The sequence below is a fragment of the Molothrus ater genome, chromosome 17 (assembly GCF_012460135.2).
Source record: "Molothrus ater isolate BHLD 08-10-18 breed brown headed cowbird chromosome 17, BPBGC_Mater_1.1, whole genome shotgun sequence".
In the NCBI taxonomy this organism is placed as follows: Eukaryota; Metazoa; Chordata; class Aves; order Passeriformes; family Icteridae; genus Molothrus; species Molothrus ater.
In genome coordinates, this window is record NC_050494.2 from 7,069,177 (window position 1) to 7,182,548 (window position 113,372).

At 54.3% G+C, this 113,372-nt stretch overlaps 1 protein-coding gene across 1 annotated transcript; it reads left to right on the forward strand.

Annotated features, from left to right (window-relative positions):
* The first annotated feature begins 2,048 nt into the window (after nt 1–2,048).
* CDH22 (cadherin 22) lies at nt 2,049–80,019 on the forward strand. Its single transcript, XM_036395540.2, has 12 exons — nt 2,049–2,520; nt 27,340–28,285; nt 32,102–32,396; nt 42,188–42,307; nt 51,637–51,804; nt 52,740–52,927; nt 53,754–54,007; nt 60,965–61,101; nt 68,258–68,379; nt 68,653–68,770; nt 75,559–75,810; nt 77,109–80,019. Exons 2-12 carry the CDS (start codon nt 28,061–28,063, stop codon nt 77,645–77,647), a joined length of 2,418 nt encoding a protein of 805 aa, XP_036251433.1. The 5' UTR covers nt 2,049–2,520; nt 27,340–28,060; the 3' UTR covers nt 77,648–80,019.
* Nucleotides 80,020–113,372: the final 33,353 nt, after the last annotated feature.

Below are 113,372 nucleotides of genomic sequence, written 5' to 3' on the forward strand. Positions count from 1 at the left end.
GGCAGCAGCAAGAGGGCATGGAATCATGGAGTCACAGGATGGTTTGGGTTGGAAGGCACCTTTAAAGGTCAGCTAGTTCAACCCATGTGTGATAAGCAGGGACTTCTTCAACGAGATCAGGAATGGAGCTGCTGTGCCACAGGCGTGGGGGCAGTGGGAGGAGAGACAAATCATCTTTGTCTTCAGAACAAGAGGGTCTTAGCAAAAACAGGCTGGAAAAGGGCACCATGACTACAGACAAGTGCTGGGACCATCTCCTCCCAGTGTCACACCAGTTTATTGGATGCTTCCAGCCAGGTGGGCTCAGCTCCACCTGCACTGTGCGAGGTGACCTCTTGGCTGTCCCAGGGAAAGGATCTGGGTGTCCCCAGTGCCAGTGTCCTAGCTGGCACAAGAGCCTTGCAGGTGTCCCAGGGCCAGATTGGCACTGAGCACACGGTCTCTGTTTGCAGACTGTGTTGGCAGTGCAGCAGCTGTGCTCCAGGCTTTGCTCCTTTCCCTACAAGAGCATCAGGCTCAAGTGGGATCCACTTTGGCAGCAGTGCTTGCAGCTGGCAGGTCTCTCAGTCTCACACTGGGATTGAGGACATTTCTAGATGCTTCTGTGTCTGAAGGGGCTGATGTGGAGCATTTCCTGGGATGTCTTGAGGGTCCCCTTGGCCTTTGAGGATGGGAGTCATGCAGCAGTAGGATGGTGGGAAGCCTTGTGCCAGCCAGTGCAAAGGTGGGAAATAAAGCTGCCAGAGCTGCTGCTGGATCTGGATCCTGCTCATCTTTTGGTCCTGGAAAGGAAGAGCCACTCCTCCTGGATCCATGCTGTGCTTATAAGCCTCTCTTTTGCTTTCCCCTCATCTCTCTCTCACCTTCAGGGCACCTGAACAGGAAGCACTAGATCCTGTTTGTGGATAACCTGCTACTGGGTTATACTGTTTCTTGACCAAATTGGCCAAACAGAGGATTTTTTTGTCTTGTACACAAGGTGCTGTACAAATGGAGCAACACAGCATTCCTTCCTCTGGTGTTCCCTTGTGTTCCTTTCAGGGCCAAACTCCAAATAACAGAGAATGCTGTGGACATAGGAGAGCATTTTCTCCTGGTAAGATGTGAGTGTCTGGGCAGTGGAGACTGGGAAATGTCCCACTGGAGTCTGTTTGCCTGAGCTGTGACTAAAACCTGACTTGCAAGAGCAGATTTATCCATCCTCAAATACAGTGCTGCAGCCTCACCAGCCTTGAGCTTCCTCCTGCTTCCATCTTCCACTGGCCCAGAGTGGTCTGCACACCCAGCATCCTGCTGCTGGTGTGTGACTCTACTGCAGGCAACAACTGTGCTGCCACTTCTGCCCCTGCACCCTCAAATGCTGCTGGGCCAGGACAGTGCCCACCATGCTTTGAGCAAGACTCTGGAGAGGCACCAAAGAGCTGAGGTGAATGTGAGGATGCCAACAGCCACGGTGCACAGAGTGGGAGGGGGTCTGACAGCCCCAGGCTCAGCCCCAGAGATGCCCAGAGCCCCTGACAGAGCTCCTGCCACGATGCCACTGGGCCATCAATGTCTGGCACCGCTCGAAGGCAGCAGAAGAGTGGGCTGGGGTCTCTCTGATGCCTGGCACCCCGGCTCAGTCCCGTGCTCCACGCACTGAGTCACATCTCAGCACCGGGCACAGGAGGGTTGGCCCTGACCTGGGGGTGGCCAGCTCTGCCCCTGCCCCTGTCCGCGCCCCGCTCCCGCCCCCGGGGCGGCCGGCGAGGCACCGGGGCGGCGGAGGCGATGCGGGCGCCGGGGCGGGGGCAGCGCGGGGTGCGGAGCGGAGCCGAGCCGCGGGCAGAGCCGGCCGAGCCGAGCCGGCCGAGCCGAGCCGCCCCCCGGGGGCCGCGGAGCCCGCGAGGTCGCGGGGCCGCATCCCGGGACCGGGCGGGTCCCCAGGGCGGGTCCCTGGGGGAGGCCCCGGGGCCAGCCCGGGGCGCGGACCCGGCGCTGCATTCTCAGAGTCTCCAGCAGAGGCTGGGCTGGGCTGGGCCGGGCCGGGCAGGGCTGGGCAGGGCTGGGCTGGCGGGGAAGGAGGGGAGGCAGGCAAGGAGCGAGGGGGAGGAAGGCGGCTCTCGCCGCACATGCAGCCCCCGCCGCGCTCCCGCCGCCCGCGCCCCGCCTGCGCCCTGCCCGCCCGGTGCCAGCACCGGCTCCGCTCGCCGCCGCCGCCGCTCGGGGCTCCGCGCTGCTGCCGGGGCTGCGATCCGCTCCGTGCCGGGGCGCAGGAGCTGCGCTCCACTCCGTGCCCGGCTGCCCGGGCTGCCATCCGCTCCGTGCCCGGCTGCCGAGGCTGAGATCCGCCCCGTGCGCCGCTGCCGGGGCTCCGCTCCGCTCCGTGCCCGGCTGCCGAGGCTGCGCTCCGCTCCGTGCCCGGCTGCGGGGGCTGCCGGGGCTCCGCTCCGCGCCGGGGCCGCGCCGGCGGGGGCCGCGCACGATGCCGCGGGAGGCCGAGCGCCCGGCGCGGGGGAGCCGCCGCGGCCGCCGCCCCAGGTAAGAGCCGGCGCGGGCGGGGGCTCGGGGGGCGGCGGGGGAGCCCAACTTCTCCGTCCCTCGCCGCGCCGCAAACTTTGCCGCCGCTCGGCGGGGCTGCGGCGGGCGCTCCCCGCGGGTGAGCGCGGGCTCGGCCCGGCCCCGGGGTCGCCGCCGCCTCGGGGCGGGCGGTCCCGGGGTGCCCCGGAGTGCCCCGGTCTCCTTGGTGTCGGCGGGTGAAGCCAGAGGTTTGGTGCCTCCGGCGCGGCCGTGCCAGCCGCGGGTCCGAGCACACCCTCCAATTAAAACAGTCTGGGGCTTGAAGAGCTGCAGCTCCTTTTTAAACCGGTGGTATCTTAAAACATCCTCTTCGGGCTCCTTCCTACCCAAGATCCATCTCCCCATTTCTCTCGCTGAGACCGGAGCTCTCGTACCCATTCCGTGCCCATTCCGCACGGAATTTGCTTTGGGCGCGTGTGGATGCGTGCCTGCTATGCCCGAGGAACCCAGCGGGAGCCCTTCGAGCCGGCCGGGTAACATCTCCCTTCACAGAGCCACATTTTTTTCTAACAACAAACTAAAAATAACTGTTCTAAAACTAGCACTTTCCTCATTTAAAATGTGGTTCCCAACTGGCTGTGCACAGGCCTTCTGGGAGCGGGATCTGCAGCCGCATCCGCTCCCTGCGTGCCCTGGCCCAGCGCTGCCGCGCCAGGTGCCGCTCACCCGCCCTGGGCTCCCGCGGGCACTGCCGTGGGTCTGGGAGTGCAGCGATGCACTCGATGCCTCTTCGTTTTATTTTGGTTTCTGACAGTTCTAACATCCTGCACAGTCTGGGGACATCTGCCCTGTGTTCTCCTCTTACCTGGTTTTATGCATGAGCAAGACCAGTTGCAGGGGTGATGGTGTAGGCAGCGGCGAGGAGGGGCAGGCTCGGGAGTTCAGACTTAACTTCATGAGACAGTGCAGTGCACCCCAGGGAAGCCTTTGGACCTGAGAGGGCTACGGAGAATGGGTGGGTGGGTGGCTCCGCAGAGCTCTGGTTCTCCAGAGCTTGTTTGCATGGCCTGAGGAAATAAATGGGGGAATGTGCCTCTCTGTTCCTGCTCCTGGGCTGGTCCTTGCGCTGTTAAAATGCTGTGTGTTGCAACACAGGCTTGCCTACCACTGAGGAAATCTCAGCTCATGACTGTTTCTTTGGGACCTGTTTCTGTCTCTTCAGGGTACCCAATGCACAGAGCATGGCTGAAGCCTGCAGTCTCTGTACTCACAGATTGCTCAGAACCTGGGCTTTGCCATGTTTTCCCTATGAGGCTGATGAATGCTCTCCACTTCTTTCAAGAGCTCTGGGTAATGAGTATTTGCAGCAAACAATTATCAGGGTTGGAGATCATTGTCCTGGTACATCAGTTTTTAAATGCTGAAAATAAATTGTTTCTCTGGCTTTAAGTCTGAGACGGTTCCTCTGTGCTGGTGCTGTGTTTGTTTGTGTTCAAGGCCAAAAGGTGGTTGTGCTGCTCATTGATGAATTCCCTGAAATGTTGACAGTACCCTGAGAGCAGCACAGGGTAGAGCCCGCTGAAATCTAAATAAGGTGGCCCAGATTCTGTGCTGACTTCTGTCTCACGTACGTCTCTGCTCCAGTGAGGTGAGGGTCAGATCAAGTGAGGTTTGGTCTCTGTATGAAATGCCGGCTGCCGAATAATACAGTGCTGAAATTGGTGGGCTCATGAAAGAAAAAGTATGTGCTGTTTCATAGGTAAAAAAGCCAGTTTTGTTCCTTCTGGGAAAAAAAAAAAAAAGCCCTTTGCTTTTTGGTGCATTGACACTCTATAATATGATATGGTGATTTCATACCTGTGACAGACAAGTGGCTACTGGAACAAGGTCAGTTTTAAAACTCTTTTTCAAAAGAAGCTAGCAGGCCTCCAGAAAAAGAAAAAAAAGGAAAGAAAAGGTTGTCTTTGGGTTAAGAATAACAGTTAAAATCCTATTCTTCCTAGCTCCATCCCAAAAAATACTATATTTTCATGATTTAAATGTCATGTTTGAACAAGTCATAGTTCTTTCTTGTGTTAAAGGATTATGAGAAAAGGGTCACAATTTACTGTTTGTTGTTTATATTGTCTGGTCAGCTTTTGGGCTTTTTTTTTTTTTTGCACATTAAAATTAATACTGAGCTAGCAAGGCTTTTTTTGTAGCAAATTTTACTTTTGTACTCATAATCACTATCCCATAGCAGTAAAATTTGGCTGGAAATGTTGCAGAGGGAATGTTTGTTTATTTGAAGTCCCTTTTTCAACCCACAGACTTTATTTCATTAGAAGGATTAGATTGTTCATGAAAGCTTTGAAACAAAACTGGACTTCAGGTGAGATTTAATCTGCTGTTATTCCTTTAAAGTACAATTACGTATTTTTTCAAATAATTAGTTTTTATATTTTAAAAGCCCACATTTTAAAAGCAAAGGAAAGCAGTTTGAAAAAGAAATGGTGTGGTGACACTTGGGTTCTTCTGACATCATGTCGCTGAAGAGTATTCGTGCATAAGGATACAGCCATGTATGAATTTGTGCTGTTATCTTTTAACCATGTGGTTATGCAACTGTGTTTGGGTTTACAAGCAGTGACACTTCTCTGCAGATAAGTCCATGCATATCCCGAGGCACAGGCCATTTTGAGTGATCTGCTTTCTTGAAAAATTACATGTAAAGATGAGGTGGGTGTGAATCCCAAGCAGATTGCTTGCCCGAGGTTGTAGGTGGACACGGTGTACAGCTCCTTGCTGTTCTCAGGATCTCTTTTGTCTCTGCCACCGGTCTATCCCATGGTGTTTCTTTGTGGAAGGGGTGCCCAATGGGGAGGGATCAGGCCAGCTTAGCCTCAGGCTGTTTGTTGCTCTGGGAATGCCCTCAGCAGCCCGTGCTCTTGGCTCTGCAGGGAGCAGGGTCCCTCCCCTGTGTCACCTTGCTCCCAGGTGTGTGGCAGTCCTGGGCTGCAGGTGAGGGCACAGAGCTCTGTCCTTTGGCTTGGCTGCTGCAGCATTCTCAGGGCTCATGCCTGCATGTCCCTGTGAGCTGTGCCACTTGGGAAGTCCCTGCTCTGCTCCAGCAGAAAAGCCAAGTCTTTGGGGCTGGATTTTGACTGCAAATTGCTGCAGACTTGGAGTGTGGGGTTGGACTTGGACTCAGCCGTTTCACCCAACACGAGCTGGGTGTCCACTGCCTCTCAGCTCTGTGGGACATCTGTCTCTGCAGTTGTGTCCAGTTTGTGGGTTAGTTTCTGCTCTGGAGAGCTGGGGAGGGCTCAGGCATGGGGCTCTGCTCCTGCTGGCAGCCACTGCAGAGACCCATCCTCCCAGTTAGTTCACAGTTTCCTTTTCATTTAGTCATCACTTTCTATTATTTGCGAAGTCCATAAAAGGAATATAGCACATTACAGTAATTTTCAATTTTATCCTTTGCTACAACTCTGCTTTCAGAGTCTAGTCCAAACCTTACTTTAGCCTGGCTCTGTATCTCTTGCATTTCTCTTTCTTTTACTGTCCTTTGTGCTGTGGCAGGAAGAAGGGAGTTCTGTTTTATCCTGTTGGGGAATGCTTGTTGGATGGCATTTTTGTGCTGGCTCTGGGTACCAAAAGTGGATCTTTCTCCAGCAGTGTCTGTCTTTAGTTACCCCACAGGGCTGGCTGGGATGCCTGCAGAGGGTCTAGGTCTAGCTGTGGGTCTTCTTGGTGATGCTGTTCCTCAGATCCTCTTGCAGTATGGTTGGAATTCTTCTTGCAAATGGATGTCTCAGCTCTTTGCCAGCGTTACAGCACCTTCTTCTGAGGGCCTGTGGGACACTGTGGGCCTGAGCAAGTGGTTGTGGGGCCCACAGCAGCCCCAGAGCTCCCTTAGCTGTTGATGATTCCTGGTGCCTGTGCAGCAAAGGGGGGTGCAGGACTGTGCTGGGAGGTGGGAGCACAAGGAGAGACTGTTCACAGCATGGGGGCTGTCTGGGGTGCCTGTGCCTCGGAGGCTGGGCATGGCTTTTGTGTTCAAACAGGTTCCCAGGTGCTGTCTCAGCTGCTTCCACACTGCTGACCCAACCTCGGTGGTGGTGAGGACACACACCAGAGTCAGCTGGGGTAGCTCTCCCCAGACCTCCTAGAAGGCATCTTTGCCAAAAAGGTGGGGGACAGACCCTGCTAAGCTGAGGCCCCTGCATTTTTCTTCTTGAAAGCAGGTGTAGTTGTGCCCTGGGGCATAGGAGAGGCAGCCAGCCCAGAGCTGGTCCATCTGCTCCAGCCCAAGGGCCAGGCTTGACTGGATCATTCATTGCTGCTACACCTACAAACTGGAAATCAAGGTGCTTTTCAGAAAGTGTCTCCTTTCTGCTGGGTGCCCCATCTCAGGATAGCTCACTGAACGCAAGGCAAGGTTGCAATAATACTCATTGCAGGAAGGGCAGCACTTCTGTGTTCACAGTCCTGCCCTCCTGCTCTTGTCTGGGAAATCTGCACTTGCCTCCTCTCTGCCTGCTGTGCCCTGTTCTGCTGTCCTGCCTTGCTCTGGCAGTGCCATCCACGAGCCTGAAGAAAATCAACCCAACAGAACTCATTCAGTTTTGACTCTGCTCAGTGCTGCACTTCCTGATTTCAGATCTCTTGTGGGAGAGCCCTGCCTTAGCTCACACTCCTTAGCCCACTGCTCTGGGCTAAGTGCCTGTTAGCACTGCTGTCACACTGTTGTGGGCAGGGGCTGCTCCCCAGACAGAGCCACCTTGCTTGTCTCACACTGTCACTGCTGTCACGCGTGCTGAATTTGGCCCTGCCTGGCTCATGATGGAAGCTGTGGCTGTGATGGAGGTGAAGCACCCATGGATTTGTGGCTGCTCTGCAGGAGCAGAGCTGGGAGCATCCTGACTCTGGATAGGGCACTGGTGTGCCAGGGCTGGTCACTGCATGGGCTGAAGTGGTCCTGTGCTTTGCTTATGGCACTTCTGTGAGCTTTGCTGATTGGGAAACCATTCAGGAAATCATGCAAGCAGAATTGCTTGTCCAATACCCTTTTGCAGACACCCCCTGCCCCTCTCTGTTGCTCTTCTCTGCTACAGTACTCAAGAGAACACCAAGGGGAAGGGGAATGGGCTCACTCCTCTTTGACACTGCTGTGCTCACCATTGCCTCTTCACATGAGGCTTTGTTAATCTCTTCCCAATTGGCTGTAGCCAGTGGCATTAACAACTGCAGGTGACTTGGAGCTTGAGGCCCTCAACTCACCTGAAGCTGCTGATGGCCAGAAGCTTTCCACAGCCAATGATGGGATGTGAAGGTAGTCGCCATAGAAACATCTTGGGCAATAAAAGGAGCCTTGAAAGCTCTGAATGCCTTTTGGCAGGAGCCCAAGTGTGAATGTGGGTACAGGTAGTGGTGTTCACCCTGCAGACCAAGGCTGTGAGTGAGATATTTGGAAACAGCAGCGGTGGGACCAAGCACAGAGCTGAGCACTGCTTTGGTAAGCTGGCACTTCCCTGAGGTTTTGATGGCAAAAGGGTGAGATGTGGTCACAATACTGGCCCGGCAGGAGGGAGCTCATTCCCACAGATGAGCTGTCCAGGTCTGTGCAGCAATCAGCCCCTCCTGGGTGCTGCAGCCACAGGCTTGGGGCAGCTTCGTCCCCAGTGCTGTGCATGGCAGCCCCTGGGGACCCAGCACAGCCTCTGCAGGTGACATCCATCTGTCTCTGGACTCCTCCTTGGGCACTGCTGCCCTTCCCTGTGCTCTGGTGAGCTGTGTGCAGGCAGACACCAGTCCAGGAAGGGCCCCATGCCCACCTGAGAGGTGCTGGAGCTGGGTGCCCTGGGCTGTGTCCCCTTGGCCCTGGCCTGGGTCTGCCCCCTTGGTGCCCCTCTGCTGCCTTTGGGGCAGAGCCTGGGAGCCCCTGGCTGGCTGTTTGCTCACAGGCTGGCCAGGGAGCCTGATCCTCTGCCCTGTGGGGCAGATAGAGCCTCTGGCCCCACTGTTGGCCAGAGTCAGCGAGGACAGATAAAGGCTTGGCTGGTCCAGAGGAACCATACCGGTCTGGCCGTGCCAGGAGGGAAGAGAGCTGGAAGCTGTGGGCCAGACCCTTGTTCTGGCAGCCTCCTGCTCTGGAATGGATGTTCTCTTGAGCCAGACAGTAACTCCTATGTGTGCCTGGGGATGCTGCACTCCCTTCTCCAGTGCTGCTTCCTTGCGTCTCTGTCTGTCACACTGGGATTATCTCCCTCTGCTCCTACTGCAGCTTCTTCCCGGAATCCCAAATCCCCAAAATGCTGTTTCTCCAATAATCCTTGTCATTAAAAGTGGCTCCTAAGCTCCGAGCACCTCCTCCTGTCCTCATCACCCTCTCTAGAGAGAATCAGTTTGAGTTGTGCACATACTAACAGTGAGAAAATCATCTTGTTAACCTGGGCCAGGACACTGTTTTCTTCCACCCCCACCGCTACCAAACTGCAGAGTTACCCTTGGATCTTTCTGTATTTTCACTATTCAGTGTTTTTGGCTGTGTGAAAATGTGCTTTATTTGCTATTGTTATGGCCCCAGCTAGGCATGTGGCTGTTGACATGTGACAGCAGTTGTGCCTGTGTGGACAGGGAATTGTTTCCCCTGCCACTGGAGTCTGGAAGGTCGAGGACAGACAGGTGAGGAGGGAGGGATTGCTTTGAGAGCTGGACTTCACCAGCTTTCTGAGCTTGGCTGCCTTCCCACTTATGAAATACAGCTAAACCTTTTGATGGCAGGTAGGAATAGCTGAGCATCAGCAGAGTCCTTAAGAAATTACATCCCTGCTTAAACTTTTCAAAAGTCAGCTGAACACCCGTTTGCTACAGCCCTCCCGGGCTGTTTCCCAGTGGCACAGTGTTTTTTCCAAAATAATTCCTGCTGCAGCAATACTGTCCCAAGGCAGGGCACCCATTCCCTGGGCACCCTGAATTCTTACTGTGGCAGCTCTGGGGGGTTGTGGTGGTGTGTAAGGCGAGCCCCCAAAGTGTAGTAAAAAAAAGGGCAAGGAGACCTGCTCCTTTTTTAATGCCTTTATTTATGAAATCAGCTCTGTGTGCTGCTGCTCCCTTCGGCGACGTGGAGGAGGAGGTAAAACAGCTTTGCTGTGTAGCAGAGCTGGGGCTTCCATCCTCACGAGCATGCCTAGGAAAACTGCAAAGTTCATTGTCCGAAATCCTCATCCTGGTCCTGTTCTGGTGAGGTTATGGTGACAACCCGAAATCACACCCACGGAATACGGCAAGAGTTCCCGAGTAGGACATGTCACTCAGTCCCTTACACCACAAGCTGGCTCCTCTTTTTAGGGTGTTCTTCTCTCGAATTGCACATTGTGTCTCAATTTACATGTTACTCACATGTCACCTTCTCTATGGCTAAAGCCATTTCGGGATGAAATGCACAGGCAAGGGGCCGCTGGGTAGGGTGCCCAACAACACTGACAGTCAACAGAATCAACACATTCAACGCGGTAATTAACATTTAACAACCAACAAACAGGGCAAACATCGATTTACTGAGTTCTCCTATAAACTTGTTCATTACAGCGGGGCCAGGTCAGCGGGGCCGGGCCGGGCTCCGGCTGCTCCCGGTACCGGGAGGGGGACACGGGCGGGGGCTCCCGGTACCGGACGCGGGCGGGGGGATCCCGGTCGGGCCGGTGCCGGCAGAGGGAGCCAGCCTTCCTCCGTTCCTGTGCGCAGCCCGCCGTGCCAATTAACCAATTAATGTGAAAGAGAGGTGAGCTGTGAGCAGGGTCCTCCATTGGGCAGTGGCTCTGTGGTCTCGCTGAGGCTGAGAAGTGACTGTGTCTTTCCCAAATCCCTCTTTTGTGCTTTGTTGCCCAGATTCACCTCTCAGGTGAGCCCTTGGGTGGGTTTGGTGTGGCCCAGCTTTGTGCAGGACAGGGGCAGCCTCGGTGGCAGGTGTGGCAGGGCTGATGGCAGCGCCTCGGCCGGCTGGGTGTGTGGGCAGGGGACAAGCCCCAGGTGTGCAAAGGGCTGGGGCTGCCACTCTGAGTCCCCAGAGTGACCAGGGGCTGGGGCTGACCCTGCAGATGGAGAATGGCCTTGCCCAGGAGCTGGGTTAGTGGAGGCAGAGGAGGGTTTTTGATCTGGAGCTCTGCAGTCCTGCCTGGAGGACTGTTGTGCTGACAGATGATGCTGCTCCTGTTCTTGGTATCACAAAGCAATGGACATAAGGAGTGAATGCAGGCACTGAACCCTCCCCAGATGGAGTAGCCACCACAGGTGAGCATTTTTGGATTTTTCTCTTAAAAAGCAGTTTTGTGTAATGGGAGACTTGTGTCTGCTGGGAATGATGCTGGAGCCCTCAGCTGAGGCTTTAATTGGTTTTGCACCTCGGGTGCTAATGTATTTCAGTGGAGAGATGGGACGTGGGGTGGTGCTTGGCTGCTCCAGAACTGGAGATGTGAGCTCTCGTCACAGGACTGAGAGGCTCAAGGCACTGTGCAAGGAGAATGGCAGCTTCTCATTCTGCCACTCTGCTGCTTTCTGGTTAATGCCTTTGGAAGGGTGCAGTCTGATTTCCTCTGCTCTGGCTGTGAACGTGGCCTGTACTGGTGCAGCCAAGTGTTTTGAGCCTGTTGTGGGATAGCCTTGGTAAGCAGCTAAGCCCCACACAGCCAATTATTCACTCCCTCATTCCCAAGTGGGTCATGGGAAAAGGAAAGGAAGAGTAAAAGCAAGAAAATGTGTGGGTTGAGATAAAAATGGTTTAATAAGTGAAAGTGGAAGAAGAGAGAAAGAAAACAAGGGATGTAAAGGCAAACACTGCCTTCTCTGCATGGACTGATGTCCAGGAGTTTCTGAGCTAAGGGTGGCAAACCCCCCAAGATCCCTCCTCTCCCTTTTTGTTGCTGACAGGGACAGGGTAGCTTTGTGGTTGATCTGAGTAATCCACTCCCAAACTCTTGTGCACCCCCAGTCTGTTTACTGGGGACATGGTGAGAAGCAGAGAATGCTTTAACACTGCAAACACCATTTGGCAGGAGCTAAAATATCAACGTGTTACCAGTTTTGTTTTGGTCACAAACCTAAAACTCAGCAGCAAGTAAAGCTAATTAACTTCCTCCCAGCCACACCCAGTACAGTTAAACACCTTTTAGTGCTCATACTGAGGGAGATGCCTTGGAAAAGAATCCTTGTCAGACCTGGGCAGCCGGAGAGGGAGCCTCTGTCCTGTGGATCTGCTGGACAAGGCACACTCAGGCTGACCAGAGGTGTGGGGTGCTGCCAGGCATGGTGTGTGTTGGGAGAAGCTGGAGAAACAGCAGAGTGCTGGAAAGCAAGCCTTGGTAAGCAGGACTGTGTGTCAGTGGTGAGCTGGTGTAGGTGATCCTCATGCTTCAGAGGGCTGGAGCTGGCAGGACAGGCTCTGACCTGGGGCTGCTCAGGGCTGCTGCTCAGCATCTCCCTTCAGCTCCTGGCCACAGGCTCCAGTCAAGTTTGTTGCTTCTAAGGAGGCATTTTCCAAACCTTAGTCTGTCCCAGAAGGAGAAAATCCTGCAGCTGAGCTTGTATTGCTTATAGTAAGCACTGTCAGGGTTGTGAAAAGCTGCTGTGAAATAGAAACGATAGGGAGGGACTGTGAAGCACCAGGCTGGAAGCCTTTTCTTTAAACTGCAGCTGAGCTGGACTTAGGCAGAGGTAGGACACAATGTCTGGTCCTGGTTTCCAGAAGGCAGCACATGCATTTCCCTTGTGAGAGATCAAAGGCTGGGACTGAGACTCATCTGTATCTTTTTTATATCTAGTCCATCACTGTGCTATCTGGTGCTTCCCAAGTATATATAGAAATGGCTTCTTTTTTTTTCTTTGTCCTCTTCTAGACAATGCCTGGAGTCTTTGATAACTTTTTTATGTTTCATATGTTTTTGTGTGTGAGGTCTGTCTGTACCTCTGTGTACCAAGATGTGGAAGCTGTTTGATGAGTGAATGCTCTTGGTGTCCTCCGCCATGGGGGCCCAAGGAGTGCCCAGATGCAGTGCTTGTGTCTGGCTTGGTCCTGAACCTCTCAGAGGTTTGTAACCAGCCCTGCTCAGGGCAGCTGTGTCTTGTTTTTCTGTTTTGGAATCACCATGACTGTGTGTTCAAGGTGTGAGTTTGGTGTCACACCCTTGTGAGGGGTGAGGGGCAAGACATGTACAGCAACTCAGAGGCCCAGGGGAGCTAGAATGGCTTCATGGCTGGACACTGCTTGGCTTTGGATGCCCAAACTCTGCCTGAGGTTGCTGCCAGCCCAGCAGCCTGAGTTAGGTGGTGGTTGGAGAGGAACACGTTTAGTCTGTGCTGCAGTCCTGGCTGACACAGTCCAGTGTCCAGCTGGAGCAGTGGGGGCCTGGAGATCGGAGTGGCAGCACACAGGGGGTGATGTGCAGTTTGGATTTCAGCACTTGTGCAAGTGACAGCATGGATTGGTGGGCTCTGGACTGGGGATTTGGGGCTGTGTGAATGGGTTCTGATGTGACTGTCATCAAGGGAGCTGGGAAGGAGTGTGCAGGGAGAAGTGAAGCAGCCCAGAGGACAAAGGGAGTGCAAGCAAGGGTGTGCAGAGCAGTGACAGAGCAGGATGCAAAGGGTTAATGTGTGTGAGGGTGACAAAGCTGGAGGAAAACCACACAGGAGGGTGGCTGTGGCTGTACATGTGTCCTGCCACCTCTGCCTCCTCCAGGCACAGAACTGCTTTGGGGGGAGTGGGGGTGCCCAGAGCCAGGGTCTGTCTGTCTGTCTGTCAGTCTGTCTGTCTTTGGTTGTGGGGATCTTTGTCAGAGTGGCTGCTGTACTGACTGGAGAGGGTTGGGTCAGGGGAGTCCTGTGTGTGCCCTGGGTGTTCTCAGGGAGATCCCTTGCTGAAGCAGTGCCAGGCTGGCAGCCTGGGCTGGGGCAGGAGGACTGGGAGCTGCAAATGGCTGCTGCACCTGCCTGTGTGAGTGTCTGTGCCCCCTCCTGCACACCCACACTCCCACATGTTCCAGCACAATCCTGCTTGCTCACGTGTATGTATATCCCCTTTGCTCTATTCTTTCCCATGCACTTTGTCCATCTGCTTTTCTGTCCTCCCTGTTGCTACTGTAATCTCTCTTTTTCTTCCTCCCTTTGTTGCCTGGGCTGCTTTGCTGCCTCTGACTTCACCGTGTCCCTCTTTATTCCTTTTGATAATAATAACATTAGAACCTACATACAAGGCCCCAAGGTCCCAGCTTTGTGCAGATACATGAGGAAAGACCCTTCAAAGCCTGGTGCTGGCTTGAGAAGATTCTCACAGCCTCACTATTTCCAGGAGTGTCAGAGGCAAAGGGCTGGATTGTGAAATAAGCCCCGTGCAAAACCTCATGCTGCGTCCTCTGTCCATCCAGGAATGTCAGAAGTGAAGATGCCAGTCTTGTTTGATGGAGTTTTACACCAAAGCCCTGAACCCCTGTACCTGATGGAGGAACTGAATGATTAATTCCCCTTTATCAGTTGTGCTGAGCAGAGTGGTTGTTCCCAGGGCTCCCAGTCTGTCCCTTCCTCTTTGTGCTGTTGGTTTGGTAGTGACATTAAAGTGAAGCTACTTGCAGATTCTGTTCCAGTCTGCTGTGTTCACGTGCTTCAAGCTTTCAGAAATGTTCTCCCTTTCAACTGCAATTTGCACATTTGGCCTCTGCTGAGAGGTGATGCTTCAATGGGATGCTGAAGTCTGGTGGTTGGGAAGCAGTGTTTCTGTGATGCACTGAGCTTTGCATGTGTGATACCCACTGTATTTCCTGTGCTTGAAGGCCCTGTGTGGCTGCTGGATGCTGGTTCACAGTCTGCAAATACAGCACTGGGGGAGTGGTGGAGGAGGAATCAAATCTTTTTCTTCACTCAGCAAAGTGGTCAGAGTTCCTTGCAGAGGGAATGCTGGTGCTGTATTCTTGCAGAATCATATCCAGAGACCCACAGATTTGTCATAAGGATGTACCTCTGCTGTGCTAGCCCATCACAATTCAGAGCTAGCGAAGGGCTCTGAAATCAGGAGACACATCTAACACTTTTTGTCCCTCTTAAAGCCCTCCAAGGAATGTACTTCCAGTGTGTAGTGGTCTCTTTCAGCCTTGTTCAGCCGCACTCCAGTTTTCTGATGCTTCCACTTCAGCTTTCTCATAGGTGAACCTTCTGTTATTTATGCCTGTGTCCCAAATCTCCTTGCTGAGAGCTGGATTTGGGAAAAGAGCAAGCAGTAAAATCAAAAGCCATCACCTGTTCCTATGGTTTGCTGCTCTTTGCAGCCCTTTGAGTTTATGTACAGCAAATGTCTGTTGCAAAGTCTGTCCCTGCAAACAGCAACAGGTTGTTTTGGGGTATTTGCTTCCCCTGTGATTTCTCTTTGAGCAGCATGACTCAAGAACAGTAGAAGGAGATGGGGGTGGGCTGCAGCAGCAGGACCCTCTGGTTTTGTCTCTGCAGTGAAGGGGCTGTAACACCTGTGCCAGCCTTTTCCTGGGCACTTTGGAGCCTTTTTGCCAGCATTTACATCAGTCACTTTGTTGGAGCTGGCTGTCAGCAGGGGCCAGGGGCTCCCAGAGCAGGTGGCCAAGGTCTTTCTTGCTGAGATGTCTGGTCCTGCCCCAGGCTCACCACCCTGGGAAAGGGAAGTGGGTGGTGTTAGCTGTTGCTGCCCCTTGATGCCCTGCACCTTCCTGCAGCACTCAGGAGAGTCCCTGATAGCTGAAAGTGGAGGAATGTCGCTGTCGAGGCGGTCACGACATAAAGCAGAGACTACAAGCAGTCTCAGTTGGCAACACTTTATTATTGCACATGCCTGATTTTTATACACTTTCCAATTGTTTATGCTTCTTCTATCTTTACTATTGGCCACAATAAATCAACATAATACTATTGGTGAGAAGTTATAGTGACTTAACTAGCTTTCTAAAAATGCTTCATCCAGCTGCAAAGTTCTTCTGTCTTTCTTCTCTCGGTCTCTTTGGTTACAGCCTTGGAGAGAGCTCCTTATCAGTTTCTTCTTACTTCTCAGCTTCTTCTCGCTCCTTTAGCTAACAGGCCTGCTGTTAGCCCCTTCCACAGAGGAGGAGAGTGATTTCTCCCTGGGGAAGTCACGTTGGAGAAAAATGAACTGGATCTGGCCAGGTGAGATGTTTGAACAGTGCCTGTAAGTTCTGTTGGGGCTGCTTTGTGGTGGCTGCTTCTCCAAGGGTGTGTATTGCTTTGGACTTATCCTGAAGCTGTTTGGAATGTGGAGAGTTGTCACTATAGGACATGAAAGAACACAAGGGCACACCACTGTTCTCAAGGTGAAGAAAAAGGGAAATTTATTTTCTGACTCCAACATTTATAGTTTTCCAAGAGTGACAGTGGGTTGTAGGGTGACAGTGCCACCTCTCCAATGACACTGGACAAACCAACAGTCCATCAACTTTCTTCTCCTCCATAAAGGAATGCAAAGCAACGAGTTATTTGCAGAAAGTGTGTGAGTAAGTTTGCTACAAGAATGTCAACATCAGAAGGCTTAGAAAATCTTAAAAAAACAGGGTGACAGAGAGTGGCATCATTTTGCTTACCAGGGGGCTTGTGAGAGGTGTAATATTGCTGGCAGAGCAGAGAAAATTGGTGTCTGTCCAGTACAAGGCACTTCAGACAGGACAGAAATTGAACAGGACCTCGTCACCTGTTGTAACATTTGCTGGTGTGTATTGGAAGATTTGCCCTTCCTCGAGGGAAGGAGGAAGGACCAGCCCTGGCAAAGGCAGTGGGGCTGGTGTGTCTCTCTCTGAAGTGTCCCATCACTGCTGGTGTGCAGCCTCTCCTCCTCTTGCTGGTTAATATTAGCATTCTGTTTGAGGAGCGGGCGATGCAATTAACACAGAGGTGCAGTCATTCATCCTGGCTGCAGGACCCGGGGGATCCAATGTGCTGGGGATAGGAAGCAGAGGCTTTCTGCTGGGAAAGAATGTCACAGCACAGCGGCCACAGAAATGAAAAGCTATTAATAATGATCCCGGAACTTCACTTCCATCAGCTGTTTATTTAAAGGTGCTCCATATTCAAAGCCTCCTGATTTATGTGGGCAATAACACTCACAGTCCTGGGATCACTTTTTTAAGCAAGGCTAATGGGGTGAAACCATCATACTGCGACAGTAGAGATCAAGCTGGGAAAATGATACTGGGGAGAAAAATAAACTATTGCCTAGATAATCCCTGAGCTACGCTGGGCTGGGAGCTGGTGGGAGCTCCCCGCTCTTCCAGCATTTATTAAGGCTTTTGCTTTCTTTTTTTTTCTTGGTCTTTGTGAACAGAATTTAGTGGGCATGGAAGGATATCGAAATTTGATTTCTACCAAACTGGATGCTAAAATGCTTGTTCATTTGCATGTGAGTGTCCTGGTCTCTCTGTCCCTGTCTCCAGAGCTCCCACCTGGACTTTGTCCATTCCCAAAGGACTGGTTCCTCTGGGGAAAGGTGTCTGTGCCCTCTGCTGTGTGGGCTTTGCCTGCAAAGTGGCACAGGAGTGCTTGGGGGAGACACAAATTGGATATTCTGGGCTGTGGCACTGAGGGAACAAAGGGCTGCTCTGCTCTGGGGGTGTCTGGTTTCCATGTGGGTTCTCTTTATGGGGCTGTTTGCCCTTCAGGGAGGTCTTCTTTGTGGGGCCCAAGTTGGGCCATTGATAACTGAAGAAATTCATAGTGGTTACCTTGTTGTGCAGTTAAACCACAACTGGAGGCCGAGCTCAAAGTGCAAGGTGGGCTCAGGGCAGAGCATGAGTGTAGTGCTGGTTTCTCCTGACTGCAGGTGAGCCCTTGGTGGTCAGGAGCTGCTTTCAGCAGTTCCCTCTGGACCTGGGGCAGTGTGAGCAGTGCCAGATGCTGCCCATCAGAGGATATGTGGTGTCTGCAGGGCAGTGAGCAGCTTTTGGAAAAGGCTGGATGTTTTCCTGGGGAGGTGAAATAGCCCTGAGGCCACTGAGCTTGGTTTGAGTGGCTCCTGGGACATGACTGTGAGCCCTGCTCGTTGTCGGGAGCTGGTAGTGCTGATGTGATTAGTGGAATGAAGCAAATGATTCCAAATAAATAATGCATCAATCATTAATGGTTGAATGCAAAATTTAGCCTGTTGCTGTTGTCTGCAAGTTGCTTACAAGGAGGTCAGTCCTTTGTTTTGCAGGAGCTGTTATCTGCAGCTCGTGGGCAGGTGCCGTGCTCTGGGTACTCCTGGCACATCTGCTCCCATGTGTAGGTCCCTGGCCCTGCAAGAGGCTCTGGTCTCTCCTGTTTGTTCTTTCTGAGGGGGAGATGGGCTTTGTTTTCAGTGGGTGTCTACCAGGGTGGCTCCAGAGGCTCCTGTGGGGCTGAGGTGCTCTGGGGCTTGTTCTCAAGAGCGCTGCTCGCTGCTGGCCTGTTTGTGCTCAATGTGCAGCCTCAGGGACCCAGGAAGGGACTGGGAGAGCTCTGATCACCTGGGCAGCCCCTCTCCTTGCTGGGCTCCTCTTGGAGACCTTGGCTTTCAAACAGACTTGGCCAAAATGTGCTACCTGTGTTGGAGGCTCAGCTGCCAGGGATTCCTGCCAGCTGTGCTGCAGTGTTCTGCACAGTGCTGAGTCTTAGCAAAGCAGGTTTGCCTCCTCTCTGGGGCATGAGGGAAACATGCTTCACCATTCTGCTTCAGGTTCCTAAATTCCTGGGGCGCCCAGATTCCTTCTTTTCTTCCTGGTGCTTAGGAGCTCCTGGGGAGCAGGAAGGTTTGGAGCATCTTCTTCCCAACCAGAAAAACTTGTCTGTAGGCAGGGCAGTGTTGGATTTTAGCAGGATGTTGCAGAAACAATTTTCTTACCCATTATGCTATCTTGTTTCTAATTTTTATTTAATGAGCTCCTCTGAAAAAAAGAAAATCGTTGTAACAGTTTTCTTAAGTGTGAGAGATCAGGCTGAAATTGGCATTAAGGAGACTAATTACACTCATTCTTCCTCCTTGCTAACAGCTGTTTATTGCTGCAGGCTTGTCCTGAGGTGCTGAGGAAGCCACTTAGCTTGGACCAAAGGCACCCAAAGAGGCATCTGCAGTGGAAAGTTGGTACAGGCTTCTAATCTGGGCTGTGCTCAACCAGATGATCTCGTTCCACTGCAGAGAAGGGCTGTGAGAGCTGCAGGTGCAGCCCCCCAGGTCTTGTCCTGGCTTTTTGCTGCTCTCCTGTCCTCCCTCACAACCTCTCAGCTGCATTGTGGAGGATCCTGTGGGGGCCTGGTCTGAGTCTCAAAATGGCAATGTGCTGTCAGGGCAAGGGACTTCCTCATGCCTTCTGTAAAGAGGGCTTGCAGATCTCCTGTCATGAAGACTGAGGGATTTCCAAGGACAAAATTGCTAAGAGGATTAAGATGTATAGGGAAGAAGAGTGAGCAGCAGCAAGAGACCTTCCTGAAAGCGATGTGTGCCTGCCATAGTATTTATTTCACCAGAGGACTGAGTCTAAACGTGACCTTGAACCTTGAGAAGCAAATTGGAGGAGGTTTCTTTGAACCTTTCTGACTCACTATAATACCCATTTGTTATTCTGTGTAGGAATTTGAGGAGTCTTTCACAAGAGGTAGAAAGTTGCAGACAGAGCTATGAACATCTTCAATTTTCCATTTAATCACACAATATTGAATGATAAATAATTCATGCATCTGCCAAACATTGGCTTAAAAGAAGCCAATTCCCTCCACATTTGTCAAAGTGGAAGAATTCCATTTTGTGCTTTTTTATTTTACTTTGTCCTCTAATTCCTATCCAAATGGCCCCTTTGTCTGGGCCATCAGCTTTGATTCCACCTGTCCTGTTCTGGGCTCATGCCCTTCCTTTCCTGTCACTTTTGCTGGTGTTCAGGGCCAGAAGAAGTGGCAGCAGGAGGCAAGGAGGGGGTGATGGTTGTCCCTGTGTGTCCCAGGGCTGGCCACGGGTGCAGCTCTGGCAGGGGAGGCTGGGGAGGGTTCTGTGCCCAAGAGCACTTCAGGCTCCTCAGGAGCTGCTGGGACATAAAAGAGGCAGCTCTCTCAGGAATGCAGCTTCTGGCTTTATACAGGGTGTTTGTAAGGGAGTGCTTTCAGACACAGCTCTCTGTCCAGATCCTGAAATGAAAGGCTTGGGCTGAGCTCTAGAGCTCTCTCACCACAGCAGGAGGAGCTCTGTCCATCTCAGAAGTTGTGACAGAGGTGCTGTGATGGCTGCTTCCACCTCCTCTCAGAGACTGTTTTTAAAGACAAATTAAAAGTATTGTATTCACGTAGACAAGGCATGAAAATTCCATATTTGGAAAAGAATTGCTGCAGAGCGAGACCGTTATGGCTGTAAAAACCTCTTCCCTAGGGCAAATGTTGAGATTTTCTTTGCAATTAAAATTTCTTTGAAACTTGGACTAGAGAAGATTTGGAGGAAAAAAAAACCCTCCTAAACTTTGAAAATACTTCTTTCCAAACAATGCTTGTGTGAGAGCTTTAACAAATACTGTTCCTCACAGTGTGTCTGATAGCAGAAAGTGACTGAACATGAGAAGCCAAAAGGTTGTGAATAGCTCCTGCTCTGGCAGTTCCTCATTTTTCTATTATAATTTCTCAAGGCAGCATCAAAGGGGACAATAATTAAACTTAAAGCAATTTAAAAAGAAGGGAGAAAGAGGCATGTTTAGTCATACAGACCTGAGCATTGTGTGGGTACACATTCCTCTGCCAAAACAACTTTTCTCAACCCTGTGCAAGTTGATCTGAGAAGAAAGACAGATGAAGGAGTTCCTTGCTGAGAGAACAGTTCCAGGGAAGCAGAAAGAGGAAATCCAGAGATTTACTTCAAAAATAAGCATGACTAAACTTTTACTACGGATAATGGGTTTTCTGCCCTGTTGTTAAAGCTGAGGCTATGGTAACATCAGAGGGAGAGCTTGATTTTATCATTGTCTGTCTGTCTTCTGTGCTCTCTATCAAGGCTGAAGACTTGCTGAAAGGCAGATTGCTACCAAATGTTGCCTTGCACAGTCTGGACCTGCATTTGGGAAATGCTTATCCAGTGACTGGTTACGTGACCCTTTCACTGTGTAAGACAAAAGTAATTTAAATATCTTAATTCAAAAGCCTCTACAGTTTTGAATCCTTTTGCCACTGATCTCCAGCTTTTTTACACAGTCCTATCCAGGTCAATATCTCTTGCCATCTCTTGCTTGATTGGCAAAATTTGGTGATATTCTGGAAAGGACACTGAGTTAGAGTCTGCCTTCTGCAGGATCCATTTCAGCAGAGGGTGCAATGGGCCAAACCCCGGTTTCAGCAGAGCTTGCGGTGGCAAAAACCTGTCTAGCTTCCAGATGCTCCCACCAGATGTGGCACCAGTATTCTGGTGCTTTGTCCAGCTTTATGTGAACATTGAGACTTAAATGGCACTGATGGGATCTGCTGGAACGGGAGCTTGCAGTGCAGTTATCATCATCTGTCTTGATGTGAGTGGGCAGCCCACACCTTTTCTCTCAGCAGTGCTGCCTTCCCTTACAGAATTAGTGATGTGTGTTCATGTTTTCCAGTCAAGGACACTGGTTTGTGGGGGCTGCAGCCAGGTTGTGCTGTTGGTCCTTGGTGTTCTAAAGCTGCAGAGTATTCCAGAGGGCTCAGTGCATTCCATTGTCCAGCACAAAGGGGAATCCTGAGGTGCCTCTTGAATGCTGGAGAGAAGCTGGAGGAGGTTGTGGGGATGTGGGTGGGTGCTTGGCCAAGGTGCTTGGTGTGGTATTGACATCTCCTGTCAAGAGACAGCATGTGGGATGTTGGAAGCTTGACTGTGATACCCCTGCCTGGCCTGGAGCTGACAGTGTTTTATGTCTGCTGAGATTGCCTCATCTCTAGTCTCTATATTTCAAGGAGAAGTTTATAAAAAGAAAAAAAAAATAACCAAAAACCTGTATTTGCCTCATCTTGTCTTACAATATCCAGTAGAGAAAGTGAGCTCCAGAGAGCCTGAGTTCATGTCTTAGCCTTAGGCCTGGAGATTATGAACCATCTTAAAGCTTTGCAGCAGCCTTGCCATGCCTGTATTACCTCCACACAACAGATCTGGGGAGTGTGCTCGAGCCAGCCTGCTCCTTTGCCCAGGAAGGGGAGCTTTAAGCGGATTTGAATCCTGTTTAACAGGAGGAGACGTGGTCACAGCCCGTGCTGCACTGTAGGCAGTGCTGGAAAAGAATTGCTCTTGCAGCAATTGCTGCTTTTTCCTGCCCCATGGCCCAGCAAGGGCTGTCTGAGCCTGGCTGCTTTGCTGCCCACGCTCTCAGATGCGAGGCAGGTGGGCTCCCTCTGGGGTGCAGGCTGAGCTGGCACTGATTTGACCCCCAGAGCTGCTCTTGTGCTTGCACGTGGCTTCAGCTGTTCCCTTGGGGTGACACAGCTGACGTGTGGATGGTGCTGGAGCCAGTGCACACCCTCTGAGCTCTCAGGCAGAGGCACAGTGGGGTCAGAAGGAGCTGGGCAGGGAATGGAGGGGGCTCGTTGGTGTTGGAGGTCAGCCCCACTCTTTAGAAAGGGTCTCCAGATGGGTTTGCATGTTCTGGGAACAAGAACTTGTGTGAAACTTGTGCTCTTCTTGCTGCTCTGACAGTGGGGCACTTATGGCTGCTTGCTGGGAGTCAAAGTAGGAGCTTTTGTCCATCTGGCTTTCTGTCCTGAGTTGTCTCCAAAGGTGCTGTAGTGCTGCCTGTTGGAAGCAGAGCTGCAAACCATTGACAGAGCTGTGACTATGCTCTGTCTGCATCTCCAGCCTGCCTCTTGTATCTCCCCATGCTCTCCTCTGCAGCCTCCCTGTGAGGTGGCTGTGCTCAGTGCCAAAGCTGGCAGAACCCGTGTGGCTTCCTCTGACTGCTCAGAGATACCTGCTGCAGACCCTGGGGATGCAGGCACACCCCAGCTCTTCTCGTGCCCCCTTTGTCCCTGCAGGATCTGCCCTTGGGAGAGCACACTGTAAGGAGCATGGGAGCCCACAAGCTCCCAGTTTTCAGCCACAGGGTTGGGATTCTGCTTGCAGGTGCTGTCCCCAGCCTGAGGACTGTCCCTGCTGTGCTGCTGTCTGCTCCTTCCTTGGCTTTGCTGGGTAGCAGGGCTGGAGCTGTGAGAGGGGTGCTCCTCTGAGCTCATTCTGCAGGCAGCTAATCCAGCAGCAGGAGGACTGTGGGTGTCAGGACTGAGGAATTGTCTCTGTCCAGCAACCCTCCTACTGCAGCCTTCATTTCCTTGTGTCCTCTGGGCTGTGGTAAAGCAGAAGAAAGAAAGCCCAAGCTTTAAGGAGCTCCTCTCTTGTGCTTGGTATTCATGCTGTGGCTCTGCATTCTAGAGGGTGGCACAAGCAGTGCCTTGCTCCTCAGCAGCCTTTGTAGCATCCTCATGGCTGTTCTGAGCAGCTGGAGCAGTCCTGATGCTGGTGCCACTCTGCTGGGAGGAGTAGGGAGCCAGAGCAGGACATCCAAGCTCATGTTTGCTGAGGCTGCACGCTGGGGTTGAGGAGAGCAGGCTCTCCTTCCCTGCCTTTGCATCCTCTGGTACCTGGTGGGCAATTCTGTGTTTGTTACCAATTATTGGGGTTTGTCAGAGGGGCAGTACTGGTGTGCCAGCCCTTCCAGCAGAGCTACATGCATGGGAGCACTGCATGAGATCCTGGGGATGCTCCCTGGCCTCTGGGAGGGACAGCCCTCCCTGGGCTGCTGGCAGCAATGCAGGGCTGTGCTGTGCTGGGCACTGCTGTCCTGGTGTGCTATTGCCTGCCCATGTCTCCCCCCTCCCCCTGCCTGCTTTCTCCTGCATCAGCCTGCATTTGTAAAATGAAATAAATATTGACATGGACGGGATGCTATTCAATTTGTCCTGATCACTGGGCTGCGGTGAGTTCTGACAGAGCACAGTGTAAAACATAAGCTCAGGATGTAATTTCTACTGTCAACATGATGTACAGTAGAGCTGTGCCAAATGCACACCAACAAACTGCACGAGCTCTGCTGGGCAGGGGGGAGTTGTGCTGATAATTGGAAGTGGGGATGGCAGAGCAGCAGGACAGGGGACATCACCCTGGGCCTGGGGCAGTGTCAGGGTCTGGTGCTTCACACTCTGCATGGAAACCTGCTTGGTGTGGTGTGCTGGGCACGCTGCCACGTGGGAACATGTGTGCTGCTGTGGGCTGGGCTGGCTGCAGCAGCAGCTCCCATGGTTATTTACAGCCCCACTGTTCAGGTGTGGCAGAGGGAAGGGGGACTTCCAGCTGTTGGTGAAAGGTTTTCAGTAACACAGGGGAATAAACACTGTGCTAGTCCTGGTTCCTGTGCAGGGGACCTCCTGGGGTGTCTTCATTCCTGCTGCTGCAAGGGCATGAGTAGGACTTGGATCTTTTGGCTTTGCAGCTTCTGGAAGAGGTGTGTGATGTGACAGCTGGAAAGATTCTGCACCCTGAGGAGACACATGACCCTGAAGCTGTCACAGAAGAGACACGGGCTGAGAATTTGTCACTGGAGAAGAAGGATCTGGTTTGTGGCAATGAGCCTGGCTCCAGATGTGTCTCTGGGCCTGCATTTTGTGGTGCAGGGGACTGGAGTTCAGCACAGGTTCTGCAGTTGGGCTTTCATGTCTGGGACCTGGATGAGGCACCTGAGTCCTGCATTGCTGCCCACGGGAAGAGCAGGCAGACAGCTCAGCTGAGAGGAGCTGAACTTTGGGCACGTGACACAGTCACCAGCAAACTGCATCAGCTCAGATGAGAAATCTGAAATACAAACCCAGCACAATAGCTGAGACTGTACATAAGGTTGTGTTTCCCACAGCAACGCAGCCCAGCCCCATGGGTGCTCAGCAGGACTCTCTCTCCATGGCAGAATCTGCTCTGTGGAGTGCTCAGATGCAACAGGACTGAACAAGTTGCCTTGGGAACTGTGGGCCAGCTTGTCTGGCAGCCAGGGAGCAGCTCTGCTCGAGGGGAGCTTGCCCACTGCAGCATCTTCTGCCCTTTCTCTTTCCTGCCTTGCCTCAGTGTGTGCATTTAAGCTGTTCTTGTTCCTGGTTTATTGATGCTGTTTGGGACTGTGCTGCTTCCACTGGTGTGCTGTAGCTCTGGTCAGGCTGACAGAGAAGGACAGAGTCCATTTCTGAGCAGGGAGCAGTGCCATTTCTGTGTGCACAGGGCTGCCTGCAGTGTGTGCCTGGGGTACCTGTGTCCTGGAGGAAATCAGAGGCCACTGAGGTGTGAGAGGTGTGATGAGGGGAATCCAGGTGGCTCCTACTGTGCCACAGAGCCAGTGTTGGTGCTTTCTGCCAGCTGTGTGCCCCCAGTGCTGGGTCCTGGAGGCAGTGGGAATGTGCTGCCTTCGTGTGCCAGCTCGGTTGGACACCCTGGATGCTGATGTTAGTTGTGGTGCCAGGATTTGCTCCATTGGGCTGGCTTTCCTGCAGCCTCCCCATGTGTTCAGAAGGCCTTCAGTGTTGCAGAACTGCACCCTGGCACTGGCACTGCTGCCTTGTCAGGCTTCTGGCAGGGTTTTATAAATCAGTGTGGCTGGATCTGCTCCTAGATGGCAAGGACAGGATGCTGGGTGGGCAGAATGGGAGAGTTCAGCAGGTGGTGGCTGCTTCTCCCCAAGGCTCTGGCTGACATAGCTGTCCTGGGAACACATGCAGATGGATTCCTTTTTAAATTCTCTTTCTGGCAGTTGAGTTTACCCGCTACAGCTCCTTGTACTCAGATTTTGGATACAACTGGAGGTGTTGCCTGCAAAAGTGCTGCAGAGTGGCAGGCAGAGATGCTGGGCAGGGTGTTCTTCCCCCACTTACTGTTTGCCCTTGCTGCTGACCTGAAACTCTTGCTCTGGCACAGCTTTTGCTGCTCAGTTTATTGACATGTGTCACTGTCTGGGTAACCTACTCCAAAATAACCAGAGCTCTCCTAGGTGTGAGAGTTGGGAGAGGTGCTGTTTGTGACAGCAGTGCACTATGTCTTGCTGTATTTATCTTCTGTATACCCAGGTAAGTGTGATAAAGCACACTTGCACTTGTGCTGTTTTTGTGAGTGTCTTGCTCTGCTGTGGGTTGGGCAGCTCCAGCTCTGTTGCTCCAGAGCAGGGACCCCAATCTCTGCATTTAATCTGTGAAGTTACTTTACCCTCTATGTGGGAAGAGATGGCTCAGTCTGTCCCCCACCTACAGGACATCCTGCTCCCCTGGGTGTACAGTGTTAAATACTCTGGGGTTTGATAGGGACCCTCACCAGCTGCCCTTTGGCAGCAGGGACAGGAAGCATTTCTGCATGGGGAGGCCTGGCTGCAAGACACATTGCCAACAACTCACCTGGCTGCTGGGGAAATACCTTCATAATAAATGGGCTGGCAAGGAGGAGGGGTGGGGAGCAAGTTACTGCTTCTGTACCATGATTGCTAACACAAAAATACACTGGAGACCTGTTTTCCTTGGAGCATGAAGTGCACAGGGCTGGCACATGTGACAGCTGATGTGCATGTGTGAGTGGAATATAGTGTGTGTACACGGGGAGGAAATGTGTGTGCACACAAATGAGGCAGAAATAGACAAAAGGAGCCAGTGTGTATGAGTGATCTTGGCTGTGCTGGGGTGGGGTGTGTGTGAGACCTTCTGGTGAATAGATTTGTGCACATTGTGTGACACACAACTTGTGAGCCATGAGCAGGCAGTGTAGAATGATGCTTTGTGGTTCTCAGGGAAGGGTTTGTCCAGACAAGTGAATGCAGATGGGAAAGAGTGCAACAGACATTCCCTGTTTGGGAAATGGCCCCATTGGTGGAGTCACATGGGGGAATGGCAAGTGAGGGAAAGGGCTGGAGAAATATGTGGGAGCTGTCCCTCCTCTGAACTGTTCAGATTTGTGCAGGGGTCTGTGCAAAGCACAGTCCAGTTCCCTTTCTGTGGGGAGTAGATGGACACCTGGTCCAGGATCATTTGCCTTTCCATTCACCCTTTTTCTGCTCTCCTCTACTCCTCCAGAGTAGCAGCTGACAGGAGATGAATTCTGCAGAACTGGTGCATGTTTCATGAGAAGATCAGGCTGTGGCTGGTATTGCAGAGCTCTGGTGGAACCTCAGGGTGTTGGTGCAGGGAGAGATGGATGCTGCATCCCCATCTCCTGATCAGACTTCTCTCCATGTGTACTGGATGCAATGTACCCTTGGCTGAAGGTCTGGTGTCTCAGCCCTTGGTGCCTTGAGGGTGGCTTGAAGCTTACAGCAGAGCCCTTTTTCAAACTGTTACCTTTAGAGTCAGCCAGGTGGCAAATTCCTGAGCAGATGCTTTTCTGCTGCCCATGGCTGCAGAGGTGAGATGACAGAGAGGTTCTGCAGGGAGGGCTTGCAGGAGTGTCTGCTCAGGGGCTGGTATCCCTCAGTGTGAGCCTTGTCTGCCAGTGCAGGACTGCTGTGCTCTGGTCCTGTGCAGGCACCAGCAGCTGTGCTGTGCCAGGAGTGCTGCTGCACATCTCCTGACAGTGTGGGTGGGCACCAGTGACTCCCTCCAGGCACAGACCTCACTCCTCTCAACAGCCAGGACCATGTGGTGAGGGGGTGCCCTTGTCAGCAGGATCCTTGGTCTCTTGAGTCCCTGCTGGAGCAGATATCTGCAGTGCTGAGAGCTCTGCAGCCCTCCCTGTTGTGTTGCTGCTCTGCAGGACCTGTGGGATTTGGCCTGGCTGTGGAGCTCCTGGGGCAGGGCAGGGTGGGAGATACTGAGCAGGGCTGCAGGAGCAGCACAGGGGGACGCTGGGCCGTGTTTTCACACCAGCTCTGACACTTTGGCTTTTTCCAGGCTCCTGGAGATGATGCTGCTGACTGCCCTGCACCTCCCTGCGTGAGCCAGCAGAGAATGGAAGTGGCCGGAATCATCTGGGCAAAGGACCCTTCAGCAGGCACTGTGATGGTGTCCCCCTGAAGATGGAGTTACAAATGGCCTTGTGAGCTGCACCTGTGGCACACACACCTGCCCTGCCACACCCCTTGCACAGTAGTCCCAGCTGCCACAGGACAGGCAGACGTTGGCCACAGCAGCTCATCCTGTCAGCTCCTCAGTGAAAAGCTTTGTGGAAGAGCTTCCTCCTCCTCCTCCTGTGAATGCCAGCAGTGGGTGTCAGTGCCCCGTGTGCCCGCTGGCAGGGTGGGCAGCAGGTTGTGCATCGCCCCCCTGCCCAGCCAGACCCACGGCAGCCCAGCACGGAGCCCTGCAGCTCTGTCCCCAGGGACAAATGCCAGCTGCCAGACTCTTCTCTGGAGACCCAGCAGCAGCCTGCCAGGAACCAGCACTGACTGCTCCCACGCCAGCAGCGGGCAGCCCGGGCCACCTCTTGTCCCAGATGTGACTCAGGCAGGACAGGAGCGCTCCAGCTGCAGGGCAGGGCATGCAGCAGGGACAGGGATGCTCTGCACTGACCAGGCAGCCTCACACCCCTAGTGTGGACTTTCCTCCTGCTTCTCCCTAAAGGATGCTGGCTGTACACCCAGAAGCTCCTGCTGATGCAGCCTCCTAGAGTGCCATGGCGAAGGGTCTGCGGGGCTGCTTGTGCACCATGCTGCTGCTGCTGTGTGCTGTGCAGGAGCTGGGGTGCTGGGCCATGCACACAGCAGGGCAGGGCTCTGACCCTGGGGAGCCCGGGGACCCTGCCCTGCTGGCCGGAGGGAGAGTGAAGCGTGGCTGGGTCTGGAACCAATTCTTTGTGGTGGAGGAGTACACGGGCACGGAGCCGCTCTATGTGGGGAAGGTAAGCTGACCTGGTGTCTCCAAGGGGCTGACAGGGGCAGGGTGGGAATGCTGGCACTGCTGAGCAGAGAGAGGGTCCACGTGAAGGTTGTTCATGGGGGCCTGGCTGGAGAAATACTTTGTGGACTGTGATGGCAGGAGCCTGATCCCTGCTGGGGGTGGTGAGGTTAATGTGCTCCCAGGACACACCAAGATTTACATCTGCGCTCCTACAATTGTATACTGGCTTCTTGTGATGTCTGGGGGTGGGTGCAAGAAGCCCTGTCTCTGTGGGACAGGTGACAGTGCCTTGCTGGACAGGACTGGGTCTGCAGACAGGAGCTGACCACACTTCCCTGCTGTGTGACCTCCTGGGCAGGCTGGACATGAACCTCTGCTCCCTCCACTCCTGGTGTCCCGAGGCTGAAGGAGCATTTCACCTTGGGGTTGCTGGGCTTTATCCTTTTCTGGGAGCTTTGGAGAAGCAGATGGGTTGTTTGTATTTGGGTGAAGGCAGTGCTAGCTGTTGGGACCAGTCAGAGGAACACACTGGAGCTGGAGGCATGGGCTCACCCCAAAGGAAAGTGCCCAAGAGCTTGTACAGCAGGGCTGTCTGATGGCCTCAGCCGTCTGGGCATGAGTCTGGAGGAGCTTGAAAATGGGTTTCCTGGCTGGGGGCCAGCGGGGATTTCAGTGGTGATTTGTGTCCGTTTCAGCAGACACTCAAAGCCGCGCTCCTGCGCCGCCCTCGGAGCAGGCACAGCTAATTCATGGCTCCCCTGGGAGCAGCACAGGGCCTGTCACAGGCCTGGCACTGCCTCGGCTCCAGCTGAACCCAAACCTACAACTCACCCGTTTTACAGCCCCTTTCCACATCAGCCACCACATCACCCGCCTGGCTCCCAGCAGCAGCAGCACTGCCTGGGATGCCCAGGGCTGAAAGCAGCATGGCCAGGCTTTTCCTGCTGCTGGGAGAGGATGGAGTGCTCGCCTGGGACACTCCTTGTCCCCAGCAGTGTGCCAGCCCTCGTAGCACAGTCTGTGGGTCCAGACCCTTCCTGCACTGGGGGAGCCTTCCTGCTCTGGGGCTTGCCCTCCGTGGATGCCTCTCACACACCTACATGTGCTTTCTGAAGGGCCGATACCATTTCCATAAAATCTGGGTTCTCTAGCTAATCCTTCTTCTGAACTGTAATTTCCCCTGAGGCTGCTGTCAGTTTGATGTGGATTTCTTTGGGTTTTTTAAATAGAATTATGGGGTCAGCACTAGTTACAAACTTCTGCATGTGGACAGATCTATTTTAGATAGAGGAGAGGATTAAAGGGAAAAAAGCAGATTTAATTAAGTTGCTAATATTTAAAGAAAATTGATGAACTCGGGCTTTATGAGTTGGAGCAAACAGAGTGCGCCTTTATTATGGGCTAGTTTTTATTTGATTTTCTTTCTTTTCTAGCCCCAGAGCCATTTTTTATTTGTGTATCTGTGCTTTCTGTTTAATTGCTTTTAATAAGGAATGTGCACCTCTGTTCATATTTAATTTTGATTTAATTATTAGTATGTAATTAGTGGCTTGGTAAGAATTCTGCTTGTAGTCTTTTAGGACAAGGAAACAATTTTCCCATTTAACAAATGGGACAGATCAGCTTATTGTCCTCCCTCTGGATGTCCCAGACACTGCTCTCCTTGCTTGGGGCTGAGCTGCAGGCAGGGCTTGGGTGGTCCCTCTGCTCTTGGGGCCCAGTGTGTGTGGCAGAGCTGTGTGACATCAGTGTCCTGCCATGCCCAGGGGTGGAGGGAGCCCTGAGGCTGCGTGGGAGCCTGGTGCTCCCCAAGCCTGCCTGCTGTGACAGGGAGGAGAGCACACCCCTGGCACGTGGTCCATGGCATCTCCCCTTGTGTTTCTGTAGTCTGCCATCCGGCCCTCCCCCATTAGTTGTTGTTTAGCCAAGCAGCACAGATTTAGCTCTTTTAATCTTCCCCTGTAAATCAATCTCTGCAGCCCCTTGAGCCCAGGCTCCATTTTTCTTCCTAGCATTCCGGTTTGCAGGGATGCTGGTGTCTGCTCCAAGCAGTCAGTGATGAGCAAATATGTGAAGAGGATGTGCTGAGAGCTCAATGTGGTGCTGGATGCTTTATCTCTAGCCTAATTATTAATCATGAGCCCGGTGTTCAGCAGGAAATGCAGGTTTCTGCTGCCTGCACTGTACAGACCTGGTGCTCCTTCATTCTGAAAAGCTCACGGAGTAGCAGTGAGAACTGGGAGAGGATGATAAAGTGAAGAGGGCAGCAAGCTCTCCCCCCGCCTGTGGGGAGGACTGGGACTGGATGGCCAGGCTGGGATGACCATCCCACAGACCAGGGCAGGATGCCCCAGGTGGCCAGGGTGGGGTGACCACCCCATAGGCACATTTCCAGCCAAAGCCATCACGGTGGTCCCAGACTCTGCAGGGCTCACAGCCCTATTTGTGAGCTGAGTGAAGGTCTCCCTCCAGGCAAGCCTTGAGAGATGCGTCACCATGGGCAGTAATTTGTGAATGTTGTGCAAAATGCACTGAATTGCCTAACGTGTGGGTCCCTCACTTGTGAAATAAATTCATAAACTGTATCTAACAAGACAAATATAATGAAGGCATCATAAAAAAAGAGGCAGCTCTGGTATAAATTCTTGCTGGTAGAGCTGTATGTCTGAAAGGTGGATTATAGAACTGCAGTTTGGAAGATTGAATGGCCCATAAACATTTTCATATTTCATTAGCCGATTAATGGACGGCTTTTTTCTTTTTGTGGAGGGGGGACATGACTTTGCTGATTCTAAGCAAAAATTGTAGGAAACAAATGAAAGCAGCTGATGAAACCTTTCCGGGGGCCTGTCCCATTATGGATTGTCCCAATTAATGCCCATGCTGCTCCCTGTCAAGATGCATTCTGCCTGTCCAGTTACTGTTAATAGATTTCTCATAAGTGGCTGGATTGTAAAAACCTCATAACTCAGTTTAATGCCACCAATAAAATTATCTCTGGACGTCTGGCCTGGATTCCAGTCAGCTCTTGGTCCTTGGGGAGCTGCTGTTTACCCTTTCTTTTCCTAATTCCAAACATTGTCTTAATTAAAAACTGAAGCAGCAGAGATTGCCTGCAAAGGCATCTTCCTCAGGGTCTGTTTTTAGTCCTGAACATGAACTGATTTGTCACACTCTTTCATGAAATTTTATCCAGGTGGGGCTCTGGGCCTGATGATGGGATGTTGTGACCCCTGTTGCCCTGCAACATAAACCCAGCAGAGGGGTGCAGCAAGTGTGTGAGCTCTCCAGCAGGGAGATTTGTCAGCACCACTGCCCAAATCATGGAGGGTGGCTGTGGCTGAGGCAAAGCAGGTGGATGAGGATGGACTTTGGACAATTAAAGGGAAAAAACTGTTGGTTCTGTAGAAGGGAGGGGATACTGATGTTGCAGCTTGGGAGAGGCAATCCCATGCTGCCAGAATCCTGGGTCCTTGCCCAGAGGGAAGCCTCTTTCTTTGGAGTGCAGTTGAGTTGTCCTTTGTTTTTCCATCATCTCGTAACCTCTTATTAAAGGAGTTTGTCCCTTGGTTTGTAGTGGGGTTGGGCACTGGCAAAATCTGTAATCTGCAGAGCTGTAAAGACAGGCCTGAAATTCCAATTTATTGGGCCTTCATGTCAACCAGCAGGAGTTGTCTGGTGGTGCTCTCTGTCACTGTCCAGTCCCACAAGAGCAGAGGGGCATCACACAGGGACCATGGGCATCTTGTGCAGGTGGCTGGGGTTGGGTACAAGCACATCCCCAGCCTGCTCCCACCCTGTCCCTCTTTCCCTGCAGATCCACTCAGACTCAGACGAGGGAGACGGCTCCATCAAGTACACCATCTCCGGGGAGGGCGCGGGCACCATCTTCCTCATCGACGAGATCACAGGGGACATCCACGCCACCGAGCGCCTGGACCGGGAGCAGAAAACCTTCTACACGCTGCGGGCACAGGCCCGGGACAGACAGACGGACCAGCTGCTGGAGCCCGAGTCAGAGTTCATCATCAAGGTGCAGGACATCAACGACAGCGAGCCGCGCTTCCTCGAGGGGCCCTACATCGGCAGCGTGGCCGAGCTGTCCCCCGTCGGTAGGTCTGCTCTGGGCTGGGAAAGCTGCACCTCTCTCCTGTCACACCTTTGAGCCCGCTGTACCCCACAAAAACCACTTGCAAATCTCAGGGATTGCAGAGCTAGGGAGCCAAAAGGGAAAAATAAATAAGGTGGCTTAAGAAAAACAAGTGGATAAATCCTCTGAGCTGATTGCCAGCCTTTGGCTGAGCGCTCAGTCTCAGCCCTAAGCCGTGCTCTGGGGATGGGGTCGTGGTGGTGCCAGCTGCCTGCTGTGCATTGACTCTGGCTTTGCACAGCCCCCTCTCTCCTGAATGCTGGGTGTTGGACTAAACCCTCACAAATCAAGGGGCTCACAGGGTCTGCCTGTGGTTCAGATTGGTCTGAGTGGTGCCTCTCCCCCAGCTCAGGCCATCCTCTGTGTGCTGCCTTGCTGCTCTTCTGAGCCCCAGGGCTGCTCAGACATCCTCCCTTTGAGCAGAACTGCCAGGCCCTTCTCAGCTGGGTCTGCCCTTCTCTGAGGGGCCAGGCCTTGCTGGCTGAGGCTGGGGAATTCGTGTCCCTGTGACAGAAGTGTGGCTTCCCTGTGTTAGCCTTTACTGCCCATCCCCTTGGCAGCAGGCCCCTCTCAAGTGTGTTGGTGATCAGCCTCACTGAAGCTCTGAGGGCCAGGCTGATGATGATGGGGCTGCACGAGTCCATCCCCCTGGGATGGCAGAGCAGGACAGCCAGCACTGTGCCCACCCAAGCTTTGGGAAGGGTGCAGGGAGGTGAAGTGTGAACTGCAGCACTGCTGCCCTCGCTTCTGCTGGGTTCCCATGCTGCAGAGCACAGCTGGAGTCCAGGAGAATGGCTGTGCTGCACTGCCTGAAGCCACAGCATTCCCTGAGCACCCTGGGCTCTCTGCTACCCCTACAGCAGGCTGTGTGTGTTGGCATGTGCTGTGAGCAGGAACTGTACATCACTGTTCCCAAAGGCTGTGTGCAGGTAGCAGACAGCTTGTGAAAGGCTGGCATTGAAGATCAGACAGGACCCCAACACTCAGCAAGGGCTGAGTCAGCACGGCAGGCAGCAACAGTGCCAGGAGTGCAGAGAGCCCCCGGGGCAGGGGGAGAGCTGAGAGCACCAGGGGCTTGAGAGGCAGCTCAGGGGAACCACCAGGGCCTGCTGTGCTGCTGCAGAAGGTCTGGCTGCAGAGGGCAGGGCATGGTGCTCAGTATGCACTGCCTCAGGACAGAGCTCCAGCTCTCCCTGGTTCATGTGCAGCATATTGCAAGGCTGGTGTGTGGCCTCCAGCAGGTACAGATGTGCAGGAATTGCACCAGAGGAGCTGCTGCTGCCTGGATTTTGTTCATGTATGCAGAACAAGTTCTCCTGAGGCATCCCAAGCTCTCCTTCTGCTTCCAGTTACCTGTGCAAATCTTTGCCTCAGTCAGAGAGTGACCCCTTGAACTACAGCTGGGTGCTCCTGGAGAAATGAAAGACAGCATGTGGGCACCAAAGCAAGAGGCATCCTGTTCCCAAAGGGAAGAAAGAAATTAAATTAATCTAATTTGCTTGAACAACATTTTAAAAAGCAAGGAATTCTCAACTCTGGGTATTAGACAAGAATCCCAGTTCTTTGAAAATCACTAACAATTATGGAGCTGCCTGATCAGACTGATGTGAACAAGACATATCAAAGGAGACAGTTTCTATGCGAAATTGGAGATCAGAGGGAGAAAGAAACACGGTTTCACAACATGAAAGAAGGCGATTCCTGCAAATTAAAACACTCGGAAGTTAAAAGTGAAGAGAAGTGCTGTGAAGGGCGTGGGCTGCATTTCCCAGCTGTGTGCTTAGAGAGGGGAGCTGGAGCCAGGAGCCTGCTCTGCTTTCCGGGCTACCTGCCTGCCACAGCCTCAGAGCCTCCTGCAGTCTGGCTACCCTGGGGAGTGCAGGGGCTCCTCCAGAGCAGCCTTGTCCTGGAGACAGCCCAGGGAGGGCCTCACACATCATCCTCCCATGGTGCTGCTGCCTGGGCCCCAGCCATGTGAGTGCAGAGCTGGAGGGACCCACAGGCTGCTGCTGCTGCTGTAAGTTCCAGCTCCCTCCCACTTCTCCCTAGGCTTTGCCCAGGAACAGGCAGCACGAAGGACAAGATGGACACAGCCTGTGAAAGCATAGACAGGCAAGGCTGGCAAGGAGCTTTCTGCTCAACCCTCTGAGGTTCAGCAGCTGGGAGGTGCATGAGGCTGGTCAGGGACCGTGGTGTGAGAAGTTCAGCTCCAGATGCTGCAGGAAGGGCTGAGGATGCAGGACAGGGGAAGCTGCTGGGCCAGGGAGGTGAAATTCAGGATATTCTTGTGGGAAGAGACCTGTCAGGCCCTTTTTGTGTGAGAGTGCTCCTTGTGTGGCACCAAGGCTGGGTGCAGCTGTGCTCATGGCTTTGTTGTGGTTGGTATTGGTTATTGATATTTGCTGTCTCTGAGCTGGACAGAGCATCTCCCCTAGAGCTGTGGGTATTTCCATGAGAGTGACTGGGGAGTGCCTTGCTGCCTTCCTGAGTGTGGATGGAGGTGATCCCAGCTTGGTGCTGGCCAAGCAGGAGGACGAAGGCTGGAGAACTTAGGTTGGCTATTAGTGTGTCAAGATCAAAGCCTGGAGACCTGCTGATGGCCAAGCTGCTGCCAGCACCACTTGGATTCATCTGTAGTAGGTGAATGTAGTAAAAAGAAGGGTGATTGGGTGACTGGGATGGGGCCACTCCAAGGGCAGGGCTGCTCTCCAGCTTGGAGCTGCAGGGAGCTGCTCATTCCCTGTCTCTGCAGCTCTGCAGCCTTTGCTCTCCATCCCAGCCTGAAGAGTTAGGGTGACCCCTTCTTCCTCCTCCCGTGGTTTTGCCTTCCCAGGCCTCACTGGGGTTTGTGCTTGGGTGGTTTTTGTTCTCAGTCAAGGCAGCTCTCAGCTGCACTCTCCATTCCCTGCCAAGAGCACAGTCCCAGCTCCCAGAGGTGGGTGCCTTCCTGGGGCGTGAAGAGGAATAAACCAAATACAGTCAGATCCGCTCTGTGACAGCAGGAGCAGATCAAAGGACATTATTTGCATAATGAAGGAGTACTAATTGGGAGGGAAAGTCATTTGATTTCCTAGTGTCTAAGAGGGAATAACAAATGAGAGAAGTGCACAAACTCTCAGAATAACTGGGAGTGCTTTGCAGCACAGCTGCCCTTGCTCTGTGCTGGGGCCAGGGCAGTGTGTTTGTACTGAGACTGAGACTGGGGGTGCACTAAAGGCCTCTTTGTTCCAGGATCTTGCCTTGGCAGTGGTCAAAGTGCATTCTTAGGAAGGAGGAGCAGCACACACAGGACATGTGATGCTCCTCTTAATATTCTCCCAGCCAGCATCTGTTTTCAGCTTGGAAATTTCTTTGGCTGTGGGTGGTTTCTGGGAGTTTAGTCAGCTTTAGTATCTGTCTTCCATGAACTCATCCAGACTCATTGTAAACCTCTGCAGAGGGAAAAGAGAAAGGATTGCTCTTGTTATCTGATGGATCAATAGTGGCAGATGCAGAATGGTCAGGAGGATAAGGCATTTGTAAAGGGCAGAGGTGGTGCCTGGAGTTAGCCCCAGCCTACGAGCCAGGCTGGAGAAGGCATTGTTTTCTACACAGGGATATCCTGCACTTGGAAGAAGCACATCCAAAATGGAAGCTGACCCAGTAGCTTTATCTGGCCTCCCTTGGCACAGCAGAACCCACTCAAAAACCAGCAACTGGCTTTTCTGGAGAAACCTGGTCTGGCCTGGGGCATCAGGAGCGGTAGTGCAGCTGCTGTGGGAGGTTTGCAGCCTGGCAGGGAGGGCAGCTGGGTCTGTAGAGGGAGGGAGAGGTCTCTGCTCAGCCCCCAGAGGGAGCTGGGCTGGAGGCAATGCCCTGGAGTCACCCAGGCTGAGGAAGGCAGGGGCTCCTGGGGAGTATTTTCACTGACTGCCCTGTGCCCACAGTGTGCATACCAAGGAGTGGTGTGTGTGCAGGATGGGGCCTGAGCTGCAAATCCTGTTTACTGCTGTCCTGTCACCCCAGGGAGAGGCTGCTGGTCAAGAGCTTGCAGGCTGCTCCGTGCTGGCACCCCAGGCTCAGCCTCTGTGGATACCCCTGGCTGGATCTCTCCAAAACATCAGAGTTGAGCAGAATCCAGCACCAAAGGGGGAGACCTGCAGCTTCAGGAGAATGTAGGATGGGACCCAGCCAACTGCCTTGGAACTGCAGCAGCTTCACCTTGTTACAGGAGGTGCTAAAATTAGCTGTATTCTGGGCTCCTTTCCTGATCTCCCTGGGGTCTGCTTTGCAGCTGTCTGCTGCACTGAGGCGTGAGCCCAAATCCAGCACACGGTGCCTCCTGTCAGACAGCTCTGTTGGTTGCACAGGGTGGGTGTTGCAGCCCAGAGCTCACCTGTGGGGTGCCTAGGGAGCAGGCAGGGTCTGGAGTGAGGAGCATGCCAGGAGAGTCATATGCTTCCATGAGAGCATCGCTCCTCCCTTGGTGCATTTCACTCTCATTTCTCTGTGTAGCACCATGTCCAGATTAGAGGCGATTTGGCTGTACAGACAGAAACTTGGGGTCAAGCCCTGACTCCAGCACAAAGCTGGCTGAATGCAGAAGTGATTATTGTGAAAAGAAATTGTTTAATCTCCGTGCTGGAAGCAGAGAAAAACACTTTGTTTACCATACAGCCAGAACACTTGCAGGCAATCGGATTTCCCCCCACACACCCCCCTTTGCTGGAAAGTGCTGAAGTCACTTGTGAGTATCTGGAGCTGCTGGGAGCTGGGGCTGCCCTGTCTGTTTGTCCTTGGTGAGGGGAGTCTTCCCCTTCTGCACTGTGCTCTAGGTCACAGGCTCCAAACACTGCCCTGCCCAAGTGAGGATCTCATCAGGCTGCATTTGGCAGCCCCTCAGGCACCTGAGCCTCTCCATGGGATGCTGTGGTTTGCTCCCCATGGCACCACGTTTATCTGCTCCATGCCAGGGGCTGGGGTTCTTTGTGCAGCGCCTTTCTCTGGCCAGACACCCCAAAAGAAGTTTCACAGTAGCGCACACCCCAGCAGGTTACTGCCCTGGGGCTTGTCCTGTGGGGTGACAGGGCTGTGCAGTGAATCTCCTCTGGGCCTGGCTTTCTACCAAGTCAGGATGTTGACAAGATTGCAAGAAACTCACTTCTGCTCCAGTAATTTTTAAGCTACTCCAGTTCTTTTTTTCCCTGGCGTCCTGCCTGAATGTGTCTGGGGTGCATCGGCCACTGCAGGTGTTTGGGGCCAGACAAAAGCTGTGAATTGCATTGTTTATAAACTCCCTCCTGCCCCATGGCACGCAGGCACCTGGAGCGGGAGTGCTGCACACTGGCATCAGGCCAGGGCATGTGGCTTTGCATGACACAGCACTCCCTGCAGGGTCCCCGATGTTCTGCAGGGCTGAAGTGCCCCAGTGCTGTCCTGGAGCTGGCCAGATCCACACAGAAAGGGCTCTCAGCATGGCCAGAAAGTGTCCCTGCTCTCTGCCTGAGCTGAAGGTGGCAACTGAGCCCCAGAGCTGGTCTGGAGAGCATCTGGAGGCTCCTGGTTTCGCCACAGAAGGGTGAATGCTGCCATGAGGAGGGACAGTCAAGTTTAGCAAGTGCTGGTTTTTCCTGCCGCTCATTTGCCTCTTTGCCTGCCCAGAGCCTGGCTGTGCTTCTGTCCCTGGGGAAGTGACAGGTCCCAGCCACCTCCTTGTGGATTCAGTGCAGGGCCTCTCTGCTCGTGGATGTGTTTGGAGTTTGCCTGTCAACATTTCTTTTAGCTGAACGTGTTTGCAGTGAGTGGCATAGCAAGTGGCCTGGAGCTCTCAGCCTCCTTCACGCAGGGATGGCCCCAGAGGCTCTGGGTGCCGTGGGAAGGCAGTCACAGGTGCCAGGACAGGCCTGCACTGCCATTCCAGAGGTGCCCTGCAGAGCCCATGCATCCCATGCAGGGCACTGGGCTGGGCTGCTGTGCCCTGCCAGCCCTGGGGACACTCAGCATGGCAGGGTGGCTCTGGGGGCTGCCCTCAGGGGAGGGGACCCTGCAGAGACACAGCTCCTGCAGCTCCTGGGCTGTCACCATGGTATTTTCTGAAAAATCCCTTCGCCAGGATTTCTTCTTCTGGGAAGATGAGGAGCCTCAGCTTCTCCACGTCTTCCTGCTCTGGAATGTGGTCTGGAGATTGTTTATCCAAACATGTGAATTGTTTTTATTGAATGACCAATCACAGCCAGCTGTGTCGGACTCTCTGAGTCAGTCATGAGTTTTTATTATTCATTCTTGTTAAGCCTTCTGATGTATCCTTCTCTTTCTGTAGTATAATTTTAGTATAGCATTCTATAATATAATATAATATAATTTCTCAACCTTCTGAGAACATGGAGTCAGATTCTCATCTCTCACCTCGTCCTGGGGCCCCTCAAACACCACAGTGGGGCATCACGGGCACCTCTGGGCGTGGGCAGCCCCTCCCTGCCCTGCTGACCCTGCTCACAGGGAAGGGAAGCTGCTGGCAGAGCTCAGGGCTGGCTGCTGGCCCTGGCACGTCTCCAGGATGGCTCAGGGTGTGGAATGGGGACAGCCCAAGCAGGGCCCATGGGGACAGAGTATGGCTGGCAGCCACAGCCAGCTAGGCTGAGGGAAGTACTGCTCTGGAAGTGAGGGTCTGGAGGAAATCAGGGTTTGTTTGATCTGCTGTGCCAGAGCTCACCATTGCAGAGGGAGAATTGGAGATTGATTCTGACCTGTTAATTTTTATGTAAGATTGTTGGTTTCCTCTGATCTGTGGAGTGAGCTTGTCAGGGGAGGAACCAAGGTCTTATCTCATTTTACATGTCTAATTATCTCTCTGGATATGGGCTCAGGCTCCTTGGGTATGGGAGGCGGGTGATAGAGTACATGATGGATGTTTAGATTTTATTTAGTGTATCTTTTATGGCTAAGGCATGTGCCAGAAAACTAAATAAAAGCTGTACATTCTGTACTTGCTGTGGGCAGTGCTGTGCTTGGAGAGCAGGGACTAATATTGGAGCAGGGTGGGAGCCAGGGAAAGCTTGTCTCTGCAGGAAGGAGGGGACCAGGTTAAGCTGAAATTGAATATCACTGCTCTTCACATGGACAGAGAAGGGTGGGAAAGGGATAAATGGAGGTTAGAGAAGGATGCTGGAAAGTTAAACTAATAAATTCCTGATACCCTTTAGGTGACCTTGATCAGGCATCTTTGCAGACAAGAAGTCAAGACAAAGAGGGGTCAGTGCTCCCTACCTGGCTGATGTTGTTTTTTTGTTAATGAGATGCTGTGAGGGCAGGTGGGGAAGGGCAGAGCCTTCATCACCTCTGGCATTGCTGGCTGCAGCCCCAGGGCACTGTGGCCCATCTCTGCCTCTGAGTGAAGGTGTCTTGCTGCAATGCTGATTGGTTTCCCTTACCCCTGAGCAGAAAACTCTGGTCCCAAACATGGGGCTCACCCCTGGGACCTGGAGCTGCTGCCCTGTTTTTCCAGTTCTTGGGAGTGCCCAGCAGCTGTGGGCCAGGAGCTTTCAGTGCTGGCACAGGAAGCCTGAGAGCAGCAGCCCACCTCACCTGTCCAAGGTGTGGCTTGGGATGGAGACACAAACTGCTCTGGGTGGGCACAGTCCTGCCTCCTCTTCAGACTCTGCAGCTTGGCAGCATCCAGGTAAACACTGGAACACAGGGAGTACAGCTGTGCCTGACAGGGATGGAGTAGGGGGTGAGTTCTGCAATTGAATGAATGCATCTTGAGATGCAGGGTGGTGCAAACATTTAGTGGCCAGCCTGCGTCTCACGATCCCTGCCTTGGGATGACTGCACAAACAGGGCTGGAACAGGAGGCTGTGGTGTGGTCCTTGGGGCACCTGCTCTGTCTGCAAATGTGCAGTCCTGACACAGGGTGTACAGGGCAAGGGCAGGGAAATAAACTGATGGGCTTGGGTCCTGTGGGTGAGGGTTGAATCTCCTAACCCTCGGCAGGAACAAGTGGCTCTTGGGGTTGGGGATGTTTGTGCAAGGTCAGCAGGCTCTGCCTGTGCTGCAGGTGCTACTGTGGGCACTGGGCTCTCAGCTGATTGCTGCCAGGCTGTGCCCTCCCTTGTCCCCTGGGCAGACACTGCTTTCTGTGATTCTCAGACTTTGGCACCTCCAGCATCCCTAGGAGGCTTCTCTCCTGCAGCTGGGAGAAGGATGCTTGGAGACCCTGGTGTCATCTCCATCCTCTGGTCCCTGTTTTTGCTTTCTGATCAGAAGCTTCCCAAGGGAGCATGCCAGGCTGCCCGGGGGAATGTGCAGAGCTGGTGTGGGAGTGATGTGCCTTGGCTCATACCTGCCTGAAGGAGCTGTGTTATGGCAGGGAGAGGAGGAGGAAATGCAGCAATAGTATTTCTTAAACAGTTGTTTGCCAGGCAGAGAGCCAGTGTTGCCGTGGTGTAAAATCTGGACGTGCCTGGCAGGGATGCACCATAACTTCACTGGAGACAGCAAAGCATAAATAAGTTGACTCAAACTAGCTTGTTGCTGAAGACTGATGAGGGGGATTCTCCTGTTATCAGCAGAGCTGCAGCTCTGAGAAGGCTGCCAGGGAGAATGAAAAGCAACCATGGTAACTGCTCGTTTCCCTCAGTGAGCACCCTTTCAGGAGATCAGAGTGAACTGGACTGGGGGAGCCTGTGCATCCCAGCTGCTCACAGCAGCACTGTGCTGTGCTGCCTCATCTCCTGCCTGACTCTGGGCAGGGCTGGTGCAGGAAATCCCTGCCTTGCCTGCCGGCTCTGGGCTTGGGGTCTGCTGACAAAGGAGGAGGAAGGCACCAGGGATGGTTTCAGCTCCACATCTGCCTCCTGTGACACAGGAACACAGGCTGCTTTTGTCTGACTGCTCCAGTGCTTGACCTCTGGGCAGGGATGCACCGAGTCTGGTGCTGGAGATGGAACAGAGTAGCCTGTCCTCACAGTGCTTTGGTCACACCACCTACTTCCTCAAGGTGTCTCTAGGTAGGGATAGGCTTCCCTTCCTTTCTCCCTTTTGTTGTCTCTCTGCATCTCAGCCCTTTTGCTCCTGCCCCCACCCTCATGTCCTGGGTCCTGCTTTTGTTAAATTGAACATGATGTCAAATTAAAGCCATCACAGGGACAGTTGGAGTGAAGTACCCAGTTTAATGAGGCAGCCTTGAAAATCAATAACTTAATTGCAGACATTTGATGGACTTTTATCCAATTTATAGTCCTCCTGCCCTGCTACGTGTAGAGCATGAGGACCCGGTGCTATGTCTGGCTCTGGGCAAGTGAAAGCCTTTCCTCTCCTCAGGGTGCTGTCCCTGGGCAGGTCTGCCTGCTGCAGTGTGGATCAGGCCCCAGCTGGGTGGTCCCTCTGTGCTCTGGAGGTGACCATGTCACTCACTCTGTGCTGACAGGAAGGGCAGGTGCCGGTATGACATCCCCAGATGGGCCAGTAGAAAGCTACTGGGAGAAAAGCTCCCAGCTGATCAGACCAGTGATCTCCTGGAGAGAGCAGGTCCTGCTCCAGGACCCTGTCCCTGCTGCCACTCTGCAGCACACCAGAGGCATTTGCAGCAGTGTCTGCAATGTCTGGAGTCCTGGCTTTCAGGTGTTGGTGGGGAGGCGATGCTGCATTTGCACCCAGCTGTTCTCTTTCCCCTCATCATTTGCAGGCAATCAGCGTTGGGCCCTGCTCTGAGGTCTGTGCTGCTCTTCTAAACTCCTGCCTGACTTTCTGTTTTCCTCCTTGTCCCTGCTGCAGGCACCTCTGTGATGCAGGTGATGGCCTCTGATGCCGACGACCCCACCTATGGGAGCAGTGCCAGGGTGGTCTACAGTGTGCTGGAGGGGGAGCAGCACTTCACTGTGGACAGCAAAACAGGTGAGCAGCACCCAGCTGGGCTGGGCCACGAGGTCCCACCGGGGCTGTGGCTCCTGGGCATGGCTGTGAGCCAGATCTGTGCCTCCCTGCTGGCCACTGGTGCTGGATCCTGCTGGCAGGGGTGTTGGAGAGGAAGCTGCTGCTCAGCTCCATGCCCTGCCTGCAGCAGGATCTGCAGCTGCCTGCCCAGAGTGCCTGATCTGCACCTGCACTGGCCGGAGCTCCTCTCTGCCTGGAGCAGGAATGCCCCCACAGGCACATAAAACTTCAGTGGAGAAGGTTTAAATACTACCAAAGGGGCCTTACCAAAAGCTGCATCATTATCACCAGGGCTTTGATTAAAGGTAACACTTTAAATTAAGGATAGGTTTATAAATGTTCTATTAATATTTAATGAAAGAACAGTAGAAGCTGCTCCATTCCTTAATAACTTATAATAGAGCCTGTTGTAAAATGCCTCTGTAATAAATCCCTGGCAGATGATGCTCTGACATACTGGTTAGAGTAGACCATAACCAGGAGATGTTGGGATATATATTGTCCTTGCCTCCCAGGAGTTTGACTCTCATTACCCTTAATGAGAGCCTCACAAGCTTGCTAAGAAGGGAAGACTCAAATGCTAATAAGGGATATTTAAGGCACAAAGCATGCAGTAAAGTGCCCGTAGTTTAAGGAAAATTTGTCAAAGGACAAGCAGGCTGAGGAGCTGCAGCTTTTGTTGGAAAACTGGACAGCGAAGTCCTCCCCACCCTATTGCTGAACCACAGTGGCATGAACTGGGCTGAAGTCCCAAGTCTCTGTAAGTCTGATCTGTGTGTGTGCTGATATTTTCTAAGGCTGGGATTTGTTTGGAGATGCTGGTGTAAGTGTGAAGAAGGTCTGTGTGCCTGAACCTCTGCACCTGCAAGAAACCCTCCAGCTCCTGACAGTGCTGTGGTGCACATGGGGAAGCTGGGCCCAGCCCTGGCTCTGCCACCAGCCTGGCTGCTGCTGGAGGAATGCTCAGATTTGGGGGTTTGGGAGCTCCTGCACACTCCTGACACTGTGGCCTCTGCTAGGAAATGCCTCTGTCTGGACTGAGGCCGGTGCAGGGGGGAGAGGGCACAAGCAGCAGGCTGGGGCTGTACCCACCCCTTGCTCAGGAGCTGTTGCACCTGGGCTCTCTTCTCTGCCAGATTTGCTTTGTTTTATATTGTGTGTGTAGGAACAATAGGCTAACCACTGAAAATGCAGGTGCACGTGAGATCCTGTTAATGTGAGACAGCTTTGTGTGAGTGAAGTCTTGCTGCTGGAATGGAGAGGGACCACTGGGAGCCAACTGCACAAGCCAGGACGTGCAGAGGCTCAGCTTCCTGCCACATTAATGCTCTGTTTTAAGGCATAAACTAAAATGTGCCCTGTGGGACTGTGGTGAGAATTAATGTCACTCTGGGAATCCAGGCTTCTTGATTCCTTGACTTTTTGTGTCTTAATTCTCAAGCTGGCTGTTTCATACACTGGGGGGTTGATTTGCTGTTTTACTTGCTTGTGTTTCACAAAGGCAAAATTGCTGACAGTCTGCAGAAGACTCCAGCCCCTCTAGAGCATGTCTGCTTGCAGGTTACCTGGCTGCTAACACAGGTGTTGGGGCTGACTCTGGGGGTCTCTGAGCTGCAGCAGGCCTGTGGCAGCTGCCTCACCAGCACTGCGGGGCTGCAGCTCTGCCCATCAGCCCCTCAAGCTGTGGCTGCAGCAGGGCTGTGGGGGCACAAGGTGTCATCATATCCACCCAAGCACACCCCAACCTGCTCCCACTCTCATTCTGTTGGAACAAGACTTTATGCTGCACAGGGGAATCCAAGTCTGATTGCCCGAGGTGGCCCAGCTTCTGCCCTGAGCATAAGATTTAATTATCCATAGCAGCAGCATAGCTCTCAGAGCCACCATTGTTATTAATGGCCATAAAAAGAACCATAAAAACTTGGCATGTTACATTTCTTATAATATATGATAATGAAGAACAATTTGATTTCCATTTTTGGTTTTTGACCTCTTTCTCTGCTGTTTCTTGCAGGTGCATGCATGCATGTGCTGCCTTGCACACCTCCTCAGCCCCTGACTCCTTCCAGCACAGGTTCTCTCTTCCCCCCTTGTCTTGTGCTCTTTTCACACCCTCATTCATAGCACAGGTGTGGCATGTACAAAAGTGGTTTCCATGCCTGTGTACATGAACATGGACCATGTGTTGCTGACTTTGTCTCCTGTTCATGGATGTTTCCAGCTGTAGTGTTCAGCTGGGATTTTGTATTCAATGGACCTTTCACAGGCAAACCCAAACTGTCTGGCTGCTGTGCTGTGCCAAGTCCTGCCACTCAGTAAGCCCTGAGTGCCTGTAGCATCTCGGGTCTCTTTGGAGGGAGAAAAGCATCTAAATGGCTCCACTGGAATAGTGGGAGCAGCAGGATGGCATTTATGCTGTAGGAAGATTCCAGAATTGAATGATGGTGAAGAGAAAGCACAGCTGATGCACATAAGCTTTTCTTTCTTTCATATACAGCAGCCACTCTCATGCTTTGAGATTAGTTTCACAGACTGAAACTTGTGTTGTGTACACCAAATCAAGTTCAAGAACTTCACCTGTGTGTGCTGGAGGTCAAGGCTGGGTTTTTTTTTGTGTGAGTGGGGAGCTTTATATCCATAAGCTTTTGAGGCAAGGTTTTCTTGCCAGCTGTAAGAATATCCCCGTGGCTTGTTGCAAGAGCCTGCAGGCATTAAGCTTTGTAAGCTTTGTGCTGCTTTCCTCTCTCAGACAGGGTGCAGGCAATCTTTGCTCCTTGCAGCAGGTGAGCAGCAGTGCCCGTGCTGTGGCTGCCCTGATCTGCTCAGGAGGCTGTGCTCTCTCAGCAGCCAGCACACAGCTCTGCCTGCTGCTTCCAGTGGGAAACAGCCTCTTCTGCTGCTGTGCTGGGTGTTGGCTCTGGGTGAGAGCAATAACCTGACAGCAGAATCCCCCTCACTGCTGCTGGGCCATGAGCCCAGCTCTCCCAAAGTTACACAGGGTGGGAGGTTTAGTGGCAGCTCCTGTTCCAGCTCCAGGAATCTCATCCTCACCAAGATCTTTCAAGCTTATTCTTTTCCAATATGGAGACGTCCACCTGAGTGTGAGCACTCTGAGTGCATTTACATGAGAGGAGAAATTTGTGCATTTGAATCCACGGGCTGCTGCTTTATATTACCCTGCATTCTCTGTACCACTGCAGAATATTCACCTTTATAGGGGCAAATCTCTCTTTTGGCAGGCAGCTGTGCCTGCCTGCTCGTGTCTGTTCCCATGTGCTTTGCAGTACCCTTTCTTATCCCTGGCAGTGTGGCTGGAGACTCACTGCTGCCTGTGATCCCTTCCTTGGGAGGGAGCCTGAAGCTGCTCAACACCCCACAGCCTGCTGCCCCTGTTTCCAGCAGTCTTGTTCATCCTTTTGTAAGGATATTGAGTGCTACAGAGCAACCACAGCATGGAACACCATAGGTTTCCTTATGTTTGCTTCCTTAAAAGCCAGCTTGTCAGTTTGGGGCTGTGCATGGGAGCCTGGCTTTTTACCGTAAGGAAGAGGTTGTTCTTCAAATCTGTCGCTCTGCTGAATGCAGGGAAAAGGCAGAACTCAGAAGGTATTTGAAATGTAGTCTGGCATTTGTGATGACTTAAACCAGCTCCTGAGTTTTAGAGTCTGTGTCCTGATTTAAAGACTGAGCCATAAGGGCTTGGAGCTTTTTGTGCCAGGGAGAATGGAGATACTGGTCTGCTGGGATGAAGCTGATGGTTATTTGCATGCAGTTCTCAGTTTTTTCACCCCTACCTGCCAGCCTTGCTGTGTTTGGAGACAGACCTGCCTGGTTCTGGGGCAGTAAGGCTGGGCTGGGAGAGGAGCTGGGGCTGGGAGCTTGCTGCACACTGAGCTGTTGGTCTGTGTGATGTGGGGGTGGGAGGCAGAACACGTTTCTCTGCTGCTCTTGCCAGTTTGTTAAAAATGCTCCTTGGTGCCTGGAAACACAGATGTGTGTTCTGTGTGCCCAGAGATTGTGCAGGTCTGTGCCCCATCCCTGTGCCTTATCCACCAGAGCTGTGCGCAGGCACAAGGGACTCTGAGTGTAAGGCACAAGAGTCTGCAGAGAAGCCGCATCTGTTTAAGGGGATTCCTCTTGTTAGCAAGATTGAACATTAACAGCCCTTTTCTGAGACTGGTGCAAGAACTTCAGCTGATTTGGGACCAAATTGTATGTTTGGTCATCTTGAGGAAATTAGAGTGTATCTACTAATGTGCTGAGGGAATTAATGTTAAGTGATGAGGGACTTAGCTGCTAAAAGAAGGGACAAAGAAAGGGTGAGTGTGCTGGCTCTGCACTGGCATGAGCAAGGCTGATTGCAGCCTGGAACAAGCCCTTGTTAGGTGCTTCATGAACCTCCTGACCCTTTGTGCCTCGTACTTCACTCAGAGCACCTTTAGCTTCTGCCTCTCAAATTGTGCTGAGCTGAAGGACAGGATGGGGGCTGGAGGGAGACTGAAGTGCTGGTTCTTGGAGCCAAGACCTCTTCTGCAAGGGCTGACCTCCTCCAGGATGTGTGCTTCCAGCAGGACTCGTGTCTTGGCAGATATATTGGTATTTCTGTGTCCCTGCAGGCAGGTGAGGGCACAGGTGAGGAATCTGCAGTCAGTTTGGCAGTGCCTTGCCATTCCTGGCCTGAGGCAGAGATGGTTTGATCTAACTGACCAGGCTGCTGGCAGAAATTAATCTGCTTTATCCAGCTAAATAGGAGAGGGATAGAGGAGACAGACCTAGATTCTTCTCAGGCATGCACACTAAAGAGACCCAAATGGCAGGAAGACAAGGTTTGTCACCATGATGGTGGCACTTCCATCCCTGGAGATACTAAAACCTTGACTCTTTATGGCCCAGAGGTAATCTCATCTGCCTTTGAGGACTACCTGCTTTGAGCTGTGATGGATCAGGAACCTCCTCAGGATAGGTCCCTGTTTGTTACTCCCTGACTTTCTGGCTTGTTGATCCTCCTGCCCTCAGCTGGAAGGTGCCTTGTCCAGGCAGTCCCTGAGGATGTGGACATCTGACCTAGAGGTACCTGAGAGCAGAGCAAAGCCCATAATGATGGGATTCCTGGAAGGCAGTTACCTGCTGAGTGCTTTGTCCTGCTTTGTTTTTGTCACCCGAAGAGAGTCTGCTGTTGGAGCAGATTCAGTGGTATTTATGTGATGCTCTAAGTGTCCCCTTTCCTGGTAATTATACTGATTAATCTGGATCATGCTGGAAAGCCACATGTGCCTTGTACCAGAGGGTATGCCACCCCGTGTCCACATTATTCAGCTATAACAGATAGTGACAAGAATGGGGGAGACAACTCTGAGCTCGAGGTTGTTCTTGCTTTGTTAGCAGTGTCTGGGAAAGACAAAGTTTGTCAGTTTTTCCGGCTGGAAAGAAGGTGAATCTTGGGAGATGATAGCAATGGCTTTTCTGTGCGCTCTGTACAGCCTTGAGGAAGGAAGGTCTGTCTCCATCCCTTGCAGCTTCTTTGCAGAGTCCCTGGGGGTCAGGTTTTGGGAGCAGAGACTGTCTTGGCTCTGGAGGATGGGACCATGTGGGTTTGCTGCTGGTGGGTGTTTGAGGCAGTGCCCTTAGTGCCACATGGATGTGGAGCACGTGTGGAGACCCTGATCTGCCACAGCCATTAGCAAATGGTGAGTGGTACCTCAGCCTAGGAGGCAAAGCCAGCCTGACTCTGGGGCTGGTGGCCTGATGTGGCCCATGCCATTTGGGAATAGCATCCCAGTGACAGTCCTGATGGGCTCCTGGAGGTCTGGCAGTTTGTCTGCAGCAGATCCCCACCTTTCCAGGATGGACTGGGCACACAACACCATGAGAGGGAGTTTCTGATCAGTCTCCACCCCTGCCACAGGCAGAGATTTTGTCTGCCTTGTGCTGCTGGAGGAACAGGAGCTGGCTGGGGACATTGGCCCTACTCTGCATGTGCCAAACAGCCTGGACTTGCTCCCCGTTGGGACGAGTGACCTTGGAGGTGTTCTGGGAAGTGCCTGAGCACTTTCCTCCCATCCTGCATGGCGTATTATGAGCTATATCATTACGAGCAGCTCAGTTAAGTCATTACAGCCTTGGTGAATGCATGAGCTTTTTCCCCTCTCATCCCAATTCATCACTATTGTGCTGACATGAATCATTTTCATTATAAAATGCTTCAGACCCCGTTAATTAACAGAATTGCTTAAATTTCAATGAGACAGTGCTTGCCCAGAAATAACAGTTTTGTATTCACGGTGGGGTGGCAGGAGAGGCCTGTCAGCACCAGCAGCTGGGGCTGGCCCCTGAGCCCTGGGGCTTTGTGCAGGGCTGGCCCACTGGGAGGGTGCCATCCTTGCTGGGATGGGTCCTTGCCTCGTTTCCTGCACCCCCTCTGCCTCTGTGTGTGAGGGGGAGTGGGACTCCCTGCTGAACGGCTTCCTCTGAGCAGAGCAGGTGCATGAGAGGGTCAGAGCACACCCTGAGCCCCATCACAGGATAATCACGTGCTCCCTTATCTATGGGGCTGAAGGCAGGAGGGTCCAGGTAATTTCAGAATCTGAACTGACAGAGGGACAAGGGGGGCTGGGTGATAATTGTGCCTATCCTGAATTCACTCACTCATAAACCACTGATCTGCGTTTTTCAACTGGGGCTACCTTGGAGCAAAACAAAACCTCCAAAATTAGGCCATACCTCTAGACTGAGAACAACCCCTCAAGGTGCTGATAGCATCCAGACCCAATAGAATTGATCAGTGGACCAAGCTACCCCAGGGATAACAGCACGGTCTCCTCTGAGAGCGCGTATTGATGAGGAGGTTTCCGACCTCAGTGTTGGGTCAGGGCATCCTTGTGGTGCAGCCACTACTAAGGGTTTGTTTCTTCAATGATTAACAGTCCTAGCTATCTGAGTTCAGACCTGCTCCCTTATCTATGGGGCTGAAGGCAGGAGAGTCCAGGTAATTAGAGAACCTGAAGTGACAGAGGGACAAGGGAAGCTGGGTGATAATTGTGCCTATCCATGAGAGCTGGAGAATGACAACGATCTGAAATGATGGTTATGTCTTTATAATAAATCCTAACAATGCTAATCCTTGCAATAATTGCTAGTTTCACAAAGGAAGGAGTGATAAATGTCTCCTGAACAGTTTTGCCAGCTCCTGCTGCACCTGTAATGTCATGCAAAGGGCAAGGGGGAGGAATTTCATCCTCCCAGCTCAGTAGCATTTCTGGCTGCCCTTGGGCCGCAGCACCAGTGGCTCCATGGTGTGAGCCCTGGTCTGGAGGTGCACAAGGCCACAGCAGACACATGAATGGGGAAACTGGAAACCTGCTGGCTGTGGAGTGAAGATATCTGGTAGCCTTGGGGTCTATCCCTGTAGCCATACCTTGGCTCCTTGCAGCCTGCTGGAACTCAGCTCCTCCTCTGCTGTGCTCTTGGTGACTTGGACCTTTGATGCTCTAGCGCTGCTCATTGTGCTGCACATCAGCAGATGGATTGCAAGGTGCTCAGATCTGGATGGTTCTGGATGGTTCTCTGCTGTTTGCTCAGCAGGAGGGGAGCTCCCTGTTCCCCCTGGGTCAGACCCCTCACTGGGGACCAGCAGCCTCCTCCAGCCTAGCACCAGGCAGGATTACTGGTGAAACAAAGCAGAGATGAATTTGCAGTTCACAGTAGGAGGAGGTAAAGCTGATAGTTAAACAGAAAACGCTGGAAGAGAGAGGATTTACAAAAACACAAAGCAATGTCTAAATCTGTGGGAATGTTAAAAAACTGAGCTGGAGGGGATTTTAAGTTGATTCCTGTCTGTTATGGGCTGCTGCTGGTACAGTGGGACTGGAATGTGGTATTAATGACCTTGTATCCATGTAGGCACTCCTTCCTTCCTGACCCTGGTGCCACTTCAGGCCAATCTTTTCTTTCTTTCTTTCATCCTCAAAATTTTTTTCCCTACTTTGTTTCCATTTAAATGAAACAGTCGTGGGTGACTTATAATTTCTGCCGTGCACAGAGTTTTCAGGCTTTTACTGCTCTTTGTTTCTTGCTTTACATTCCTTTATATTTTAGTCCTGGTCATTTCCTCAATCCCAGATGAATACTGGAGACCTATAAGCACAGGTTTTAAGAGAGTTACTTTTGTAAGAAGTACTACCACACCATTCATTTTGTTAAGCTCCAGTGCATTCTCTGACACAGAGCATGTGTTTTGTCGTCTCTGGTCTCCTTAACTTAGAAGGACACTTGTAAATAAGGGGTTTTGTGCAGACAGACTCTTAGAAATGTGCTGCCCACACTTCCATTCTCCGAATCACACAATTCCCCCCAAGATGTGCCCAGGCCATGGCACCTTGTAGATGGAGCCTGGGCAGGGGCACCCCCTGTTCTGTAAGGGGTGCTGCAGCAAGCCTGGCTCCTGCTCAGCAGATCAGGACAAGTGGGCTGTTGCAGATGTGTGCCAGAGGGGTTTTGTGACTCAGCCTGGGTTTTTACAGAGCAGACCTCGAGGCTGGCCCCAGCACAGCCCCCGCATTTGGGTGGGAGTGAGGATGAGTCCTCTCTTCCTGTGGCTCCTGCCCCCTCTGACCTCCACAGATCTTCCACCCAGCTCCCAGTCACCCTGGAGGAAAAGCACAAACCTCCTCTGTGCCAGGGTTTTACCCAGTGGGAGCTTAAGTAGCCCACAGGAAAAGCAGCAGTTGGACTCTTTCACGCTTCATGAGGAGACTTGCTGGGAGCAGGTTGAGCCTGTGGTCATCCCTGGGCTTCAGGAGGATTTTTGGGATGTTTCTGGCTGGCTGACAGCCTCCTGGGCTTGTTCTTCTCCCCCTCAGTGCCCTTCTCTCCCCTTAGTTGGCTTTTGCTGACATGATCTCTTGCAGAGGGGTTCAGCAGACACTGGTTGTGGCCAGCAGTGTGTTCCTGCAGCAGAGCTGGCCAGCAGCACCAGGGCTGTGGTTGGGGACAGTGTCCCAGCAGTGAAGGGAGGTGACAGTGCCTTCTTCTGTGCACTGGTGAGAGGCAGGTGCTGTACCTGACACCGGATATGATTCTGTGGGATACCAGAGTGAGCCCAGGGAAGGGCTGTGAAGGTCGGTGCAATCCTGGAGCATCTGCCCCGTGTGGAGAGGGAGATCCAGCTGATCCTGTTTAGGTCTGGATCTTGTCCAAAGCAATCTCCAGTGAGCCCTTCCAGCCGCAGGCTGTGTGTGGCTCTGTGACCTGCCCTGTGACAGCTCAGTGCTCAGCTGTGCTGCTGTTTGCAGGTGTGATCCGCACGGCCGTGGCAGACCTGGACCGCGAGACGCAGGACCGCTACGAGGTGGTGATCCGTGCCACGGACATGGCAGGACAGCTGGGGGGGCTCTCTGGGTCCACCACGGTCACCATCGTGGTCACTGATGTCAACGACAACCCGCCACGCTTCCCTCAGAGTGAGTGCTGCTGGCCTGGGCGGGCACTGGGGCATGTCCTGGTTCCTCTGGGTGCTGGGATGGAACCTGCAGGCTCAGCCAGCCTGGCCACTCCAGGGTGACAATAACAAGGGACCATGGCACACACAGCTCCTGGGTCTGAATGTGTCCCTCCCTGCCTGGCAGCACAGCGGGTGCCAGATCCCCGCCCCAGTGCAGGGCCTGGAAGCACACATGGCTTACATGGTAGGAGAGCAGGGCCAGCCCTTTCCTGAGCCCTTCCAAGCAGCTGGAAGCCAGCAAGGTCCACCGTGCTGCTGTCCCCTGGGAGCTGGGGCCAGAACTTGTCTGCTGGCCTGGCCCCTCCTGGCTGCTGTGTGAGGCCTTGTCACACCCTTGCCCCAGAGCGAGGACAGTGACGCTGCTCAGGGGCGGCAGCCTTGTCACAGCACAGCTCTGTTTCCCAAACTGCTGCCAGGGGCCTGTGGCTGGTGCTGGTGTCTGATCTGGGACCCTCCCCAGGCAAGGTGCAGGGTGATCCTGCTGTGAGGAGTGGGCTGTGAGGGCTCTGCAGTGCTCTCTAGCAGCTCAAGGCTGGCAGGCCAGGGAAGGGGCTGCAGCTGGGGGAGGCTCAGCTCTTGGGCTGCATCTCCCAGAAATAAGAAATTGCAAAAGAATCTTTGCAAGGAATCAGAGAGCGCTGATTGCGGGGCAGTGTCCATGCAGAGAAATCAGCCCTTACTTCACACAGCACCTGGAATGTCAGTGCTCCCCAATTAGCTTCCCTCAGCCCTTGTTTTTGGCTGTATTTACTGCTCCTGTTGGGGCATTCTGGACTGTGGACACGGTGGGGTTTGAGCAACCCTCACAGCCCGAAGGTGCCCCAGGGAAGTGTATGAAGGGTGGGGGCAGTTCAAAGGCAGAAGCAGTGACCTTGGTGCCCGTTTCTCCTGCAGAGATGTATCAGTTCAGCATTGTGGAGACGGCCCCCGTGGGCACTGCCATCGGGAGGGTGAAGGCAGAGGACTCTGACGTCGGGGAGAACACGGACATGACATATCAAGTGAAGGATGAGGAAGGGGTGGAGATGTTCAAAGTCACCACGGACAGCAATACCCAAGAGGCTGTCATCACAGTGCAGAAGGTGAGAGTGTTGATTGACTAGGGAGGGCACAGCTCCCTGGGAGGACCCTTTCCTTTGGGGACTGCTGCTGTTGAATCTGAGTTGAAGAAAATGCTCTGAGTGCTGCTCTAGCAGTAGCAGTTGTGGTTTTGTGCCTGCTGATGCAGGGAGAGACCTGTCTTTGCTCCGCCTGCATGGCAAAGCACAGGGCTGTGTCTGGGAGCAAATGCAGGAAAGGAGCAGCACAGAGTGCCTGCTGGAGTCCCCCAGGGTGGCTTGGGGGTGGCAGTGAAGCGGTGAGCTGTGCAGAGGAGGCACCATGCATAGGACTACAGAGAGGAATGCTTACAGCTGTTATTGATAGCACCTGTTAAAGGAGAAAAATGCCTACCTAATTCCTGTACCTGACCAGCAGCACTTTAACTGTATCTGCTTTTGGTGGCAAAAACAATCAAGCAAATACTTGGTGCAGGCAGGAAAGAATGATTGTTCTTCAAGGCCACTGTATGCAGCTGGCCTCCCCTGTAGAAATAAGAGCAGGGTGATTAATGATGAAAACTCGCTCATGTGCAGCACACACTGTGCTGTCTTCCCAGTGAATCCTGCCTGCTCACAGATTGGGCACCCTGTTGGGGGCCCTGAGGGGAGTGGGATGGAGGTTTCTGCTTCCTCCTGCCCCCTTGGTGTGGGTGCTGCTGGCAGAAGGGCAAAGCAGAAACCCCCAGGCTTGGGAGCAGGTGACTTTAGTGGCTCTAGTGCTGCCCTGATGTCTCTGGTGAAGGAAGGGGCAGCAGAGGGGCTCCTTGGGCTGGCTGTGGCTTACCCTCTTCCCTTCCCTCTTCCCCAGCCTCTTGACTACGAGTCAAAAAAAGTGCACACTGTGGTGGTGGAGGCCCTCAACAAGTTCGTGGACCCGCGGTTCGTGGACCTGGGCACCTTTCGGGACCAGACCATCGTGAGGGTCTCAGTGCTGGACGTGGATGAGCCCCCCGAGTTCCGGCCCCCCTCCAACCTGCTGGAGGTGCAGGAGGATGCACATGTGGGCTCTGTCGTGGGGGTGGTCACTGCCCTGGACCCGGACACAGCGAACCACCCCGTCCGGTAACGCGCCGTCCCACCCTCACGTCAGCCAGTCCAGCCGTGGGCATGGGGACACCTGCAAGGGACACCTGGCCTGGGAGGACTCGTGGCTGGGGCAGAGGGGGTGGGAGAGGGCAGGTGAAAGTGGAAAGTGCTGCGTGTGTGGCCCAGTGTGTGTGTTTCTTGTGGGACAGGCAGCTGGCAGGTGAGGGGCACCCCGTGCACAAGCAGGCACAGCGGTGTCTCAGGTGGCAGATACGTCACTGACAGGTGACAGCTTTGTGAGTTCAAGGGAGTGCCAGGGAAGGTGGCTGGGTGATAACTGTGTGTCCTTGCTGCTGACAGCAAGGTATCTGCACTGGTACCTGACGCCAGGAGTGGCAGGAGGATGGTGGTGAAGGGTGAGAAATGAGGTGAGGCTTGGGAGGTGCAGAGCTGCAGCACGGCTCTGTGTGTGCGTGCATGTGTGCATAGGATCAAAGATCAGAGGAGTTTATATTTGGGCAGGGGACATAATCCAGGCAGCAGCTTATCTGCACAGGACATTTCCCATTTCCATTTAATTTGTGGCTAAAGAGATTGTTACCTTGTTAAATTGTTATTACCTAAGGCACAAAGCAGCCTTCTGGCCCTGCCAACTGGCCTGAGTCACGAGCAGTTGGGTTGGAAATCTGGTGTTCAGAAAACATCCTCAACGTGTGGAAAATTTCCTTGAAATGTGTGTTCTGGTGCCAGGTGCCGGCGGGGCCGCTCACTTCCAGGGAGCAGCACTGGCTGTGACTGAGAGCTCTGCAGGGAGCCAGCCCTGCAGCAAGGGACTGGGAGGGACAGGGATGGGGATGTGGGGTGGAGGGGCACAGGCCACCGAGGGCTCACTTACAGCACCTGGTTGCATTCAGTGATGTCCCCCAGTGCCTGTTTGGGGCACTGAGCTCGGTGCTGTGCAGCCGTGGGTTTCTGTTTCATGGTGGGGTGAGGAGGATCTCCTGATCCTCATGCAAACAAAGACTATGATGATTAGAAAACCCAGAAATGCATTTACACATGGAAAGCTGCCATCTACAGATGCCTGGCAGCAAGCAGAGAGTACTGTGTCACAAAGCTGGATGCTCAAAGTTGACTTTGAGGGAAATGTGACTGAAATCAGCCTTGGTGTGCCAGGAACTGTGTATGTGAGTGCTGCACCACTTGCACTAGTGCCTGCTGAGTGCTGAATGAGTTCTCAACATACCTCTGCTCACCTCATCCTGTGACTCTCCAGTCCCTCTCCAGTCAGGCTACATGTCTGATTTCTTCTTTTATTGCCCCTGAGCATGTGTCTGTCAGCACACACCCTGCAGGAGAGTGGTGTGTCCACATACCTGTGTGTGTGCACATGTGCATGTGCTTTTTCACTTGACTGTTCCTAGCAGTGCTGCAGAACACAGATTTTACTTTCTGATCTGTAATTGTAGAAAAGGGACCTTGGGAACAGAAGTATTCTTATTCTTGCTTTTTCTTGTTCTTTGTGTTGCTTCCCTGTGGAGCTTGCTGCATTGTTTGCAGACAGACCAAAAGAAAGCAGTGAAGGGAAGCTCTTAATGCTGTACAGAAGGCACTGGAGACTTGGACCAGAGAGAAGCAGATTCAAGTACTGGGCAGGAATGAGATGGTGAGAGCCCAAACTTCACTTTGGGAGTCTCTCCTGCAGTGAGCTCAGTGCTGGCAAGGCAATGCCTCGTGCTCAGACACAAGGACCCAGCCAACAGGACTCCCAGGCATCTGCTGCAGCTTGGGAATTGCCATGTGTTTTCCCTTGTCAGGGCTGATGCATTCAAATTCGTGTCCTGCCTCCAGCTATCCCCAGGCAGGTGGCTCATCCTGTGTCCCCCATGCTGCCCTGTGGGACTTGGTCCATCCCTTCACTGCCTGGTGCTGCAGTCCCTGCTGTCACGAGCAGTGGCAGTGCAGCAGGGTGAGCCTTCACAGACATTTAACACGTACCAAGCAGAGCTGCAGGTTGCTGTTGGTCGTGCTGATGCAGCACCAATGCAAGAGGAAGGTAGAGTTGGATCTCTCCTGCTTCCCTGTCCTCTGGCTAGCCAGGTAATTTAATAAAATACTTTGCTGCGTAGGCAGCTGTTAACAGCTTCAAAGCAGCGCACAGACATTAATGCCAGCACCCTGCAGCACCAGGATGTGACACCAACCCGTCAGCAGGAGAGGCACTAAGTCCCCTCTCGTTTCAAGTGTGCTGCTCAGAAGTTCAGTCACAAGAAGCCAGCACTTGTACTTCACCTCTGATACATTAGAGAGCACCTGGTCCTGACGGCATGACCAGCATTTGATCCTCGCTGCCTTGAAGCTGGTTTGAGCCCTTTGAAGATGCTGCAGTTCAGTGGATCCCTTTAACTTCCTGCTCCTCATCTGCCTCCTGCTCCATCTGGGAGCAGAGGCAGGGCTGTGCTCCTGCAGGGGCTCCGGACTCGGGTCTGTGTGTTGGCTCTGCCTGTGAACAGGGGACAGCCACCACTTCTGTCACATCGAGATGCACTCTCCCCTTGAGGCAGGAAAGAACAAGGATTGCCAGAGACAGCAGAGCAGAAATCAGCTCCGTCAGGGTTTCCAGGTCCTGCTGACACCAGGCTGCCAGTAACGAGGTTTAGGAAGTATTTTTAGCCAAACGGGAAGGGAGGTGCCCTTGGCGTTTTGTTTTCAGCCCCAGGCCAGCAGGAACAAGGCTGTGCAACCCTGCTGCACTGCCCAAAGCAACTGCTAGAGGCACATTCCAGCCTGATGCTCCCCTGCCTTCCTGGTGATCCACAGGCTGCAGCGACTTGGTTTGAGAATAAATCCCTTCCCACAAGCTGCACTGGGTCTCAGTGACCTGTCACAAAGATGTGAGGATTGAAGGGGTGTCCCTGAGGCACCTCCTCACTGCCTCACTCCAGCTGCACAGAGCTCACTCTGCTGTCTGCAGAGCCCCTGGCAGCTGCTTGCCTTGGCTGTGAGGAGGCACCTGGAGATCAGCCCATCTCTCAGAGAAGGACACCCTCCCAGTGACCCCCGTGCCTGAGCAGGGAGCTGTGCTGAGCTCAGCATGGCCAAGCAGCCCTATGAGCCCTCTGTGGGGCACAAAACGTTCTGTGGTACCAGTGTGGGCAATGCCCTCCTAAAGGTCCAGTTCTTTTTATTTTATTCCATCCTTGGGTTTTTTGCCTATCAAAGGCTGGAACTGTTTCTTTTCAGAAAAAAAAAAAATTGTTTCAATTTGGCTTTTTGGCTTTAGCTGTGTGTTTTCTGGGCGTAGTGCAGTTTTTCTCAGCTGAGCCATTGTATGAAGGAATACAGTGATAGACTGTCTGTGTGTGTGAAACTGTTTGTATGGGAGCCTTTTGTTTCTCTCTCTGCAGTGGGAGCCTGTGCTCTGATTGTGTGCATTCCAGGCTTTATCAGCACTGGGAAGATGTTGCTTGGGATTTAAGGTTCTCAGAGATATTCTTGTTTGGCATTCACAAAATCTGGAGACACGTGTTGGACATGGGCATTTTATAGACTCCAACAGCACAGCAAGAACTACAACCTGCTTCAATACAAAAGGGAGAAGAGGAAAAAACAAACACAAAAAGCTTTTCATACACTGTTTGAAAAGCTCCCTATTAACAAAACACATGGCATAAAATGTGCTTCTTGTTGTGTTCAGGGGAAAAGTGAAACAAACTGCTTGAGAAACGGATTCATGGGAAAGATGAGCATGGGGAAAGCTGTGGAAATTAAACAGTCACTTGTAACATCCAGACCAACAGGCAGTGCCAGCAAGAAGAGAGGGAAATGGAGTACAAGGTCTGCATCCCAATCAGAGCTGGGGACTGCAGCTCCAGAGCACCAGCCAGCTGCAGAGAGATGAGCATAGGTCCTGTCTCTGAGTACCTGGAGGAGAAGGGATTAAATGCTGCCTCTTCCCAGGTGAGAAGCACTGTTAGACTGCAGTGGGAAGGGTGAATATGAAGCTGGAGTAGAGGTGGAGAGGCTGGTGGTGAAGGTTGTGTTGCACAAATGATGTGACTGAGCACAGCAAAGCACTGCTCACTCCACCAGGATGAGGTGGAAGCTGTTGGAAGGTGAGCTCTGCTGTGAGATCTGCAGCTCTGAGCAGCTTCTCTCAGGGCTTGATGCACATCCCTGTGCCACCCTCCCAGTCCCCAGCTCCCACAGCAGCCCAGCACTCCAGAGAATCCGTGGCCTTTGGGAGCTGCAGACCCAGCTGGACTGGCCACCTCCCCGGTCACAGTGAGTGGCAGCAGAGTCAGTCCTGCCAAGGCAGTGTGCTGAGCTCTGTCTCCTTCCCTGGGGCATGCTGAGAAGGTGACATTTCTCTGTGGCAGTGGTGCCAAAGGGATCAGAGCTGTGGTTTGGTTTGTGCCTGGCCATGGGGTACAGGCAGCGTGTCCCAGACAAACCATTCAGAAGGGACAAGACATCCTCAGCAGCAAAGCTATGGAAGCATAAGAACAGGATCCAGTGCATTACCCTGAACACTCCCTGCCACCCTCCTGCCCTCTGGCCAGGCAGGCAGCTCTGTCAGATGTGTCCAGGCTTGGGGGTGTCCCCCATCACTGACTGTTTGTTCCTGTATGAATTTTTTTTGCAGATGTCTCTGTTTATGACAGAAGTGTGATCAAAACAGGCATGTGCTTATCCAAGAGGCAGGGAAGCCATGGGGAGGGTGAAGTACCATCTTGAACTTAACAGCATGAAAAAGTGGAGTGGAAGGCAGGACATGTTTGAGGTCGGGGGTGTGGGAGAACAATGGAAGCAGTTATGTAGAACTGGCTATGCTATTGGAAAGGTATCAGGTGTTGTCATCCCAGTTTCTGTTCCTCTTTCCAGCAGAACACTGGACTGATTTGTACAATTCAGAGTGGCCATACCTCTCCTTTTCCTTTGCAGTGAGTGAACAGAGAGTGGATGAGAGGCTGCAGTACGTGCCAAGACAGTGTCACTGTCCCTTTTGGAGTTGGCTGTGTGCCTGTAAAAGCTCTGCTGCCAGCTGGGAGTTGGGGCAGAAAATGCAGGCAGTCCGTGGTAGCTGGTTTTGAGATACATCAGCCTGTACCTGGCTTTGTGTGAGAGATGTCCATCACCTCTAGATGCAAGGGGGTAGGAGGAATTCAGCTACATAAGTACTAGATGGTGGCTGGGTACAAGTGAATTTAGAGAGTGACTTTTGAATGTTTTTATTTGGCTACAAGCAAGTGCTGTTGTATTTACTCTCTCATCTCCCCATCTGTCTGAAAGGGAGAGAGCTAGGAAATGTAATCTGGTACTGTATAACATGTTAAACTGTAGAAATGCCTTTTTGTGTGCCTCCATCAGAGTTGGAGCTGTGTGGATGGGCAGAGGCTCTGCCAGAGGCACTCCCATCTGCAGCTGGTCCCATCCCAGGGCATGGGGCAGAACAGCACAGGGTCATGAAGAAGGTGAGCTGATATTCCTTGGCTGTGAGCCCTGTGGGTGATGGACCCACGGCTGGAAAACTGCTCTGCAGCACATGGAGCACTTCCCCTGTCCTGGACATGCTGCTAGCCTGGAGCCTGTCCTGCTCTGCTCCTGTCCACTGTGGCCCCTCAGTCCTACCTCACCAGCTTTCCAGTTTGCTTTGTCCCTACATTTATCTTCCTTCTGCGGTTGGACATGTGACTGAAGGCTTTAATTTATTCACAGCCCTGCTTTTGGTAATTTATCCTTTGTACTCTTTGCTGTCTTGTATTATTTAATTCTGTGAAGCACTCTGGGATTCAGTGTGTGTGAAAGATGCTGTACACAATAACATTATGCTGTATTGTTTGTGATTTGCAGGCCTTCTGGATTTCTAATTCTGATTGCAGTGGTGGTTTGTGTTATTTGTGCTATGGCTGTGCTCAACAGCCTCAGCTGGATCAGACTTCCCTTCCAGCCCTTTCCTTCAGGATCTCACACCTCATTGTGCCCTGATTTACTGTTGGCTTGCTCCATTCCATGTGTAATGGTTGGAAATGCAGGACAGACCACTGGGACATGGATTTGTTGTGTTCTAGTGAAGGCTCAGGGCCAAACCTGGTGTCTGACTCCTTGTGGGCTGTGGGGCTGCCCTTGGGGAGAAATGGGAGTTGTGCTCTCTGGGGGTGGCCCAGGGAATATGTGAGTTCCACCCTCAGGAGGGGCTGTTTGGGGCAGCACTGAAGCAGCAGAATGAGCAGAGTGATGCCTGTGATGGGTCTCTGCTGAGCAGCTGGACACAGCCAGAGCTGGAGGAGCTCATCAGCCTGTTCCCTGTGGGACAGGAAGCACAAAATAGGGCAAATCTTGGGGCTGCTGGTGTGATGTGCTGTGCTGATGGATGGGAGGCTGTGGGAGGATGCTGGCTGCTGCCCACTGCTCTGCTGCCAGGATTGCTGCCCCAGCAACACATGGTCAGTCCAGAGCCTGTGCTTTGTGCCACTGTGGCTGCAGTTGAGGTGTCTGCAGATGTGGATGTGGCTTACAGCCTCCTGTGCCCTGCCCTCTGGGTGTCTCACTTGAGGATGCAGTGGCAGGAGCAGCACAGAGGGTATTAGGTGGGATGGGCTCCTCGAGCAGGGGTGCTCACCTTCAGTTTGGTCCATGCTTTTCCTGAGCCTACAGCACTGAAGCTTCCCAAAGCCACAGGTGAAGTTACAGCCCACAGTTTTTGTGTTGCTCTGTCTATCCAAAGCATAAGGTTCCCATCAGAGCAGGTTTTTCCCCTTGTCCAAAGTCTGTGCACAGTTCCACTTTATGCACCAAAAGCCACACTTTCATTTAGTGGAAGGCTCTGGGCTTGCAGCCTGGTAGAAACGTGGCCTTGCTGTACCATGCTGCAACACAGGACAAGGAGAGCAGTGACACAGCGCCTGTGCTGTTGGATTCCAGTACCCTGGGGCTGGTGGTAAGGCTGGGCACCTCCAGCTTCTCATGGTTTCCCCTTTTGCCTGGTCACAGGTACGCCATCGACCGCAGCACGGATGCCGAGAGGATCTTCGACATCGATGCCAAAACAGGGGCAATTGTGACAGGAAAGGTCCTGGACCGGGAGACAGCAGGGTGGCACAACATCACTGTCCTGGCCATGGAGGCAGGTGAGATGCAGGAATGCTGTGTGGGGCAGAGTCTGTGGGGCAGGAGGAGGAATCTGGGTGCTGCCATTGCAGGGGTGGCCAAGACGCGAGTGTTAATCAACACCAAAGTAAAAAAGAAAAATAAATGCAGCAGCACTGAGTCTGACATCTCCCTAGACAACCTAAAAATACTCTTCCTGAGCTGAGCATTAATAAGGGAGCATGGTCGAATAGTGTATTTGATGAACACTAATCAAATTTGTGTTATCTCTGCGCCATCTCTGCCAGTCATCCCTGCACAGCTTGCTGCCTGCACTCACACCTGCTGAGCAGCACCAGGGGCTCCCGGGGGGCTGTGCTCACATCACTGCCTCCCCCAGATCATCCTGTGCCCTGCTGGATTGGATGTCCCCTCAGCTGGAGCCCTGTGGCACTGCAGGACTGTCAGCACTTGCTTCTGCCAGAGCTCTCAGTGTTTGGGATTCACAGACTGTACCTGCACCTGGGTGTGGAGCTCTGGATGCCTCCTGTGTGCTTGGGGTGGTGCAGGCTTGGCACTGAAGGAATGGATGGGAGATCCTGGGGTGCAGCAGTGGGAAGGGACTATGGGAGCAGAATGTTCCAGGCATCATGCTAGGAAACAGAATGGCATTGCCATGTTCTTCAGAGTTTTCCATATTTTGGAGGTGCAAGTCACCAGGGTAGCCTGGGCCCTGCTGTGCTCTGCCTCTGCCCTGCAGTGGGTACCAGGGAGCTGCTGGGGCTGCAGAGCACCTCCTTATCCCTGCTGACATGTGCCAAGGCCTGTCTGTGTGTGGGCAGGAGCCTTCTCCAGGCTTTGCTCTGAGTGTTTCTCTGCTCATTCTTGAGTGTTGACACTGCTGTTCATGTTCAAGGAGCCAGGTCAAGGCATGACTCAGGTCCCAGAGGTCACATCCTGCCACCCACTCTGGCCAGGTGAGGGCACAGGCCCTGTAGCCCTGGGAGAGGAAGGGTTGGTGGCCCTGGCCAGACCCCCAGTGCCCTGAAGGGGTATCTGTGGCTCCATGGTGCATCCCAGTCCCTCCCTGTGCCAACTCTCTGTGCTGGCTGATGGGAGTGACCCCTGCACTCCTTGGCTGGGGCACTGTTGTGAGCCCTGCCTGGTCACATCCCAGGGAGGGCAGTCCAGCTGTGACCTGTGCTGGGGGCTCCATGGGGAGGCTCTGCAGGGAGGGGGGATGGCAGCATTGCAGCACAACTCAGCATCCAGAGGAAACGTGAGGTGACAAGAATCAGAAGGACAATATTTACACGCTGTGGCTAGGATTTCAGAACAAGTCAGTAAATGCTGCAGCTCCCCTCTGGCAGGGAAGCCTGTCAGCCTGGATTGCTTCAAAAGCCAGGGAGACTCTTCAGTGCTCTGACTTCTCCCATGGTGAGCTCTGACTCATCCGTTTTAGCTGCCCAGACATTCTTCCCAGTGACATTATCCTTAACGTTTTGTAATCATGAAATATTAATGATTGATATTGAATTTAAAGTACAATTTATGTCTGGATCCTCTGGTGGAAAGGGCAGTTGTAAAGGTACAGCCTTGTGAGTGATGGAGGGTTTGGGAGCAGGGCTGTGCAGCAGCTGTCAGGATGTGCCTGGTGCAGTGGGATCAGCCCTGGAGTGGGAGTGGGGAATGCAGGGCAGCAGCACACCCAGCAGTGCAGTTCCTGGCACACAGGTGTCTGTGGTGCCCACCATGGGCTTGTGGGGTGCAGCTGGATGCCACAGGGTTGGACATCACCAACTCCACCAGAGGCAAGTGGTCACATACTCTCTTTCCTCAGTGAGATGTAAACTTGGCACGAGGAATGGAACAAACCTAGTGGGAGTCCTGCTGCCCAGGATTGTGCCTCAGCTCGTTGGGGCTGGTGGGAAACTGTACCCACTGAATTCCCAAGGTGCCAGGGCTCACTTGATTCCCATGGCACCAGTAACATGGCCTGCAGTGTGTTGCAACAAGATACTGCATCCCTGTGGCCTCCTGGTCTGCTGTCAGAGCTGTCCTGGGCAGGGCTTGACCTCTGCAGGCTGAAGGACAGCCAGCCCCACTCTCTGTGTCACTGGCCATCCCCACTGGCTGTGTCACTGGCCAGCCCCACTCTCTGTGTCACTGCCCAGCCCCACTGGCTGTGTCACTGCCCAGCCCCACTCTGTGTCACTGCCCAGCCCCACTCTGTGTCACTGCCCAGCCCCACTGGCTGTGTCACTGGCCAGCCCCTCTCTGTGTCACTGGCCATCCCCATTCTGTGTCACTGTCCAGCCCCACTGGCTGTGTCACTGGCCAGCCCCTCTCTGTGTCACTGGCCAGCCCCTCTCTGTGTCACTGGCCAGCCCCTCTGGCTGTGCCACTGAGCAGCCCCACTGGCTGTGCCACTGAGCAGCCCCTCTCTGTGTCACTGCCCAGCCCCACTGGCAACCCTTGTTCCCACAGGCAGCCTGTGGGGCTCAGCAGCTCCAAACAGGAGCTCTGCCCCCTCCCTGGAGAGCCCTGTCTGGCACCCACTGCAGCTGCTGCAGAGACCGTGTCCAGGTTATTTCCCAGCTGTGGATACCAAGGTGTATTTGCCCCTGGAAGCAGGAAGAACAGCTGCAGAAGGTGCCCAGCTGTGCCCATGAGCTGTCTGGGCGCCCCAGTGGTGCCGTGAGGAGCAAGGGCAGCTCTGTCCCCAGCAGGAGCTGCCCAGGACCAGCAGAGTGCCTGGCCTGCAGCATGGCAGCCAGCAGGGAGCATTGGGGCTGTTCAGCTAATCTGGCCTGGGACCAGGCCAAGCATTTCCACAGATAAATCTTCATCTCCCTCGCAAGCTGTTTACCTTCCTTGGGCTAATATTAGTGATTCTCTTCCTGTTTTCCTCTTTGCTCATGTAAAATGATGAGGCCTTGACTGCTGTGTCCACTGCTGGTAATTGAGATGATAAATCTTCCTGCTGGAGACTGGCTTTAATCAGAGCATTGTGTTTGGATGCAATTTAATGACTCTCATGCTGCTGAGTTTGGGCAGGACTCAGGAGAGGTGAGAGCCATTTATGTTGCTTGGCTTAGCTGCTGCCTCCACTTTGCTTCCCCTCAGCTGGGGGCCACGTTTTCAGCTCCAGCCTCTGATACAGCCACCTGTCAGACAAGTCACACCCCTGGCATGCCCCTGCTCTGTCCTTGGCAGCAGCACTCTGGTTTGCAGGCAGGAGCTGCACAACAGCTCCAAACCCACCCTGTGCCCCAGCACCGTGGCATCAGGGCTAGAGAGCAGAGTGGCACATCCCAGACTTCTGCTCTGCATTTTCTTCTCCCAATTTGCTGAGATAGTGAGGAAATAAATTCCACTCCTGCCTCTTCTGACTTCCTTACTAATGTAAAAATTTTGAATTCAGTATTGTACCAATTTGATCTCCACACAGAAGAGCAGATTGGATGCTGTGCCCAGCAGTGTCCCTGAGCTGGTCTGCATGTGGCAGCCCAGGGTCACCTGGGCTCTCCTCAGACCCAGAGAAGCTGCTGAGCACTTTGGGGTGTGTGTGGGGAGGAGGGCAAATGGAATTTGCTGGACTGGGAGCTCCACAGGAGATGTTTGTGTGCAAAAATGCAAAGCGCTTTATTGTGAGATTGTGTGAGGTCCTGGAGGAGCAAGGGCTGGACCCTGGCACAGCAGAAGCCACAAGTCCCCTCCTCTCCTGCCACAGCAGGGGTGACCAAGCACTGTCAATCCCTTCCCATCCCTGGGAGCTGCTGCAGAGCTACAGCATTGCTGAGCAGTTGCCCAGAGCTGCTGGGTGTCAGTCCTGTGAGCACTCGGCTGTCTGCAGCTCAGGGAGAGGCCCAGTTGGTGTTTTGCATCTGAATATTGAAGAGGAGAATATTGTCCTGTTGAGATTACTTACTTACATGATTAATTAAATAAGGAAATACTCTGTGGATGAAGATTCCCCTGAAGCACGTAACTCTTGGCCTGAGGGTTGCTGTGCAGCAGGACTGTGACCATCTCATGCTCCAGAATCCTGGCACTGCCCGTCCCATCCCTGCCAGCCCTGTCCCAGTGCTGCCTGTTCTGCTACACAGCACCTGGGCAGGGTGTCTGGCTGAGCCCTGAGCCACGCTGGTGGCTGTGCTGGGGCAGGCACAGATGCAGCAGTGTGGAAGCACTGGGCAGAGCTCTGTCCCCCATGCACAGCAGCTCCAGTGGCTCTGAAATAATTCCTCCCATGTTGGCAAAGGCAGCTGCCAGTCACCAGCCTGGAGCTCCCATACTGCACAGCTGTGCTTCCAGCATCTCCCTCTTGTTCTGTGTATTTTCCATGTCTCTTTCCCCAGTCTTTTCAGATTAATAGCATTCCAGCTCCTGAAGGAAATGCAGAAAAACGGCATGTTTAATTTTAATTTAGGGAAGTGTTTAGGTAGCAGCCTAGTTTTCTCTCTGCTGTCAATCAGGTTTTCTCAAGGCTGACATCAATTAGTTTAAAAATATTGAATGTAATTTTGCCTGACACAACATATTGCAGCCACTGCAAAATATAATTTATTTTAGAAGAAGAAATAATTAAACTAATTTGCATGTCAGTCAGCTGAGCTGGAATACCGAGGAGAGAGGCTGCAATGGAAGATGGTTTTTCTCCCTTCCGGCTGCCCTCAGCCAGCACGTGCTGCCCTCGCCTCTGTCACGGGCCAGGTGAGCCCTGTGAGGGCAGGTGCCTGCAGCACCCCCACCACAGCCTCATCCACCCTCTCTGCTTCTCTTTCTGGCCCTGGCACCTGCCTGCTGAGCCTTTGCCCCTGTGCTGGGGCATTTTGGGTGCGTTCACACAGCACTGCCAGAGTTTCTGACCTCGCAGATGTGAGTCCTGTGTTAGTTGAGCGCTTTGTGCCTTTCATCACAGATGAGCTCCAACAATCTCAATAACATTTCTGACCATCGTAATATCAGTTTATGCCACTGTTAGAAAAAAACTTATTTCAGATGTTTTGAAGATAACTTCTTTCAAATACATCCAACCATTTTTCTTTTTTTCCACCCATAAATCCAGGTACTAGCACAAAGGATGAGGGAAGTTGATAAAGCATTGAGAAACCTTCAAATATACATTGTACAGCCAAAATAAAAAGAAGCTGATGTGTGCCTCACTGGAAAGGTAGACAAGAGTGTAGCAGTTGCCTTTCTAACCTCGATGTTGCTGGACACGTCAAATTTTGACCCCGTCACTGAGCCAGGAGTGAGCACGAGCCTCAGGCTTCAGCAGTTTTGGAAGGGCAGAAGGAGAGTTTTTGTATGACAGGGTGCATTTGGAAAGGTCACTGTCTCAGAGCTGTGCCCAGGGAAGCAGGACGTGAGCCCTGGCTGGGGAGGGCTGGGTGCAGGTCCCCGGCTCTGTGCCCAGGCAGGGATGTGACCCCGCTGCTGAGCACAGCCCTGTGCTCCTGCCTGGCTCTGAACACGCTGCTCACATCCCCCCTCAGGGGCTGGGGGAGGTGGACTCGAAGAGAAGCTGCTTTGCTCAGGATCACCTGGATGTCCAGAGCTGGCACGCACCATCCCAACAGTTCCTGGGTTTGGCAGCGCTGGGATGGGCTCCTGCTCTCAGCTGGTCCCACACTGGGGCCCTAAGGGAGCAGCTCCTCCTCTGGGTTACAGTTAGGAAGGGGAAGAGCTGGGGTCCTGGATTCCTCCTCCTCTCTCCTCTCCTCTCCGCCTGCTCCAGAGCTGAGCAGCAGGGATGGTTATCCATCTTCCTTGTGGGCTGAGGAGGGGGTGATGAAACGCTGTCATCCTCCTTCTTGCAGGAACTGAACCCTTTTTCTTCCTGCTCATTTGTGGGCATCAAGCACACACCCCTGCCGCCTCCCCGGGCTCCCTTCTCACCCCGCTGCCTCCCCCTTTCTCTCTTCCTTCAAGCAATTTCACTGCACCAATATGCCTTTTAAAATAACACATAGTTCTAGGCTTTTAGTCACGACTTCAGCCTCCCTCCCCCAAAAACAACTATCTAATCACCAGAGCAGCTGGTCTGGGTGAGAGGGAGTGATAACGTGAGAACCGGGTGAAGGCAGCTCTGGGGAGGGGGCTTACATTCCTGGCTAATTATGGAGCAGCGCTAAATCTCCTCTCCCCGGGGTCCTCCCCCACCTGATCAGTTGGGGCCACTATTAATGTTATAGACAAACAGGCAGCAGAACTCCTGCCTGAGTGTGGAGAGAAGCATTAGTTCTGTCACAGGTGCAGCCTCTGGGTAAAACAAAGGAGATGGAGTAAGAGGGAGTTCTCATTTCTGGAGATATATGAGGTGCTTCAGCAAACATCAGGCCCTCCAGAGTGATTTATAATCCTGTGCCACGGGCTCGGTGTCCCTCGGCAGTGTGTGTGCAGCTCAGTGATGCTGCAGTGAGTGGAGGTGTAGATGCTGCCCCATCCCACGTGCAAAGGGAGCCCCAAGGGAGGGGGGTCCCCAGGACCACTGCCTGGGTGAGGCTGGGCTGGTGAGTGCCAGGGTGACAGGGCTGCCCTCGGTCTCACTGTGTGCCCCCCTCATGCCAGCTGGTGGATGATGCTGTGTTTAAGTTTACCAAAAACCCAGTGTCAGCATAAGATGCTTGAGTCCCTGGGCAAGAGCCTCGTGCCTCAGTGGGGCACATTTGACCCTGGGTCACCTGGGCACAGCAGAGCTGGACAGACAGATCTCACCACCAGCCTGTGCCCTTAGCTGATGCAGCTGTTTCACATCCCAGCTCCATTTGCTTGGCCCTTGGATGTTGCTGCCAGTCCTGAGCACCTATAGATCAGGATCCAGGTCAGAGGGGGATCTCACATCTCAGTTTTATGTCCCATCTTGGTGCTGTTTTGCAGCATCACAGTTCCTGACCCTTATGGCTGGGACTAGCTTTGGGCTGCTCCAATTTTCCAGGGGTAGATCAGGTGGTGTTTCAGGACTCCTTGGCACACAGCCCAGTGGTTGGGCTTCCTTTGCAGGGTGCAGTGAGGCTGAAGCATGCTGCACAGGTGCTGCTGTCCTGCAGACAGTCTGTGCCACAGGCAGGCAGAGGTGCAGTGCTGGCAGCAGCCACGATGGCCTCAGGACAGATGGGGATGAGGGGGTTTGCTCTCTGATAGCAGCAGTTGTCCCTTTGTCCTGAAGCTCTGCTTCTCCTTCTGTTTCAGATAATCACTCCCAGGTGTCGAGGGCCTCTCTCCGTATCCGAATCCTGGACGTCAATGACAATCCACCTGAGCTTGCCACCCCCTATGAAGCTGCTGTGTGTGAGGATGCCAAGCCAGGCCAGGTAGCTAGAGTCCCCCAGCCCTGGTCTAGGGCTGCAGGCAGCACTCTGGACTAGTGCCAGCTTGCCCATCTGTCCCCTCCCGCCTGAGAGCCTTGGTGTGCAGCCCCTGTCCCAGTGGGAGTCACTCTGCTGCTCCCACTGAGCCACCTGCAGGGCTGAAGGCTCGTCCCTCTCTGGCTGCAGCTGGTGATGCTGCTGGCTGGACCCTGCAGTGGGACCCTGGGAGAGGCTGTGGGAGCAGCTCTGGTGCTCACCTGTGCCCTCTCCCCACAGCTGATCCAGACAATCAGCGTTGTGGACCGGGACGAGCCTCAGAGCGGGCACCGTTTCTACTTCACACTGGCGCCTGAGGCCACCAACAACCACCATTTCTCTCTGCTGGATATCCAGGGTGAGTCCTGCTGTACCCTTGGCCCAGCATCCTTGAGGCTGAGCAGCACCTCTGGCCATGGACAGGGAGGTGGGTTATGGTTTCTCTGTGCCAGCTCTGGGTGCTTTGGGCATGTTGCAGAGCTTCTTGTCAACCTGAAATGGTGGGACTGATCAGCTAACAGCTTGGATTTCCTCAAGGAGGCTCTGCCAGCTTTATTCCTCACTGCAATCAGCTACAAAGCTCCTCTCATGCTGTCTGGTTAAGCCTTTGGTATTTTCAGGGCTCTCAGTCCCTTTCTTGATGGGAAATCTCCAACCTGCCTGCAGGCAAGGAGATGATGTGGATTTATAGAAGAACACACTCCCATTTGGAGCTTTATGATTTATTCCTCTCCAAGGTAAATCCTGGAGCTTGGGTCATCTTGGGGCTGCCATATGGGTGGCCAGCCCTGTGCCCCTGACAAATGGGAGCATCTCCAGAGCCCTGGGAGGCAGTGGGGCCATGCTGTGGCCAGCCCACAGCCACAGTGGGTTCTCTGGGACACAGCCTGCAGAGCCTGATTCCCTGTCAGGTGGTGGCTCTGGGGTGCAGTTCCTCTGTTTCCTGGGGCTCATCCTCTCCTTTGGGACAGCCAGACAAGCAAAGTCTGTCTGTTCCTCTGGGCAGCTCTGGGGTTCTCTGCATCCCTGAGCTCAGTAGCTCATCCTGGGTGACTCGATGCTGCTGTGAGTGATGGGGTGCCATGCAGGTTCTGCTGGCTGAGCCTGGCTGCTGTTGGACTTTGCAGGCTGCACGTTTATGGACAGTAACAATCCAGAATAGTAGTTATCATGATGCTTCCTATTTTTGGTTGGTGTTTAAGGGGGAATTTAGGTGCTGATTGTAGCAATGGGTACAGCAGGGTCCCCTGTAGATACTGGGACCTTCTCCAGCCTCATGTACTTGTCACAGGGGCCAGCAGATCACATTGAAATTCTTCTTTGGTTTTGGTTGGGTTTTCTTTTAAAATCATTCTATTTCTCTGCTTTTGCAGCTTTATCTGCCGAAAGCCTGGTTTAGTTTGTTCTGAGCTTATCATAGGAGCCTTCTGCTGACGTAAGATCCTGCTTGCTCAGTTTGGTTCAGCATTACTAGGGATAGTCAAAATGGAAAAGCTTCAGATGTGATGGTAGCACAGCTGGATATTGCTTTGTGTCCTGGGCAGCACAGCTGTCCCTGACCTGAGTCCCTCCCCCTCTGCTCAAGGGCAGCTGTTCAGAAGACCTTTGCTTCTTATCATGTAAACAGGCTTTAATCCTCAGCCAGATTTTGCCCCACACCCAGCGATTAACTTCCCTCACTTTCTTTGGAAAACCATATGAAAATGTGCTTGAACACGCTGAGCTGCACCCGGGTGTCCATCCCTGCCCAGCCCCTGGTGAGGCTCCGAGCTCTGGGCCAGGGTGTCTGCCATGGCCAGAGCCACCACTGCTGTTTGCTCATCTGCCAGGGAACTGGCTGGGGGTGTGTGGGGCTTGGCAGGGGCTCCCTGGCTCTGTCTGGGGGATCCACCAGCAGTGGCCAAGAGCTGGCCTTGCAGGAGATGCAGGACACTTGTGCCACCATCTCCTCCAGAGCTGCTGCTCTCTTGAGTGGGATGAGGCTCTCGTGGCACAGGGTAACTCTTTGTGCTAAATGATCCCTGGAGCTTTTTGTGTGGTGTAACACTGCATAAAATGAGTAAAAGCTGGCATCACCTCCCGCCTCCTGCTCTTGGGAAAACAAATGTTGTTGCTGCAGGGTTATTCCCAGAGTGTTTGGAGACCCTCCCAGTTGCTGAGCAGTGCTGTCTTCCACAGCAAGAGGAGGTGGCTGCCTGTGGCAGATGGAGGCACCCCTCATTTCTAACAGGGTGCCTTGGTGCCACCTCCCTCCCTTTGATTTCTGCCCCCTTCTCCAGTCCATCAACGACCCTGGGTACTCACCTTTGCCCCTGCTCTCGTAGGTGACCTTGCTGCATCCTCCCTTGTGTTCCCCCATTGCTTCCCTCTCCTGCATTCACCCCTCTCCACCATGTACTTGTCTCTACTCCCCCGTGCAAATATCAGTGGTGACAAACTGCTACCACCAGCCCATCTGTTTCTTTGTACAAATTTGTAGCCAGTTTTGAAACGTGATTTATAAATATTGCTTTTGCAGCCAAGAACTGACACTGATGGATGTCAGCACAGATGGATTCTCTAAGCTCTTGCTTAAATCCTCTCTTTTGCTTTGCACCTACTTCACTTGGCTCCTTTGTGGCACCAGAAAGCCACCTCGGGGAGTGATTTGTTCTCAGGGTGGGGACAGCACTTTTGGGGCTCCCTCCTGGGTCCTGGGTGTGGCACACAGAGCTGTGCTGGCTCGGGGCTGGAGATGCCAAAACCAAGGGTGTCCCTGCAGACACATAGCTGAGTTACAGGTGATTGGCAAGTTGGGCTTTTGGAAACAGCACCATTGCCTGTTGGTGCCTCTCTTTCCCTGCTTCTGCTGTGTCTGAGGGAGCTCTCATACACTCCCTGATTCATCAGACAAGGAATAAATGTCACCTGCGGTAACAACAGCGAGCATCCAGAAGAAGATGCCCATCATATGGAGTGAATCAAGGAAGAGATGGAATTAGAGAAGCTGACCATGTTAAGATCCAACTGGTGCCATTCCAAAGGCATTCACCATCCCCTGTTTCCTAACTCGCCTTTTGCTGGGCCTTTCTGCCCTGAGAAAATTGATTACAGCAGGATCAAAGGCAATTAAAGCCTGAAATCATGTTCTCCAAGAAATGCTAATTGTGTTGGAAGGGATGGTAGAAAGCATCCAAGCCCAGCAACCTGGAAGGAGTGCTAGGTAATGTGGAGTGACACATGGAGCTACTGACTCCAGGGCTCAAGGGCTCGGCAAGCAGATGTCTGAACTCTCTGCAGGTCTCATTAAGAGCATGTAATGGGTGATAGAAGATCTGAAAATCCTAACAATCAAAAGCAAAATGTTAGGATTTGGGGATTGCCTGAGGATAGAGGAAGCCTCCTGCAGCCCCGCAGGGATGCCCCTCTCAGCACAAGCAGCACAGATGCTCGTTTGGCTGGGGCAGAGTTGGGGTGTGTGTGTGTAAAAGAGCATCAAACCTCCTCGGGGCTGAGCAAACAGAGAAGGAGCAGCAGCGGTGCTGTGGCCTGCTACCCAGAGAACTCGAGAGAAGGAAGAGGCAGAAGGGGAAACCAGGATGTTTCTTCTACCAGCTGCACCAGCGGGGGCTGGAGGAGGTCTGCTCCCTCGGGGCAGCTCTGGCAGCAGTGTGCCTGCAGGCACGGCCAGGTGCTCCTCCCCAGAGCTGCTGTTCCCAGGCTCTGGGGCAGCAGGGCAGCTGCTGGAGAGGGGGAACACAGGCGCTCACAGGGCCCTGGGAGTGTGGGAGAGGGAAGGGACATCAAAATCCCTCCTGCTCTGCTAGCGCGGTTTGAGATTGAGTTATGAGAAGGATTTATTAGTTCTATCTTCAAGGCTGCCAAGAGCCTCTTTGGAGAGGGAGTCTGGGAGACTTAATTATTTTATTATTCCTAGTGACATTAAGCTACCACCAGAGTATATTGCCTTTCCAAAGTTTCCCCTTAGGGCAGTATTGATGAGTCCCTGTGTGTTCAGCTCGTGTCAGTTCCTGCCCTGCCCAGTGTCCTGCTCCTCAGGTGGACAGAGGGGCCATCTCCTGCCCTGTCACACAAGGTGATGTGATGTAACACAGGATAATGTCACTGCGTGATCAGAGAGAGGGTGGCAGGAAACCTACGAAGAAAATGTCAATTTGTGCAGCAGGAAAGCAGTGATAGTAAAAGGTTTGGATTGGGGCATCAGAGGACACTCAGCACAGCCTCAGCAGAAGGTGCAGCTTTGTAGGGACTGGGCAGGAAACCAAGTGTGGAGACCCAGAGTCGTCTGTTCAGGAGAGCTGTGGATTAACGTCTGCTCACATTGCAGTGCTGCTCCTGAGAAGCTCTGCTCCTCAGCTCATCACCCCAGAAATGGATTTGGCAGGAAACTGCTGCAGAGGAAGAGACACAAGGGCTGTGGGGCCAGGGCTGCCTGGGCTGTGCCAATGCAAACAAATCTGCACCGAGACACATCCCAAAGCAGCTGCTGTGGGTCAGCCACATGTAGAGAAACAACTGCACCAGGAGAAATGACAATTGTTTTGTAGGAGGTTGCTTTGCATGCATTTTCCAGGAAACACATTCCAAGATCTGTGCAAAATTTTCCCAGATCTGTGATCAAAAGGACTACAATCGTATGGCAGAGCACTTTTTTTGGAGTATCTCAGAGGGGAACACAGAAGTTTGTGAGTGACAGGGGTGCAAACACCCAGCAGAGAAGAGTTCATGGTGGTGGGGGGCAGGGGGTGGTGGGCAGGTGTTGGAGCCATTTCAGTGCCAGAGGCAGGTGGTGCCTGCCAGGCTGGGCTCTGGCTGTTGAGCCTTGGTGAGCAGTTTCATTGCTGTACATTTGAAATTTCTGTGTATCTCCCTCCTGGGATGAAGGGCGCCTGCCACCCTGTTCAGGAGATAAAATATAGTTTCATGATGTTTAAAGTAACATTTGTAGCTGTGATTTTTGTGGCTCCCTTGCCTCAAGTTTTGGGTCACAGGACAAACCCTCAGCCCCTTCCTGAGGCAAGGTTTCTCTTAGCAGACCTGTCTGTCATGCTGCTGTTAAATTTAAGTACCACATTCTTTATTTTGACTTGGTGGGTGGCAATATTTCTTTTTCAGTGGTGCCAGGCTGCCTAAACTGTCTGGGCTGAGCTGAGGTTGGTGCCTGCCCCTCTGCCACTTGCATGTGCAGCTCCCCTTGGTTTCTAGAGACTGCTTCTAAAAATACAGCATGCCTTGTCGCAGGTCCCTCACAGGAGCTGGAGCTGCCTGTAAACAGAAGGGAGTTGCCAGCCTCCTGCTGCATTTCCAGAGAGGTTTGGTGCTACCCCTGCGTTTACACAGGGCTGAAGAGCAGCTGGGGGAGTTCCCAAGCCCTGTGTTGCATCAGCCCTGTGTGAGGGTTGGGCTGAGCTGCAGTGGAGGTGCAGGGCTGTGTGCTCAGGGATCCTCTGAGCCAGATCTGACCCCAGCCCCAGGCTGGTGACCTGGCTGGTGTGACAGTGACAGCAAAGGTGACCTTCCTGGGCTGTGGCCAGAGCCTGGCCCTCTTTCAGCACTTTGGTCTGTCCTTTTTGTCCTGTGGTTTTATCCCCACTCCATCCAGGTGTCTGAGGCTCACTTTTAGCTGGACTAGCTAGGAGTTAGTCCTGGTCTCTTGCTGAGATAGTGCCATTAACGTTATTTATATCCCCCTGCTACACTGCAGCAAGGAGGGGGGACCAGCACCAAATGAGATCTCATTACCTTTGTGCAAACGATTAGCATAACAATAATTTTTTTTTCTAGCTCATCTTTAGCAGGCCACAGGCAGCTCTGAGGTGCTGCTGCCACCGCACTTGGTCCAGCCTCCTTGCCCCCAGGGGCCAGTGCTCCCCTGTTCCTGCTGACACCTCTGCCCAGTTGCCATGGTGCTGCTGCCACACGCTGCTCCAGGAGTCTCAGCCACAGTGGCAGGTGTCCCACAGGACAGGAATCTGTGCTCTGCGGTGCCACACACACCCTTTGGGATCTGCTTCCTGGCTGACCAGCAGATTTTCCATCCTGGCTCACCTCCTGTCCCCACCATGCCCTGTGTGCTCTCGTGCAGCCCCCAATCCATACAGCAATTTCCGTGATGGCAGCAGCCCAAGGGCCAGAGTTACTGTAGATGTCTTTTCCAATGGAAAGGCTGATTCATAGAGAAAGGGGATGGTCTGGCATAAATCAGCTCTGATGAGCAGAGTCTGTAGACAGCAGCACCTTGCTGTGAGTGGCCAATCCATGGTTTATTAGATAAAGGCTGCAGACAGTCAGCAGTGGCTTGTGACACCTGGCTCCAATTGTCACCTGCTGTTCAGCCCCATCCTGCCCATGCTGCTGCTGGCTGGCAGCCTGCAGCACCCCTGAGCAGGGAGTCAGTCCCAGTGTCAGTGCCTGTCCCTGCCCTCCCTCCCTGCTCCTGGTGGGCAGCAGCTGCTCCTTGGGTTCATCGCTGGCACCAGGGCCCTGGAGGGCCCCTGAAGTGGCTGTGTTAATGGGATCTTAACGAGTTGTGCTGTGCCAGCTGAGCCCCTCAAGCAGCAGGGTGTAAGCAGATGGGGAGGAGGATGCCTGACTTGGCTGGGAGGCTTGGAAGAAGCTCTGCCTACTCCTTCAGGAGTTACAGAGGATTACAGGGGTATCTGGCCCTCTGGCTGAGGCAGGACCATTCACTCATGGCTTTTGGCTTTGGAAGAAACAGTGTCTGCTCTTGCAGTCTCAATGCCACCTGCAGACCCTGTCTGTTCTTGTGTACATGTCAGCAGCTGATTTTTGTCCCGACTCTGTGCCACTCTCAGAGGGTCTTTTGGAAGTTTTTCCCCTCTCTCTGTGCCACCTGCGTTGTTTGTCAGCGTGGTTCAGACACTCATGTGCTGCTGCTGCTGCTGTGCCAGGCTCACTCCCCGGTGTGGTGACAAAGGAGATGCCAGGCTGGTTCTGAGGTGCTGCTGGCAAAGGGGAATGTGCTGGAGTGGAGCTGGCCATGTTCAGGCACTCAGGCTAGAGGGGGGCTGCAGTGCCAGGGAGCCATGAGCTGGGTCCATGTGATGGAGGAGGAGGAGCCCCTGGCAGATGCTGCAGGCTGTGATGTGGGGGTGACTTTTCTGAGGTTTTGTTTGTTCCCTGCAGACAACACGGCAGCGGTGCACACGCAGAGAGTGGGCTTCAACCGCCAGGAGCAGGACGTGTACCTGCTCCCCATCCTGGTGGTGGACAGTGGCCCCCCAGCCCTGAGCAGCACAGGGACCCTGACCATCCGTGTGTGTGGCTGTGACAGCACCGGGGCCATCCAGTCCTGCAACAGCACCGCCTACGTGGTGTCAGCCACGCTGAGCCCCGGCGCCCTCATCGCGCTGCTGGTCTGCGTCCTCATCCTGGTTGGTGAGTGCCTGCCTGTCCCCTGAGCCCTCCCTGGCCTGGCCTGTCCCTGCTCCACTCCCTCAGCATCACGTGAATGTGGGCACAGAGCTTCTCTGCATCTCCTCCCTGGTAGCTGCAGCATGGACCTCAGCCCCTGCTCGGGGACCAGTGGGGAAGCTCCCATGTTTGCCACAGCTCATGGTGCTGGGCTCCACAAGGCAGCCAGAGCAGAGTTCCCTGTGCCAGGCAGGTGTGATGCTGCCCAGCAGAGCCTGGAGAGCTGCTGGCTCTCTCCCTGCCTGGACAGGCAGGAGCCAAGAGCTGCCATGCTATGCCCACCGCAGGTGTCTCACAGCAGATGGGGCTGTGTGATCTCAGCGTGTGGTGTGGGGCACACAGGCGTGCTCTTCCCTGTAAAGGTCCATGTTAGAGTGTGTGTGAGTGTGTGGGCAGGATCAGAGCTGGGCTGTGGTCAAACCAGAGTGCTGCGTAGGTCAGAGCCTGTACCCGGTTGCTGCCTGACACTGGCACAAGCTTTGCTGGGCACGGGGAGTGTGTGCATGTGAGAAGGGGCTCTGAATGAGGGGTGTTGCAGTGCCCTCAGGTTTAGCACAGGACAGTTGATGGATGCAGCTACTGAAAGCCCTCTCTGGCCCCAGAGCTGGCTCCAAGGCTTGTCCAGACACCTGTAGGAGGCTGCACATTGTTTGGTGAGGTATCCTCTCCTTGGCATGGCTCCACTCCCTGTCTCCTGCTGTATCTCCGTTCAGAAAACCCTTTCCCACAGGGTGCACTTTACGCTGGTTTCATTTTCCAACGCAGTGCAAACAAATTTCTGCCTAATTGCCCAGACAAATAAAGCGCACATTGGTGCTTTAAAGGTGATGGGCTGAATGGATGATGATCCAGGACACAGCTGCGGCTCGCTGCTCAGGCCCTCTGCCATCTGCTCCACATTCACCCACCAGCATTTAGCTGCTGCTGTGAATCATGCACCCCTTTTCCTGCTCACCTTCTGCAGAGCCCATCCATTTGTCTGTCCAGCTGTGTGTTTATCCATCGTTCCCTCGGTGGTCACACTGCATGGCAAGGGAAGCTCCTGGTCTGCCCTGGAGCCTGGGCACAGCTGTCTCCAAGCCAGTACACAGCAGGGCTGCTGCTTGATGAGCCTGGGTGATGGGAACCCTCTGGCATCCTGGCAGGGCTCCCTGTGCCAGGGGTGCTGTGCCTCCACCCCTGCCACCAAGCAGGGGTCGTCCCTGGAGGAGCACAGCGTCCCTGAGACTCTGCACCCCTCTGACTGTCTCCTTCTTCCCCAGTGCTGGTCCTTCTGATCCTCACGCTGAAGCGGCACCACAAAAGCCACCTGACCTCTGAGGAGGACGAGGACATGAGGGACAATGTCATCAAATACAACGATGAAGGAGGTGGTGAGCAGGACACAGAGGCCTATGACATGTCAGCCCTGCGCAGCCTCTACGACTTCAGCGAGATCAAAGCTGGTGATGGAGGTGGGGGGCCAGGAGAGGGGGGCCCAGGCAGAAACCCATCCTCGGAGCTCCACGCCCTTCCCCAGTGGGTGCAGAGCCCAGACCTGGACTTCTCTGTGTTCAGAGACTATATCTGCAGGAAGGTGGAGCAGGCGGATGAGGACCTCTCTGTGCCGCCCTATGACTCGTTCCAGACCTATGCCTTCGAGGGCTCGGACTCGCCAGTGCCCTCCCTGAGCTCCATCAACACCTGGTCCAGCGGCTCGGAGCAGGACTTCTCCTACCTGGGGGGCTGGGGGCCGCGGTTCCGGCAGCTGGCAGCGCTGTACGCGGGGCGCCGGGGCGGCGAGGACAGCGAGGAGTCCTAGCTGCCCCTGCAGCCCCTGGCTCCGGCCACCTCCCAGCCGCCTCCTCCGGCTCCAGGCTGAGGGGCCACACGGGATCCTGTGCTCCTGGGCCAGACTGCACAGCTGCCAGCGAGAGGCTGCCCCGGGGACTGCTCCTGTGCAGCCCGGGTGGGCTCCGCACCCGCGTGGGGAGCCCGGAGGAGCCACCGGGGTGTCCTCATCTCCTCAAAGCCAGTCTCCATTAAAGCACTACGCATTGACTTAAGAAGGAGAAAATCTAATTCAAGAGGGTTTGGAGAGGGTTTCTCCCCCACAAATTATCATTTAAATAGATCTGTTCGGTGATCCCCATCCAGGAGAGGAAGAGCAAACCGGGAGCCTTTTGTTGTCTAAATTGTTTTTGTCACTTGAGTCAGAGCATTTAAAGAGCTTTGATTTCTTTAAGAGCTTTCCTTGCTGAGGGAAACAAGCTTTTAACTTCTGTTCAGATTTTCCCCTCCTAAGTTTACTTGCTTTTTGAAGTCTTCCTTCTCGCTGCTCCCCGTGGGGCTGTCAGCAGCCCCCGGCTGCGGGCACGGTGTTGGAGGGAGGATGCCACGCTGGGATCACATCCTGCAGAACGGCTGCTCACAGCTTTCCTTTCCGTGCTGCCAGTCACTTCACCCCTGTCCGGTGATGTGAAGGGGATCCCCAACACTCCCTGCACAGCAGGCGTTGTCTGTGAAGTCCCGGTGTGCCTCACAGCCCCAGTGGCAGACAGGGATGTCCCACCTGTCACCAAGGCACGATGTTGTGTCCTGGGCCACAGAGCAGCTGTGGTGCTGGGCAGTGCCATCAGAGCACCACCCCCAGGTGGGCTCTGCCAGCCCCTCACACAGGACCCGGGGTTTGCAGGGCTCCCAGCCAGGCACTGGCTGTCACCAAATGGTGTGAGCTGCACAGGGCAGCAGGCAGGATGTCAGCGCTCCCTGGCCCACAGTGGCTGGGGGAGAGCTGCATCCCATGGAGGACCTTGCTGCAGGGTGCAGGAGAACCCTGGCCCCTGGCTGGGAAGAATAATTCCTGCTTGCACCCAGCTGACAGCAGAGGATCACCATTAGCAACAGAACATCCCAGGAGATGTGTGTGAGGCCAGAACCTGCTAGCACAGCTCTGGGGCCGAGCTGGCTGCAGGTTGGGCAGCACATCTGTGACACCTCAGGATGCCCAGGGTGTCCCCAGCCCAGCACAGTGTCCTGCAGCAAACCAGCATGGCCTCCCAGCAGGACGGCTTTTGCATGTAATTCCTGGGTTTGGGAGGCAGGTGAGGAAGGTGCCAGTGGGATGTGCCATTGCTCCTTGGGCTGCAGATGATGCTGGAGGAAAGCACTGGGTGCCCAGTGCCTTCCCAGCCTGCCAGCTACCACAGGGAAAACTGAACAGCCTGTAGAGTGATGTCCTTGCACAGCACCTCAGGCCATCCTGGCTGGTGCAGTTCCTTATCTGTCCATGTTGGGAAAAAAATCAATTTTATCATTGATAGGTAACTGATACGGTCTCCCAAGGCCTGACACATCCTGGGCTTGTCATTGGGTTTGTCCTTTTAGTTTAACTACAGCCGCTGTTTCTCTCTTTGGAGAAGGTTTAACTGTAGGTGTACCTGCGTGTCCATTTCTTTACTGTGTGTTGCTTCCCGGCTGCTGCTTTGCTCCTTTGGCTGCAGCACGAGACCCAGCAGCAGAGAGGGACAGGATCAGTGCCTGCCCTCAGCTGCTCCTGCCCACTGCCACCTGTGCAGAGCCCAGCTGGGCTCATGCTGGTGCCAGGAGCCCCTCATGGCCTCTCTGGTCCCTCCGAGGAGGCGACGATGCTGCGGCTGGCCCCTGTGCCCAGCGTGCTGCTGGTTCACTGTGATGATGCTGGGGAGGCAGCAGGGCCCTCGAGTGCCAGCTCTGGCCACACCATCCCGCACCTCCAAGCAGGAGAACGGAGAAATCCCTCTCTTTCCTCAGGAATGTGTTCGTGTTTCCCCTCTGGGCTGCAGAGCTGAGCCCCTCGGGCACTGGCCCTTCCTCTAGCCAAGTGTTGTGCAATAGCAGGGCTCTGTCCTAGCAGATGGGGTCTGACAGGGTAGGTGTTTAGCACCCCTCCCATCCCCGAGCAGCCCGTGCTCCGCATGCACTCACGCTCGCGTTTCCCTTTCTGTAAATACGGGAGGAGCAGCGCGGTGCCCGCGCCCCCTGCCCGCCCCCGCAGGGGGAGCTGGCAGCTGCCACCGTGTCCCACGGAGTCACTTCGGTTTTGTTTCTCTACCCAGATGAAATTAGAAGGTTGATTTCCTCACCCTTGTTATTTATTTTTTTTTTTCGGAGGTCTTTCTGGGACCTGGAAATAAATTATTTCCTTGTCGTCTAGCCTGAGTCTTCTGTGCTTTTTTTTTTGTCTTTTTTTCCTTTCCTTGCATTGCCCTGTCATTGTGGTCCCTTTGGTGCCCTCCACGAGGGGCTGGGTGGCTGATGGGCCATGGCACAGCCAACCCCTGCAGCAAGTTCCCACTGGCACGATGCTGCATCTCTGGCTTCTTCCCATTTTTCATTGAAATGCTCATCAGAAAAAGTTTCTTCAAGAGAAGGGTCATTTTTTCTCTCTGAACTTGAAAAAAATTAAAATGAACAACGAAAAAAAATGCCCTTGGTTTTCTCCATCCCTTTCAGGAGAAGGTTGGGTTGTGCTTTGAGCAGCCCAAACCATTGTATGATTCTGTAATTCTTGATGGATTCAGTACAGCTGAGCATTGCCAACAGCTTTGGTACCTGACCCGTTCTCATTTTGGTGATGCCGTGTGTTACAGCAGTGTTCAGTTACTGGCAGCAGCTAAAAAACCCTCCTTCAAATTCAGTTTTAATACTGAAAAAATCCAAATAAATGGCATTCTGGCCTGACCCAGCTAAATCAATTGCTGATGGTTTCCTTGATGGTCAGGGGCTGGGGAAAGATCAAGGTGCTCATGGCAAAGAAGGGCCATGAGCCTGGGAAGCCTCACTGAGGTGGCTGCAAATGCTCCAGCACCCATCAGAGTGACAGTGGCACACCAGGGAGGGCTGGAGCAGGCACAGAGAGAGGGGACATGGCCAGGTCAGCAGACAGAACAGGCAGACTTTAAACTGCTCCATAAGGGAACGCTCATTTAAACAGCATCTTACAGTCCTGGCTCCAAAACAGGATTATTGTTCCCCCAGGTCTTGAGTGTTCCCTTATCCTTCACCATCCCCTTGCCTCCACTCCATCCTGCTCCCTTGATTATTCACTAAATGTTATGGAAGAAGCATCTGGTGACCTTTGATGACAGCAGTTAGTGGAAGCTGTGACAGAAGGGGGAAGCCTTGAGGCCAGAGGGTTTTCCAGAGGCACAAGGTGTGCTGTCAGACCTCAACATCCATGCAGTTTTCCTTCTCACACTTACAGTCAGTGCCTCTACAGCTGCCAGCCTGGAGGAAGCATTTCTGCCAGCATCACCATTAACTGCAGCATTAATTGCCCCCTCACAGCAAGTCAATCCGTGCTGTGGTCACAGCCACCTGCTCTGGCAGGTCTGCACACTTGGCCCGTGGCTGTTTGCAAAGAGCTTAGTGTTTGTACCCAGGCCCTTGGCAACAAGAACTCTCATCCAGCTGCAGCTCTCCAAGTCCTGCTGTCCCACTTCAGGCACCCAAACACTTCGGGATTCTAGAGGCTGGGGTCTGGAGTGTTCTGGGAACTCCACATTGAGGAGGAGGAGGAGGAGGTGTCTGCAGTCACTGTGCTCATTGCAGTGGGGGTGACAAGTGCCTGGCATTGAGTGTGAGCCTGTGCTCTGCAGGAGGATTTGCTTCTTGTATATTGTGGGGAAATGGAGAGAGCTCAAAGCAACAAATTGCCAGTCAGAACCAGACCCTTCACTACAAAAGAGGAGGATTGTTGAGAGCTTTGATTGCAGAAGCATCTGTGAAGATGCTTGAATAGCTCCATGCCTCCTCAACACAGCCCCTTCTGAGGAAATTCTTCCACAGCAGCTTCTCTCTCTCCAGCAGTTGCACAACAGCCTCCTTGCAGAGCAGGGTAAGGGTAGGGCCCTCTCCTCCTCCTCCTCCTCCTGCGGGAGGGGAAGCCAGTCCTGCTCTGCAGATGATGTGACCTGTGGCTGTCTGCTGGCAGTGCTGGCCGGGGACAGTGGCACTTGCCCTGCCACATTCTGAACGGGTCCTACAGGGCTGGTGCTGCTGTGTCCCATCAGCCACGGGCTGCTGCAGCCCCTTTCCCATCCCCAGCACAGGAGGCTGCATCAGTCACCTCCAGTGCCTGCACTGAGCCATGGCAAGCTGCAGAAGGCAAGGTGTCCAGGTCCCCTCTAGAGAGGGATTTGCAAAAGATGGATGTGATCTGCTGGGATCATTAAAAGGAAGTGAAAAAAGGGCAGTGATACCTTCAACCTCAGGAGGAAAATCCATCTCTGGTAGCTGAATGTAGCAAGGCTGTGTCAACCTCTACCTCCCGTTCCCACTGGCAATATCTTGCTCTGGAAGGTGATCCCTTCTCTCTCCATACCCTCTGAAGCTGCTTTATCACCAGAAAGCTGACATCTTTTAACCACCTCCACCACAGCTAATATCCCAGCCCCCTACATCCTTTCATTTACCCAGCCCTTGAGCTTCTCTCAGGGTTGGTGTCAGACTCTCCCTGCTCAGCAAAATCTCTGTTTTACATCTCTGCCCTGTGCCTGGTGCAGGCAGCAGCTCTGTCTTGTCAGGGCTCTCTTGCTGTCACAGAACTCTGGTTTGTGCTGTCTGCTTGCTGTGGCTCTGCTGCCTCCCAGCCCATCCCAGGAGTGTTCCCAGTATCTGGAGATGACCTGGCTTTGTGCTCAGCAGCAGTTCTTGCTCCCCTCTCACTGCTGGGAGCAGAGCTGTGTTTCCAGGCAGCTGTCACAGCTCTGTCACCACAGCCAGAGAAGTTGGAGAGAAACAAAATCACTGAATTTCACTTGGCCCTGGAATTGTGCTTCTGGGCAGTCAGTGGGGGGCTGAGACCACCCCTCACTGTGTGGAGCAGCCAGGGCAGGGTGGTGGAGGGCTGGTGTTCCTGCTGCCAGCAGGACTGTGTCCTCTCAGGGTGCTGGTGCCATGCTGAGCAGCCAGGCTGGCCATCACCTGCCACTCACACATCCCAGCCTGGGCTCTCTCCAGCCCCACAGTTCCTTTCCAGATGAGTGTGGATTGAATGACCGTCCTTCAAATTTTTAGGGAAATACCTTTGGCTTTGCAAAGCTGAATCCAGCATGGGTGGGCAGAGTCTGAAGCAGTTGGGATACACAACAAAACACAACCAGGGCTCCCCACACAGCAATCACACAGCCCTGGCTCTCCCATGGCCCATCCAACCCCACCTTCTCGGGTTCTCTAGCTGGTCAGAGTCACCCCGAGATGCCTTAGAAAGTCTCTTTTCCCAGCCTGGCACTCAAAGAAGGAGTCAGAGCTCTTCAGTTCCTGGTCTCAAGGTTGTTTATTGCTTCTCATCTATAGAAGCCTTTCTTCTGTCCAGCCAAGGTCCATTCAGCAAGACAGTCAGAGGCACTCTGCTTGCTCCAGGGTGGTGTTATCTTTTTATACTAAAAACTACTGTACAATATTTACAATTATTTTCCCATACCTATCACCTATGTTAGACAGTGAGCTTCTACCTTAAACCAATCTAAAAGTGCCAACATCACTGCAGAAGATGGAGGCCAAGAAGAAGAAGGAGAAAGGCTGGACATGCCCAGATTCCTCCATCTTGCCCCCTGAACCCCCATTCTAAAAACCCCAAAAAACTACTTTTTCACCCCATGATAAATTCACTATCATTCTACTTAAACTATTATGGCTTGCAGACCTTCATCTAAGGTTGGTAATTTTCCCCACAGGTCATAATCAAAACCACAGGTGTTCTGGGCTCTGTGCAGGGTCTCTGAGCCCCCTGGCAGGGGTCTTGGCAGTCCAGGACAGCCAGAGGGATGTCCTGAATTCCACCAGCACCTGCCCTCACCAACACTGGAACCCAGCTGTGAGGGGTCAAACCTGGCATTTAACAGCATGACATTGGGCAGCAAGAAAGGGTGAGAGCAGGAGCCCAGTGCCTTGGTGTTTGCCTCTCTTGGGCTGTGCAGAGTCTCACCATCCACCCACCTGTGCTGCTGTGCCCATGGTTGGGAGGCCAAGTGGTGAATCTTAGACATCTCTCATCTGTAGTCAGTGACAGCAAGGGTTTGTGGCTCAGGGTTGTTAACTGCCCTGTCCAGCTACACTGCAGGTTTATAGACATCCATTTTTCATCTCTCTCTCCTTCGCTGCCGTGGAGGAGCTGCTCAGGTGAGCATGAATTGGTCCAGCTGTTCGCTGGGGAAACAGCCACCAGCCATTTCCAAGCACAACACATCCCCTTAGCTTGTGTTTTTCACCGTGGTAATTGGTGGAGTTTTAATCCCTGTTCTGCCGGGGGAAGCACGCGTTGCCATCCACCCCGGCAGAGCCGCCTCCACCGCGGTCAGGAGTCACTCACCTTTAGCCAGGAGCAGGCAGCTCTTGAAATCCCTTCACACCGCACGCAAATTAGGCATTGAAAACACTCATTACAGGCAACATGACACGCCTTCATTATTCCAGAATAATTGTCTGAAAAGTTCAGCTCGCAGCACAAGCTTCGCTTGGTGCAGGAATGTGATAAAAAGAAAACAGGAAGTGCAATCAATGCTTGTAATCCTTTTAAATAAAAAGGTACTTGCTAGTAGCTGCCAACATCTTTAAAAAGCTGTGATTTCCCCGGAGAGAGCCCTTATCAGTTATGACTGCGTGTCATTCTGGCAGTCTGACAATCCATCAGACTTCAGTGCCACTGACATTAAGAAGCCAGGCGTTAAGATTATCACATTTACCCGTAATGTAGCACAGATTGCGTTGACATTTGGGAAGTATTCCACCACAGGAGCTATTTGACTTCAATTCTTTCTTCCTGAAGAAAAAAAAACGCTTTGAAATACTCGAGGGCAGGAGCCTGCTCTGCCTGCAGCATGCTGGCACGGGGAGCAGGAGGAGAGAGAGGGTGCACAAGCCATGACTCAGGATGTATCCCAGGAATTCTGCCCTCCTGTTCTTTGGCTGCACCTGGCATGGAGCAGGCAGGTATTTGGGTTGGCTGAGGAGGGTTCCCTTGTGCCCTGCCCTGAGGCAGCTGTGATTCAGTCTCCACAGGGATCCAGAGAGCAGCACCATCTGCTTGCACCCCCCTTCCTCCTCCTGGCACTCCTCCTCCTGAGAAGGCCTCATCTCCATCCACAGTGGAGAGGGGGATATTCCAGGCTAGGCCATGGAAACAATGGTAAATGACCTAAAATGAACTGATTAATCTCTTTAAATAATTGTGAAGCCGTTTTCCAGAAAAAGTTAATCTACTCTAAATGGCCTTGGTGTTTTTCTTGGGCTCCAATCAATACATAGTCGCTTGCTTTTCATGTGTAATTCACAGTAATTGCAAAAGAGCATTTTCTGAAGAAAATGACACTCTGCGAGCAGAAATGCAAAAAGACACAAGGGCCAATTGTCTTTAAATCCCAGCACAAGGCATGCTGTCAGACACATTGGTGAGCTGGAGGTGCTTCAGCATCACAACTCTGTGTCCTAGGTTCTTCTCTGGGAAGCTGCTGGAGGTGCTGGAGCGTGTTGTGTCCAGATGGCTTGATTTGGAATCTCATCTGCTTTCAGGTCTGGCTGCCAGGGCCCTGGCCTGTGGACCCCTAGCCCACCAGATGCACAGAGAAGTTGGCTGCAAGATTACAAGGTTAAGCAGAGACGCATCCTTTTCCTGTCACTGCAGACATTGCTGGGATCCAGAGGCAGCCGTGCTCCTTGCCAGGCTGGCCCCTCCAGGGCTGCACCCAGCCATCACCCAGGGCCTCTGGGGCCTGGGTGGGTCCTGTGTGCAGAGCTGGTGCAGTCCAGTGCAGATCACATTGCCAGGCCTGTCCTGTCTCTTTCATCTCCTGTTCAAGTTTCCACCACCCACGCTCGCTTCATCCACGTCCAGCCTCGAGCCATGGCTGCCTGATGGTAGGACAGGCATCCCCTTCCAAAGTGTCCATTGCCTTTCCATCATATGCTGTAAAACCAGAGCATAATTTTCCAGGATGTCATTCTAATTCTACTGAGAAAGCTTATTACTTGTGATTTACCCATAAAAACGGCCCGGTGACTTATGCTGGTGTGTCTGTGGGTTTGCCCATCAATCCATCACAGCAGCAGCAGGCTCTCCTCAGGGCAGGGGGAGCAGATCCAGGGCTGAGGTGAGCATGCCACTGTGATTGACACGCTGCTTTTAACAGCCATAAAGCCTCTGACATATTCCTTTTGGCTGGCTGCAGATCCGCACTGCTGAGCTCCAGCACAAATGTCATTAAAACATGTTCTACCCATGGTACCTATAAATAATTGAGGCAGCAGGTCTGCACTGAGCTCTATGCTGCAGCTTTCTGCTCCTCCAGAAGGAGATGACCTCTCCTTCTCCCACTCACCATCTCAGACATGAAGGGGCACCTGACACTTGTCCCCACACTGATTTCTCTGCTGCCTTGGCATGCCATGCTCCCAGGGCTGGGCTCTGGGCTGCTCCCTGCAGGGAGGTGAGTGCAGACCCTGGGGCTCCAGCCTTGCCTTTCCTGCCTCCTGCCTGGGGCACTGCCACGTGTGGATGTGTGGGGAGAACCTGGCATGTGGGTAGAGGAGCCCAGTGATCTCAGGGACTCAGGAGCAGTTCTGGCTGTCAGTGGCCACCACTTTCCAATCTGTTGAAGTTTCCAGAGCTGCCCAGGGCAGCACCTGCAGGTGTCCCTGTGCCAGCACATGGCCAGCACAGTTAATGCTATCTGAAATAGTTTAATGTACTCAGATGCATTTCCAATACCATCACTAAATGCGTGGAAAATTTACAACCCGTGGCTGAGAGTGCCTGTTGCTGCTGTGGCCTTGGAAGCACAATCCATCCCTGAGCACAGCTCTCCTCACTCACCTGGCCATGAGTAGTGGGAGCATCCTGTCCCCTGTGAGTCCCACCACAGTCCTGTTCACCAGTCAGACACTCCAGCCCTTCTGCAAGTCCTGGCACAAAGGGCAAGTGCAATCCTTGCCTGGGGCTCCTGCAGGCCTTCAGGCATGAGCTGTGGGCTGGCAGATGAGCTTGCAGGGAAGGCTTACCTGTGTGGGATACTCATGTAGGACACCCATGAGGGACACCAGTGGGGGACATCAGCAGATTGCTCTGTCCCTGTGGAGAGGGGCAAGCTCCCACCTTCAGCATCAGCCCCCTACACCTCCCATCACATGGTTCTGGCTCCCTTCATGCCCACGAACAGGTTTTTTCTTTCCTTCCTTCTCATGACAGCCACCAGCTCCCCCGTAGCAGTGGGAGTCATTAGCAGGCGTCACGCTGGGAATGTGCAGTGTAAATATGGAGTGCTGATATCCCACTTTGCTGTGCTGGGAGCAACAACCTCAGACTCACCCTGTTCCTCTGGCAGCAACCACCCATCAGCCTGACCCTGGGTGATCCACAGGCTCATTCCTGCTCCCTGGGTTCAGGAGGGCACAGTGCAAAAGAGCTGTGTCCTGGCATACAGGGACACATCCATTGCCCAGCCCAGAGACGCACATGGAGCCACAGCAAGGTGTTCTGGTGATGGAGGAAGCACCTCCTGCCCCAGGGACACATCCTGGGCAGCAGTGCTGAGCGTGACTGGCCTGTCCCTGCACACACATGTGCAGGGTGCTGGGCACGTGCAGAGGCAGGTGCTGTGTGCGCGTGGAGCTGTGCAGCCACGCAGAAGCATGTGTGTGCTGAGGCAGACGCTGTGCTGGGCAGGGTGTGTGTGCTCTGACAGATCCTGGAGGTGTATTAAACAGCAGCTGTCGGGCTCCTCCCGAGCACAGCAGTAAACACAGTTGGGACCATTGTGATGTCGTCTTAATTTAAACTCGTGTTGTCTTTCAGCCACGTGCTAATGAGGGCTAATGGGGAGATCAGGTTGCTGTTTGCCAGCGTTGCTGTGTGCATTGCCATGGCCCTGTCACTCCTGCAGCCTGTCTGTCCTCACTGGCTGGTGTCTTTCCCTGCCTTGCTGCTCTGATGGGAAGAGGGACTCGGGGTCTGCTCCCCCTGGGCTCACGTGGCATGTCAAAAACTGCTCCTCCAAGCCAACTTCTCTGACCACAGAGCAGCAGCACTCATCTGGGGAGCAGAGCCTCCTGGTGCTGTCCATGGGCAGCCCCCAGGATCTCCAGGGCTCCCTGGTGTCACCACAACAGTCCCAAAAGCTCAATTGGCCCCTGTGGCAGGGACACCCACAGTGCTGCCATATCCCCTCGTGTCTCTGCAGCCCCAGGACAGCCACATGGGACCCTCCTTTTAGAGAAAGGGCAGCCAGCTACTCATGGAGTCTGTGTCACCCCTTGTGCTGCCCTGCTGTGACTCAGCACAGGGTACAGAGTCACTGGTACCCACAGGAGTGATGGTTTGGCCACAGCTCAGTAACTTTTTGTCACCTGCATGCCCATCCTGGCTCGCATGGCTGTGGTGCTGGTGCCTGGGGACAGAGCAGCTCTGCATGGGACATCTCTGCCCCACAGGCCTGGGGGCCATTATCCCTCTCCCTGTGCCTGTGCCCTGCTCTCCCTGCTCCCCAGCCACAGGTGCCAGCTGCACCGCAGGACACTGTCCCAGGGCTGCTGGGTGCCAGCACCGAGCCTCCGGAGCAGGAGCGGAGCACAGGGAGCTCCAGGGTGGCAGCATCCCTGGAGCTGCTTCTCCCAGCACTAACCCACACATTTATCAGGATTAATGAAGCGTGCAACAAACGGATCAGGGAGGCAAAGCAAGCATCAGAGACAGAGCCAGAGGCTGGCAGCAGGCAGGAGGGACGTGAGCGGGTGTGTGGGTCAGTGAAGCGGGCCAGGGCTGCACAGGAGCAGCACCCCTCCCTGGGTACCTGCTCCCAGCTCCCCACATGGACACACAGCAGTGCTCACGTCTGCTCGTCGTGGTGCACACAGGCATGAAGAAAAGAGAGACAGACTTACCAGAGAACAGCCATCAATATTTGAAAAAAGCCATTGAATACTAACACAGCCACTTACGCCATATTTGCATACTTGCTTAATAAAAAATTATGGCCATTCAAAGCTCAATCATTAATTACCCAGCATATTTTTGTTTAACTCCCTCTCTTTTTTATTACAGACTAAGCTGTTTTCCTGCTTATTCAGCAAAAATTCCCTACTCTTCCACCAGGACGAGGCATGCAATAAATATGTACTTATTAAGTGTGCATTACAACTGCACGAGCTGGGAGAAGTAATAACAGGCCCAACATAAAGCTGAAGTATTTATGCATGTACCTAGGGCCACTTTAGCTATTTATTTTCACAAAGAAATTAAATTAGATAGTTTGATAGCTCTCAGTGTGACTATGGTGGGAATTTACATAGGCCCCAGTCTGTCAGGTAGGGATAGGTTTGAAGGCACAAACCCATGATAAGGACAAGCTGCAGACATCCTGGCAAGCCAGGTGTGCTGGGCAGGACTCCCTGCCAGGAGGGTCAGTGCCCAGCCAATCTCCTCTGCTAGGGATCCCACAGGGAGACCAGGCAGGCAGGATGGACACCAGGAAGCCAGGATGGACACCAGGTAGGCAGGATGAGGCTGCCCACTGCTGGGACCACAAATTACTCTGTGAGAAAAACACAGTGGTACAGTGTCCTTGGAGAAAAACTGTTGGGATGTGAAGAGGGATGAATTTTCTCAGGAAAATTGACTTTTCAAACCCTTCTCACTTGAAAGAATCCCAGCGCCTTTGTTAGTGTTTACCGCCCACTCTCCATAGATACCTTTGACAAGAGATGTGACACCTGCCCGGGACAGGAGAGGGGATGGGGAGGGCAGTGCCACCCTCCTCCGCGCCCCCCAGCCCTCACCACCCTGCGGGAGGCCCCGCAATTAGTGAGCGACCTGATTAGCGCTGATTACGCACACGCCGCCTGCAGCGGCAGAGCCGCGGGGCTGCCTGCGGGGCTGCGGCTCTGCCCCACCGCGACCCCGCACCAAACCCAGCCCAGGGCACCAAGCCCGGGGCTCTGAGCCTGCAGGGGACACTGAGCCCTGTCTGTTCACATGGAGCTGGGACCACCTGCAGCATCCCCTGGTCCCCAGGGAGTGGCTTCCCCTTGTGCTTGTCCCCTTGGTGTCTGACATCCCCCCCGTGCCTGTCATGCAGGTTCCTGATGTCTCCAAGTTATTAAAGATGGGATTTTTAAATAGCACAGAGGATGTACAAGTTTTGCAGTGTCAGCACGGGGGAGTGACAGGAGTTGCTGGGAGCCAGCCCAACCCCGGCAGTGACAGTGTCCTTTAATTACAATTGATGACCTGGCATCTCCCGTCCCCAGTGCTCATCAGCTCATTGCCTCGCAGCGGGACAATGGCACCCCAGGCCCTACCCAGCCGCTCCCTGAACCCAGCCCAGCCTGCTCTGCTCCTCCAATTGCCCACATTTTATCCAGAATAAAGGAAACTTTGGCAAGATGCCTTCCCAGGAGGCAGAGGCATCTCTGTGCAGTGCCCAGCGCCTGCCCATCCACGTGTACGAGGCTCCGTGGTCCTGGTCATCCTGTGGCCTCCAGCAGCTGCTTCCAATGAGGGCTTGTGGAGAGACCAGCAGCTGCCAAGCATGGGGTGGTGTTTGCTGGCAGAGGAGTGAGAGGAAAACTGTCTCTGCCTGGGGCATGGCTGGGGTGGAAGCACGCGAGCTGCGCTGGGGCTGGCCGGGGATGTGCCAGCTTGCCAAGAGAAGTGTGAGAGCCGCCTCTCGCTGGTGGAACAGGAGGGAGCACAGCTCAGCAATTACAGCACAATTAGCTCAAACAGCAGGTTGATTGTAAATTGCAGCTCTGTGCCAGCTACAAGCACAGAGCGAATGGTTGGCGGGAGCTCTCCTGCAGCCCGGCTGTCTCTGCTTGGGTCTGAGCCAAGCAGGACGTGTAGGGCCATGGCCCACAGCATCCCCCGTGGGGTCTCCTGGCACTCGGCCCCACAGCCTCCCCCTCGAGCTGCTGCAGACACAGGAGAGCTGGTGAGGAGCCCTGTGGCCTTGCTAGTACAGTTCCTCTGTGGAGAACTGCCAGGAGCAGCTCTGCAGAGAGGACCTGTTGGCCCTTCTTGGGGCCATGGGGTACAAGAGCCATGCTGCCTTCCCAGAGCATCCCTTGCTCCAGAAGAGCTCCTGGGCCTCCCCTGCTCCATGCTGGAGCCTGGACTGCACTGGCTCAGAGCCCAAATAAGCAGTGCCACCCATGGGTCCCCAAACCAGGTGTGCAGGGTGCAGCAGCCTTGCTGAAAGTGGGCGGTTGTAACACTCCTCCTGCATCCTGTGTGGGCAGCAGCCTTGGGGAGAGCAAGTCTCAGAAGGGGACCCCCAGACCTGTCCCTGTGGGGAAGGGAGGGATGGCTGAGCATGGGCTCACCTTGCAGGCTCCAGCCAAGCAGTGAGTGTGGTGGTTGTGCTGCCAAGGGGATGTGTGGCAGCAAACATGTGCACTTCTTTTAGGAATGACTGCCTCAAAGCAGCCTGTTCCCTGCACCATCCCATCATCCCATGTTGTCCTGCCTGGTGTACACAGGACACTGTCCAGGAACAGGAGGGGCCCCTGGAACAGGCTGTGTCTCATGCCCAAGCATCCCCCCCTAACGTTGTGCAGAGTATGAGGCAGCCTGGCTGCTCTGGCTGGCCATGGAGACGTGGCAGGACTCCTGTGCAGCCCTAGGGAGGGGCAGGCTTCTGGGGGCCCCCACAGTGGAGCCCCACTCACTCAGCTGTGCTGGGGGAACCTCTGGTACAGGTGCAGGAGGATTCAGTGCTGCCCATGCCCAACACCCCTCTGAGGGATGGCAGGGGATGCTCACAGCCAGCTCTGGGCATGGCTGTGCCCTCAGCAGGGTGTCCCACTGGCTCTGTCACCCCGACTGTGCTGGCAGTGGGGTCAGTGTGTGTGGAGCTGTGTGCTCAGTGGAGGCAGCAGAGGGACATGGAGTCTGTGCCAGGGAGGGGCAGGAGGGGCAGGAGGGGCCCTGGGCATGGAGTCTGTGCCAGGAGGGGCAGGAGGGGCCCTGGGCATGGAGTCTGTGCCAGGAGGGGCAGGAGGGGCAGGAGGGGCCCTGGGCACGGAGTCTGTGCCAGGGAGGGGCAGGAGGGGCCCTGGGCACGGAGTCTGTGCCAGTGAGGGGCAGGAGGGGCCCTGGGCACGGAGTCTGTGCCAGTGAGGGGCAGGAGGGGCTCTGGGCACAGAGTCTGTGCCAGGGAGGGGCAGGAGGGCCCTGGACCCGGCTGTCCCCGTGCGTGGGCTGCTGAGGGGCCTGGGGCAGGGGGGCCAGCGCCTGTCAGCCTGCTGAGGCTGATGCCTTCCATCTCTGAGTTACTGGCTCGTGTCAGGGCAGAGCTGGAAATGTCAGGGACTGCTGCAGGGTGACCGTGCAGAGTGGCAGATGGTCAATGATGGATTTGTCACTTCAGATTCAGGCGGTTTTTAAATATTCAGCAGAATCGGAGGTGACAGCTCATGGCAGCAGGCAGAATTTCTGTACGTCTGGGTAAGACCTCCTGGCCCCCTGGGAGGGGGGCAGAGCAGGACAAACCCGGCACCTCCTGGCAGTGGCTGGGGACAGCTCAGGCTGGCACCGTGGTGAGCAGGGCCAGGGCTCCCTGTGCTCCCCGTGGCTGGGGACCCAGGGGAGGTGCAGGATGGAGGCTGCTGCTGAGCTGGTTCTGCTCCAGCTGCTCCCTGCGAGCTGCAGCATGCAGGTAGTGCCTGTGCTGCCTTCAGCCACCCCACTTTGTCAGCACCAGTGCATTGGGGTGTCTCAAGAGCACTGCGGGCTCCCAGCAGCTCCACACCAGAGCTGGCACTCCCCAGCTCTCTGGTGATGGCCCTGAGGAGAGGCCCAACGAGTGGCAGTGTGAAGGAGGCTCCTGAGCCAGAAGAACAGGGGTCTGGGCAGGCTGGCAGTGCAAGGGGTGTGGGCAGAGCCTGCAGGCTCAGCTGAGCATGCAAAGTAGCTGGGTGAGCAGGGAAGAGAGATGGAGCTCGGCACAGCCTTGCACAGGGAGCAGGTGCCTGCTGGGCTCACCTGCACACAGGTGCTCTGCAGATTCCCTGAGGCAGCAGCACTGAGGCAGGGCCAGCACTGCAGTGCTGTGCACAGGGCAGGGAACAGTTGAGAGTGATGCTGGCACAGCTGCTGCCATCAGCCCAGGTCCCACTGATGGTTATGAGGAGCAGTCACTTCTCCTTGCTGGTGCTTCTTCCTGCAGCACAAGTCATTGCTCAAAAACTGCCTTGGGCCTGCTCAGGGCCCCTGTGGGGTGTGGGATGGACACGGCCCTGCAGAGCCAGCACAGGAAATGTCTCCTGGTGCAAGAGGAGAGCCAGGATGGAGTGTGAGTCCTGGCTGAACCAAGGCAGATGAAGCTCCCCCTCCCTGGGGGTACGTGTGGCTACGGCCACTGGCAGGGGGAAGGCAGCAAGGTCGTTGCAGTAATGAACACACCCTCCCTTGAGGGCAGGGGATGCAGTTTTGACTCTGCATCCCCTGTGCCTGCTGCCTCCAAGAGAGCTCTGCTCACACCAGCTGGATTGGCTGGTCTGTCCCTGTGCCACAGCTCATCAGGTGCAGCCCTGGCTGCAGGGCACTGCCAACCATGCACATTTGCATCAAACTTTGCTAACAGTGCAGGTCCTCCTGTACATCCGCTGTGTGTGCAGAGGTGCCTGGCTGGGGGGCATAAGCAGAGGGGTGGCATGCTCCCCCTGGTCCTCCGGTGCTGCAGGCAGGTGTGGGTAACCTCCCTGCCTCCCCCCAGCCCAGGGAGGGGTGCCCTTGCAGTACAGATCTGCAGTCCAGGCTGCCCGTGCAGCCCACAGGGTGGGCAGCTCTGAGAGGGCTGTGTCTGTCAGGGCTGTCTCCCCATGTCCCTGCAAGGCAAAGCACCTTGGCTTGGGACTGAACAGGTGAAACTGCAGCCCCTTCCTGCCACTGGCCAGCCCTGCCAGTCAATGATTAATGCTGAAGCCAAACCTTTCCACCAGCTCCAACCTTAGAGTGTCTGCATCAGCGCTGCAGCCCCCACCAGGAGCCCCAGGAGAGTTCACAGACCACCCTGAATGTTGTGGCTCTGCCCTGCTCCACAGAGCTGGCTCCTCTTCATTTCTGTGTCTGCTGTCAACAGCCTGCTCCTCTCTCCTGCCCGGGCTGTGTGATCACAGCAGCTTCCAGCAGGGCCAGTTCTCTGCAGCCCAGCCCAGTGCCAAATTCTCCATCCTCCATCAGGTGCCTCTCTGATCAGCAAGCAGAAGGCAACTTGCTGGTCAGACTCTGCTGGAGGAGCTGGGCTTGGCTCCGGCTCCAGCCTGCGCTTAGAGCAATTTAATATCAGCAGCAGGAGGGGATGGGGAATTAATTTTGGTTGCCGCCACCCCTTCGGGCCACACCTACGTGTGCTGGGTAGTGCAATACGCTGGCTCCCCCCTTCCTCTGCTGGAACAGCTGCTTGAATTTCCTTGTCCTGCCTTCATCCCTCCTTGCATTAACTGTTTCTGAGCCACGAAACACTGAAGGGCTGCAGCTGGCTCTGCCCAACAGACTTGGCCCTTCTGCTGATGGAAAAGCACAAAGCTCTCAAGGAAAGCACAGGCCATAAATCAAGGGCAGCAGCAGCAGCAGCCCTTGGCTCTGAAGGGGCCTCAGGAGCACAGCTCAGGTGCTGGTGGCCACCAGCCCTCCCAGATGACTGCAGTGGGGCTCTGGGGTGGGTGCAGAGCCCAGGCTTTACAGGACAGCCCCACACAGCAGCGGGGTGTCAGGTCACATAGCACAACACGCTGTGTCCCCAGCCCTGGAGGACAGCCCAGGATGTGTCCCCAGCTCGGGTCTGGGGGTGCTGGGGCTGGGGGGCACTGCCTGAGGAGGTGGGGCTGGGCACTCTCCCTGCAGAGGGGCAGGCAGCTCCAGCTGACTCTGAAGAGGTTAAATCTTTCTAATCGCTCAGTAAGACCTTCTCTAAGAATTTATCTACTTTCTGCCTTCCAAGAACATATGGATAAAATCCCCCTGAGCGGGACTTACATTTATAGCATCTATTACTGAGATCAAGGTTAATCCAGAGTAATCTAATGGGGTGAAAAGGACTTTATATAAATCTGTTTTAATCTATGGGACATGATAGCCTGACAAGGCCATCAGAACACTCCTGCAGCACTGCTGGGGCAGCGAGAGGTGCCAGAGTTGCACAGGGGATGCAGGAGGGAGAGCTGGCTCATCCAGCACCCACCAGTCTGAGTGCAACGGGGTCAGGAGACTGGCAGGGCTGGAACACGGCCCACCAGGCTCAGAGCCAGGCCAGCTGTCCTGCTGTGCTGCTGTTGGTGCCCCCAGAGTGACTGAGGGCCCTGTCCCTGTAGGAATGCTGTGCCATGGCACAGGGGAGGCCACAAGTGCTCTAAATTAAGAGCCATCCCTGATAGGTGCAATTGATCCACACTTAAAAAGAGGGGATTCAGCAGGGAGACACAGAAGGTGAACTTCAGTGGCTGCCAGCGCTGAGGCCACCCATGCTGGGCACTGGTGGCTGCAGCAGGGCTGGTGCCTGCAGCAGGTGCACAGGGCATTCCTGGTGGGCAGAGAGGAAGGACAGCCCCTGCCAGGATGTCACACTGTGGTCCCTGCCTCGCCCCATCTCCCACAGCTGGGTAAGTGCACCCCCTCTAAACTGTCTCGTGCCAAGCATTGCTCCCTCTGCTCCCATCCTGCCACCTCTGGGCTCACTCCAGCCTGAGCCCTGCAGAGCCTGGGCTCTGCACCCACCTGAGCTGTGCCAGGACTGTGCACCCACCTCAGCTGTGCCTGGGCTCTGCACCCACCTGAGCTGTGCCTGGACTCTGCACCCACCTCAGCTGTGCCTGGACTCTGCACCCACATGAGCTGCACCAGGGCTGTGCACTCACCTGAGCTGTGCCTGGACTCTGCACCCACCTGAGCTGTGCCTGGGCTCTGCACTCATCTCAACTGTGCCAGGGCTCTGCGCTCACCTGAGCTGTGCCTGGACTCTGCACCCACCTCAGCTGTGCCTGGGCTCTGCACCCACCTGAGCTGTGCCTGGGCTCTGCACTCACTCAAGCTGTGCCAGGGCTCTGCACCCACCTCAGCTGTGCCAGGGCTCTGCACCCACCTAAGCTGTGCCAGGGCTCTGCGCTCACCTGAGCTGTGCCTGGCTCTGCACCCACCTGAGCTGTGCCAGGACTGTGCACTCACCTGAGCTGTGCCTGGACTCTGCACCCACCTCAGCTGTGCCTGGGCTCTGCACCCACCTGAGCTGTGCCTGGACTCTGCACCCACCTGAGCTGTGCCAGGGCTCTGCGCTCACCTGAGCTGTGCCTGGGCTCTGCACCCACCTGAGCTGTGCCAGGGCTGGTGCTGAGGGCAGCCCCTGCCTGCTCTCTGCCCAGGCAGCCAGCCTCAGGAGTGAGTCCCAGGGACACAGGAGGCCAAGTAAGAGAGTTCTCCAGAGCATGGCGTGTCGTTTTACATCTGCTCAGATGGAGACTGAGTTATCCAGGTCCCTGAGTCCCAGACCCGCCAGAAGACAGTATCTCAGCTAAACGATGCAAAAATGATTTAATGGAGGGAACTAATCAAGGAATCCAAGAGAGACTGCTCACCAAGGGCTGATGCAAGATTCAATTAAACTGCAGCCTTTGTGGGTTCACCATTTTAATTTTCCACAAATTAGCTTAAAAAAGGTATGGAAATGAAGATATTAGATTTTTTTTAAGTCAAAAGGAAAAATCCTTTGAGGATTATATTAGCTATTTCGCTTTAACAAACATAATTTCTATACTCATTTTCTTGTTTTAATCTCAGCTGTTGAGATACTCTTTGCATTCCACTCTAGTGTCAATGTGGAAGGCTGTTAACCCTTCCCAGGGCAGGTCCCATAGCCCAGCTGCTGCAGTGCCCATTCCCATGCCAGCCACGGTCCTGGGGCGAGGGCAGCACCATGGCATGGGAACCCTCCTTGGTCAGCTGGGCTCCAAGCTGGTGCAGCAGCACCAAAAGAAGTAAATCCAGCCCCACAGCAGTGATGGAGATGCCTCCCCAGCTGGAGGGCTCTGCTCTGTCCGTCTGTGCCAGGCTGGCTGGACAGAGGCTGGCTGTGAGGGATTCCAGCACAGACAGGGCTGTGGATCTGCCCGGGGCTGCAGCAATGCTAAGCTCCAGACACCCCACATTTTCTGTAACTTCACCTGCTTTTGCCCTCAGGCAGCTGGAGATAAACACAGAGTAACAGCGTTGTGTGTCGGCTGTGATTTGTCTTCTGCAGGGCTATGTCTTGCACTGAGGATCTCCTGTGAGTAACAGCAGCTGCTGTTATGGCACCTGCTGTGCTGGCATGGCTGGCCTTTTCCTGCCCTGGGTGGTGCAGCTCCAGCGCTAGTGGTTGGTTCACTGGGCTTTGCCTGCCCACACAGCCTGCTCCCCACCCCAAGGAACAGTGCTCCTCTCCCTGGGCTCCTGCTCATCAGTGGAAAAGAAGCAGCGTCACTTACTGGTGTGGGAGCTTTGCCAGGATCACAGAGGGTCTGGCTGGGCCACCCTGGCCAGGGCTGGCAGGGCCAGGTCATGGTGCCAGGCATGGACCAGGGTGCTGAGGAGCATCATCCACAGAGCCCCTGCTCCCAGGGTGGGGTCAGCTCCTCCTTGTCCTCTGCTCCCAGCACTGCCTGCACCTCTGGCACTGTCCATCAGGTTCATATCCACCATCCCACCCTGCTTGCACCTTCCTGTCCTGCACTGTCCCCTCCTGGACTCCCCCTTGCTTCGTCTGGCTCCTGAGTGACCTTCAGCTTGCAGCTCCTGGAAGAACCTCCCTGTCCCCTTCCTCTGTGCCTCGAGTGGAACAGAGCTTCATTTGTCACTGTCTCTTTTAAAAGGTCCAATCTCTTCCCTGGGGTCACCTGGCTGCTCTGCCAGCAGTGCTGGCACAGCTCTGCTGCAGCCCTGCCAGTCTGGGATGCGTCATCTGTCCCCTTGTCCTTGGGGTCCTCAGTGGTCCCCTCTCTGCCCATGGAGCACTCCCAGTCAGAGCCCAGCCCACAGGTGGCTGCAGCACATTGCTGAGGCTCAGGGCATCCCATCCCCTCCTCATGGAGAGGAGCAGCAGAGCCAGGGGCATGGACCCTAACCCTAACTCTAACCCTGCAGCACCCTCCCAGAGCAGGGGATTGTGCTTGGCCCTGGCACAGGTCTGGCAGTGGAGGCTTGGCCAGGACCCTCCCCACCCTGCACACACTGAGCCCTGAGTGGAGCTCAATGCAGAATTAATTTGTCATATTGACACTGATCGTTTATTAGGGAGCAGAGTGGAGCCCATTCATTTGAACAGAAAACATTTCATCTTATCTCCTGCCTTTTCATGCCTCAGCTCTCACTCTTTAACCTTGGACAACGAGACATTCATAATTTCCTCACTGGCTCTATGGCTCCTCTAGATAAGAAACTTATTTTTTAATCTTTCTTTCTATTGAATTTTAAACATGTTCCATTACAAAACCTGATGCACATAACAACACGTTTCACCCAGAATTAATGTGGCCATGCTGTGCTGCAGCCCTGCCCTGAGCTGGGCTCCTGGCCCTGCCAGTCCCTGGACCCAAGAGCCAAGGAGCAGCTGTGTTTTTCCAAATGCCTGTGGGGGCTCTGGCAGTGGTGCAGGGGCAGGCAGGGCCCAGGCATGCCTCTGCTCTGGGGACAGTGTGACACCAGGGTGCTGCCTCCAGAAGGGTGCACAGGTCTGCAGGATCTGCCCACTGCAGGGGTTGCAGCCAGTGGGACTGCAGGGGAATGGGTGCTACAAGAGGAACATGCTGTCACCACCTGATGGTTTTCAGCAATTCCCATTTGCTCTAACGTGGTCTGAGCTTGGGAAAGCATTTCTTGTTTGGGGATGGTCAGTGGGGAGCCAACGTGTGACTGGGAGCTCTTGCAGCCCCACAGCTGAGCCCCACTGCAGCCCCACAAAACAGTGCAGAGTCTGCCCCAGCCCAGGGCCCTGAGCAGCTGCAGAGAGATTTGTCTCATTTCCAGTCCACAAAGCTACTGCCCCAACAACAAATAGCCCCACCAGGGCCCCTACAAGGAGAGGCCATGATTGCTTTCCATGTGCAGAAGAGCCACAGAGATAAGGCTTTCACCTCCAAGGCTCTGCTGAAAAATTAGGGATGGGAGGTGGGAGGGAGCAAATTGAGATAAATGAGCACGCTGCGTGGCATCCTGCCTGCAGGATGCTGAAATAAAAAATCAGTAAATAAAAAATCACCAGTCTTTATCTGGTCAGAGCCTGAATGGGCTGTGTGATAACTATAACGGATGAGCCTGCCATGAGTGCCTCTGAGAGGGACCTGCTGGCCCTCGTGCCATGTGGGAAGGCACCTGCTGGTGCTGGGGACACAGCAGTGGCACGCACAAAGGGCCAGCAGCTCTGCCGTCACACACTGGGTGCTGTCCCTCTGAGTGCACCCTGCTGGCTCTGCACCAATCCCAGGGGGCTCTGGGAAGGGCTTGGCTCCTTCCTCAGTGTGAAATGCACTTCTCCAAGTCGTCCTTCACAGTGAGAAAAAGGCAGATCAGATGCCGAATTAGCCTGCGAGAGCCGTGTTCCCGTCTCTCTTATCTAACTCACTGTAACAAGCTCTTTGCATTTATTCTACCAAATGTGCTGCAGAATTGCGTTACAGCTCATGGCTGCGAGCCATCTGTGGAGAGAAATCCAGTTATACCTTGTATAATAAGTTCCTGACAATCTTACAGAGAACTCCGGGTCATAAAAGTCTCCCAGTTTTATCGCCAGTAACAGACACGGAGAGAAATTAAGTTGTCTTATCAAATTTAGATAATATATATCCCTCTGGAGTGGAAGGTTTCTGATGGATCTTTTACAGTATTAGAACATTTAGAGGGGTGAGCAGAAATGCACAGTGGGGGTGGCAGAGCAGTGGGGTGCAAAACACCCAGGGGCACCCAGGAGTCCTGTAGCTGCTGGGCAGAGACCGGCCCTGGGGAGCCCTGGGGAAGCAAAAGGGAGGTGAAAACTGTTTGCAGGCAGGAGCCATGCTGAGAGGGGGGCTCTGCTCCTGCCTGGCTCACCTCGAGCTCTCTCATGCAGCTATTAATGAAAGCAATAACCTCCAGCATCCTGATACGCACACTCCTTCCCGCTGCCGCCTGCGCCCGGCACTGCGGGCAGCACGAGCCACAGGGTGTCTGCTGAGCTCCTGGGATCTGCTGAAAGCAGGAGCCAAGCCCTGAAAGGAGCCTGGAAATGGGATGTCCCTGTCACATATTCTCTGTGGCCAGTGCAGGGATGAGGATCCCTGGTTCTGGAAGGGTCCTGCTCTGGCAGCCTGCACAGTGTTGGTCCTGTCTGGGCTCTCCTTGCAGATGTTGGCAGGGAAAGGAGTGTTGCTCCATTCAGGCAGTAATTTTAAGCTCCCTGGAGAAAGCTCCCTGCTGATCGCATTGCTCAGGGCTTGGCCTGCCCCTGGCTCAGGTGTCAAGGCTCCTGCAGCCAGGGGGCTGGCACAGGGATGGTGGCCACCTGGACTGACCTGTGCCCCTGGCCAACCTCTCCCTCCTGGGGGACAAGCTGCCCAGAGGGATGGTGCTGGTGGCATGGGAGGGCTGGGATCCTTGGCACACCTGCTCTGTGTTCAATATTTAGTTTCTGCAGAGGCAGGGAGCAGTAGCCATGGCAATGCAGCGGGCAGGCCCAGCATCGCCGGTGTGCCGTTTGTTATGGGCTGAGCAGTCTCAGGCACTGGGGATGTAGACACATGCCTCCCCCGAGAGCCCTGTGCTAATAGAAAAAATGAATCCTCACTTACTGATCTCTGTATTTTTAAAGATTGGTTACTCTATCTTTTCCTTTTTCATTCATTTTTAAAAAAATCTATCTTGCCGTTCAGGGCAGAATTATCTGTTTAGCACCGTTGTTACTTTAATCACAATTAGCTTTCCCACTCCATTAATAAGACTCTCAATAGTGCTACATCATGGGAATGTGCCTTCACAGCCATCCTGGCACTCTGCCGAGTCTGATGCCCAGGGTTTGCTCTCCCTGCAGCTCTGGCAGCCAGTGCTCTCAGTGCCATGCTGTGCACTCATCTCCATCGCCCCCATGCTTCGAGGGGGGCTCAGCCCCGTGGCCGAGCAGGCTCTGGGGCAGGCAGGTGCTGGCAGCACTTCCCTGGAAGGCTTAGCTGGAGCTGTTCCCGCTCCTGGCAGCAGGAGCAGAGAGGCTGGGAATTAGGATTTAACCTCAAGAGTGGGTCAAGAGACTACCTCGCCTCCCCACATCTTTTCTTCAGAGCATTTGGTGAACAATGCATGCAGAAGGCTTTTTATTTTTGTGTAGAAACGTGTGTCTAATGAATTAGCCACGGATTGGAGCCTAACATGGGTAATTTACACTGAACATTTGCTTGCTCAGAATCATGCATCAATTTTGTACCACATTAAAACCCACGTCCCGCCCTGGGAGTGCATGGCTGGTGCTACACTGCAAGACTCCTTCCCAGCACATCTCTTGGTGCAGTGTGACTGCCCTGGTGCCCTCTGCAGAGAGGGGGACTGGTGTGACACAGGCTGTGGTCACACTGGGCTGGCCACTTGGGGGGAATGGGACTTGCCCAGGAGCCATTGGCATGACATGGGCAAACAGAAGGACAGACACAGGTTCCATGTCCTGCAGACACAGGGTGTCCCTGTCCCAAGGCACTGGGGTCAGCCAGAAGTCCTGCTGTGTGCTCAGTCTCCCCCAAAAGCACAAACAGCTTTTCTGCTGGAAGTTGTGTCCCCTTGGCATGTGTGGCATGAGCCTAAATTGCCTGCCTGGGGCAGGCACCAGAGCCAGGAGAGAATGCTGCCACCAAAAACCACCATGGCCACCACAGGGCACCTGTAACACCAGCAGGGCGTGGGTGGGGTGGTGCGTGGCCATGCCCAGGGCAGAGCAGGCAGCTCACCTTGATCAGGAGTGCTGTGCCCCCCTCCTCCCTACCACTGCAGGGACTCCCCCCCCGGGGGAGGCATTACATGAGGGAATTGCTGGCACAGGCGTAATTGCTGAGATAACTGCTGATTGTGGAGTTTGCAAACAAAAAATAGAGTGGCCGGGGTCAGTCATAATTGGTAAATATTTGTCTATCTAATCAAAAGGCCTTTTAATTAACAATTTTCTTCTTGCAACTGGTTTAATTTTTTTTAAGAACTTCTGCAGGAAGTCAATTAGACCCAACAGATGGTGAAGAACATCCCAGCATCAGCACATCCTGCCATCTGCCACCTCTGGAAATGGCAGCCCCACCAAAACCTCATGCCCCATGGCAACCACCCCTGGGACAGGGCAGCTCTGACACTTTTGCCCCCATGGACCACAGACAGGTGGGATTCTCTCAGCAAGAGGCATGCACAGCCAGTGCTGGTGCAGGTTCTGGGGCAAGAGGAGGGGCAGGAGCTGCCTGGAGCACACGCCAGGGGCCTCTGGGTCTGCAACTCTGCCCCAGGCACTTTGCCTCTTTTTTCCTGTCCCTGGGCAGCTTTTGAGCCCTGACTCAAGCAAGCAGCAGGCAAAAAGGGAGCTCTGCCATGCTACAGGCTGGCTCCTGGTAGCACTAGCAGCTGGCACTGTTCAAGGTGGGCACAGATTGCTCTGCCCCATAGCTGGAGACACAGCACAGTGCCCCTGCCTGCTGCTGCCCATGGGGCTGCCTGGCCCCTGGTCCCCAGGTGGGCTGTCCCTGCCAGGGTGGGACAGACCTGCCCAGCCCTTGGCAGAAAAATACCTGCAGGGACACAGGGCACAGCCACGTGGAGACACAGGGCACTGCCACATGGGGCACAGGGCACTGCCACATGGGGCATGGGGCACAGGGCACTGACACATGGGGACACAGGGCACTGACAGGCACTGCTGTGCAGGGACACAGGACACTGCCATAGGGGACACAGGGCACTGCCACATGGGGCACAGGGCACTGACACATGGGGACACAGGGCACTGACACATGGGGACACAGGGCACAGCCACATGGGGACACAGGACACTGCCATAGGGGACACAGGGCAAATCCTGTGCAGGGACACAGGGCACTGCTGTGCAGGGACACAGGGCACTGCCATAGGGGACACAGGGCACTGCCACATGGGGACACAGGGCACTGACACATGGGGACACAGGGCACTGCGACATGGGGCACAGGGCACTGCCATAGGGGACACAGGGCACTGCCACATGGGGACACAGGGCAAATCCTGTGCAGGGACACAGGGCACTGCTGTGCAGGGACACAGGGCACTGCCATAGGGGACACAGCTGCCATAGGGGACACAGGGCACTGCCATAGGGGACACAGGACACATCCTGTGCAGGGACACGGGACACTGCCATAGGGGACACAGGACACACTCCCTCTCTCATGCTCCCCGCTGTCCTGCCCTCCACCCCGGCAGGAAGGGCTCCTCTCTGCAGGTGAGCTGGCAGCACTCGCACCTGCAGCTCTCCACAATCAGGAGATTGCTGTGCACAAGAGGCAGCTGACGCATCTCTTCCTCAATCAGCTGCTCTTGACGCCCAGCTCCGTGCCACTCGCTGTGCCACTCTCGGTGCCACTCGCTGCTGATTGCCCTTTGTCTCCCGCAGACAGCGGGGCCAGGCTGCTCCCATGGCACTCCCGTGGTGTGGTTTTGCCCTCCACTCCCCATGAACCCACAGTTCCCAGCAGAGGAAGATGCTGGGGCTCTCCCAGCCCCGGGGGATGGAGGGGAGCCCCGGGGATGGGCTCTCTGCAGGGTGATGGCTTTGGCCTCATGTGGATGCAGGATCCTGCCCTCAGGAGGTGTCCACAGAGCCTGCAGCCAGCTGGGTGTCCAGGTCTGTCTGGGATCAACCATGGGGCAAGCGATGGTCCTGCAGGGCAGGCAGGGTGAGCAAAGGGCTGTTCTGGGAGCCGGGCAGAGCACCCATGCCCCAGGGCTGGGCACAGGGCAGGAGGGGGTACAGCCACCCCAGCATCACTGCCCAGCCACACCACTGGAACGTCTCCAAAGCACCAGGGAGCAAAGCACCTAAATCTTTCCTTCCAGGCCCTCCGGAGATGTCCCCCCTTTATTCACAACTGCTTTTTAATTGCCTTTTGTCAATTACAGCGAGATGGATCGGGTTCCTCGGGGAGGCAGCAATTAGCGCGGGGATGAATGTCGAGGCAACCAAGCTCCCTGTGCACGCAGCAGCGGTGATTTGTAAACCTGTCACCCAGACACCGAGCTCGGCTGCCAGACACAGCGGGAGCACCATCGCACCCGGCCCCGGAGCCACGGGAGCGGGGCACCGGCCGGCCCCAGGCGGGTCCCCTCGGTCCGGCCCCGGGGAGGGGGGTCCGGCCGGTGTCCAGCAGGGGTGTGCCCTGCCGATGGATCCTGGGGCGCATGCAGAGCAGGGTGAGGATGGGAACATGGTGCCAGGGCCGATGGGAGCTGCTCTGGACAGGCTGGGTGGCAGGAGCCCCTCTGGATGGGGCACCACCCCTGCCAGAAAGAATTAACACCTACAGTTTCCAGCTGGCTGTGGCCAGCCTCCTAATTAGGCGTGGTGACAATGGCAATTAGTCATCCAGGTTCCACGCTGCGGTGCTTGGGACGTGCAGGGAGCTCTCACCAGGTCACTGCTTTCCATGCTGCGGCTCCAGGTGTCCTCTCCATGGCTCAGCCTGTACGGATGCACTGCCTGCTGCTGCACAGCCACCTCAGCTGACTGTCCTTGAGCTCAGGATGCTCTCGTTCATCCCAAATTCATCCCTCCAGATTACCTGGTTGGTGATGGGACAACCTAGGCAGGGCTTGTCTTGTCTGTATCCAGAGGCTTAGACTGCCAGGGGCTTGTTTTCCCTCAACCCCCATCCCTCCTTGGCACTCACAGATGTCTCACCACCCTGGTTCTGCAGGGCTTTGGGGCCAAGGATATTTGGCCATCAGCCCCTTCTGGGGCTGCAGCAGCCACTGCCTGCTCTGCCCAAATTCACCCGACCCTCCCTCCCTGCTTCATGGCCTTTGTCTAATTCCCTACACCCCTCTCCTATTTTTCTTCTTGACAGAAGCAGCAGCCTCATGCATCCAGAGACTCCACAGCCCTTTCTTGTAGCTGTAGATTAAATTTCCCAGCTCAGTGTCTGCTGGTCTCTGGCTGAGTCACTGTGCACAAGTGTCCCCCTGTCCCCAGGAGCAGCAGGCAGTCCTGGTGGTGCCAGAGCCTGGGGAGGGGGTGCAGGGACACAAGGTGGTCCCTGCCAGCTGAGCTAAACTAAGCACAGCCTCCTGGGCCGTGGCTATGGGCAGAGAAAAGGGGTGAATCTTGTGTGGGCCCAGCAGCCAAACTCTGCCAAGCATTCCTCAGCTCCTGCTTCCCTCACTCCACTCTGTCCTTGACCCTGGGGAGGGTGCAGCATGTGGAGGGAGCCCGGCTGCTCTAATTAAACCATGTTTGCAAACTCCCATGGCAAGCATTACTAATTATAATTAAGGAGAGTAGATCTGCTCTTCCTGCCTCTTGGACACGTGAAGCACCCTGCATGCCCACCAGGCTCAGGGGCACTGAGGGCTGGCACATGGCACTGCACAGCCTCCCCTGGGCTGGGCACATCCCCAGAACAGCCCCCATGGGGCAAGGACACCATTGGAGCCCTTGGGCCGGAGTGCCAGGCCAGGGGCAGCGTGCCACAGTGCAGCTGGCAGCAGCCCCTGCACCCAGGCATGGCGTGACTGCACCCCTCTCCCTCTGCATGCACACTTCATGCTTGAACCACTGGCCTAACGATTTCAGGTTTTTCCCCATTTTCCTGTATTATTATTTGTCGTTGTTCCTGTTGCAGTTCAATGACCATGAATTATTGAACGTCTGCTTGCTCAGGAACTCTTTACTTCCACCTCGGCACACTGCCGCCTGCGTGGGACGGCCTCCAGCTCCTGCCCCCGGCCCCTCCTGCTGCCCTGGGACCCCTCACCATGCTCAGCACATGGCAGGGCCCCACACGCTGCCAGGGCTGCGGGCAAGGGGCCACACAGGCTCTGGGGCCAGGAATGGGCCTTTCTCTGGCTCCAACACAGCACTGCAAGGGCTCTCGGCCATGGGAGTCCTGGCTGGGGCATGGGGTGCACTGGGATGTACTGGGATGCACTGGGAGGGTTTGCAGAGAGTGCTCTTGGAGCAGCACTCAGAGGTGTGAGGGGATTTGCCCAGCACCCATTCCCTGCTGTCAAGAGCTCTGTGCCCACCCATAGGCAGGGGCATGTTGGTGATCATTGTGCTGCCCTGGTGGTGATGGCAGGACAGGGGTTGGAGCTGCAGCTGAGCCGTGGTGTTCGCAGGGGTGAGAAGGCTTCTGGTGGATGACAGTGCCTGTCCAGGCCACCAAGGCACAGGGAGGACTCAGGCAGGACCTGCTGATGCTCCAGAGCTGCTCTGGGCGATGGTACAAGCATTGGAGATGAGCAAGGGAGGCTCATGTCAGAGCCCAACCCAGTCCTGGGATGGGATGAGGACTGGGCTTTCCGAGGATGGCAGAACATGTCCCTCCCCTGTGTCATACTCAGGATGCATTTGCCAGGGACAGAGGGGAATCCTGTGGTCTAACAGGCCTTGGAAGTGGCCCTGTGGTGGGTGTGAAGACACAGGTATGGTCTGTGCCAGTGGAAGCCTGGCAGTGCTGGGGCAGCCAGGGTGGTTGTGGTAGGAGCTGCTGCCCTTGCAGAGCCATTGCTTTCCCTGAGCTGCTTTTGTACTCGGGGCAGAGTTGAGAAATTTCTGCTGGTATTGTGGGATTTCACAGACATGAAGGATAAAGTCTCTGAACTCCCACAGCTGCATTTTCTGAGCACTGCAACACTCTGATACCTCTGAACTGCTATTAAGCACCTGGTGCTGGTTTGTCTTTGCAACTGTGTCCCCTAAATAAATCCTTTCCCCATGCTGAGCCATGCTAATGGCCTATTGTTAAATGGCCAGCCAGTTGACTGTAAGCTGAAGTCATTATTTTTTCCACTCATCACTGGGAAAAAATCTCTCTCCAGCATCTGTCTTGTAGGATAAGACTGAAACTTGGAAGCTGCAAATCCCTGTGCAGGGCACAAACCCCTTGCCCTGAAGCATCAGATGGTGGCCACTCAGGCCCCTGCAGGGCTCCTCGCAGGAAGCAGTGAGGGTTTGCCCTTTTGAGCTGGATGAGGCACCTCTCTGGTGGGACAGGATGGCACCAGGGCAGGGCAGCAGCGTGGCAGCAGCTTCTCCATCAGGGTGGGCTGGCAGCACCCACAGGGACCCTCAGCCCTCTCAGACTGTCCTGGACCCACCAGCACCTCTGGCCTCCTGCTGTGAGCCTGGGCAGTCTCTGCCTGGTTCTGGGCTGTTGGGGAGCTGGCCCTTGGCACACGTGTGTGCCTGGCACTGCCTCCCACCGCGTCCCACCCCGGCTGCTCCCTGGCACCCGCGCCTGTCTCTGTCTGCTGCCATCTCGCACGTAAGTGGCTCCCTGGGAGACTTGCTCCATTTTTTTCCTTTAACCTTGAAATGTAATTTCCTCCCCAAAATATCCTTTTTCCTGTAAACAACATCTCTTTAGTGAGATTACAGCAGAAATCCCTGAGCTCCCAGGTCCCGGGCGCTTATCACCTGGTGAGCCCCATCCGTCACGGCCACGCGTGGGTTCTCAGCACCCCACCCTTGCCAGTGGGTGATGGTCTTTTCATCATTTTTACAGATTCATTTTACAATAATTTAATTTCATCCTCAGCCCTGGGAAGACGAATTGGCCCCTGATGTGACTGGGAATTCAGAGCCAGTCTCATAAATTTGCCGCCTCTACACAAAGCTCTATTTGGAGTTCCTGATGCAGCCGTGAGCGAGTCCCTAAACAACAGGGGACAAAGGGGCTGCAAATCGCCAGTGTGCCAGGGGGATGTGGTGCCACGGATACTCCCTGAGCCTCAGCCTGACCTGCTGGCTCTGGGTGGCCACAGGGCATAGGGCACAGGGCTGGGAAAGGGGCAGACAGGGCTCTGCAGTCTGCCCCAGCATGGCCCATGTGGCACCAAGTGCTGCCAGTGCTGCACTGCCAGGATGCCATCTGCCCACGTGGGCACTGCTGCACATGTGTCCTGGAGTGGAGAGTGCCCAGGACCCATCTCTGCCAGCCTGTGTCTCACTTCCTGACTCACCGGAGCCAGAGCTGTCCGGGGCACGGCGTCAGGATGGTGCCACCAGCTCTGCCACCAAGCTCTGCACATTCCTGCACATCTGTGCTTGACACATCTGGGACTTGCTGTGCTTTTGCTGCAAGAGGCTTGCCAATGTAATTAAACTCGAGTGACTCCCCTGCCCCCAGGCACAGCCCCTCATTTCCCTTTGATTTATTATGTCTTCTTAATTTATTTAAATGAGCCTCGGTGTTTGCACAGGCTCGGAGGGGGCTGGCTGGAGCTCTAATTGCTGGAGCGAAGGGAAGGCAGCTGGAGGGCTCCAGGGGATCTCTGCAGGGCTGTGTGCTGTGGGGTAGGGGGCTGTGGCCAGACCTCCAGCAGAGCCCCAGGCATGGGAAGTGCCTGCAGAGCAAAGCTTCCTGCACGTTGCTGGAGATTTGGCCCCTGGTGCTGGGCTGTGCCAGTGCCTGGGGATCTGCCTCAGTGGGGCTCTGTAGGAAAGGCTGAGCATCTTTTGGAGCTGGCATAGGGGAATCTCCCTGGGGCATTGCAGGGCAGTGTCTGCCCTGGCTCTGAGCTGGCAAAGGCAGGGGATTGAGAAGCCCAGCAGGGAACCTCTGCTCAGCCCCACACCTGAAGTGTGCCAGGGCTGGGATGCTGCCAGATCTCACTGTAGCTCCTGGCCAGGTGGGAGAAGTGTGAGGGACAACAGGGGAGCCCATGGCACAGCTCCAAGAGGTCAGTCTGTGCTTGAGGCCAACAGAGGTTTCTCTCACTCCCTCCATCCATTCCCCCTACGTCCTCATGGCCCTACCGCCCAGCTCAGACTGAGCAGACAGCCTGAGCCTCCTGCCTGTCCCTGCCCTGTGCTGCCCCGTGCCTGTGTGGCCTCATGCCTGGCTGGGCCCCACGCCGCCAGCCCTGCTTGTGTTTGCACAGCTGATTGTTCCCCTGCTCAGCATACTGCCTTGCACTTGTCCCTGTTGAATTTCATCCTATTTTTTCCAGTCCATTTCTCCAATTTGTCAAGATCATTTTGAATTCTAATCCCGTCCTCCAAGATACTTGTAGTCCCTCCCAGCTTCGTGTCATCTGCAAATTTAATAAGTACTTTCTCTATTCCATCATCCAGGTCCTTAATGAAAACATTGAGCAAACCAGAACCAGGGCAAGCCCTCTGCTATCTGAGCAGCCTGACACATGCTGTGCTCACCATGCTCTGCCCAAAAGGGTACCAGAGCTTTTTCATGCTGGCTGTGCCCCACTGCACCCCCAGCTCACTTGGGACCTCTGCCTTGCTGCCCTGGAGCAGTGCTGGCACCATGGTGTGCTGCCAGTATCAGGGGCACTGGTGCTGGGATGAGGCTGGGAGGGGACAGGGCTCATCTCCAGGATGGCTCCAGCTTGAGCTGCCACTGACTGGCACAGTGCAAAGGCCTGGGAGCAGCTCCCATGTGACCCCAGTGGTCAGTGTGGGCACAGGGGCAGTACAGCAGCCCCTGATGGGGGCATCCTCCCCCCTCACAGCTGCCCACCTCCTCCTCCACGGGCTGAGGCTCTGCCCAGCCACATTATCTCCCCATTCTGAGGCTGCTCCTTTTGGGCTGGGACTGCTCCTGGGGCTGTATGGCAGGGATCTGGAACCAGCCCCAGCCTGGAGCCATCTCGTGTGCCACCTCTGGCTACAGCCATCTCTTTTCTTTAATTGATTGTAGAAAGCAATTTACAAAATACAAACTTCTGCTGGTGCCAAGCCCTGCGTGTCCAGGCAAAGCCTAATTTCACAGTAAAATTTCAAGTGCAATGAATGGCTTTTCCCAGCACCAGTCCATGTCCAAGCCAAGAGCTTTGCAGTCTGCATAAGCTGTGCTGAGCAGCCCAGAAATGGCTTTGCACTGCCCCGTGGAGCATGCAGCTCCCTGGGCTGGCTGTCACAATAGCCAGGGCAGCTCTGCCAGCTCTCACTTTTGGGCTGGTTCTGCCTGGCTTGGCATGGCTGTGTGGGACCACCATGGCTGCAGCCCAGTCTGCAAAGAGCCACAAGCCCCTGCTCTCTGTGCAGCCAGCTGGATGATTCAGGGATGCTGTGGGGTCTCTGTGGCCATCAGGAAGGTGTCCCAGCAGGGCTGGCCAGAGCTGCAATGAGGGGGGCTCAGCTGAGAGATGGTGCTCCCAGGCTCTGGCTCTTTTCATGTCAAAGTCATTATTTCATGGTCGGGGTCTAGGAGGTTTGTACACACAGATGCATTAATTCTGCATTTAGTGATACAGGAATAATTGGTGTCACATCAATTAGATCGGTTCTTGGATACTGCAGTGATAAGTGCTGTGCAAAGGCCTCTGGGCTGCAGGATGTGAGGAATTCCAGCAGTGAGCAAGGCTGGTGGGGCTGGCAGCAGCAGGCAGAGCGGGGCTGGCAGGGACAGTGGGTGCTGAGGGAGTGGTGGAGTGTCCAGCACTCTTGGCCTTTTCAGGAGAACAGCAAGGCCTGGAGCTCTCACAGTGGTCAGTGCCTGGGGCTGCTGCACAGCCTGGGGGTGCAGGCCTGTGCTTGGGGAGGGGCTGGCAACTTGGCAAACCTCTGAGCCCAATGTCCCAGTCCCACCAAGGTGATCCTCTGTGTCAAGGATCTTGTGTCAAGGCACTCGCTCGGCGCCTGGCTCAGCATCATCAGCTGCATCCCCCATCCCTATGGCACAGCTTTGCACACATGCTGGGTTTGCCAGCTTGCTGCTAACAGGACGAGGCTCAGGTGGGTCTGGGGCAGCGTGGAGACCCCCTGTGCTCACACTCCCACAGTACAGATCGGTGCTGTCAGCCCCATTCCCGCTGTGAACTGTAGGCAGAGTAATTTGCAGATGACAAATATCCCTGACAGTAAATATTTTTCCCACCCTCATCCTTCTACAAGCAGATAAGGTGGCAGCACTGTAGCAATACGGTTGCTGGAGGGAGACAAACTCTTTGGCAGACTTAAAAGTCTATTGTGTCCCCGCAATTATTTATAGATAAAGAGAAGAAAGCCAATAAGCAGAGAACGGAGCTGCACAACTGCATTTGTTATGATGATGATGATGTTATCTCTCCCTCACACCCACACATGCACATCTCCAGTGCATGGAAACTCACTGCTGGCAACAATCAAATCCCCAACCAGGACAAGGCAGGACAGACTGGAGGCTTTATCCTCTCATTACTGACTTGTGCCCAGCCTATCTTCCCCACCAGCTGAACCCACCACACAATCCCTGTGGCTTCTCTGGAATAGCACCTGCAGGGCCCCTCTGAGGGGGTCCCTCTGTTTCTGGCTGCAGGATGTGGAGATCAGGTGGTCCTTGTCCCTGTAAACCAGCCCCTTGTGGGTGCCTTGTGGGGAGGGGGATCTGGGGTTGCCTGCAGGGAGTATGGGACTGGCTGGGTCCTCACCAGCTCATGCAGCAGGACCCTAGAGTGTGGATGCTCCCCACTGATGGCAGGGTGCAGGGGGACTCTGTCAGCTTTCTCAGCTCTGCATGGCCAGCACCTCCTCTGCCATCCCACACCACTACTGAGAACAGAGATGTGGGTGTTTGGAGGGATCTGGGATTAAAAGATGTATCAGGCAAGAGTGATGGAGGTCACTGCCAATGAGTGCATTTCTGCAACCAGTGGAGCAGAGACACCCTGAGAGAAACATTGACTGCAGCGTGGGAAGAGGCTGGGAAGCAATGTGTTCTCCCTTTTCAGTGAGCACTGCAGGAGCCAGTGCAGGAGACCAGGAGCCTGGCAGGGCTGGACCCACAGAAGGGAAGGACAAGGAAGTTGAGGGGTCAAGACCTGGAGAGCCACTGAGCCAGGGGTCCCTGTATGACATGTGTGACATGTGTGACACTGGGGCCCTTGGCCAGCCCGTATCTCCCCAGGTTCCAGGTACTGCATGGCATGGTTTGGCTCCAGCTGGGGCAGACATCCTGCACCTCCCTAGAGCATGCACAGCCACTGCTCCTCCCAGGGCTGGGCGTGCAGGAGGGGTGTGGGCTCCTGCCAAGTGGTCAGCCCTGTCTCAGTGGGACCCCCACCCTGAGAGAGCCCCAGGACGAGCTCTCCAGCTGGTGAGATATCGCCCAAGACAGCGACTGGGAACCCTTACCTGGACTGGAGAGTGGGATGATTTTTCATTGCTTCCTCATAATAAGAGGACAGGAGTAAGTGACTAGTACAGTCCGTTCACTCGGTAAAGATTTATACAATCACTTCATCCGGTAATTGGTATTCTGGGGAGAGAGAGCGAGCTGCAGCTCCAGCATCCGCCTCTATTTGTTTTATCTCTGTCTTTCTCTTTTTCTCTCCCCTTTTCAGAATGAGTAATTCTGTCCCTCACAATCCCATTTAAACAGAGCATTTGCAGAGTGAATAATTAGTTACATTCAATTAGGCCTCACGCGCTCTCCCTCCTCACTTTGGGGGACAGACGTGCTAATGAGATGGTACATGTGTGACACGCAGGAGTGGGCACTGAGCATGCTGCATGCCAGCAGGGAAGGGGCAGCCTTGGGGGAACTGGGGAGGTGGCCCCAGACAGTTCAGCCTGCCACCTGGGCAGACAGTCCTTTGGAAACCATCTGGGGCCACAGGCTTCATGTTTGGGGCTAAAGACTTTGCATCTGTGGCCCACAGAACACCTTCTCCTCCAGCAGGAGCGGGATCACATCTGTCCCCAGAACTGGGTGTTCTCTGGGCTGGTGCCAAGGGAATGCAGCCCAGCTTGAGACCATCCCACTAGCACTGCTGGGATTGCCAAGCCCTGAGAGGAGGGAAAGCTGCTGCCATGTTTTTATCTCCCTTATTAAACCTAACATTAGGTTTTAAGAGGAGCCTTAAATAATGTGCCACTGCCTGTACTGGCAAAGTTGCTCCATGCTCCAGCTGCTCCTGCTCAGGGATTTATGGCCTTTCTCGTGCTGTGCTGCCTGTGTTCAGATCGTGGTGGGTCACAGGCTGAGGCTGCTTCCAGCACCTAAAGCCTGCAATGGGCTCACTGCTGCTGCAGCCCCACACCAGTGCTTTGGAGCCTGGGGTGACTCCACTGCTACACCACAGCACCCACAGTGCTGCCCTGCAGTGCGATGGACCTCACCTGTGCATTTTACTGCCAGAGCAGTGAGGAGAGGGGCACGGAGCTGCCTGCTGCAGGCAGCCCTGCCCACATCCCCTGTCTCCTCTGCCGTGGGACACGGGCTGGGCATGGCTGTGCTGGGACAGCTCCTGCTGTGGGGGTCAGGGAGGGCAGCCACAGGGGAGTGGGGCCAGCCAGGTGTGCTGGGGAGGGCCCGGGGGGGACAGTGGGGGTCAGCACAGCTGGTGGCAGCTCTTCCCTCCCTCC

Excerpts from the sequence above, each read along its gene's own strand:
- CDH22 (XM_036395540.2), top strand. The coding sequence starts at position 28,061 with ATGGCGAAGGGTCTGCGGGGCTGCTTGTGCACCATGCTGCTGCTGCTG. Across the intron at positions 51,805-52,739 it reads CCCGCCACGCTTCCCTCAGA|AGATGTATCAGTTCAGCATT; the intron begins GTGAGTGCTGCT and ends TTTCTCCTGCAG. Across the intron at positions 68,380-68,652 it reads AGGATGCCAAGCCAGGCCAG|CTGATCCAGACAATCAGCGT; the intron begins GTAGCTAGAGTC and ends CTCTCCCCACAG.